The sequence below is a fragment of the Thamnophis elegans genome, chromosome 5 (genome assembly GCF_009769535.1).
Source record: "Thamnophis elegans isolate rThaEle1 chromosome 5, rThaEle1.pri, whole genome shotgun sequence".
Taxonomy (NCBI): Eukaryota; Metazoa; Chordata; class Lepidosauria; order Squamata; family Colubridae; genus Thamnophis; species Thamnophis elegans.
The window spans coordinates 44,695,931-44,802,169 of record NC_045545.1 but is presented as its reverse complement, the minus strand read 5'-3'; the positions used below and the strand labels follow the sequence as shown (position 1 = coordinate 44,802,169).

General features: G+C 40.0%; 3 protein-coding genes across 3 annotated transcripts; 2 read left to right on the top strand and 1 right to left on the bottom strand.

Moving 5' to 3' along the window:
* Nucleotides 1-22,311: 22,311 nt before the first annotated feature.
* PROK1 (prokineticin 1) lies at nt 22,312-43,448 on the top strand. Its single transcript, XM_032219082.1, has 3 exons — nt 22,312-22,437; nt 41,169-41,294; nt 43,072-43,448. Exons 1-3 carry the CDS (start codon nt 22,366-22,368, stop codon nt 43,189-43,191), a joined length of 318 nt encoding a protein of 105 aa, XP_032074973.1. The 5' UTR covers nt 22,312-22,365; the 3' UTR covers nt 43,192-43,448.
* Nucleotides 43,449-53,355: 9,907 nt separating this feature from the next.
* On the top strand, nt 53,356-70,583 carry LOC116509329 (embryonic pepsinogen-like). Its single transcript, XM_032218459.1, has 10 exons — nt 53,356-53,411; nt 56,981-57,152; nt 57,645-57,762; nt 58,702-58,820; nt 61,515-61,714; nt 62,954-63,067; nt 63,676-63,811; nt 64,845-64,937; nt 70,383-70,395; nt 70,456-70,583. The coding sequence occupies exons 1-10, from the start codon at nt 53,356-53,358 to the stop codon at nt 70,581-70,583; spliced, it is 1,149 nt and encodes a 382-aa protein (XP_032074350.1).
* A 3,508-nt stretch (nt 70,584-74,091) lies between these two features.
* On the bottom strand, nt 74,092-93,817 carry LOC116509330 (adhesion G protein-coupled receptor E3-like). The gene is made up of 15 exons (XM_032218460.1): nt 93,764-93,817; nt 92,778-92,825; nt 90,004-90,080; nt 88,089-88,178; nt 86,830-87,007; nt 86,120-86,236; nt 85,489-85,685; nt 84,137-84,295; nt 83,187-83,381; nt 82,604-82,839; nt 82,373-82,433; nt 81,410-81,501; nt 78,851-79,019; nt 77,205-77,303; nt 74,092-75,668 (listed from the first exon to the last, which is right to left on the bottom strand). Exons 5-15 carry the CDS (start codon nt 86,927-86,929, stop codon nt 75,606-75,608), a joined length of 1,488 nt encoding a protein of 495 aa, XP_032074351.1. The 5' UTR covers nt 86,930-87,007; nt 88,089-88,178; nt 90,004-90,080; nt 92,778-92,825; nt 93,764-93,817; the 3' UTR covers nt 74,092-75,605.
* Nucleotides 93,818-106,239: the final 12,422 nt, after the last annotated feature.

The following is a 106,239-nucleotide window of genomic DNA, read 5'->3' as shown; positions in this document are numbered from 1 at the left end:
TGTAGATCCCTTGTAGGGGGAGGGGAGGGAGGGGAGGGGAAGAGGCTCCACGGGTGGGGGAGGGGAGGGGAGGAAAATGGGGGACGCTGCGGAGGTCAAGGAGATGAAGAAGACCTTCATTGTGCCAGCCATCAAACCCTTCGGATCACTATGATTTCGCCACCGCCATTTGCAAGGAGTGGGAAGGAGAGGAAGGAAGGAGAGAGGGGGGAAGGAAAAGAAGAAGGGATCTACATGTCTCTCCGGCCGGAGGGAGCCGCACGGGGGGGGGGGAATGGGCATCTGTCAAAACCCCGAAACCCGTCTCAGCCTCGGGTGGCTGCGGCAGAAGCAGCGAGCGCGAGCGCGCGGGGGGACGCTTCACCAGGAGCGACCTCCCTTTCCCCGCTGCATAGGGATGTGGGGAAAGGGCTCGGGCGCCCAGTTTTCTCTCCCCCCTTCTTTCCTTCTCTCTCTCTGCTCTGGGAAAGGAGCAGCACTCTGGCGAGCCCTGAGAGATTCCCTCATTCTCTCTCTCTCTCTCGCGCTCCCGGCCCTTCCAAGCCGAGGCGGTGGGGGCAGGAAGAGGAGTCCGAGGGGGAGGGAGGGAGGAAGGGGAGGCGGCTGCGGCAACTGGGCAATGGCCAGCAGCGGCTGAAGCGGGGGGAGGGAGAGCGAGATTTTGGCGAGGGAAGGACCGAGGGAGGAGGAGAGGACGGGGCTGCTTGGGAACGGAGAGGACCAAGGTTCAAAGGGAAAGAGCAGCGCGCGCCCAGCCGCCGCTGCCGCCGCCTCCACTTCAGAAGGTTCCTCCCCGCGCCGCCCTCGCTCTGGGAAAGGAGCAGCGCTACGGCAAGCCCCGAGAGATTCCCCCGTTCTCTCTCTCTCTCGCTCTCCCGGCCCTTCCAAGCCGAGGCAGCGGGGGCCTGAAGAGGAGTCCGAGGGTGAGGGAGGGAGGAAGGGGAGGCGGCGGCGGTGGCTAGGCGATGTCGGGATGGTGGGAAGCGAGGTGCCGCCAGCGGTGAGAAGCGACCACAAGTCGAAAGAAGGGAAGCGACCACGAGGGAAAGAAGGCGGCGGGGGGACCCGCAGCTTGGTGGGCGTCTCCTCGCAGGACGGAACCCTCTCTCTCTCTCTCTCTCTTGCCGCCGCCCCATCCTGTGGCTGCCACCATGGACGGGGAGGAGGAGGAGGTGGAGGAAGAAGAAGAAGAGGAAGCGGGACGAATCCTTTTGAGAGAGGATGGGCGCGACCTGGCAGACACAGGGAAAACTCCGCAGGGCGCGAAGGAAGCAGCGCGGCAGCGGCGGAGCTGGGAAGGTGCTGCCCCTGGAGCCCAAGGGTGAGCGGGCTGGCGCGGGTTGGCAAGCGGGCGCCTTTCTCGCACACAGGGAAGGGGAGGAGGGCGGCGGCAGCTGTTCCACTAACCTCGCGCAGGTTACTAATTCCCAGTTTACTCACCAGTGAAGCAGCAAAACAAAGCAAACAGCCGTGAAGGCGAAATGAAATGGAGACTCCTGCGACTCATGTGGCGTGATAAGCGGACTCCAGCCAATCAGTGAGCTGGCTGGGATGGTAAACTTTAAGCACGCCGTGTTTTCCATCCCAGCCAGCTCACTGATTGGCTGGAGTCCAGGCCAATCAGTGAGCGGCAGGCTGGGCTGGCTTAGATTTTTAGAAATAGATGGGGGAACTAACGAGCGAGCTAGCGGCAGCTGATGGGCGGGGGAGCTAGCGAGCCCCAAAATAAAGCGGGGTTTTTTGAGAACCGGACGGGATGCGGGAAAAATGATGAAAAATCGTCCCTGTCCCGCCAGATGCAGGACGTCTGCTCACCCTATTAATGGTTGTGTTTGAATTCTCAAGACTGATTAGCTTTGTGTTTTCATAGTATACGCCGCCCGGAGTCATATGCGTTACATTTACTTATGTCTAATAAGTAAATAAATACAATGAAACAATATATAAGTAAGTTTGATATTTAGCATCAGATCAGAAGCGCCCCGTTTAACTTTCTATATCTGTATCAATTCGATGCTGCCACCTAGCTGGGGTTTCTCAGTATCTCCTACCGCATTTGTTTAAGGGACCAGCAGGCATAAGAACACGGCGAGGCTGAGAGATGGTGCCTGTAATTTTACAAAAAGAAAAATAAATAATCCAGCGTCTCTTTCACCGACATTAGGTACTGCAGAAAGAGGATTTTCTTGAAACCAGCTCTTAGATCCATATTCAGATAAAAAAGAGTAAGAAACCCAAGTATGAATAGCTTCATAAACTGAACTTTAAGGCTTGCACAACATCCAAGATTTGATCAACTGTATCAACTTTACATATAATTAAATTATAAAGAGCCTTCCCTTGAAATTTTTGAAGCCCAAATCATTCTTTTTACACAACTCAAATATATCTTTTTGTATTCAACAGCATGTAATGTTATAACATGTATTTCTGATATCCCATTAGCTTATATTTATTACTGGGAAATTATAAAAATAACAATTTGAAACCATGTTTTTCCAATTTATTCATTTTTCTTTATTTTGTACTGAACATGTACTTGTATTTGAAAGCTAAGGTCTATTTTATCTTCGACCTAAGACAGATGCCTCCCATTGAAATTGATTGTAGATGTTTTACAAAAATTAGGATGAAATGTTTACCTCTAAATGTTCAACCAGATTGACTCCCAGAGCTATATTTAATGATTAGAAATGTTGCTTCCTAAATCAAATGCCACGTTAATTCTAGTGCATCAGCACTTTCCCCTGATGAGATAGTCAGAAGCAAAAAGAGTGATGTTTCCTTTGCCACTTCCAATCACGAACAGGAATGTGAGATTTGCACCATCCATCTGTCACAACAACTCAAAGCTTGAATAAGACACTCTCTGAGTTAGCTGTGGAAAATAAAAGTTTATCATTCTCTGGACATTGAATTATGATCAGGAGAGAATTTTTTGATGCTCTAGGCAAGTAGGAATCAGGAATGCAAAACAGTGCTGGATTTATGGTTACATATACCCATTTATTTTACACCCAATCTCCATATACTGTTACTATGCGCATTTAATGTTAGCTAGTGCTTCATAGATGTGATATATCTTTGTCCAACAGAGCAAACACATTTTATCTTTATATGTTAGAGCATAATCCCATGTGGAGCAGATTAAGATATTTTACTGAAAAATGTCAGAAGTGCAAAATATGGGCTCCCACATAAACAATGTAATCTTAGCAGCATATCATAAGCAGCAAGTAGCAGCTACTTTCTTCCATCAAAACAACTCCAAGTTTTTTAAAAAATGAGTTAAAAAGCACTTAAGGGCAGATGCACACATGGACATAGCTGTGCAGTAATTTATATCTCAAAGCTATCCTGAACATATTCACAGTTCTAATATCCTGCCAAATTATACTGATCATTCACTTCAGCATTAAACTGCATAATGCTCAGTTTAGGAAAGGAGAAAGGAAGAATGAGTAAACAAATTTAAAAGCATAAGAGAAAAGATAAAAATAGAATTTAATCTAGTTAGCATCATTTCTTATGCTTTTCTATGCAATGTATTCTTGATTCTATCATATCCACACACATCACTTCATACATTACCTGCTGCTCTTAAATTCAACTCTTATCTCATGTTTTACCATCTAAACTATCTAAAATAATCCATTTCCCCCTGCATTCAACGTACTTTTAAAGGTTTTTCTGATGTAGCTCTCACTTTCAGATTACAGAATAGTCAGATTTATGCACAACCATTTTCACTTGCCTAAAATCCTAACTACTCATCCAAAGTGATGGGATTAGAACTAACATGGACTGAGAGATTTTGGAGTAATGGTAATTACTGAAGGTGTTTTGATCATAATTCTTCCTTGCCAGGCATATAATAAAATATTACCTCTGTATTTTTTTTTCATTCCTTCTTCCCCTTTATAAATGGGAACAGTAATGGCATTATTTCAATTGTCATACATAGGTGCAGTCATTTACATCCAATAAGCAGCTTAGACACTTCAAAAAGTTCCAGGACCATATTTTAATATTTCTTCAGTTACACATCTGCACCTGTAGCTTTACCATTTTTCAATACTATGATGACTTTCTTTCTATAAGTTTTAATAATTATTTCAAGTTCCATTCTTTGACATGTCATTACAATGTCATACAAGTGATAAAATATCCCTTCTAATATTTCCTTGCTTTAGTTTCACCTCAAATCATTTCCTTATCATTTCAAGCAGTCCAGCATCCAGCCTCTGACTGAAGCCCCTTGCTACAATGGTACTAAAACAAGTGACATTATTTTTCACACAACAATTGCAGCATCCCCATGGTCACATGATTACAATTCAGATGCTTGGCAACTGGCTCATATTTATAATGATTGTAGCAGTGGTAAGATTCAATTTTTTTTCCTACCAGTTCTGTGGGCGTGGCTTGGTGGCCATGACATGGCTTGGCGGCCGTGGCTTAATGGGCGTGGCAGGGGAAGGATGCTGTAAAATCTCCATTCCCACCCCACTCTAGGGGAAGGTTGCTGCAAAATCCCCATTTTCTCCTGATCAGCTGGGACTCGGGAGGCAGAGAATAGATGGGTGAGGGGCCAGTCAAAGGTGGTATTTACTCAAAATTTCCACTACCAGTTCACCAGAACTGGTAGGAACCACCTCTGGATTGCAGTGTCTTGGGGTCATATGATTACCTTTTGTGACTTCCTGACAAGCAAAGTCTAAGGGGAAGCCAGATTCACTTAACAAACATGTTACTAACTGCAATGATTCATATAACAACTGTGGCAAAAACGCTTGTAAAACGGGGCAAAACTCACTTAACAAATGTCTAATTTAGCAACAGTATGTTTGGCTCAACTGTGGTCATACTCAAGGACTACTTGTAATTCTTTTCTAGTCTATGTTGGTCATACTGCCTCTAGATTACTGTGGCTGATTCTGTTACCATATTTTAGGAAGAACATAGATTGGAGCATGTCCAGAAGATAGCAGCCAATATGGCCTGGAAGAAATAAATAAATATTTATTTATTTATTTATTTATTTATTAAATTGATTTATAGGCCGCCCAATCCCGGAGGATTCTGGGCAGCTTACATCGAAGAAAGAATAATAATAAAAAAATGACAATAAAAACATGTTAAAACAACACATATACATTCGTTACGATCGGGGCTGGACCTCAACAATGAGGTCAACAGCCCTAGGCCTGCCAGAATAGCCAGGTTTTCACAGCTTTTCTGAAGGACATGAGAGTGGGCAAGGTCCGGATTTCTGGAGGTAGCTCATTCCAAAGGGTCGGAGCAGCCACAGAGAAGGCTCTCCTCCAGGGAGCCGCCAACTGGCATTGTCTGGCTGATGGCATCTGAAGGAGGCCCACCCTGTGGGATCTCACCGGCCGTTGGGAGGAATGTGGCAGTAGGCGGTCTCGGAGGTATGCTGGCCCTAAGCCATGTAGGGCTTTAAAGGTAATAACCAACACTTTGAATTGCGGCCGGAGACCAATAGGTAGCCAGTGCAGCTCGCGGAGGATCGGTGTGACATGGGTGTACCTAGGTACACCCAATATCGCTCGCGCGGCTGCATTCTGGACTAGTTGCAGTCTCCGAACACTTTTCAAGGGTAGCCCCATGTAGAGCGTGTTGCAGTAATCCAGGCTTGAGGTGACTAGGGCGTGAGTGACCGTTTGGAGTGCCTCCTGATCCAAATAGGGCTGCAATTGATGCACCAGGCGAACCTGGACAAAGGCCCCCCTGGTCACAGCCAACAAATGATGTTCCAATGTCAGCTGTGAATCCAGGAGGACTCCCAAATTGCGGGTCCTCTCTTAGAGGTATTACGTATATTTAGCCTGGAGAAAAGAAATAGAAGTATGATAGCAGTCTTCAAGTACCTAAAAGTCTGCAATATATCAAATAAAATTATACAATTTTTCCAATAGGCTCTGAAAGTCTGTAATGTAGAAAATAGAATTGTTCAGTTTTTCCAGTACACAGGACATTTTTTTTTCTTTTGTGTCCTAGGACATGGGATAATAAAACTAATGCTGAAGTGAAATTTGCTTTGGAATTTCTCAAAACCTTTCTGCCAAAGAAGTTTCCATTTTCTTTCTTCCATTTTCTGCCTTATCTTAGGTAGAAAAGAAAAAGTGTTTGAGAATTTCATTCAAAAAGTGGAGATGTGTTGTACCATAGTTCTACCACCCTAATGCTTCCCTTGAATGCCCAGACTAATCCATCCAAAAAAAGTCCATTAAGAAGTTAAATTATGCTTTTCTTGGGAATTAAACACATTCACACATAAACTTTGGCTGTCGTGCAAGTGCAACCCCCTTCCTCCCATATTACAGCTATAATAATTTCCCTGATATTAGAGAGAGACAGGAAGGGAGAGAGGGAGGGAGAGAGAGAGGGAACAGCAAATTCTTTTTTAATTGAATTGAATGAAACCTGATAGGAATGTTTCTGCATGACAGAGTAAAAATGTCATCTTTACAAGCACTGAAGAAGCATCCTTTGTCAGAGATGGAGAACTCTTATCAGTGTGACAGCTGCTTCAGTATAAAATATAGAGAGCCAACATTAAATTGTCTCAAGAATAATTCTTTCATATAAATGAATCACGAATGTCTCTGAATGTGTATTTCTTTAGTGTGTGTGAAAATGGATTTTAATATCACCAGGTTTTTGCAGATTACATTATGAACCCTTGCAACATTTGGCATTTGCATTAGCTATTTACACAGTGGGCAGGATAATGATGGAATATATTTTTTAAATTGGTAGAATTAGGGATAATTCAGAATAGCAGAATCAATTCACAAAAAATGATTCCTAAAAAGTTTTTCTTTAATCATGCTGGAATTGCCAACATTTGTATTCCCTAATAAAACTCATGTACTCCATTGCTATATTTTAAAATTCAAAATATCCAATCAGGTGCCATTGAAAACAGAACTTAATAAAGATTACATCCTCTTGGTCAAAGACATCAATTCATTCAAGAAATCTTGTGTCAAAAGATTTCAGAGACAAAGCAATCATACAGGTTAATGTTTTCTTCATGTGAAAAATCATACAATTTATTGCTACATCTGGAGCATTATGCCAATATTTATTGATAATTGGCTTTTTCATTGTAAAGGCCAATTTTAGTTGCCTGGTAACTGCAGTAACACTGTGCAGTTCATTTGCATTTACGTTTTCAGAGCAGGGGATATTTCAAATTAGAGACAATATTTAATCTACAAAGATACAAAGATAAAACTGATGGACTTCTAATATACATGAACATGTGTACACAAACAGTTTTTCTTTCCAGCTGGCTCCACTAGCTTGTTTCTACAATTAAATAGTGAATCTAGATTCTGTTCAAAATATCAACAGATTATGCATTCATGACATGTTCATTATTTCCTTAATGCTAATTTAATCCTTTTTTTAACACCCTCAACAGTGTCAGTGAAAGTCTCAGTAAGCTTTTTGGCTGCAAATCTTGACATCGCTCACTGTGACCTCATTTGGATTTACTTCCAGGTAAATATTCAAAGAAATGAGCTGTGGAAGAACAATGGAAGATAAAAAAGATGGTAGAGAAAAACCCTGAATTTCAGATATTGACTAGGCTGCCTTTAAGTGAGCAGAGAAATCATATCCTGGGTGAATTAAGTCATTGTGTTGTCTTCATTATCATTTTCCAATTTTTGGAGGCACATTAAGTAGAACATTTCTAATAATATAAAGTGTAAATATTGAACTAAAACACACTAAGTATTTTTGGAGAACAATCTCCAAACTCCAGAAGTTCAGTGATTGGGATTGGAACATCTTATTATTGATGTGAAAGGAAAGGATCACAGTTCAATCTTTTCAGGATCTCCAGGTAAGATTATAATACTCATCTTGGAAAGTTCAGAGGACCACTCTCAAAGCACATCTGTACTTAGATCTCCAGTCTTGTACATGCAGCTATAATCTACATTTCTAGATTCCAAATAGATGTTCCTTAGCTATGACAACAATGTTAGCCAAATAGATGTTTTGTCTGGATAGCAACTAATGTGGTTCTTGAGAGGGGGAGTCTTCTGCTGGAATGGGGAGTACCAATCTCTTCTACGAAGGTGGGATACTTGATTTCTTTTACTTTCTGGAAAATCAGAGAAGATCTCATCTGAAATATATCTCTCATGCCTCTTCCTCTTCTGTGGATGGAGAAATCTTTCACGTGCCAATTTTCCAGTCTGCGACTCTTCCTTGTCTCCCTAGATCATTCCCATTTATCATTACATTTTTTGACTCTTGCCCTGATGACAGAACTCACCTTGGCCCCTTTCTTGTCTTCTTGACAGCCTTTTATCCTGCAGGGTCAATGTTAGAATGGGGTGTGGGGTGGCCATGATTTAACCAGTGGGCACAGCTTTTCACTCTATTGTACCTCCTTTTTTCTTTTCGATAGTTGTCTTCAGAAATGCTGTCTCATTATTTCTCCTAGCCCTTCTGCATTGCAGTGACAACTCTTCCATTATTTCCCTGTTGCTTGCCTGCAGTTCAACCAATCAATTGTTAATGGAATATTTTCTGTTAAAACAGGGAATGTCAAGAGGTACTGAAAGGCATAATTTTTAGAAACTTAGCATGGGCAACACTGAGCTAAAAGAGTCAAGGGCTTGATTCAGTAAGGGGTAACTTCTGCTTTATTGACTTTTGTGAAATATATATAGGCTTTAGGGCAGAAGAGAAGAGAACTGCATTATTATTCAGCTCTTCTTTTTCTTAGAAATCCTTAACATTGATTTCTCTCAAAATTGTCTGCTTAGGGCACTATTCTCATCATCCTAGTCATTTATGGTGTTACCCAATTTTTACTGCATTGATATAAAGTAAGAATTCCATATATTTCAAGATGTCACATTTCCAAAGAATCCAATTTCAACATCAGATGGACCTACCAATATTCTTTGGCTTTGTGGTATCTCTAGTCAGGTGGAGACGGCCAACTCTGTGGACTGCTACTCCTACTCCATGTCCATTTCCACCTGGCCTTACTTTCTTCTCACATAATAAAATCATATTTTTGTGAGTTCACTATTTCTAGTCCAGGAATAGTTATTACAATCAACTGTCCCACAGACACTTGCTGGGACATTTGCTTAGGACATTGCCTAGTACATCTTTTATCTTCATTTGCTCTGAAATACTTTACTTGCTCATTTCTATCTCTGAATGGGCCTCATTTATCTCTCTTTACACCAGCCGGTGTATATGTTATGTAAAATACAAAAATTAGCTTAGGATTTCTTGTAAATGTAGCTAGAAGATATTGCCTTTATCTTCTTGTATGCAATCTTATTAATTCTTCTTAAAAGAATTGAATAATTTCTTTAATTTTGAAACCTGAACTTACCGAATAGCTGTGTTCACACAGCCCAATTATTCACAGACTAGCCAATGTGTTTTAACCTAATCTATTGTTCAAACATCTATAGTTAATTTAAGACAGAATTTTTCATGTGAATCATGGCTTACTTAACCATGGGTAAAATACCATATGAATATAGTTGCTAAGCTTAGTATTTCACAGGCTGGGCTTTATACATGTGCTTAGCTGTTTCTTGGTTAGTAGAAAGGTCAAATCTGTCCCTTCTACAACACATCATCACATGCTGAGATGTACTGGTAGGCAATTGTTGGTTTAAAAGATTCCTGCAACATAAAGCACTATTGATCAGCACAAAGAAGCATCTCATACAAAGCATATTCATCCCCACCATATGTTATCAGTACCAAACATGGACACTTACAACAAAACTTAAATGAAAATTACTCACCACGGAAATGAGACCTTTGAGGAAAGCTGCTAGAGTGACCAAAAGAGATAAAATCAGAAATGAGATCATAAGAAAAAGAATTGGGGCAGTAGTGCCGCCCGGTTTTATTTTATTTTATCAATTTTTAGTACTCCCAGCCGATTCCTTTTTATTTAATTAACATTTTTTGATGGAGATAACAGCGTAGAACATAATACAAACAAAAACTTTTGTTGCTGCCGAAGAATTAAATAAGCATGGGAAAAAGAAAGAAACGCCATGGCACCAGCCCAGGATCTCTTCCTTCAGTGAAGACAGCAAAACAACCACGAACTGAGGAGCTCTTACAGAGATCTGTAAGTAAAACTAACCCCCCCAGCCCCAATAATCTGGAGAGATTGGAACAGGACTGGCAAAAAGATATGGCAAATCAGCATTTACTAGACTTCTCCAATCGGGTGGAGGGGGAACAAAATGTCTGCCAGATTTTATCACAAACAACTAGCCCAACAACTTCCTTTATTGAGTCTAAGTTAAAGACTAAAAAGGCAAAGAACAACCAGATAATTCAGAGTATGGAGAGTTTACCCTGGGAAAATTCAACCGAGTTTATGGCAAAGCAATGCCTTCTCACAGCGCAAACGGTGGTCTCAATATTTGAACAATTAATTGCCATCCAACATGATGTAGAGTCACTGAAAAAAGATTTAGCTGTTTTTCTTCAAATGCAATATCGGGCCCCAAGAACTCCCACTAAAGCTCAGGCAGAAGATTTGATTAACTCCCACTCGCAGGATAAGGGAAAGGAAATAGAACAAAGAGCCAGAAAAACAGTTAAAGAGACAGATAAAAGGAGACAGCCCTCTCAAAAAAACAGTTCCCCCCCCCAGACAAGGTATCGAGAGGAAAAGGTATCAAAAAAGAAGAAATCAGGAAAGAATCCCTCCCTGATAGTGGGAGTCAACCAATCTTGCACAGAGAAGAGACACTTAACAGCACAGAAGCTGGCCTCATTAACGCCTTTGGTGCTCTCCCAAGGAAAGAACTGGATACAGCAGAGCCACTTATAGACCTGGTTTCCCCAATAATTGACCCTTTCACTTCCCCCCCCAGAGAACAAGAGATTGCATGAATTTAAGATCATAGAAAATAGAAGCCAAGATCCAAAGGGAGTATTAGAGACCTCAGAAAAGATGGAGATGTTTTCATCCCTGTGTGAAAATTCCATGACACCTTCATCATCGCCAGCTCCAAACCAAGATACTGAGAGTCGATTCATGAAAGAGCCACCATTGCAAAAAATGAAAGAAGACCTAGTGACGCCTTGCCCTGCAGCCGGAGAGGAGGCTTCGGAGTGGCGGGCTCTGCTGGCTGGTGCTGGAGCCTCCTGCCCTGAACAGGTTTCTCGGGAGTCTGCATATGATCTGGACGGGTCCTCCCTATTTTTGGAGAAGACCAGTTTGGAGTGTGATGATACCTCAATCCATGAAAACTACATCAAAGTATCATCAGATCCCCAAGAATTGTATCTGACTCAAAGAAGTGCAGAAAAGATTTTTTTGGAACTGAAGCAACTGTACAACCTTTGAAACTTTTTTTTTTGTGTTGCTTGAAACTTAAACAATACTCTCATGAATAAGAAGTAGGACATAGATATGCAGCCATCATTGTCCAACACTGTTGGATCCACCAATGTGTTCTCCAAGGAGGATTCATAAGTAGAGATCATGCCGACCCCCCAACCTTCCCCATGCAATAATGCGGTTGATCATATTAAGAAAGCTGAAAAGCACATTTGCAATGCTAAATTCTACTAACTTCTACTCTCAGATCCCACAGCAACATATCAGAAAGAACTGCAGTATGTAGCCTTATGAAAGAAATTCCTAAGGACATAAAAGACCGCTTCTATAGAGAAAACACTCCAGGAGTTCTTCCTTCTAAAAATACACAGATCAAACAATTCAGATAATCCCATTATTTCAAGCTTGGAACCTTAATAGCTGCAATATCTGAATTTATGAACTTAAACCTTATACTACCAGCACCGTCTACATAAGAGACACCACAATCTTCCTAAGAAAACTGAAATTCTTTGGCAATCTTCTTGGCAACACTATTTTAGCTATCATGGATATTGAAACTCTATATACAACCGTCATTTGCAAACATGGGCTTCAAGCCGTCAGGAGCAGCATCAGTGATGGCCATTTCCCATGGAAGAGAGCATTGCAGATGATGACATCTACAGTGGCTTATCAGATCAAATTGAATTACTTATGAGTAGCGGTTGTCTGGAGTAGAAGAGGGTGATTTCATGATGTTTCCCTTTTCCAGAGAGATTTTGTCAGCCGGAATTTACTTTCTAACTGCCAATCTCACCATTGTGCCATCTTTGTTCCTTCAGAGACACGTAATATGCCATGAATTTTCACCAGTAATAGTTTGTATTTCTTTTTATCTATTTAACTGTAACATTTAAATAAAAATGTATATATTAAAAAAAAAAAGAATTGGCATAGAACCAATCTTAAATTACATACAAAAACAATGCTGAGAATAGTCTTTTAAGGCAGCCCCTTATAAAGCATAGTCTATCCAGGTAGTACTGTAATCAGGGTATCGGTTAGGTCCTCTTTATCCTAGATAAAGCTGCAGTTTGTGCACCAGCTAAAGCTGGGTAAAGATTCTTTCAGCCATGGCTTCTATCTAATGTTCAAACAGGGGTTATAAATCCAGAATGTTTCCCAAACTGTGAACCTACTCCTTCACAAGTAGTGCTTGCTTATCTAGAGATACCACTGGTATCAGTGGAGACAATCTCCTGACAAAGAGATTGGAGTGGTAATGTATGAACTGTGAATCATCAACATACAGATGATAATTAATCCCAACCTCTTATCACTACCTTGGACTAGAATCATCTACTGAAGACACACTGGAACAACACTACTTCCAGTTTCCAGCCTCCTACAAGCTATTGTGATTGATAGTATTGAAAGCTGCAGAGAGGTTTAAAAGGACTAGGAAAGGTGCACAATCTCCATCCAGTCCCAAGAAAGGTAATTCAGGAGACAGATCAAAACTAACTCCTTCAGGGACGTGCAGTCAGGGAAGGCAGAGCCTCACCATTGTCATCATGAAAAGAAAAAATATATATAAAAGGAAAAAGGCAAGAGCTGAGGTCAGGCTGATCTAGTTGCTGCCAGAGTCACCATGGATGACTCTGCTTAGTGCTTAACTGTTTAAAAAAGCCTCTAAAACGTGTCCTCTACAGGAGGCGGCAGGAGAACGACGTGCCTCATCTAGTCTGACTTTATGATCATTCGAGCAGAGCTAAGCAAGGGTTAAAAGGCAAAAAATTCCTGACGTAGATGAGGCATGTCATTCTCCCACCTCCTCCTGTAGAGGGTGATTTTTTAGAGGCTTTTTTAAACAGTTAAGCAGAGTCATCCACACAGAGACTCTGGCAGCAACTAGCTCAGCCTGACCTCAGCTCTCCCCTTTTTTCTTTTACATTTTTTTTTCTTTTCATGATGGCAGGCAAGAGCAGAATTGAAATCCTCTCTGAAACAGCTGGAAAAGGTACGTGTGGGTCGGAGGGAGGGGGAAGAATTCAAACTTCATCCTCCTGGTGCAACTTTGTGTGTGTGTGTGTGTGTGTTTGAGAGAGGGGGAGGGAGCATATTGAGACAGTTCTTTAGTTTATGCACTATGTAACACTCTAATACTATGCCTTTGGGTCTTCTGAAATTTTAATTATCCAATCATAAGCAAAAACAATGTTTTCAGTAGAATGAATTTCCACTTCTATTTACACCTGCCAGCCAAAATGCTGCTAGTGGTATTGCTAACATGGGTTGAGGAGGAAAACCTAAATTTTCTGAATCCTGATGCAACTTTGTGTGTGTCTGTCTGTCTGTGTGTGTGTGTGTGTGTGTGTGTGTGTTTAAAGAGGGGGGAGGGAGAGAGGGAGGAAGGAGGGGAAGGGAGAAGAAAAAGAAAGAAGGAAACATATTTAGCAAAGGAGAAAAACAAATGCTGTCACTTTAAATTGGAACTGAGCATGCCTGGCTGTGGAATTCTGGGAGTTGAAGTCCACAAGTCTAAAAAAATTGCTGCCTCACCAGCCATAAACCTCACTGCATGTCACTGCTCCTTCCCATATCTAGACTTTGAATCCTGATGGGAAAAGATGCAGCTAATCTGTTTCTTCTAGAGTGCTATATAGGAATCTGCCACTGCTTTCTCAACAATTTCCCTCCAAAAGGGTAGCGTGGAGACTGGCCAATAATTATTGAGGATCACTTCATGACTTCTTCAGAAAGGATGGAGTGAATAATTAACAGCCTCACAGATCCAGGCGTAGTCATTGCTCCCCACGCTCCTTATAATTGCCAGTGGTACAAACTGCAAACAAACAGAAGACAAACTGCACAGCACCCTATCTAGCACTGATGGTGTTACCTAGTTTGGGTAATGAAAGTCTGCAAGAAAACAATCAAGTTCAGAGAGAACCAGAGTCTGCTCAGCACACTATCTGTTCATCAAGAGTTCACAGGCCAAAAGGATTCCTAGATAATATGGCAACAATGTGCCCTATTCACCTTCAAAGATTCTGTTCTGGAGTGGAGACTTCAGCAGATTGGGGAAATTTTGATGAAAAATACCTGTTCTGGTTGACTATAGTAGCTAGGTGGAAGATCTCGCTGTCTTCTTCCTAGAAAAAAGCAGCAATTTTGTGTCTATGTTTTATGAGAGAAACAATGGGGTTTGCATGATGAACAACAAATGTCAAGTAGGCCATTCACAATTTTTGAACACACTGCAGTTGCCACAATGGCTCAGTTTCCCTAGAGGGATTACAAATGAAGTTAGATTTCTAAAACCTGGTCAGATTATTTTGTTCCTAATGTTTCAGTGATATGAAAGATTTAAACATAATAAAATGATGGTTTAAAAATGCTTTTAAGCTATCTCTTAAAAGTGTTTCAATATCTTTGGAGATGTGTTCAGTTTTATATTGGTCTTTTAAAATTATATTAGTTGCAGATGAGCAATGCCTGAACAGAAATGAGACTTGAATGAGAATCACAGAATTTTTTCCAGAAATTAGTTGAACAACCACAACTTTTATTTTGCTGTCAGAGACAGTGGTGGGTTGCAAGCGGTACACCTCGGTACGGGCGTACCAGAGCCAGCCTGGAGCACCGGATACCGTTCCGGTATGGTGCTCCGGAGGGCCCACCTGCCCATCCTTGCTTCTTACCATCCTTTTACATCTTCAGCGCTTCTGCGCATGTGCACAGCGTGTACAGCGCCTGCGCAACTCTCTGCTGAGCAGCTGGAGCATCGCGGAGCCTCGCAGAAGCACCAAGACGCATGTGCGCACATGCACTCCACGCATCCACCATTAGTCAGAGAGATATGGTAACTTTGTTGCAAAATAAATTATTATTATTATTAATAACAACAACAATACATAATAACTTTAAAACATGACTGTATCTGGGTCTTCCAGCACGCAAGTCAAAACAGTTTTTCATGGCAACACTTTATAATGATAGTGTTGGAATTGTTGAGAGGTTTGGGTTAGAAGATAATGAGGAATTAAGATTAATTGGTTGATTTGATTGAGCAACTCTTATAAGCCCTGTAACATTTCCTAAAATCTAGTACCTACATGATCAGAATAGTCCCACATACCCACAGATCAGGGGTGTCAAACTCAATTTCATTAAAGACTGCATCAGGGTTGTGTTTCACTTTGAGGGCCAAGGTGGACGTGGCCAACATAGGTGTGTTCAACATCCCTTGTGTTGGGGGCACGTATGGTGGCCCAAGCACTCTTCCAGTGAAAATAGGCTCCTGAACTCTGTTTTTGGCTGCGACAGCCTCCGGCAACCTTCTGCCAGTGAAAATGGAGCTCGGGAGGGCTGCCCTCCCAAACTCAATTTTCGCTGGCAGAGGCATGTGGGCTGGTCCTCTGTTGTTTCCAGGGCAGTCCCATGGGCCAGATCTAAGGATCTTGCAGGCCGGATCCAGCCCCTGGGCTTGAGTTTGACACCCCTGCCATATATGGAATCTATCCATTTTACAAAATACCTTTGTTTACATAAATTGGACAAATTGACCCTGTCTTCCCTTGATGATGGAAAATACATTTTATTTGTCTTATCCCTGTCCAGAAGATCACAGTTGTAGGTAGAGATACACTACTAGACTATTTCTGGTAATTCACTGGGTTAAATTATCACCAGTGTGTCAAATATATTGATGCTGCCCTAAAATATAACTTTTCTTCACTATTATGCCAATCACCTCAAAAGGAATATTGACAAAGCTGAACGTGCCAAGGAATGTGATATAATAAATGGCTTTCTGGGCAATTTTAATTAATTTTAAAATTAATTTAATTTTTAATTCTCAGCCAAGTGTCACTACTGTTTGTTTAGAAGTAAAATAGAACACATGACTCAGAACATATTGAAAATATAAGTTAATAACAAAATAGAAACAGAGTCTTCTACAACAACTGATTCCTCGTCACCTTAATATTTAAAAAACAAATGGCAATCAATTATGTGTAATTCTACTCAGAATTTCCTCCAGATCTTTTTAGTAGATGAAGAACAATCTGAAAGAACTAGCTGTGTCATATATAATCCTATAATCCCAATTTTCTTCCACACAGTCCCAAAGGTGTTTTTCCAAAAGGTAATTCAACTTTCTTGGGTTTTTTTTCTTTGAAAATATTTTACTTCTCATCCAAGAAGCTACTTGATTATGCCTGAAGAACTGAGGAAGCTTGTTGGATGAGAAGTGAAATGTTTTCAAATAAAAAAACCCAAGAAAGTCCAGTTGCTTATTGTAAAAGCACCTTTGGGCAATCATGGATGATTGAGAATCTCTGTGGACACTTTTATACGTCCTTTTTATGAAAAGTCCCATATTATATTCAGGGTTATAGCCAGTCCTTACCAGATGTTATTTAGATTGGGTGGAGAAAGTTAGACAGAAACTTAATTGTATTTATGAGCATATGAAATGGAAGGAAGGAACGTGAGAAGGTTCAGCATTGTGGAACTGTGGATAATAAGTAAACAGCTAAGGGCTGCTCTCTAATTAGACACATAGCTACAGTACTTACCACAGCTTCCTCTTTCTTCCCATAAATTCTGTGTGCTGAATCATCTGAAGCCACTTAGAGCAAAATCCTTTGAGGCTGATGCTCTCCATTGCTGTCTACAATGGCTTAGCAAGGACTTTTGAAATCAAGTGTCAGAAAAATACAGATATAAAAGACACAAACAGATCACAATACATAGTAAGAGGCTAACACGTAGAATGTAATCTCTTAGTCAGCTTCTCTTCTTAGCTGTACTCCGAAGTGGTTAAGACTATGCATATATTAGAGAGCAATTAGATTGAAACTGAAAAATTGGTACAAGGTACCAAAGCTCGCTCATTGCTATACTCTATTATTTATTTTTCTTATTTGGGGTGGTCATGATTCACTAAAAATAGGATTTTTTCCTACCTTGAAAAGTACTTTGTCTCATTATTATTTCTAAATTTTAGGATTAACTATTGGCTCTCATTTTTCTAATAAATGGTTTTTATTTCTTTGCCCACAAGGAACCCTGATAATCATTTCAGATGAGATTTAAGCAGAGATGTATTGTTATACCTGTAACCTGATATAGGTTGTCCTGTGATGGGGGTTGAAAGGTGTCCTTATTTCATTTTGGGTCTTTGAGATTCTTTTGACTGTTCTCCAGATTCCTAGCCATAAAGGAACACCTGCAGTATTTGCTCACCTCTACTTAAACACTGTTCCCCAAACCATAGAGCCTACTGTCTTGTCTCTGTGGCTCCCATCAGTTCATTACTGAGATCAAGGATTGTAGATCATCCCTTCTCCTTTACAGTCATCAACTAAGAAATAGAACAAACTAATCAAAGGACAACCATGAATCTTTTCCCTTCTCAGTTAAGCTATTAGGTAGTGAAAACTCTAGCTGAATACAGCTTTTTAAAATGTCTATATTAGATTGTAATCTGTTTTAGCAAGATATATTTCCTTAGAGCTTATGTTTTAGAAATCCAATAAATATTACATACAAGCATTACAACAAATCCATTTCATCTGACTTATGTTGAAAGAATTATTCTGACTCCATCAGAAAGCATCTACTTCTAGCAGTGGAAGCTATATATCTGCTCTGGGGGAAGCAATCAGCCAGGATTTCTACAATCTATTGGATTTTGCTAATTATGTAAGAATAACAAGCCATCAGTCATCAACTGAATAACATATTATATCTCCTATAAAGTTTTCTGCAGTCTTGAACCTACTAGTATTTTCTTAGGGAACGGCCAGCTGTCCATGAAAATATGCTGTTCACCACTCCTTCAACTAATATGGAATGGAAGGAAGGAATGTGAAGGCAGAAGGTGGCTCAGGTGGTTAGGATGCTGGGTTGGTGGTTAGCAAGCCCACATTCAAGACCCAAGTGCTGCTGTGTGGCAAGTTCTGGGATGTGTCTGTATGGGATAGAGAAGTTTGCCACCTTTCAGGTTGCTTGAGTGACCAGCCACAGGGGTGGAAGAGCTCAGTGCCTAAAACCTACAAATAGGGTTATTTCTGTGCAGAAGAGTGGTGGCATTTTGGAAGAGCACTAAACTTGGTTCCAAAAATAGTTCAGTTCACAAAGTCAAAGGATAGAGGAGAGATACAAAGTGAATTCGGATACTATATGAATGTGAGTCCCGTTTACATAAAAAAACTAGAGAAATTTCACATGCAGACTCTCCACTCCATCCTGGCAAGACTATGACTTCAATCTGGAGGTCTTTGATCACATGGAGCCCACCAACATTGAATCCCCGACTATTGCTTGGTTCACCAGTTGCTCTATGGTGAACTAGAGCCTGGAAAGAGACCTTAGATTGTCCATGCAAGTGCTACTAGGAAGGAAACCACTGTAACATCCAGCCAAGGGAACTAGATATACACTTGCAGAGAGAATTCACTAGCGAACTCTTTGCTGCGAAGCCTATATCAGTTCTGAAGACAACAAAGCCGGTCAAAAATTATTGGAAAATTTTAATTACAAATTAACACCCAAAGTTATTGAAACAATGGACTTCCAATGGCCCTAGTATGCTAGGCTCTGTGCTTCCAGACTGGGACCACAGAGCTAGCCCCATGTTCACAGATGAATTGCAGAACAATGTATCTTCTTCAAAACTTTAAGACCACAACACTGCATATTACTAACTCTATCCTTAAGAGAACGAAGAAGGGTCCAGTCTGAAATGCTTTCTCAAATTATATTTATGCGTTGGGATAGAGCTTCTCTTATCTGATCATTGCCTTGGTTGCCGCTTTTCTCTTCTGTCTCAAAATTATTTTCACAGCCCATTATGAACTGTAATCAAGTCACTTTTGATTAAGATTGAGGGCATTTTAACAAACTGCATCATTGTTTGGTTTGATGGCAGCAGTGCTTCAGACAGAAGGTCCATACAGAGAGTGGTAAGGACAGCTGAGAAGATTATAGGACACTCGCTTCCCATTATTCAGGATACTGCTTATAAGCACTACGTGCTTAGACCATGAAGTATTGTTAGAGACTTCACATACCCACTTCATGGTCTGTTTCTGTTGCACCACTCTGGGAAGAGGTATCAAAATATCTATAGCAGGCCTACTACGTAGATTCTGTAATAGCTTTGTTCCTTATGGCATCCATCTTGTAAACTTGCAATATTCTTTTTTTTGCCATGTGTATATATACATTTGAACTTGACTGTGATGTTTCTCTGTGTCATACTGTATATGTGTGTGTGTATAGGTATATGCATAATGGTTATCTTTTGAGAGTTGAATGCAGCAAAATTTCATTTTAATTAATACTGATTATTGTACATTTAAAGTGACAAAGTATTCTATTCTATTCTATTCTTTCTGCTCTACTCTACTCTATTCTACTCTACTCTACACAACGCTATTCTATTCTAGTCTTTAGAATGTTACAGACTGTGCTTTGCAGAAGCCTCCGTTTCATATCAACTTGGAACACTCTTTTCTAATCTGGTGCCCTCTACATTTCTTGGGATTAGGATTCTCAAAGTCCTAAGGCACCCTGACAGTGTGGACACCCCCTTGGGTGAGGGGAAGGCTAATTTAAAAGTAATAGAATTGCTGTGCAGTGAAGGTGCTAAGGTAGGTCTGGGGAGAATAGTAATCAAACAGCAATTTCAATATCTACAAATCCAGGATCAGCTTTAAAGATTTTGCTGCTTGGAATAAGCAAGTCTGCCATCCATCAAGAATAAAAACATCCTGGTAAGGCAAATGCTAAGAAAATAAATAGAATGGACCTAGTATCCAATTCTAATTCTTGATTATTTATTTATTGTATAGCCTCACTGAAACAGATAGGTGGTTACTTGCAAATGATTTATAACGCTGAAAGGAAACATTTCTTTGCACAGTTAAATGAATTTTGGATGCTCCTGTACAAACTGCGCATGGCATAAGTGCGCTCTCTGTTCCCAAAAGAATATCTCAGGCTTCTTGCCTGAAATGAACCTCCTCTGGCAGGCAGTTGAATAATAACAGAAGGAACACCTGCTTTTGTCCCATGTTTGCTGTGAAAAGAAGGTGTTCTTTTGCCTACCTGCCCCCCTTCAATGTACATTGGGAATGTTCTTGGTGCAGTGGCTAGACGTACTGCAGGCTACTTCTGTTGATCACCAGCTGCAGTAGTTTGGCAGATTGAGAAAAATCTGGCAGATTGAGTAAAATGAGGACCCAGATTGTTGGGGGCCATAGGATGACTCTGTAAGCCACTTAGAGAGGGTGTAAAGCCCTGTGAAGCGGTATATAAGTCTAAATGCTAATGCTAATGAGTACAGTTTGGTTTCTACTTAAGGCTGTCCAGTGTTGGATGGTACGCAGCTTCCCACAATGCTTGATTAATCTTCACGAGATCAAGACCCAGGAAAAAGGCACTTTCCTTCAAGGTGACAATCACAGCAGCTCAGGCTTTGAAATCACATGCTGTCCAAGGATATTATTGCCCCTCATCTCCAGAGCAATTGAATAGTTTTGAAGGTAAAGTGCATGTTGAAAAATGCAAATGGCATTCATTGAGAATAGGGAGAAAAGTTGATAACTTCTGGAGTGATCGCAGATAGGGACAGATTGCCTTCTTTATCACTTTATCAGTTTTCTTTATCACCACCGGTCCTTCCGACGTGCCCTAAAAAGTTGGCTTTTCCAACAAGCCGGCCTGGCCTGAATAGAATAAAATATAGGATTAATTTGGTTGTTAATTTTAATTTAATTTTTTATTGTAAATATCAATTGGGGTTTTTTTGGATACTTTATTTAATGTCCCTTTTAATTTTTGTAATATATGTTTTCTTTTATGTTGTACGCCGCCCTGAGTCCTTGGGAGAAGGGCGGCATATAAATCCAATAAACCTAAACCTAAACCTAAACTTTCCTCCTCTGAAAGGGAGAACGAAGCTGATAATGCAACAGGAAGTAGTGCCACGTTGCACATTACTTCAATGTAGATACCAGCATCAGAGGGAGGGAGATATTCCTGCAGCCAAACAGCTGCAGTCCTGTTAATTATCAGCCCCTGCCACAAGGAGCAACTATTGCATTTTTAAAGTGCACTTTAAATGCAAAGGCAATATCTGCTTTAGCTTTTATTTTAAATGGGTAAAGTGGCTGCCCATACTCTGATCATTTCTTCTTTTGCCTACAGCTTTTTATTCTTTGATCATTAAATAATGCCAGAAAAGGTAATATCAGTCCAACTAAAAAGACTCATCTTACCCAGCCTTCAAGAGCATTGGGCTGTAATTTTATCACCCCAGAATGTGCTTTTCGAATTCTGCACTATCCACCACTAGTTATAAAAATAAAATACAACAATGCCTGAGTTAGAATGAAGTGCCTGAGTCAATGCCAGATTTATGATTTGCCCCTCTTAAATGTGATAGTGAAACTCACTCCTTATGCTACTTCATCTACTATCAGTCTGTAAGAGAAATCTGATCAGTGTAGGATGGGAAGAGAATCAGATTTTTTATTAAATATTTTTTTAAAAATATCCAACTCATCCCATACTTACCTCAACAATTATTCATTATCAAATCTGATTTTTTTTAAATGACTCCAAGTCAGAGATGATTTGTAAGCATCTCAGTTGTAAATTAAAAATGAAACTCCAATAATTGTGACTGCCTGAATTGAAGTCTTTGACAAGACTGACGATGATTGTAGTGTTATAACAGTGTTATAGGCTCACATCTCATCTTTGTGTTCTTGGATCATCGTACTATCACATCAGCAAACAAATTGAAAGGGGCTGAGAAGATGTTAAATAGAGAACCAAGATAGGAGGATGTGATCAGTTCTCACAGAGACAGGCAGGCAGGAAGGAAGAGACAAACTTGCAACCTTGTTGAGAGGCTGTGTGACATGTAAGAGAGTGTAAGAAGAAGGAAAATAAGCTTTTCCCCCCACTCAAGCACCATGAAAATATGTATGCAAATCTTATGCTTCTTTCTTTTACTAACCTTGTACAAATGTGCAGTGATCACTGGGGTAAGTTCTCTCTGTCTTTTCATTTTTGCTTATGTACTATTGTAATTGTTGAAGAAGTTGTGTGACCACACAGCCTGTAAATTTAGGGTCTGCTTGCTATGAAGATGGAGTGTGAATTTTGGCAATGTGAGACAGAATGTTTTCTAATATTCTTGACTTAAATGGCATGGCTAATACAGGCTTACGCTTTAACACTGAATTTTAAGTTACCATTGAAAATATGCAAATCATAACATAATAAAATAAAAATAAGGGTCACTGATTATTAATTAATTTTAACTATTGCATTTTCACAAGTCCTGGAAGGGTGAAGGGAGGAAAAACAATTTCACTGATTTTAAAGGCTTTTAAAAATATTTATAGGCTTGAAATAGAGTCTGAAATGGTAATATAGTATACACACCAACCTAAAAATGGGACTTATTCCTAAGAAAAGATGCATAGAATTGGACTGAATGTTTATGTAAAGACTTAAAAGTTTAAAAATGGCATGTTTAAAGGTTAGTTTAGTGAATATTGATGATCTAAGATATACAGTTATATTCTTAATGTTAATTATAAGGCAAGTTTGAATTTCTTTAATGGTTTTTATATGTTTTTCAAAACAACATATTTTCAATATTAGCTATATACAATCCTAAACTACAGAAATATGTTTATTATCCCCATCTGAAAATAGCTTACACAAACCTAATCACAAGCTCCAAATTGGTACAAATATTATATTTTAAATATTACCATGTTTAGCCTCACATTAATATATTGATCAGCACTTGACAAGGGAACTTTTTAAAGATTTTAGCAACTGGCTCTATAATTTGAAAAAAAAGAGAAAAACATTTTTGTAGATTTTCTAATGATAAAAGCCTCAGACAATTCCTAAAATTCTAGATCATCCTATTTTCAAGTAAAAGATTGCTTGAGTGACTATTATTCACAGATATCAGTTGTATAGTATCATCTGCATCAGGTAAATTGAAATCTCTCATTGAGTCTCATTCATTCTCCTGGAAGTATTTACTTGTTAAAGACACTTGTTAAAAAAAAAAATCCTGTTTGATACATGGAGATGGGCAAAAATTAAGAAAAATCAATCCCTGGTCCAGTCATGAAACAGAGTAGATCGACTTTCTTGGATGACAGATTGCAGATTCTGTTGAAGGACAGCACCCATTGTCAGTCAACTTCATTGAGACTTCTTTCCAATATGGATAAGAGTATTTTGTAACCTTATGCTAATTTGGAGCTAATTTGGAACATTAGATCCAATATACATTGTTGAGCGTTACAGTTTTCCCTATTTCTTGTAGAGGGAGTTACAATGGCTTGGTCAGAAATATTGAATGTGATTTAGATCCACATACATATCATGTGGGATAGGAACTCACACCTCACTATTGGAAATTGAAGGTTAAACACACACGGATACACGCACACAAACGGGACACACACACACACACAGGTGGACACACACAGACAGACAGACCCACATCCCTTTGGTATTCGATTGTTTGTATGGTTTGAATATCCCTCTTCCAACCAATTATTATAAATGATGGAAGTTTCAGTTTTACACTGAAATTGGTAATACAGGTAGTCCTCCATTTACAACAATTCAATTACTGAAAAATGTGACTAATGACCATTTTTACACATACAACAGTTGCAGCATCCCCATGGTCACTTGATTAAAATTTGGATGCTTGGCAACTGACTCATATTTATGACGGTTGCGGAGTCCTGGGATCATGTGATCACCTTTTACAATCTTCCCACAAGCAAAGTCAGTGTGGAAGCCAGATTGTCTGAAACAACTGTGTTACTAATTTAACAGCTGCAGTGATTCACTTAACAAGTGTGACAAGAAAGATTGTAACAAGGGGGAAAAGTCACTTAACAATTGTCTCAGCCACAGAAATTTTGGACTCAATTGTGGTAGTAAGTCAAGGACTACCTGTACACAGAAAATGTGCTGTATTTTATTTAACTTAAAAAAGAACTAGATGGGATTCTTCTTTTATACAGATACACACATTTAAAGAGGAAGAAAAAATTAATAGTTCTCCTCCATCATATAAAAATCCTACTATTGTAACAAAAATAAACACATTCTATTTAGTTGAAATTTATTTATTTGTCAAATTTATATATGGAATCATGGAAACTCTGGGTAGTGCATAACAATAGATAAAAATCAAGAAAAATATATTTAAAGAACCATAATAATACATATACTCAAACAATGGAAATCTCATAGTTGAAGGAAATAAAAATAGCCCCTTCTACAATGGACCCATCTAGATAGGTGTTCAGTTCTATTGGAGCCTTGGTTTGATCACATAACCAGGTCTTAAGGGATTTATGAAACATCAAAAGGGATCAGGCCAATCTAATTTTGCAGGAAAGAATATTTCATCCACAGCCGAGAAGGCACATCTCCTGGGACCCACCAAATATAAATGCCTTCTCTGCAAGATCTAATGGGGGAAGGCTCAGGGGTGAAATTCAGCAGGTTCTGGAGAACCGGTAGTGGAAATTTTGAGTAGTTTGGAGAACCGGCAAATACCACCTCCGGCTGGCCCCAGAGAAGGGAGGGAATGGGGATTTTGCAGTATCCTTCCCCTGCCGTGCCCACCAAATCATGCCCACAGAACCAGTAGTAAAAAAAGGTGAATTTTACCACTGGCAGGCTGATATAAGTGGGGGAAAGCCATGAAGTCATAAAGAGCTATAAAAATAGCACCTTGAATTGGACATAGAAGCAGGCTGGCAACCAATGTAGCTCAGGAAGCAGAAGTCTAATATGCATTGACTTAGGAGTGTACATAATTGTCCCTGCTGGTGCATTCTGTACCAGCTGAAGCTTCCCGATGCTCTTCAAGGGCAACTCCATGTAGAGCACATTGCAGTAGTCCAATCTAAAGGTGACTAGGACATCAGTGATTGTTATCAGGACCTGCTGATCCAGGAACTGTGGAAACAGTCTTCTAGCAACACTGCCACCTACTCCTCAAGAAAGACCCCAAATTGATGTTGGGTCTGTCTAGGGCAGTGCCAGCACCAAACATTATACTTTCCTCTAAGCAGTGGGCTCCCAAAATGAAATATATTTGGTCTTGTCAGGGTTTAATGAAGCCTGTTGTTTTTCATCCAAATCCTAACAGGCTCCAGGCAACGAGACAAAATGCTCATTGCATCACTTACGGTAATTCACTACGGGTAGAGATGTACTAGGGTATCATCAGATTTCCCCTAGTAAAACCTACTAAAGTCCAAAGACCCCCAAATTTATTGGGTTTACAGCATCTTCAGGGGATGATGGGTCATAATTTTTACTTCTTTAACATCTCCCCTGCCACTAACACAATGCCTTCATACAATCGTAGCATTCAGATTAGTGGTTCTGGAAATTAAGGTTTGGACACATCTGGAGAACACTAATTGGGGAAACCACCCTGAAAATGTGTTTATGATTGCAATTTGTTTTCCTATTAATTCCTTTCAATATTACTGATAACTTTATTACAGAATCCTGCCTTTAATTTCATAATTAAAGATACTTCTCAAATAAGCAACTGATTGGATCTATTGAATAGGACTACGTTGGGAACACTTTATGTTAACCCACTCAATTTTTTCTCAGTTGTATGCGTATCGCCCAGTTCTATTTGTCTGTTACTTTGGAAATAATCATATACAGCAGGAGTCTCCAAACTTGGCCACTTTAAGACTTGTGGACTTCCAACTCCCAGAATTCCTCAGCCAGCAGAGCTCCACAAGTGTTAAAATGGCCATGTTTGGAGACCCCTGATATACAGTTTATAAAGAAAAAACATTCTCACCCCTACATGTCATATATGTCTTCCTCAATCTCAGATCCTTGACCAGAGGCCTGGAAATTTGAGGATTCTGCACAATGCCTTCATTGTTCCTAGCACTGCCTTCTTCCTATCACTGAATTCTATATATGAGAGATATACAGTAGGTTGAAAATGAAACAAAACAGAACAAAACAAACAAAAAAACCCTACAGGTAGTCCTCAGCTTACAACAGTTCATTTAGTGACTGTTCAAAGTTACAACGGCACTAAAAAAGTGACGTATGACCATTTTCACACTTATGACCGTTGCACCCTCCTCATGGTCACGTGATCAAATTTTGGATGCTTGGCAGCTAGTTCATATTTATGACAGTTGTGGTATCATGGGGTTATGGGATCCCCTTTTGCGACCTTCTGAAGAGCAATGTCAATGGGGAATCCAGATTCACTTAACAACAACCATGTTGCTAACTTAACAAATGCAGAGGTTCACTTAACAACAGTGGCAAGAAAAGTTGTAAAATGGGGCAGAACTCACTTAACAAATGTTTCACTGAGCAACATAAATTTTGGGCTCAATTGTGGTCATAACTCAAGGACTACCTGTATTTCATGGCAATACCTCATGGGTTGAAATTGTTTAAAATTAGCCTATTCTTCTGTTATCTGCATTTAAAAGTTGTTTCTAATTTACTATGCAGATATTTCATTCAGATTTCAAAGAGAAGTTGAATTCAGAGGAAATCGAAATGGAAAAATAAAAATAAAAACCAAACAAAACTGTCTGAACAATCCTCTCAGTGCACCTAAAGGGATCTGAATTACAATCAAGTCAAATAAAGAGTCGACTCTCTCAAAAGTATTGTAATAATTGCTCATATTCTTGATGAGTTACTTCCCATTCCTTAAATAGTTCTGATGACCTCAGCATGACAATTCATAGCCTGACAGAATTTGATTTGTGTTTGTGTAATGTTTCTTTGACTAAAACTGATATTTATTTCCTCATCTTTACTTAATTTAAGCTATTTGAATTTTAACAGATGCAGGAAATTGCATTATTACGTATTTGTCCTGACATTTATCTATTTAGATTGTCACAGCTGTGGCATATAAGTGATTCAGATAATATTTTAGATGACAGTGGCAGTAGATATTTTTAAAAGAGCAGCTCACTTTGCCGCTACAACCATCAGAATGAACAGAAAAAAATAGAATTATAGTAAAAATGGTTAGGAAAGAATTTATGGCATTTCGTCAAACCTTTTGCTCATATACACTCTCTCCTACACACAACCATAGGCTTAAACACAGGCTTCACTTTCATAGGCGTCAAGAAGAACCAATTCAATAGCTATCACACTCTGTATCAGAAGACCAGGAATTGAATTAGGAGGCTTTCAGATATTGCTGTAGCTGCCAAAAAACCCAACATAGTTCAAGGCTGCATTAACAAAGGAATAGAATCAAGATTACATGAAGTGTTAATACCACTTTATAAGTCATTGGTAAAATCACACTTGGAATACTGCATCCAGTTTTGTTTTGTTTTTCTGAAAAAGGTTTTTTTATTTTTTATTCTTCATACGTACATTCACAAACATACATTCTCATAATTATTATTAATATTCTGTGTATATCTTTTGACATTTATAACAATTATTTTCTCCATCTAAAGATTTAAATATATTTAAATATCAGTAAAAATCAGTTTTGGTCCCACGATGTAAAAAAGATGTGGAGACTCTAGAAAGAGTGCAGATAAGAACAACAAAGATGATTAGAGGACTGGAGGCTAAAACATATAAAGAACAGTCTCAGGAACTGGGTATGTTTAGTTTAATGAAAAGAAGGATTGGGGGAAACATGATAGCAGTGTTCTGATATCTCAGGGACTGCCACAAAGAAGAGGGAGTCAAGTTATTCTCCAAAGCACCTGAGGGCAGGACAAGAAGAAATGGATGGAAACTAATCGAGGAGAGAAAGAATCTAGAATAAGGAAAAAAATCCATTAACCAGTGGAACAACTTGCCTCCAGAAGTTGTAAATGCTCCAATACTGGAAGTTTTTAAGAAGAGATTGGACAACCATTTGTCTGAAATGGTATAGGGTTTCCTGCCTAAGCAGGGGGTTGGACTTGAAAACCTCCAAGATCCATTCCAACTCTGTTATTCTATTCTATATTCCTGAGAAGCGGAGGTTAAAGTTTAATAAAAAAGAACAAATGTTAACATGGGGATAGCACCCAGCTTATGAAGATTTTATCTTAAACCTGTTTTCTATATCAAAGGTAACTCCTGGGCTATAGGAGACATATATGTGAGCTTGCTCCCTTTCGATTAACCATAAACAGTTTTCATGGTAAGGAAGTAGCAAGTCAAGACTGTAAGATGTAAGCCATTGGGCATCACCATTTTTTCAGAGTCCTGAGTTTGGGACCTACAGCTATAGCTTCATGTTGCAATAATGGTATATTTGAAATATAGCAATAGCACATAGACATGTACTGCTTCGTAGTACTTTTACAGCCCTCTCTAAGCGGTTTACAGAGTCAACATATTGCCCCCAACAATCTGGGTCCTCATTTTATCAATCTCAGAAAGATGGAAGGCTGAGTCAATCTTGAGCCAGTTAGAATCGAATTCCTGGAGTGAGCAGTGAGTCAGCCTACAAGACTGCATTCTAACCACTGTACCACCAACGTTCTTCTATAAGGAAGATTGACTGAAGTTGCTAGAGAAAATTAGCTGTACTTAATAGTAAAGGGCGGGGGACATTCTTTTTCTCCAGCAAAAGACTATTTTGCCAAGGATGAGCTGTTGGGCTCCTTTAGCATGGATTGTAGCTCTGTTGGTGGAGTAAGATAACTTTCTCTTTGTTTCAAACCATGGAAATAAAACAGGGGGAATTTGAGACACAGTCACTGATAGTCCTTGATTTTCAATCACAATTGAACCCATTTCTAAGCAAGGCGGCTGTTATGTAAGTTGCGCCTCCACGCTTGTTAAGCAAATCACTGCAATTGTTAAGTGAATCTATGTTCGTTAAGAGAATCTGACTTCTTTCATTAACTTTGCTTGTCGGAAGCCAGCCAGCCAGGAAGCTTACAAATGGTGATCACATGACCATGGGACAATGCAACAGTCATATAAGTACATGCCAGGTGCTTAGGACCCAGATTTTGATCATGTGATCATGGAGATGCTGTAACGGTCGTAAGAGTGAAAAACCAGTCATGAGTTATGTTTTTCAGTGCTGTTGAACAGTCACTAAATGAATGGCTGTAAGTTGAGAACTATCTGTATATGCACTTGGAGACAGCAACACAGCAAGGAAAAGATGAAGGCTGTCATTTAGTTAATGCTGATAGATTTATATTACTAGTCTCAAAGAACTTTCACACTACAAGGACAGAGAAGATCGATAATAGACTTTCTATCGTCTCTCTGGTCTCTCTGGATCACAGTGGTTGCTTCTTATTGTACCTGCCTGTTCCCCAATGCAAGAAATTAATAGATCCCATGCTGCTTAATGCATCCCCAAAAGTTATTTTGTTTGTCAGGATTTGGAGCCAGCTTGATTCATTCTCAGTCTCAAATTCCCATTACCTTTCTGTTTTAGCTATTAGCCAGAAAAATAAATGTTTACCCTGTTCTTCACTGGTCTTTGAATGATTATCAGCAGGAAGGATGGGATAATCTATATTCTGTAGAGGAGTCAGGCAGCTCGGTTTCCTTCTGTAAACAGGATAGAGCTGGGGGCCAGGCATTGCTCAAAATATCTCCTCCAACGGAATTGCATTCCTATTAGTCAACCAATCCAGATGTTTATCTTCTTCCCCAAATTGCTTCTACACTCTCAGGGAAATCAAACAAAAGCATAGGGGGTTTGGAGTACTTTTTCTGTGGCAGTCCCTTCCTTGTGAAAGACCCCTCCCCCTGAAATCCTATAGGCCCCTACACTTTTCACCTTTCAGAAAGCTGTAAAGAACTGGCTTCTACCCCCAAGCATCGGCTTAAGGTGAAGTTGGAGTTGGAAGAGCTTGTTGCAGGTTGCCATCAAGAGAGATTGGTTTTGGTGCCAGGTTTTCTTGTTGCTTCTGTTGCTATTGACTTCTGCTTTTTTTTACTTTTTGTATAATATTGTTCCTATATTATGGTTGTGAGCCACCTCGAGTTCTAATTTTAAGATGGGTAGCCATACAAGTTTATAAGTAAACAATTCTGATTTTATCACCTGTTATACAGTAGTCCTTGACTTACAACAGTTCATTTAAAGTTACAAAGTTACAAAGAAACTAAAAAAGTTACTTATGGCTGTTTTTCACATTTATGACCATTAAATCTCCGTGATGACGTGCTCAAAATTCAGAGGCTTGGCAAACGACTCATATTTATGATGGTTGCAGTTTCCCAGGGTCATGTGATCACCTTTTGTAACCTTCTGAAAACTAAAGTCAATGGGGAAGCCAAATTCACTTAACCACCATGTGACTAATTAACAACTGAAGTGATTCACTTAACAACTGTGGCAAGAAAGATCATAAAATGGGGAAAAACTCATTTAACAACTATCTTCCTTAGCAACATACCATATTTTTTGGATTATAAGACACACCGGTGTATAAGACACACAAAGATTTGAAAGAGGTAAGTAATAAAAAAAAAGTTTTTGTCCTCCCCGGCCCCCAGGAACACTCTGCAGGCTTCAGCAGGGCTGGGCTAAGGCAAAAATGCCCCCCTTTTTCACCCAAACGGGGGCATTTTCCCTTTCCCCTAGCCTTGCTGAAGCCTGCAGAGTACTTCCAGGGGGGTGGGAGAAGGTGAAAATACCCCTGTTTTGGTGAAAAACAGTCTGTTTTTCACCCATTTTTCACAACACTAGGATGCAGGGGCGGGGCTTCGGGAGGCCAAAAATGGCTATATTCCGTTTATAAGATGCACCAACATTTCCACGTTCTTTTAGGGAGGGAAAAGATGAGTCTTATACTCTGAAAAATATGGTAAATTTTGGGTTCAATTATGGTCGTAAGTCGAGGAATACCCGTTTTACTTCACTTTTTAATATACTCAATTCATCACATTTATTTTACAAGTAGTACAGCTTAGAAAGTTCTGATCTAAAACTATAATCTCCATAAGCCTTATTTGACAAGATATGATCTTCTATTTGAGTTTTGTGTACAACTCTCCTGTATAGTTCAGTGTGCTATAAAACTTTACATATTTTTATATATCTATCAAATTTCCACATTGAACCCCACCTAAGTGATTTTAGTCAGATTACAACTAAAAATGAAGGTGCTGACTTGTTCCTGTGACTGGCAAATTGTCAGCCAAAATTATGGCTGGTAATTTGGTAATTGCCACCTCTCAGCATTCTGGAATATTCCAGTTTGGAGAAGGCTGTTCTATGTGGCACTGGAAGATCTTTTTGAGTCTTTTTCTGGCTTATCGGCTGGACTCAGTTATTTCCCCAGGGTAAACATCTATCCATCCAAGACTGTTGAGGAATTCAGGCAAATAATTGGGGCAAATAACAGTATCTTCTAGTGAAATGTTCTTTCTCCTTCACCAATATTCTCATTGCAAGATAATATGAGTCTTGGTTTTCTGACTGTTTTATTTAAATTGGAAAATTAACTCTACTGTTAAATGTTTAGAAGTTAAATCACAATGGAAATAACAATTTCTTTATTAAAGCCATTGCAAATATTTGGAATTGGTTTAATAGAATATTATTCCTGCTGAATAAGTGTATTACAGATTGCCTCATTCTTTTCTGGAAAGCAAAACTATGATTTATTTCTTACCAACAGAATTGTGGCATAATCAGAGTTAGATGCCCACTGCAAATTACAAAGTTTCTTAAACAAGGGAGAATGGAAGAAGTGGAATAATTTTCATGCTTATTATTTCTTCCTCTGAAAATCAGTATATTTATTGTTCTTTTGAGATGCACTGTTAATGCATCCCCATATTTCAAAAAGGATGCCATATAAATGTCATTTCATTTTGTTGTGATGCCTGCAATTTTACTCCCCCTTGTAATAAATGATGAGATTAGTTATAAGCAGTCATGTTTTATTTGCCTGACATCTCTTTCTTCTTCTAAAGGAAGCCCTGCCTGCTATATACATCTGCTTTTTGATTAACGTGCTTCATAGAGGAGCAACTTCGCCGGTCGAACAGGACTCTAATGGCAAACAAACGCTAGACTAATTTATATGACAATGGTTGCAGGGAAGCTACTCAAAAACCTTGCCTGAGGCCAATTGGCACAGACCCTCTATTATCAGTCCAACATCCATGTTCTGGCAAGGGCTCTACAACTGACATAGGCTTAATGAATTAAATAAAATTAACATGGATTTAATTCTATGTGTATCTTCATAGTACCTGCATGATTTAATGTCTAACAAGCTCCTAACAGCCTGTATGGTGAAGACAGGTTTTGCTTATCACAAAATTTACAAAACTAAAGAAGCTTTCCTTAACTAGACATTTTTGTAGATTTGGATCAGAGGTGGGTTCCTACCGGTTCGGCCAAACTGGTAGCGGTATGGCGGCCTGGTCGGCAGAACCAGCAACGACCCAGGTCTGCCATGCCCCCAAACTTGGTGACCACTGCTGCAATCTTGTTTTTTAGTTCTGCACATGCGCAGAACAATTTTAATTGAACTGCGCATGCGCATGAGCGAACCGGCAGCAAAGCCGAACAGAACCCACTCCTGATTTGAATATCAGTACAGCCCTTTTGATACTTCTATGGAATGGCAATTTAGAATAGCACATAGTTCTTTGCTTGTTCTAAGGGCAATTCCATATTGCAATCAAAATTACTTCTCTCCTAAAATATACCCAATTTTTCTTAAGCAAATTTGTAGTGGATTGACAATAGGTTTGGGCTGATGCTCACTCTGGACTATTGACTATTGGAAAATCTGATTTCTTGTTCTCCTCTTTCTTCCCTTCTCACCCATGTAGGGAAAGCAAACCTCATTGACAATTCTGTGTGGACTGATCTACTATTGCATGCTTTTTTCTTTTTAGGGATTGTCCCTTCCTCACTAGTCGTCATGACTTTCCTTTGATTTCCTAGATATTTGTTATGCATGGATGTCTTTGCATCCCCTTCTGAAATTGGCATTTTCTTCTTTTCTTTCCTTAAAATAGAATCACTGTTCTGGGGCTACCATAATGAAACCAATAGGGAAGTTCTTGAGTGTCCATTTAACATAATTCTGGAAGTTTAGCTTCCAGTTACTGATTTAAATTGTACTGACCATTGTAATTGTGCAATTAACAGTAATAAAAAGACTGCTTTACTGTATTATTTAAGCAATTTAATTCCATATGAGAATTAAATTAGATGCCGGCAAAAGATACTGTATAACAGGAGTGGGCAACTAAGACCTGTGGACTTCAACTCTCAGAATTCCTGAGCCAGTATAGAAAATACAGATGTTGGTCAGTCGCTAAGTTGTGTCTAACTTTTCATGATCCCATTGTCCACGGCAAACCAGCCTCCCCTGTTCTCCCCTGTCTCCTGGAGTTTGCCCAAATTTATTCATTCATTCATTATGTTGGTCACACATCCTTTGCCGTCCCCTTCTCTTTTTGCCTTCAATCTTTCCCAAACTCACGTTATTTTCCAATGAGTCCTCTCTTCTCATTAGGTGGCCAAAGTATTTGAGCTTCAGCTTCAGTATCTGTCCTTGCAAAGAACAATCAGGGTTGATTTCCTTTAGGGTTGACTCATTTGATTTCCTTGCAGTCCAAGGGACTCTAAAAAGTCTTCTCCAGTACCAACAATTCAAAAGCATCAACTCTTCAGCCTTCCTTATGGGTTATGCATGGATTACTACAGGTAGTTCTTGACTTACAAACATAAAAAGCCCAAATTTATGTTGCTAAATGAGACGTTTGTTAAGCGAGTTTTGCTCCATTTTATGACCTTTCTTGCCACAGTTGTTAAGTGAATCACTACAGTTGTTAAGTTACTAACAAAGTTATTAAATGATTCTTTCCTACTGACTTTGCTTATTAGAAGGTTACAAAAGGTTATCACATGACCCTGGGACAGTGCAACCATAATAAATAGGAATCAGTTGCCAAGCATCCAAATTTGGATCATATGACCATGGGGGATGCTGCAATAGTTATAAGTGTGAAAAACAGTCACAAGTCACTTTTTCAATGCTGTTGTAACTTCGAACAGTCACTAAATGAATTGTTGTAAGTCAAGGTCTACCTATGCTGGGAAAACCATAGCTTTGACTGTCCCAAAGGTGCTTTTTCAACAGGCCACTGGACTTTCTGGTTTTTTTTTTTTTTAAAGACATTTCGCTTCTCATCCAGGAAGCTTCTTCAACTGATAAGAAGTGAAATATCTTCAAAGAAGAAATCAAAAAGTTCAAATGTCTCTTGAAAAAGCACCCTTGGGACAACCATGACTGAGAATCCCCATAGACATAGCTTTGACTGTATGGAACATTCTCAACAAGATGATGTCTCTGCTTTTTAATATGCTGTCTAGGTTTGCCATAGCTTTCCTCCTAAGAAGCAAGAGTCTTTTAATTTCATGGCTGCAGTCACTGTCTGCAGTGATCTTAGAGCCCAATAAAATAAAATATGTCACTGATTCCATTTCTTCTCCTTCTATTTGCCAGGAAGTGATGGGACTGGATTCCATGATCTTTTAATGTTGCGTTTCAAGCCAACCTTTACACTGTCCTCTTTTACTCTTATCAAGTGATTCTTTAGTTCCTCTTCACTTTCTGCCCTGAGAGTGGTACCGTCTGCATAAGTGACGCTTTTGATATTTCTTCCAGCAAACTTAATTCTGGCTTGTGATTCATCCAGACCATCATTTTGCATAATCTACTCTGCATATAAGTTAAATAAGCAGGGTGACAATATACAGCCTTGTCATACTCCTTTCCCTATTTTGAACCAATGAGTTGTCCCATGTCCGGTTTTAACTGTACTTCTTGAACTAAATACAGGTTTCTCATGAGACAGATAAGATGGTCTAGTATTCCCATCTCTTTAAGAATGTGCCAGAAATAGACGGTTTTCTGGAATTCCCTTGTTTTTTTCCATAATCCAGAGAATATTGCTAATTTGATCTCTAGTTCCTCTGCCTCTTTGAAACACAATTTGTATTTTTGGTAGTTCTCGATTCACATGCTGCTGAAGCTTAGGTTGTGGGATTTTGATCATAACCTTCCTAGGGTGTGAAATGAGTGCAGTGTGAACATTCTTCGGTATTGCCCTTCTTTGGGATTTGAACATAAAAAGACCTGTGGCTGCTGTTGATTTTTAAAAATGTGCTGGCCTGCAACTAACAGTATTTTAACAGCATCATTTTGATGAAAGAAATGTCCTTCTGGGTTCAGCTCCAAGTGTAGAAAAAGACACTGGAGACATGGAGGCTGCTTGGAAAGATGGTTTATTGGTAAGGTGACCAGATTTTCAGATTGGTAAAGAGGGACACCATTGACCGGGGGGGGGGGGGGGCTTGATTAAAATTTTTATATTTTGTCAAAAGGTCACACGAGGCGATTATATGACCCCAGGACACTGAAAGCATCATAAATATAAATCTGTTGCCAAACATCAAATTTTTGATCACGTGACCATGAGGATGCTTCAATGGTCGCTAAGTGTGAAAAATGGTCGCTAAGTGTGAAAAATGGTCATCAGTCACTTTTTTCAATGCCGTTGTAACTTTGGTCACTAAATGAACTGTTTGAAAGCTAAAGCTAGCTTGCATTATGCTAGCTTACATTTTCAAGAGAGAGCAGCTAAACTTCTTAATAGAATTGAAATAGAAATGAGTAGAGTAGAGTAGAGTACAATAGTTTATTACCCAAGTGTGATTGGACACACAAGGAATTTGTCTTGGTGTACATAAATAAAATAAAATAAAATACATTCATCAAGAATCATAAGCTACAACACAGTGATAGTCTCTCACTCTCTCTCTCACACACACACACAAACACACAAATACACACACACTCCTCCTCTGGATTCAATGGGGTTTAGGAAATTCCCCCACCTCACAGACTCCCTCTTTCTCTCTTCCCTCCTCTGGATTCAATGGGGTTTAGGAAATCCCCCATCCTCACACACTCCCTCTTTCTTTCTCTCTCCCCTCCTCTGGATTCAATGGGATTTTTAGAAAATCCACACTCCTGTGCACACACTCCCTCTTTCTTTCTCTCTTCCCTCCTCTGGATTCAATGGGGTTTAGGAAATCCCCCATCCTCACACACTCCCTCTTGCTTTCTCTCTCCCCTCCTCTGGATTCAATGGGATTTTTAGAAAATCCCCACTCCTGTGCACACACTCCCTCTTTCTTTCTCTCTTCCCTCCTCTGGATTCAAAGGGGTTTAGGAAATCTCCCACCCTCATACACTCCCTCTTTCTTTCTCTCTTCCCTCCTCTGGATTCAATGGGGTTTAGGAAATCTCCCCCTCCTCCCCCCTTGGCTCGGATCACACCTCAGCTGAGCAGGCAGGGATCCTTTGCTTTTGGAGGCTTCACAGCAGCGGCGGTGCCTCCCCCTCCTCCCCCCTCGGCTCGGATTACACCTCAACTGAGCAGGCAGGGATCCTTTGCTTTTGGAGGCTTCACAGCGGCGGCGGTGCCTCCCCCTCCTCCCCCCTCAGCTCGGATCACACCTCAGCTGAGCAGGCAGGGATCCTTTGCTTTTGGAGGCTTCACAGCGGCGGCGGTGCCTCCCCCTCCTCCCCCCTCGGCTCGGATCACACCTCAGCTGAGCAGGCAGGGATCCTTTGCTTTTGGAGGCTTCACAGCGGAATCTAATTTAAGAGATCTTAATCATGACAGCGTTGTTGGGATCTGCGGGTGAAATTACTTTAATTAATGGGGTAAAGTCCTTTCTCCCCCCCCCCCAGCTCTGATGCGGGCGTAAGGAAAGTCGTCTCTTTCCCCCTCATCAGAGCTCGGGCAAGCGAAAGAAAGAATTTTACCCCACTGATTAAAGTAATTTCACCCGCAGATCCCAACAACGCTGTCAAGATTAAGATCTCTTGAATTAGATTCTGGCTGATGCCGCAGGCGGCGCGGATTGCAGCAGGGACACCTGCCGATTGCAGCCCAATTGCGCCAGGGGCTGCGCTGTCGGGGATGGGTGGAGGGGATGGGACTTGGAGTCGTACGATCTTGGCGAGTGGGGATTCCTGCGATGGGGTTTGGAGTCCGATGCCCCTGGAGATTGGGGGTTTCGCTGGTTGGAAGAAAGTCCTTCTTCGCGTCAAGCGCTTTTCCCTCCCAACCACACCTGGGGGACACAGGGAAGGCGCCCGCTCGCCAGTCCGCCCACCCACCCTTGGGCTCCGGGGGCAGCACCTCCCCAGCACCTTCCTTCGCGCCCTGCGGAGTTTCTCGCACACAGGATGGGCGCGACCTGGGAGACACAGGGAAAACTCCGCAGGGCGTGAAGGAAGCAGCACGGCAGCAGCGGAGCTGGGAAGGTGCTGCCCCCTGAGCCCAAGGGTGAGCGGGCTGGTGCGGGCTGGCGAGCGGGCACCTTTCTTGCACACAGGGAAGGGGAGGAGGGCTGTTTCACTAACCCCGCGCAGGTTACTAATTCCCGGTTTACTTACCAGTGAAGCAGCAAAACAAAGCAAACGGCCACGAAGGCGAAATGAAGTGGAGACTCCTGCGACTCATGTGGCGTGCTAAGCGGACTCCAGCCAATCAGTGAGCTGGTTGGGATGGAAAATTTTAAGCACGCAGCGTTTTCCATCCCAGCCAGCTCACTGATTGGCTGGAGTCCAGGCCAATCAGTGAGCGGCAGGCTGGGCTGGCTTAGATTTTTAGTGTAGAATAGAATAGATGGGGGAACGGAACGAGCGAGCTAGCGGCAGCTGATGATGGGCGGGGGAGCCAGCGAGCGCCAAAATAAAGCGGGGTTTTTTGAGAAGCGGGTGGGACGCGGGAAAAATGATGAAAAATCGTGCCTTTCCCGCCAAATGCGGGACGTCTGGTCACCCTATTTATTGGTGGACAGGACCACATGGCTTGAGCCCTGAACAGAAAAGGTGATCACATGCTTCAATGTTGGTGAAGAAGAAGAGAAGGGCTGAGGGAAGGGCTTGCTAGGCTTTTTATAACCTGTTCAGTCCCACCTCTCTGTTTCCTGTTCCTATGTAAGAAATGTATTCTGATTGGTTGTCAGACTCCCATAGGGCCATGCCGGGGGAACTCTCTAGGGTGCATTTTGAATCCAGGTTTGGTTGAGTTGCCATGTGATCAGTTGAGTAAAGGGCCAATATTATCATGCTTTTAATCCCACCCCCATGTAGCTGAAGTGGAGAAGTCTTTATTATGTAAAGGAACTAGCTTGGCCTTCTTAAGGGCCCATTGACAAAGTGGGGATGGGCAGGAAGGTACAGGCAGCTATTCTGTCTTTTAAAACATGTTTCTTTCTTTTCGCAGCCAGAGAAATATTCTGCCTTTTCAATATTTCCTAGGATATTTCATTTTTCTGGGAGAGGGCTGAGGGATAACTTCCTACAATCTTTTAGGATTTTAAATAGGACAGCTGGAATAATGTCACCACCACTAGCTTTGTTGTTGGCAATACTTCCTAAGGCCCACTTGGCTTCACACTCCAGGATGTCTGGCTCAGGGTCAACGATCACTCCATCATGGTTATCAGGGGCATTAAGTTCTTTCTTATATAGTTCTTCTTTGTATTCTTGCCACCTCTTCTTAATCTCTTCGAAAGCTCCAACGTTTTGCTGCCATCAAGTGGTCACTGGCATTTTTACAATCGAGATACAGCAGATCTAGCTTAAAGTAAATCCCTTGAAAAAGCTTGTGTTTTCTGTACTCGCATGATCATTAAATCAGTTCCCAAACTTGAACAAACAATTGCAGGTAAGAGTTATTGTATAAGGATATGACTAATTGGAGAGGTAAACAACTGTCTTTGATGGGCAGGATTGTGACAGTTAAGACATATCTATTACCGAAATTTTTGTTTCTGTTTCAAACGGCACCAACTAAATTGGACAATTTTTAAAAAAATCTTTGGAGACAATAGTGGCTCGATTTATATGGCAAGGCAAGAAAGCACGAATTAAAGCCCAAATGTTGCAAAAAAGTAAAGAACTGGGAGGCTTCGGAGTACCCAACTGGGAAGCATATTATAATGCAGCAATTATGACATGGGTGAAGGATTGGGTGATGTTGAGTAGAAGGTGCCTATTGGCTATAGAGGGACATGACCTCCCCCAGGGATGGCATGCCTCCCTCTGGCAAGAAAGGGACACCCCCCATAGGTACTTCATGGGACATTATATTCAGAAGATTTTGATGGGGGTCTGGGAAAAGATGAGGAAAAAATACTATCTTAGGGTTTTGTGCTGGTTGGCACCGTTAGAGGCCTTAACGCATCCCAGTGTATTTAATTGGACAAGAAACATAACATATAAAGACATTATGACAGAAGATGGCAACATGAAAACAAAGATGGAATTAGAGCAGCAGGGCAGGAATCTGGAATGGTGGGAATATTTACAGGTTAGAAACAGGTTTAAAAGCGATAAGGTACGGTTTGGGATCTACCCAAACCCTCAGGGGCTAGATAAGATTTTGTTTGGCAGAGACAAGAAAATGTTATTGAAGATTTATCAATTTTTGACCTGCCAAGATGCTAAAGAAGAGATGGATAAAAGCTTTCTAACAGCATGGGAGAGAAACTTTGGCTATGAGATTGAAATGGGCAAATGGTGGGATCTATGGAATAAGACTATTAAACTTACAACATCTACAGCATTCAAAGAAAACATATACAAGATGGTTTATAGATGGCACTTCCCCCCAACGAGGTTAGCCAAAATGTTTCCTCGGTTATCTCCACTGTGTTGGAAATGTGGAAGAAAGAATGGCACATTCTACCATATTTGGTGCTCCTCTACTGAGGCCACGAAATACTGGAGAAGGATTCAAAAATGGCTAAAAGAGATTACCGGGGCAAGCATGGAATGGAAACCCGAGAATCTTTTACTAAGCATTAAACCAGAAAACATGAGCAATTCAATATGGCATTTGAGCCTACATATAATTGTGGCCGCAAGAATAACTTATGCACAATTTTGGAAATCAACTACCATACTGTCGGAAGATGCTATAATTAAAAATATCTATGAATGTGCAGAAATGGACAGAATGACGGGTTGGCTGAGGGACAAAGGAGAAACGGAACATTATCTTAGCTGGAACCTATGGTATATGTGGGCGACAAGGAGAACAGCAGGGACTTAAAACAGGGAAAGTTAAATAGCAGTTGTTAACAATGGGAACTAAAAGTGAACATGGGTATTGTAATAGATCCCTGAATTTTGTAATGAGAAGATGTGGCTTAGAGACCTAACAATGAGGAAGGAAAAAAAAGTTGGGCTGTGAATGACTGTCACCGTGGGGGGAGGGGGGGTTGTATGTTTAAAATTGTATTTGTATTTGTATGTTTTACTCTTAAAAAAATGTATAACTAATAAAGATTACTTTAAAAAAAAGAGTTATTGTATAATTCTTAGCATGTGCCACTCAGCAGAGATTACAGTGTGATCATGTGAAAATTACTCTAATGTTTATGTTACATTTAGTCTCTTATTTGGTTAGCTCTCTTGACAAAATGTACATTTAACATCAGATATAAAACCTGTTATTCAGTTATAATAAATGTTGGGACCTACCAGTGACATTTTCCCAGGTCTTGATGTTTCTAATTATTTCTAACATGTTCTTTATTAGAAGACTGCTTCTCAAAAACTCTTGCAGATCTTTACATCTGCAATAAAACTATAATGGAAAATACAGTTTCCTCATCAAACTAGCATTTCTGTTAATTTTGTTTGTTTGTTTGCAGGCCTGTGAAAGAGATGTGCAGTGTGGAAGTGGAACATGCTGTGCCATCAGCTTGTGGCTCCGTGGGCTTCGTATGTGCACTCCATTGGGGCGTGAGGGAGATGAATGCCACCCTATTAGTCATAAGGTATTTGTAAGTGGCCTCAGCTACCTCACGACATGAAGTACTAATCATTCATGTCAACATATATCTTTGTATTGATTTGTCTGTGTGTATATATGTATGTATGTATTTATGTATGTATGTACAGTATGTGTGTGTGTGTATATATACACACACATACATACATACATACACACACACACACACACACACACACATAGTTACAACCCCTGGTATGCCCAAATATGGGAGGAAGTCCACTGCTTCCATTCTCTGTCCATCGGCTCATCACAAGAGATCATCCAGACAGAAACCCAATATTTTTACTGTTGCCTTTGTTATTTATACAAATACAACTCCACACAACTCCAACATATATATATATGTTGGTCTTGTTGTATTCTGGTCTTTTCCCATGTAAGATTGAGATTGTCTTGGCAACGTTTCGGCGAGGTCTCACTCGCCATCTTCAGGTGGGTGTTTTGGGCTTAAAGCGTGATCGGAGTTGCCATCCCTCTACAAACCTTGGTGGGGTGTGTGGAGTCCACCCCCCCACCACTCTATATACTCCCACCAAGACCTGCATACCTGTACCCGTGAAAATCTACGAAAACATTTGTGTGTCTGTGTCTGTGTCTGTGTGTTTGTGTGTATCAACTGCTGGAACAAGTGATATTTTCTACAGGCTTCACATTATTTATCACTTGTTTATTAATATGTTTACATTTCAGTTTGCATCTGCAGGGTGCATTTGTGTACTAGTTGAGTATTCCATTTTCTACAGCCTGAACACTGTTTGATTTTGTTGAGTTGAATTATAGAAACAAAGCAACAGTAACATTAGCTGCTGCATAATTATCAACTAAATTGTGAGGGAGGTAAAACCTCTGATTTCTTAACTGAAGTTAAGTTGCTTCACATAACAATTCAGTTTTCAAGGAAATAAGTTTTTTTTTAAAGACAGCAGGTATCAACATAGCATTAGCTTTGTATGAAAAAGTGTGGCCTTTTACTTCTCTCTCATGATATGATTTCACACATTCTTAAGTCTCCAAGGGAGAAGTGAAACATTTCCCCAATGTTGTATAAGATTTTGTTCCTCTTTATCTCAGAAATTTCTGGAAAGCTGAAGATCCTGGGTCCATTCCAAATTACATTGCAGAGGTTAAGTCAGGGTTTTTGAAACTTGACAACTTTATCCCTCAACTCCCAGAATGCTTCCAGCCACCATTCCCAGAATTCCATCTAAAAGTTGTTGTTGCGTTTGAACAAAGGTGGATTTAGATCAGGGGTGTCAAACTTGATTTCATTGAGGGCTGCATCAGGGTTGTTTTTGACCTTGGTGGGATGGGGGTGCATGGCCAGGGTGGACATGGCCAGCTTGACATCACTGGTGTTGGTGGTGCATGTGGTGGCCTGAACAGTCTGCCAGCGAAAACAGGCTCCCAAGCTCCATTTTCAGCTGTGATGGCCTCCTGCAACCCTCTGCCAGCAAAAACGGGGTTTGGAAGGCTGTATGTGGCCCTTCCAAGCTCCATTTTCTCTGGTAGAGGCACTGCAGGCTGGTCCTTCACTGTTTCCAGAGCAGCCCCATGGGCCAGATCTAAACATCCTGTATTTGGCCCTGGGCCTTGTGTTTGACACCCTTGGTTTAGATAGATTAGGCCATATAAATCCAAGTTTTTTTTTCATTTTGCTTTTATTAAGGATAAAGTGTTTTACAGCTTCTTTGTGCATTTAGTTGTTTACCTTAATTGATTGCAAAGTTTATTATTAACATTATTTCTATTTTCTTTAAAAGGTCCCTTTCTTCGGAAAACGGCAACATCACACCTGTCCTTGTTTGCCAAATCTCATATGTTCTAAATTCACTGATGGTCGATACCGATGCTCAATAGACTTCAAGAACATAGATTTTTAATGAAAAGTGCTTTGTGACCTTCATACCTTTAAATCCACAGCATGTTAAAACGTATTGAAGATAATTGTCAGTTTATACAAATGATTTAAATGGGCTGTCAGTAATTAGTAACTTCTGGATGTGCAGATATTGTTCCTGTAAAACAAATGAAGAGATTTCAGAACTGGGATTAAAAATGTAAACTTGCAGAATGACTAATGTGAGCTGGGTATATTTTTGTAATTCTGGAAACATCTTTATTTATCCCAGAATATCCTTTTTAAAAACTAGGTAGTTAATATGGAAAAATGATAGATGTAGCTTAGATAACTAGTTAGCTAGCTAGACAAACAGACAAATAGACATAGATAGATAATAAATATTTGTGTCCTCCTCATTTTTCCTACTCACAGTTTAATCTCAATGTGCAAAGTCACTCATGGAAAGATTGTATACTTTTCCACTGCATCGAGGAAAGTTTGCCAGCTTCAAATGGTTTGCTAACTTTTTTCACGTAGCTCTGACCCTCACTAGTACAATTAGAGGCAGATTCCCTATGAAACTATGTGTTTCCAGACAGAAGTGAAAAAATGCTTAGCTCTCATAATGTGGTGACCTTGTGAAAAGTTAAGAAGTCCCAGATGAAAGCAGACAAAACATAGCATCATCAATTTCCTGCAGTTTGATTAAAAAGTTAAATTGCCACAGAAGGTTTCAGGAAAGGAGAGCAATCAAATTGGTAGTATAAGGGAAGGAATACTTTTTCTCTTCCATTTCCCTTCTGAACTCCCTTCCCCCCCCCATTGCCATGGGTATGGAGAAAGAAAAACATATAGACATTTTCCTTAATGTGGTCTTGATCAGATTGATTTCCCACTCCCTCTTGAATGTGAGTAAAGTTTTTATACAATTCCTACTTTGACCACTATAATTAACCAGAATGGTTGTTATAAGCAAGGGAAGAAACCAGAGTGGTGCTCCTTGGACAAACAAACGAAGAATTTTGGATCTGAACCCTCCTGATGTGGGATTCCAATACTTTCCTGAACCTTGACAAGCATTTTAATTCTTTAGTGGTCATTAGTTTACAGCATAGTCAATTTGGTCAATAAGTGTATCTCAACTTCAGTATTTTAACATGCATGGACCAACTCTCACAGTTTCCCAGCCAGTATGCTTTAATCAAACAAACCACTGCCTGAAACCTTTCATCCACACATGGTATGCTTGTGTGAAATAAAATGTTCATAATTGTTATTTTAGAAGGTAGGGGAGTGGTGTTGGGTTGTTTTATGGATCACATTTTTCTCTGAGATCTGCTCAATAGGATGGATAGAAAGTATTTAATAATGGAAAGAAAGAAGGAAGCCAGATTTGCCACAAAAGACACATAATCAATATTAATTTTGCAAAAAAAAATTTCTGAAAACAGGAACAAAAATTCTTCTGACATGGTTTGAAAGTTTGTATTTCTGCTTAAATTGGGTTAAGTATTCAACTATAAAATATTCACCTCATAAGAACTCTCATCCATGATTGCGGATAGAAGCCAATAATTACAGGGCCTGGACATGTACCATGCTTGATAAGATTATTTTCCCCCTTGTAACATGCAGATACTTTCATTATTGTTATGTGTGTTATATTGTAAAATGAAGTATATTACCCGTAGTGTATATAAATTATATAAGTACTGGATCTCTGTCATGTAATTACTGTTAGAATACTTTGGCCACATAAAGAAAATGCATACTTTTAAACCACATTTAGAAAATGATACTTTCCACACACACAAACACACAAAACCTTGCATCAATTTGAAAGTAGTTCTGGATCTCCAATTCCAAAATATCAGCAAATGTTTGGCAGCAGAAATTATTTATTTCTGACTCGGTAACACTTTCTCTGTGAAGTTTCTATTTTTTATTTCTATTCAATTAATTTTGATGACACCTTATTCCAACCATTTTGTTTTTATTTATCAATTTCCCCATTCCTGCCTCAATTTGTCTTCCTGCAGCTCAAGGTAAGGAAGTGATTTTTGCTGTTGGGCTCAGCACTGTAAGGCCAACAGATGGGTTTGAACTGAAGCACATGGGCCAACTTCAAAGTGAGATTGGGGAACGAATAGGAAGCTCTCAGAGGCTCAGAGATTCTCATGGCATGAATGTTTGCCCCTTTTTATATCTGGCTATATTTGGAATTTAATAGACTGCCATGGCAGCAGCCTTGGCTAACCATAAAATATTATTCTGCAAAAAGCTAGCTGCTAATATGGAGACATGAGCAAGCAGATTATAAGGTGAATGCGTGGCCTGAAATTCAAAATGCAAAATAATGTGATGCCATCATTCTGTCCCACCCCCCAAAACACAAAAGACAAATACCTGTTTCAGAAGATGGTATTTTTTTTCCTCTCCATCTCTTTCTTTCAGTCAGCCCATATTCCCAATTTCTGCCTTTGGAAATATATACAGTAAATATCGAGACCCAGAGTTGAGGACAAAATTATAAAGAGACCCCATGCAGGATACCAGATGCATGACAATCCCTCTCCCGCAGTGGTGGGATTCAATTTTTCTTTACTACTGGTTCTATGTATGTGGCTTTGTGGGCGTGCCAAGGCTTTGTGGGCGTGACAAGGGGAAGGATATCCCAAAATCCCCATTCCCTCCCCACTCCAGGGGGAAGGTTACTGCAAAATCCCAATTCCCTCCCCATCCCACTAACCTGCTTTCTAGCTCCGTTCTCCTGTTCACAGAAGCAAAAGAAGATCAGCTGGGAGGCAGGGAGGCAGCAAGCTGGGGCCAGTATATTTACCGGTTCTCCGAACTACTCAAAAGTTTTGTTATCAGTTCTCCAGAACCTGTCAGAACTGGCTGAATACCACCTCTGCTCTTCGCCCTCCCCACGTTTACCCATTGGTGCATCTTCTTACTTCTTTTCTCCACATAAACTCTTTTTGCTGCTGGTGGTAATTTAGGCTTTATCCTCCAATATATTAGTTAAAAATGAGAGTGAAATGTGCAGTGAAGACTGAAAAATTAACAGAAAGAAGGCAAAAAGACCAGTGGGAGGGGGGAGGAGGAGAAAAGAGCAAACAATCTGATGGACACCATCATATTGGGACCCCAACACCATGAGATGTGCTGCTCCTTCCCAAACTATTCTCAACTTAAAAACATTTGGTCGCACACAAACTGGCACATATATGGGCCAATTCTTTAAATGTTAAAACGTGAAAATTCTTCCTTGCTTTCCAAATTTTGCCTCAAACTGGTTTCATACTGATTGAATTAAAATTGTAGAATCTGGGTATTAGTTCAAGGTAATATTGGTGTATTTTTATTATGGGATCTGAGCAGTTTTTTAAAACCTTCCTACATTTTCTTATTAGCTTAACAACACTATTATAAATTGGTTCAAATAAGGAAAAGATGTACTTTAGTCCAAATGTTCCCTTTTTGGACCCATGAATACATTTAGAGTTCATTGTCATCAGATGGGTGGTGATGGCCACCAGAACATTTAAAAAGAGAACAGGGTAGATTCATAGTTGTTACAAAATTTATTTATTTATGCATCCTGCCTACTGCAAAAACCTTTGGTTTTAATGGCTTATGTACTACACATGAATCACAGATGAGTCACAGAATGTCTTCTCCAGCTGATAGGGAATAAGAGCAGAAATCTGTATCTGTGAGCTTTCTAAATGTGTTGGATGGGTTACCACAAGACACAGAATACTGGACTACATGGATCTTTGGCCTGGCCCAGCAACTCTCCTATAGAAGTTCTTATGGTCATACTAAGAGCAACACTAGAAAGACTAGAAATTTGTCTTTTGAAGGAAAGTACTACAACCTATGATGGCTAAAACATCACATAATTTTGCACTCTTCAAATGCAAAAGGAACTGTAAGTATTTGCAATCTCATGTGTCTTGACCTTGCAAAATAATATTTTCCAAGCAAAACTGCTCTGGATTTGAGATGATTGGACAACATTCTCCCAAAGTCATTGGAAGGAAGGGTGACCTACAACGCAGAAGAAATCTTGTTTCCTTTGTGTAATTCGTTCTTTAGTCAGGATGATAACATGAACAAAAATATGATTTGACTCATTTAAATGTATCAATATCAAATACAAATGACCTTTTCTGGCATGACAAGCTATGTACAAGTCACATAGTTTTTGGTGGAATTTTAAAATGATTGCCAAGTCTTTCTAGGACAAAGCCAAAGGTATTCAAATATAAGATTGTCACAGGGTTTGCTTTTGAATTGGAGGTGTATTGCTTAACAAAGGTGGCAAGTGACATAAAAAGCACACTACAGTGAAAGCTTTTTGTTATTAGTTGTGAGGTAGTGTCTGACCCATCACAATCCCATGGACAACATTTCTCCAGGCCTTCCTGTCCTCTACCATTCTCTGGAGTCCATTTAAGCTCACGCCTACTGCTTCAGTGACTCCATCCAGCCACCTCATTCTCTGTCGTCCCCTTCTTCATTTGCCCTCAATCTTTCCCAGCACTAGGCTCTTCTCCAGTGAGTCCTTCCTTCTCATTAGGTGGCCAAAGTATTTGAGTTTCATCTTCAGGATCTGGCCTTCTAAAGAGCAGTCAGGGTTGATCTCCTCTAGGACTGACCGATTTGACCGCCTTGCAGTCCAAAGGACACACAGGAGTCTTCTTCAGTACCATAGTTCAAAGTCCTCAATTCTTTGGCACTCAGCCTTTCTTATGGTCCAACTTTCACAGCCATATATTGCAACTGGAAAAACTTTTTGAAAAACTTTTTGCTACATTTAGTTATTTACACCAGATCTTTAAAAGACAATCCTGATGTCAGGTTTCCTCCCAGGTCTCCATCTCAGCAATTACTGTCCTCTATCTCTCCTGCTTCCTCCCCTTTTCTCTCCAGCTTTGTCCTTTACTGGGCCAGACAAGAGACCGTGGGAAAGGAGAGAAACAAACTGGATTACCAAAAAGTGTTCAGTATGTCATGACTATTTTCAGTTCAGTTGAAAAACTTTCCATTTCTGCCTTGGGGAAGAACCTTTCTCAGAGTCTTCTGCCCAGTCCTTCCTCATAGACCAGGGCTTCTCTAACAAGAGTCATTTCCCACTGTCGTCTCCTGGGTCTTGGGTGAAGTCGCCACCTGCAGACAGCTAGGTTCCTGTTTCCAATCAGGGCTCTTGGGTGGAAGTCCTACTTCTGATCGTTTCTTGCTTTCTTTCACGAAAGCAACTGTTCTTCCCTGAACTGTTCTTCCCTGAATGGGAACTGACACTTGCCCTACATCTGTGATGGTGAACGTATGGCACACATGGCCAAAGTGGCACAAGAAGCTATGTCACCTGACACACACGGCCTTGCCTGTTTGTCTTCTAGGTTTCTGGTTCGCATGCACGCTCAACAATCAGCTATCTGTGCATGCGGCAGTGCCAAAAACTGGTGTGCGCATGTGTGATGGGCAGCTGGTTGTTGGGTGCTCATGTGCGCCAGAACCCAGAAGTTTGGCTTTTACAGAGCGCAATCCCTTTGTGCACACGGGAGTTCTGAAAACCAACCCGCACTTGTGTGCCGGCCAGCTGATTTTCAGGCATGCAGGTATGCTAGAAATCGGAAGTTCAACTTTCTGGAGCACAGCCCCAATGTTTCCATGCGAAACGTGCTGAAAAGGTTCACCATCACTGCCCTACATGCTTCATTTCAGCCTCCAAGTTTTCTTCAGCCTTTCCCTCCAGCTTCTTCTCCGGTTTTTCTTTTCATTCCTGCTATGTTTTCTCTCCTTTCCTTTTTCTCACGCCTTCCTCCCTCTCCCTCTCTCTTTCTCCATTTTTTTCTTAGAAGGCAGCATGCCCACAGCAACTGAGAAGATGGGTTTCCACCAGGGGTGGGTTTCTCGCCCCGTTCCAACCAGTTCGGTTGGAACGGGGCCGATGGTGTCCTCGTGCACGCGCGCAGCGCACGCATGCGTACTAGCGTCTGTGCGATGCTCCAGCTGCTCCTGGAGGATCGCGCAGGTGCTGTATGTGTCCTGCGCATGCGTGGAAGCGCAGAACTCGTCAAAACCGGGTAAGGAGCGCGGGCAGGCGGGTGGGCCCGTCGCCGTTCCCGGAAGTTACTTACTTCCGGGTTCGCCGACCAACCGGTTCGCAGGGACCGCCACGAACCGGTTGAAACCCACCCCTGGTTTCCACCCAGGGCTGTTAGTCCCCAACACCAATATACTTGGCTGCACGAATGGACTGCTGTCTAAAATCTTCCCACACCAGCCCTAGCCAGCAGCCAGGTCAGCTCATCAGGCCTCGTGCTGATGTTGGTGTCCTTTTCTCCACTGGAGCCCATTTTCCACTCCAAAAACTGTCTCACACCAGCAGAAAAACAGCCAGGCCAGGCCACAAAGATTCATCAAGATATTTTTGAAATGGTGCCTCCTTCCCACCTCCAGCCAAGATACACCATACACGATATTGTCCTTTCTTTAAAAAAATTGTTAGTTCTTCTCACTTTACCACTTTGTCTAACTACTGCAATGTAACAATGGCATCCCTTGTCTGAAAAAGTATGGACAGACTAACAAAAGTCTAATTTACAACATTTCTCACAAACACAGATATTTTGGCGGGAACATTTCTCTTCAAATATATATTCCAACAAGCCTCCCCAAAATGCATGCAACACTCTTCTGATATATTTTATACAGTAGAGAGCTTAGAGATCATTGTGGACATGTTCTGACTTCTTGCATTTTTTCCATACATAACCAGATTTCAAAAACTCCAAAAAGAAAAAAAAGTACAAAGTCATCAGTGAAGATGCTATAGGAGGCTATTGTTGGATGCAATTTTTGAATTCCGTTCCCCTGCCCCAAAATAAGTTAATCTGGCCCCCTTGTTTGACATTATGTTTAACTTGAAATAGTAAATTAATAATCTTAGGTTTGTTTTATTGGTTATAACTAGATAATATATAAAAATATTTATCAGTAAAGGATACAGAGAAAACAGCACCCCCCCTTTTTTTTGGTAACCAGAAACTTCATCCTGAAGTTTGTTGAATTGGTCCAAAAATATATTGTTGAAAAAAAAATGTTTGACTATTTTAGTTGAGAAACAAGAAGCAGGGAAATACAGATACATCACATCATGGATACATCAATTCTTTGAATCTTGGACTAAGGAAAAATATTGTAACAACCAAACCTAACCACAATTATATTAGTGCAATATAGTGCAATATAACAGCAATATAGTTCATGTGTGGTTTTCAAGAATCAAAAACGTTAAGAAACTATTTGAGAGAAACTAGCATCAAATCTGAAGATTCAATTACTCTAATTTTAATTGTCACTGATACAAAAAGAAAAGGATGTCATGATAAAGCTTTTTATAGTACATATATATAGATGGTATTCTGCCGGTTCGCCCCAGTTTGGCTGAAGCTGTAGTGGTGGCAGCAGGAGTCTCTGCCCACCTGTCCAGATATCATCACAGATGGTTTGCGCATGTGCGGAAGCACTGCGGGCAAGTGAAGTGAGCGTGCACATGCGCTCCTGGTTATGAACCAGTAGCAAAGGTAACAGGATTTCATGCCTGATTCAGAAGTATATCAGCAACATGGTAACACTGCTAGCAGGGCCTGTTAAGAGGTTCTGGTATGTCCTAACATTGAACTAATATTAATGTGAAATATATTTAATTAGTACTAAATATCGATATCTTAATATAATCTCAACTTTCCTAAGCGGTTATGCTCAAAAGATATGTGCCAAGGACTTCAGATAAAAGTGGAACATTTGCCTTGGAAGTATAGGAACTGGAAAAATACACAAGGTCATGTGGAATTTCCATTCGCCCTCATCCCTCCCTGATACATTTACTTTCTTCATAGCCTTTGCCATTTATGAAAATAATAAGACTGCAATGCCCAGTGAACAGAGTTCAACCCAGTTAAAGTGAGCAAGAGCTATATTGAGCAAATTTACTTAAGATTGGGCTGCTTATATAAGGTTTTGTGTGTGTGTAAACAATAACATAGCAATAGAATGAAATCCAATCCCACAAGATCAATTGAAATGTATGTAAATTCATTTAATGTAAACTCTGTTAGTTTCAATATATCTGCTCTAAGCAGAGTAAGTCTGCATCTACATAATAGTAAATTCCTATTGGAGATTACATAGTAAATCAATTAATGCCCAAAATTCTGTCAAAGTATAAATATTTCCTATAATCTATTGGAGAGAATATATGTGTTAGACATGCTTTTTATGTCATATACAAATTATGAATATATCTTTATAAATTCTACTCTTTATAAATTTATGTTCACAATGACTTGTTATCTCACTGTGCACAAATCCTTCATGATATATTTGACAATTCAAGAGTGAGAACAACAGAACATTTTGGGTTTGTGCTTACAATCTTTGGATTAATGTTCCTTTTCTAATTTTAAATTTTTTTATGCAGAAAATTAAAATACAAACTCCAAAGAAAAAAAGAGAAAAAAGTGTAAAAGTAAGACAAAGCTAGAAGAAAACTTTTTTAAAATGTGAATTAAAAGACAAAAAACAGGCATTCATATTATCCCCCCCCCCTTGTTGAGCACTAACAAATATGTTACAGCAAGATAACTTTCTCCCCTTGCAAAGAGGTCTTAAGATTTACATCTATTAGTAATCAATTCACCTGTGATACACCTATTTTATATTAACATATAAAAATAGTTAACAGGTTAATCAACAAGGAAGTTAAACTTCAGAGCTCTCTGCAATAATCTATTATTGTAATTAAGTCATAGAAAGTCTACAATGGTTTTTTATCCATCACAAATCACAAATTGTTATCTCTAATCCATCCAGGATCAAATATCCTCGTTTGACGCTCAACAACAAAACCATTCCTGAGATGACTTTTACTAATAATGTCATTAACTAAAGATCTTATCAGCAATTGCATCTCATTTGCAAGGACTATTACTGCAGTCTCTGATGTAAATATTTCTGCAGCATCCATTGTTCAAAGGTCTTTCTGAAAACACAGCAGCCATCTTGCCAAGAGAATCCAGTCCATCACACATCATTTCCATTATTTCTGAATTTCTTGTACTTGTGTCCTTTTCAATCTTTTCTGCCCTGGCTATAATAGTCAGACCAGATTTTCTTCTTCATGTCTGGCAGCAACAAATCAAATTCCAATTCATCAGATTACAAAATGAGTCCAATTGTTATTTTCTGCTTTTGGGTACCACACTGGGTTTTATTCAGAACCTTTGTAACACTGAAGATTTATTATTTATATCTACACTTTTAATATGGTTTTATGTGTTTAGTCAAGGAAAGTAATGTTGCAATAAAGACAACAAAAATGATTCCAAAAAGATGGTGGCAAGGATATAGCATCTAGGACACAGATTGGTAAGGTAAAAGTAAAGTTTTCCTCGCACATACCATGTGCTACTCATTCCCGATTCTAGGAGGTAGTGTTCATCTCCGTTTCAAAGCTGAAGAGCCAGCACTGTCCGAAGACGTCTCCATGGTCATGTGGCCGGCATGACTAAACGCCAAAGGCACACAGAGCAATGTTACCTTCCCACCAAAGGTGGTTCCTATTTTTTCTACTTGCATATTTTACATGCTTTCGAAGTGCTAGGTTGGGAGAAGCTGGGACAAGTAACGGGTGCTTACTCCATTTTGCAACACTAGGGATTCGAACCGCCGAACTGCCAACTTTTCGATCAACAAGCTCAGTGTCTTAGCCACTGAGCCACCACATTCCTTACACAGAATGGTACCCCAATCCTAAACATCTCTACCAGTATAGCATCTCCAATTTGTTGAGGATTCCAGTAATGTTATTTGAAACGAATAGTTTGGTATATTGTGATAAGCCTGCAGCGGCTTAGTCCTATACATATAATCAGGTCACGATCTACTCTGAAACAAAATGATTGGTAATGTAGTCACTATAGCAAATGATACATATTGGAGAGATCCTGATAAGATTTCCATATATTTACAGAGAGCAAAGTGAATTGGTTACCAGAGATTAGAGTTTCTTTGTTGAATTATGATAACCTGTTATTCAGATGAAGGTGAGTACTACTCCAGTATAAAATAGCAACAAGCTGTAGAGCAGGTACCAGCACAACTGGAGATATTTGGTGGAAGGAGCAGCATGAAGTGCCTAGCAATTCTCTTAGCTTTTGTGGCTTTTTCTGAATGTCTTGTTAAGTCAGTCCTAATTTTATTGCCAATATTTTCAGCTGCAATTGTTTGTTTATTTACTTGATTTATTTGTGAACTTTCTATTCTGGCAATACAGGGGAGATAAACTATGGATGGTATATTCAGATTTAAAATGACATTGTTATTTTAAAACAATACAATGCAAAGAGAAAGCAGAATGAGCCTATATTAAAGGCATTATTGTACTCTCTTGGTTTTACTAATATGTAAGAGTAATCTTAAATATTACCTAAATCAGATATTAAATATCTAGAAACTTTTTAAAAATTTCAACTAATGCTTTTAAAGTTTAAAGGTGGAATAAATCAACTTGTAACATTTTCTTTAGGCAGTCGTATCATTTCTTACAGTTGTGCAACAATTTTGGATGTATGGTTTATTATGTTCATGACTGAGGGCTGTATTAATATTTTGGCTGCTGAAGGAGTCAAGCTGAAAGCCCATGATATTTGATTGAAATCCATACATTTTTTTAACTTAATTTAGATATATGGTGGATGACAATATGAAACAGTATAACTTTTTTTTTTCATTTTTTTTTAATTACCATATTTTTTATTTCATTTTCATTTTCATTTTATACAATCACTTATATACTGTGCGTAACAAAAAAACAAAAAAAAAGGAAAAAAAATCCACCATAAAAAAACCAACATAACACTTCAATCCCCCATACACCCTTTCTTCTCCCCCTCCAACTTTCATTTCTCCCCTCCAACATTCCCCTCTTCTACTTCCCTTCCCCCTCAGACATCTCCCCCTCCCTCCATCTCACCCTCCTTACATTCCCCTCTCACTCCCTCTTTACTTCTCCCTCTTCTTTCCCTCTACTCCTCACTTTGGTGTATCCCTACAATTAATCTATTCAGTTTATTTTTTAGAAAATGAAAGAAAAAAAAAAGAAAAGCGAGCAACAGTATACAAGTGCATTCTTATTGTTCTAAGAATTGAAACTGTATTTCCACCCTCCCCCCTCCCCCCTATAATCCCCCCTCCCTAACCCCCTTACGGCTTCCCAGGTCCCATACCCAGCATAGTTCTTTAACAAGCACTGGAGTGTAATAAGACCAACTAACTTTAAAGTTAAAAGATAAAAAAAAAAAAAAAAAGGGGGAAATAATAAAAAATAGAAAGAAAAAGACACACACAAAAAAAGAAAAACAAGAAAGATCAATAAACCCGCTACATTAACACAGCTTCCCATCGTCTGTAAATCTTAAACAATGTGCCTCATTCCAAATTTCGGTTATTTTATTACTTGCAGGGTTTCAAACTCTATTAGAGCCAGGTAAGTTAATCAATTGGGGTTCTCCAACTAAAGGTCTCATTGCTTTATCTATCTATTCGGACCTTTAATTTATCTCTTTTTTATCCAAATATCCAAACCTTTCTATAAAACCATTAAACTCAAGTACTTCTTTCATTTTTCATTTCCAACACCTCCCATTCTGTCCTTACCCACATCCACGTGTCAATTTTTTACCTTCCACCCTGCCTTTACCCATGTCCACATATATATTTTATCCGCGTCCATTGCTCCTCACTATATTTACTCCACCTTCCTGGAGACTCTCTGACTAATCTTTCTTAACCTTATATTGAAATAGCAATTCATACAAACATCAGCTTGCATTCTAGCCCCAAGTAGTCTAGTTAAGCTTTCGCTACCCTTCCATCTCCCACGCAGCTCCCAACTCCGTTCGTCCCAAACCACAACTCAAGAAGATCGCGATCTCCGCTCTCCTCGCCTAGGAAAATAATTCATGCGCAATTTGAGTTAGAGTTCAAACAAATCTTATATACAATATATGTCCACAATCAGCAGCGCTTCTTTCAGCCTCCATATCTCATCATCGATGTACAACTTTTCCATTTTATACCAGGCAGAAATCATGAAGTTTTAAAAGCATCGCTAAGTCTTTATTCTTTACTCTTCTGCCCTTCCGGAAGAGGAAAGCAACACCCTCCGCCTTGTGGCCACGTGTCCCGCTGCTTGTCTTCTCCTTCTCCTTGTCTCTCTCCAGGTCCGGATGAATCAGGAAGTCCCGCCTTCAAAGTCTTGTAATAAAATTCTCGGGCTTCACAGACAGAGTTAAAGCGATGTTTTTGATTCTCAAATGTAACTGTAATGCCAGCCGGGACTTCCCATTTGTATGGAATCTGAGAATTTCTGAGTTCTTCAGTTAAGAAAATGTAGTCTCTCCTTGCTCTTAATATTTGAGATGGTATTTCTTTAAAAACAATCAAGTCCTGTCCATCAATTCTCAGCCTCTTTTTGTAAAGCCTCTGTATTATCACATTTCTGGATTCCCTTGTGGTGAAATATATAATTATGTCCCTCGGAAGCTGTCGCTGTTTTGCTACCCACGAATTCTGGCGGTAAATTTTTTGGATCTGCCAATCAAAGTTAAGTCCCGGACTTCCCACCGAGCGGCTAAGAGCCTCAAAGAAGATCTGTTTCAAATTCTCCTGTTCCTTTTCACGCAGTCCTCTAACTCTTATTGCAAACGCAGTCTTATTATAATTTATCATGACAAGTTGTTTTTGAGCATTTTCAATTTCCTGTTGTAACGTTTGGATTTTGGATGTCAAATTAGAGTTGGTTTCTTCCAAAAGTTCCAATTTATCCTCCGTTTCAGCAATATAATCTGTCATAACTGTCATTACTCCGATCATATCCTCCTTTGCTTGAGCAATTTTAGCATCAAATTGATCATATAAATCCGATATCAGTTGATTAATTTCCTGTCTGAAATTATTAAGCGTTTTGAGAAGAAATTCTTGTGTTAACAAATCTCCAGTGGAGGGCGTAGGAGGCAAGGGCAGCGACTTCATAGCAATTTTTTGAGATGTGTTATTAAGGAAGCGCTTCTGCTTAGATTTGGGAGCCATTCCAAAAAAAAAGCCATTCCAGCTTCTGGGGGAGGAGCCTGTCGCCGACGGGAGCTCAACGGAGCTCCTCTCAGAGTCCTGGTCTGTATATCTTATAAGATCTATAGATATCTCCCCTTTCTGGCAGAAAGGGGCAGGGAGAAGGTCAGTCGTTAGGATCTCTTTGTAATTCACAGCCCCTTTTTTTTCGCTGTGAATGGAGAAAAGGTTCAACATTAGCTGAGCTTTTACTCCAGCCAGTTCTTCGCAGCTGCTTTTTTGCAGCCCTAGGCAGGTTGCCCCCCCCCCAGGACAAAGCTAAGCTATTTAAAAATTAATCCGGGCGGGGACCATTCCTGAGGAATTTCTTCTATTATTATCCAAAATACCAGCTTCAATTTTGTAAAAGGCTCCCTTTTCTAGCTGCGTCACAAGATGGCGATCTTATAGCTTTTGTGTTTGATGTGACGTACTTAGTCAGCCCTACTCTCCTGAAGGCTTCTCCGTATTAACTGTTAAAAGATTAACTGAGGGGAGCAGAGACTTTGATTGTTGGCTTGCTTGATTGCTTGTTTTTATTTTTTATTTTTTTGGAATAACGTTTTTTTTTTTCATTAAAAGGGACACATGTATAGGAGAAGAATGACAACATAGCATCTATTCATTTTGTTCTTGTATGCTAGGGTTCCCATCTGGAAAGGAGAGAAACTTAGAGATACTCTTAGGCAGAAACATTTGCTGGGAAGTCTTCTACAAGAACATCATTATGACATTAGTACTAAGTACACCAAATGTTCTCCAGTTGTTTTCAATTCTGGTCAGCTGGCTGATGAACCACTCTTGAACTACTTAGATGTAAGTTGCTGGTTTTCTTTTGATTTGCCAATAGGAGAGAATGTATGTAACTCATGGTTGAACTGTAGAGTCCTTGATGCTCTCTAGCTCAGAGCATGTGTCCAGGTACTATGTTTTAATATGGAAAAACCGTTTCCCAAATGTACGTTATTAATTTCCTGTGATAACTGATATTTGAACAAATGTAAATTATTTTACCAATATAGATGTCAAAGCGCAAGTTAAATAATGGTAGCACGATTACTCTTATTTATGTAGTTAAAATGATGGCACTTTAGCTACATAATTATATAATCTGTTAATTCATTTGGTTTCTATTTGTGTAATTTCTACCTTGTTATATTATTCCCTTCTACAGATACTTTTTCTCTTGCTTTATTTTGTAACACTTAGGCTTATGGTATTTATTTCATGCCTCAATATTAAAACATTGTAAAATGATCTACTGTACTTAGGTCTTCCAACATATATTTATTATTTACAAATTAACAGGCCCAATATTATGGAACAATCTACATTGGAACACCACCACAGGAATTCATTGTTCTGTTTGACACTGGATCATCAAATCTCTGGGTACCATCTGTTTCCTGCAATAGTGCAGCATGTAGTAAGTAATTGTCTTCATCAGACTTGATCAAATGGATTCATAAATGTACTAAATTGTATTATATTTACTGGATAGAAGGGATATCTATAAAAGAGCTAGAATATCCTGCAAGATGAAAAAAAATTGTCCAAAGCCATTGTTCTACTTCAGGTGTGTCAAACTTGATTTCATTGAGGGCTGCCTCAGGGTTGTGTTTGATCTTGGGGGGGGGGGCAAGGTCAGGGGAGGCGTGGTAAGTTCAACAATACTCCTGTCGGGATCGCTTGTGGTGGCTTGGGTGCTCTGCAAGCAAAAATGTCTCCTCAGTGCCATTTTTAGTTGTCATGGCCTCCTGCAAACTTCAGCAACACATATGGCCCTCCCGAGCTCCATTTTCACTGGCAGAGGGTTGCAGGAGGCTGTGGCAACCGAAAACGGAGCTCACGAGCCCGTTTTTGCTGTCAGAAGCACTGGACCCCTGTCCTTTGCTGTTTCCAGGGTGGCCCCATGGGCCAGATCTAAGTATCCCACTAGCCTGATCCACCCCTCAGGCCTTCAGTTTGACACCCCTGTTCTAAGGAGTATGTTCCACTGAATATTATGGGATTTGATTTTGGGAAGACATTTATATGACTACACAGATAAATTTTAGTTTGTAAAAATAAAGGGTAATTTTCAGCAAAAGATTTCAAAATGGTCGTGTTAAAAACAATTTCCTTCTTTGAAGACTGACGCAAACAGTAACAGATTGTATTTTCCAGAAATAATATTCTTTTTATATTAAGTGATACTCCTCAAATAATAATTCTTTCCACTAGTTGTGTTAATAATCTATATGACTTTTCTTTTTTAATAAACTAATAAAAGGAAAGCACTTGTACTGAGCTTGATGCGCACCATTGATTAAAAGCTGTTTTAATATTAATTAATGACTGGTGTTTTTTATTTTTTTACATTTAGAAAATCATCATCGATTTAACCCAAGCCTTTCTTCTACTTTCAAGAGCACAAAACAGTCTATGGCCATTTGGTATGGCACAGGAAACATGTTTGGCGTGTTAGGATATGACACAGTGAAGGTAAAACCATGCATTCTATAGGTACCTAAAAGATGAGCAAATAGTAAATGGTCAGTAAAGTCTATTTCCAACAATGTTGTGGTTCATAGCAATTTTTTCGAGTTAAAACAAGATATTCCCAATTCTCTTCCCTTTCTCCTGGGGTTCTAATACAGTAGTATAAACAGTATGAGAAGGTTCTTTTTGAAATGGTAATAAGGGTCATAACCAATTTCGTTGTATTTAAGTACAATGACAATAAAGATTATACTATAATGCAGAAAATAATGCAGAAAATCAATGGAAGTTTTTATGCCTTTTTACTATTCACTTGTTTAACAACAAGCATTTACAACTCAGTCCTGGTTTTCAGTTTTCTTCCTAAATCTCCCTCACAGAGAATATGTTTATTTCCAGCTCTTCTGTTAGCTGATTTATTTATTTAATTTATTTATTAAATTTCTATGCCACGCATCTCCCCTATAGGGTGACCATAGGTTGCTTTGTTTTCCTTCTCCTTTCACCCTATTTCCTCTCCCATTTCTGGGCTTGACAAAAGAAAGAGAGAGAAAAGAAAAGAATGGGTTGGAAATTTCCTGTGGAAATTTTGCGGTGCCTCAGTGGCTAAGGCGCTGAGCTTGTCAATCAGAAAGGTCGGCAGTTCGGTGGTTCGAATCCCTCGTGCCGCGTAATGGAGTGACTTGTCCCAGCTTCTGCCAACCTAGCAGTTTGAAAGCATGTAAAAATGCAAGCAGAAAAATAGGATTCCACCACAAAACGGCGAAGCCCTTATCCGCGCTGACATAAGTGCGGAGGCGTTGTTGTCGCGGTGGTGATGACGCATGGTGATGACGTCATGGCTTTAGCGACGTGGTTTAATCACCGCTATTTTGACCACCGCGGTTTTGTCATGCCACGGAAAAATAGGAACCACCTTTGATGGGAAGATAACAGCGTTTGGTGCGCCTTTCGCATTCAGTCATGCCGGCCACATGACCATGGAGACATCTTCAGACAGTGCTGGCTCTTTGGCTTTGAAACGGAGTTGAGAACTGCCCCCTAGAGTCAGGAACAGCTAGCACATATGTGCAAGGGGAACCTTTACTTTTATGTTCAGCAGTGCTTGACATTCTCCTGGATCTGCTCAGCTGAAGATCTATTGTTTCTCCACTGGGGAAGCAGTAGGTCTTCTACAAAGACTGACAATTCCATTCTCCCTGACTTGGATTTGGATAGAATTCTCATCCTTTCACTTCCCTTCTTCCAAGAAAGCTACTGTTGGATCTTTCTTTCTTCTTTCTCAATTTACCAAGAACTTCTCTAACTTTTCTCTCCAGTTACTCCACTCACTTTATGCATAGACTTTTTCTGCGCTCCCTCTCTTTCTCTCTGCTCTCTATGGATTGCAGTTTGAGAAAATTCATTCTTGATTAAATAGAATCTTGGGTGTATAAAGAAAGCTGTTGAAAAACCCCTGAACAGATGCTTTGATCCTCACTGTGGGCATTTAAAGCCTGGTAACAGTTTGTTATGTTATATTTTATGTGTATGTAGGTTGGGATATTAAGGAAAACGTTTTCCATATATATTTTTAAAGCAAATATTGTTGGAATCCTTGAAAAAAAATAGAAATGAGTTCTTGAAACAGGATCATCTGGTGGTGGATATCTGGTGGTGTCTACGAAAGGCATCTTTTCTAGCATTTTGGCAGAGATTTATATGACTCTCACCTTGATGATGTTCAAGAAATCTCTGAAATCCTGACTGTCCTCTGGTCTTGTGATTGGGTGGATACTTAATTCTATAGGATTAGATTTGTCCAAGGGATTGTTTGCTCTAGATGTGCATAGTTTATGCTTCTTTTTTGGTTCTCTTTTTAATTATCTTTTAAAGTTGTATTCTATCTAGAGTCTGTATGGGTTTAGAATTCAATCTCCCATGTTAGACTATGGTACCTGAACCAGCGGTGGGATCCACTTAGTTTCTCTACCAGGTCGCAAATGTGAGCGTGCACGTGCCACCTTCTGCACATATGCACTGCCTTCCGCTCATGCACAGAAGGTCACACATTACATCAGGGCGGGGGGACGGAGCCTACCATAGCCACCGCTACCAGTTCACCCGGACTGGACTCGAGAGAACCGGCTGAATATCACCTCTGACCTGAACCTATTAGAGATAGCAAGGCAAGTTGTTGTGAATAGTTATTAAAAAAATATTCAGATGACAGCCACAACCATAGAAGCTCCTGCCCTGTTTAAGGGGATGGGGTGATGTTTAAAAATTCATGGTTGTGGGCACTGACTTGACCTTATTGATACCCACTCACCCCATCAACATCTCAGTAACAAGGTCAAACCTTATGTTCATTTCGGGGGGGGGGGGGGATGACGGAAATGACATACAGAGAGCAGCTCACACTAAGTTGTGTGCATGATGCCAGCAGCTACACATTTGTCTTGGACCCTGAGAGCAAAACAAAATAGAATTGTTATTGGTTTGGGGCAGACTCAGCCTCCTGAGTAATTTTAATTAATTAGTAAAAGGCCCTGGTTGAGTCAGTTATTGTCTTGAAGCCGTGATATTAATTAATTTAATTGTGTTCTGAAAAATATGAGCGTAGGCTTATGAGGGTGGCCATCGCTCATAGTATTAAACGTTTCCTTGAGGGTTCACCAGGTTAATGGATAAAGCAATACTTTGTTTCTCTTCTAGATGTCCAGTTTCATTGATACCAACCAACCTTTTGGTTTGAGCACTGTAGAGCCAGGAAACGTTTTCACCTACGCAAAGTTTGATGGCATCCTGGGCTTGGCCTACCCCACGATTTCAGTTGATCAAGCAACTCCTGTCTTTGATAATTTGATGAAAGAAGGTTTAGTGCAACAAGACCTGTTTTCTGTTTATCTCAGCAAGTAAATAATATTTTGATCTACCAGTTGTTGTTAGTGGTGGAAGGAAAATGCATCATGGAATAGATTTCTTTGGCAGTCCAATCATGTCACCCGGATAACACAGAGTTGGGTTATACTTTTCAAGTATATATAACTCTAAAACAATTAAACAGCAAAGAATAAGACAACTGTTGTTCTACTGAGCTTGCATTTGTGTAAAGGCCAACCTTCTCACAGCAAAATGTTTATGGAGATTCTCTATTATCCTGGACATGATTGTCCCAAAGGTGCTTTTCCAAAAGGCAACTGGATTTTCTTGGTTTTTCCCCTTGAAAATGCTTTGATTCCTAGACCCCTGGAGTGTAGTGATTAGAATGCAGTATTGCAGGCTAATTCTGCAAACTGCCGATTGCCAGCAGTTCAGCAGTTTGATTCTGACCGGCTCAAGGTTGACAGTCTTCCATCCTTCCAAGGTCAGTAAAATGAGGACTCAGTTTATTGGGGGCAATATGCTGACTCTGTAAACTTAGAGACCTTAGAGAGGGCTACAAAGCACTGTGAAGCGGTATATAAGCCTAAGTGCTATGCTATTGCTTTTCATCCAAAAGGTTTCTGCAGCTCAGAAGCTTTTTGAATGAGAAGTGAAACTTTTTCAAGGAAAAAAACAAAAAAATCCAATTAACTTTTGAAAAAGCACCTTTGTGACTTCTTGTAGCAAGTTCTCTTAATGATTCTGCATTAGGTTTAAAGTAGCATGGGATCTCTCAGATTCCATTATGTTAGCAGTAGTAGAGAGCTGAGCCAATGGGCCAGCTACGGTTGTGTTGAAGTTGACATTTTCTTTTGCAATTCTTTGAAAAGCTGGAACTCCATAGAGCTTAGGAACAGACTATTTCATTACTGGGGAGATCTTCTACCGTGGTCCTGGACTTGAGCACTTCTACCTGGTTCCTTGCTTGGTGGCTTTGCAGTTCAGCCACTCACAATCCCCCCCCCCCCAATGTTACTGGACAAATATGCACAAAATAAAGAAAAGTGGGTGGAGTGGGAAAGTGAAAGCAGCTCCTTTTGTTTTCTTTTGTTGCATATGAGGATAAGGATTTTTTTAAAAGAAAATTATGGGACATGGAAGAATAGCAGCTATTATTTAATATTCTTTGTAACCATGATATGAATATCTTCTGTCACTTTGTAACAGGTTTTTTGGTTGAAAACTTAATGTGCATCAAATGGCTTGACAACTTCATATTCATGTTTCAGAGAAGCAACTGGGAGCATGATCACTTTTGGTGGAATAGATCATTCTTATTATACTGGTTCTATTAACTGGATCCCTGTGACTTCACAAACATACTGGCAGATTTCAATGGACAGGTAAGCAGGTTTCGCTGTAAGTATTATTATTTATATTATCTCTATCTCTATCTTATATCTTATATCATCTATCCTGGAGTCCCTCGGGATTGGGCAGCCTATAAATCTTATTAATAAAAATAAATAAAATAAAATAATTAATAAATCTATCTATCTATATATCTATCTATCATTTGAGTTCTTTACTATTATTGGACATTACATTGGAAAGTTTTATGAAATCCTTTAAAATTCATAACCTGAAGGGATAAGAATTGAAAAGAAAAGAAGATAAGTCAAGCTCTGGAAAGAAAGAAAATTCTGGAAAAAAAATGTTGATTAACATGGCATGTTACATACTGGAAGAGCAAAGGTTCCTGCTCTAAAGAATTCCCAGCTACATTTATTATAATTGCTTTCTGTAGTTTCAAACAGATATCCTGGTTTAATCTTGACTAATTATATAGTATAGAACTATATAATTAGTCAAGGTTAAACCAGGATATCTGTTTGAAACACATCCCTAGTCATCCTTACAATAACTTCTTAAGGGACACATTGATTATATTTTAATAAGTGGTAGCCTTTTTTATTTCTAGTATCACCATCACACAATTTCTGTTTCTTAGTGTTTTAGTGAATGATAAGGAGGTTGCCTGCAATGGTGGCTGTCAAGCAATTGTTGATACAGGTACCTCCCTCCTGGCTGGTCCACCATCCGGCATATCTAGCATCCTAAAAGCCATTGGAGTTAATCCACAGCAGGTAAGATTAAACCCCTTATTCTCTGCCATTGTATTTGTCATTCATTACATTTGAAAGATTCTTCTACTCATCCTTATCACACTGATGCCCATACAATAACAGGCTGTGAGGGATTATGTATGGAAATACATAGATTGGTAGATATATGACGTATTACTGTTCAGTTTGATTGTGGATTTCCGCTTCAGCAGATTTCTGCCTGCATATTTCATTAAAATTCAACTGTAAATTTGATAGTTCTGTTAAGGTAAAGTTGTGTTTCACTCATAAAGGTTATGAGATGATCATGGGTTATGACTCTAAAAAAGTGAAATAGCAAAGAATATTAAATCTCCCCAGGGACTGATTAAAAAACACTTCCTGTATTTATCATGTAATCAGAGTAACTGAAACTATCTTGACTTGCAAGGTGGCGTTCACCTCAAGCATAACACTTAATGTTTATGGCAGGGGTGGGTTGCTGCTAGCATTTATTGCCGGTTTGGTGTGTGCAAAAACTTTGCATGTGCAGAACCGAAAAACAAAATGGCACTGCCGGAGGAGACCAGTTCAGGGGCACGGCAGGCCTGGGTCACTGCTGGTTCCAGCGACCCAGGCTGCCAAGTTACTACCAGTTTGGCTGAACAGGTCCAAATCAGTAGGAACCCACCTCTGGTTTATAGAAATTCTCAGTCATCCAGGTTATGATTATCCCAAAGGTGTTTTTTCAAAAGATAATGGGACTTTCCCTCCCCTCTCCCCCCGTGAAAATGTTCAATTTCTCATCCAAGAAGCTTTTTCAGTTCTGAACTAAAGAAGCTTGTTGGATAAGAAGCGAAATGTCTTCAAGGAAAATCAAAAAAGTCCAGTTGCTTTTTGAAAAAGCACCTTTGGGACATAACACTTAGAAACATAATAGTTTATTATGTAAGACAGCAATTTTACTTTCTTGAAATTTCATGTGTGGAACAAAAATGTTACATTTTGTGATTTAAAAAAATACTATCTGTTGTGATCAGAATAATTCAAGAACATTCTTCCTTGTTTTGTGTAGCCTGTAATCAACTGCAGTAATCTCTCCAACCTGCCTGATATTGTTTTTGTAATCAATGGAATCCACCATCCATTGCCACCAGCAGCTTATACTGCACCGGTAAGTAATAGATTTGGATTTATACTCAGTGCTTGGTTACTACTATTTCTATGCAGATTAGAAATGCAAGGCAAGGGATGAAAATGGAAAGATGGAGGCAATCTTTTGTAAGAAATATTCTTAGTTAGCAGTTTGGGTCTGGAGATGCTCTTTTGAAGTACATCTCAAATTCCAGGGTAAAGGTGCCCTTTGAAAGGGCAACCATACCTGCACTCAGATACTGTTACATTAATATAGATTTGATTATTTTATAATAAGTGTTTATTTTATTTTATAACATACAAAAATTCCAATTTCAATGAACAGTTATTGTCTGGGTACAAACCATTTTAAGAAATAATAGTCAAAATGTTTACAACAGTATTCATTGCATTAGTATCAGTTATAATAGCATTAATAATAATAACAACAACAATAATAATAATATTTGTTTAACCAATTTAACATACCTTCTTTATATCACTGATCTTTCCATATATTTCCCTGCTTCTAGCTCCTGTTTTTGTCAGCTAACCATTGATAAAATAAGTTCCAAGTAAAAAAATATTCAGTTTCTTTCTTTTCCTTGATTATAATGTTAGCCTATCCATTTCTGCACATTCTACTTTTTTTTTGAGAATTTTTTTTATTGTTTTAATTAAACTGAAAGAAAAAAAATCATCTTTAGTTACATCTTGTTGAAAGCATATCGATTGGTTACAAATATATTCCGTGCGTTTCTTCCAAAGTCCTTACATATACTTCATTTAAATCATGTTGTACATTTTAAATCAAGAAAAAAAGTTATACATTTTACTCTCCCTGTACCTTAATTCTCATTTGGTTACCATTGTTTAAACATGTTTTTATCTAAAATCATTTATATTAGAAGACACAACCATCTACTGGCGTTCATTTGCAATTTCAATATATCTCCAATATCATTACACCTTTATGACATATTCTAAAATTAATTTGGTTAAGTAGGATATCTGAGCATTCCCCCCCCCAACACACCTGTATGTATCATTAAATATTGTCCATTAACATTTCATTGTTATTATTGTAGTTAACTAAAAGTTATTTACCAATTATCTCACCTCTCCTCTCCAGGCCCACATAATATTATGACTTTATAACCGTCTTTAAACAATGATTTATTAACAAGATTTATAGGACTTTTCCCTCAATCCCACATTAGTTAATTACGGGCTAAGAAAAAGAAAACATTAGACATCTAAGACAATCTAAAAAATATTAACATTTCTACTTGACAATCACCCAGAATGTAGGTTAGTATTTCTATGGTCTGGTTATTTATCCTAACTAGGATTATTATTTCTCTATTAGTATCATAGTAAATTTATGTTAATGGATAAACATTCAGTGGTAATTTAAAACATTCTAAAAGATATTATCATCTCTACTTAATAATCAGTCAAATATTAACTAGCTTTTTCCATCAATTGGGATTATTAACCAGTATCTTTCCAGTAACAAAATAGCCTTTCATCTCTCGCCAGTTGTCGTGCCAATTTTATGTCCAAAACCTTTCCAGGGTTTAAAACTTCTCTCCACACATTGAAGCTTAAATGATCTCTCATGTAGTTTTGTTGCCCTTGAGTTGTTATTAATGTAAGCTTAACTTTAGTTGTCAGGTTTGTTTCTGAATAGATTTGTCTTATTACCTTCATCTTTTTTGCTCTTTCTTTTTCTCCTACATCTTGAAATTGGGGTGGAACACCAAATTATCAAAGTCACTTTTCCAGCTTCTCTTCTTTCCACTTTCACTCAGGTTTACTCCATTTATAAGTTCATCTAAGTTCTTATCTTCGTTTTCTGTATTTCCATTCACTTCCTTAATTTCTGGGGCTATAACCCCATCATCTTTCTCTGCGATATCCCATAGCTTGTCCCATTTCTTGTGGAATCTCTCAAATCCTTCTGAGATGTTTTGAAGTCCAGCCAAAATGTTTTGGATTAACAAGTTTTCTTCATCTGAGTATTGCTCCATTTTTTAGAATAAGGAATAATATAGGGAAAGAGCAAGAAGAAGAGGGTTTAGATACAATCTGCCACCCTAGCCTAACACAGATTTTGAAGAATATATCTATTTTTATTTTAGACGAATGTTCTTTTATGGTTTTCAAAGAAAGAGGGTTCTTTCCTTTTCCAATTCTTGTCAAAGTATGTTCCATACACCACTATTTGTAACCTTGGGTCTTTATCAGGTTTTAAAGAGTCATTCCAAGTCCTTTTGTTGTGCAGTTACAGTCAGTATAGTCAAATAAGAGTGAACAAAGAAAACAGTTGTTACAGCAGCAATAAAAAGCTTCAGATTTGGGCTTTCAAGTGGCAGATTCAATCCTTTTTAAAACCTCTTCCCTTAGGTATCTCCAATATAATATTGCAACAAGTAGAAGAAGAAATTTATTGAAGTAAAAAGAGTTTTAATTTAAGCCAAAAAAGTTAAAGTGGTAAAGGAAAATAAGGAAAAAAGAGATTCCTTCACTTCAGGCAGAAAAAACAGGAGCATTACAATCACTCAATCAACAAAAGATTACAAGCAAGAGAGAAAAAACTTTCTAAGTTCAGTGGGGATTAAGTATGCCGCTTTGTTCTTGGTTAATGGACTAATTAAGCTTAAGAAAAGAGCTCCTTAGGGCAATCTTCTAAAAGAAAAGAAAAGAAACCTCACCAGTAGAAACACTTTCATTTCATTCTCTCTTCCATGGAGTGGTCTCCAACTATGTCAGCTGGCGGGGGGGCTGGCTGTTTGCCACCGGTTGGAAGCTCTCCCCTTGGGTCGATCAGGGACTTTGCGATATCCCTGCGACCAGCAAGGTCTTGTCTTCCCAGTCACCATCTCTTCAGTATGGTTTAGGTCCTACCAGACCGTCCAGAGGCAAAAGTGTCATTGATGGATTCGGACAGCCGAATCCAAACAATGTATCATTGCGACATGGCTCCTCCTTCCACATTCTACTATTTTTTAATCACCTTTTCATCTGTTGGGATCTCTTCACTTTTCCATTCTTTTGCAAATACTATTCTAGCTGCAATCAGTACATGTAAAATCCCTTTATTATATTTGTCCGGTAAAATGCCCAACAAAAATGTCTCTGGTTTCAAATTAATATGCTGTTTTATCATTTTTTACAGTCATTTATGTATTTTTGTCCAATTTTTTGCTTTTTGGCATGTCCACCTAGTATGATAGTACGAACCAGGTGTCTGTTGGTATTGCCAACATTTAACAGATTTATTCTTAAACATCTTTGCCAACCTTGAGGGTGGAAAATCCAACTATAAAACATTTTATAAAGATTTTCTTTGTATGCAGTAGACATTGTTAGTTTATAGTTTCTATCCCATAGTTTCTGCCATTTATCAAACTCAATCAGATAGCCAAAGTTTTTAACCCATACTATCATTTATCTCTTTTACTTGCTCATCTTCCATCTTGATACTTAACAAGTAGCTATATGTTTACTTTATTAATTTTTAATTTGTCTCTGTTAATATCTGATCTAATTCTGTTAATTCTCTATATAAACCATACATTTTAACATCCTTCTCATATCTAGATTGCATCTGCACATATGACCACTTGTTATCTCAATCCCTTGGTCATACATAGATTTGATTCTTGAATAAGATTTTTGAATTTTAGTAATTTTGTCCTACAGGTTATATGTTTATCACCATAAAAAAAAATTTGACCCAAAAGTTGCAGTATGAGATCTGGTGTTGCAAGTGTTTGTTCAGCTGTTTCAGGAAAGCAAAATGTGGAAGAAAATAATGCTGTTTTCCCCTCTGTTCCTCTTTGCATAAAAAATTGCAAACTCTCTTTCTGCCCTTTCTTTTTAAGACCACAGTATGTGTTTTTGCAATGGCAATGAGGAAAAAAGTCTGCTCGCCATATATCTTCCAGTTCCCATGGTTGAGCAGTATTAATCTCTAGATAGAATAGGATCTATTTTATGTGGAAATACATGTAAAGCTTAGTCTGGCAAGTTTTATTACTCTGTTATTTCAGATACCGCTATGTCCAACTAGTTATGTTCCCACAATTAAATGAAAAGCATAAGCATAGCAGTAAAACAAAGCCCCAAATTTGATGTGCTTGTGAGATCCTTCCTAGCATACCTGTCAAGTGCCAGGGAAATCAGGAGATTCAAGTAGTTCAAATAAATCTGAGTATAAAGATTTATTGCAAGCTTAAGCTGTCTACAAAATCTGAGTTAGTAATGGTCAAGGAAGATGACCAGAAATTAAGAGGCATTCAAGGTGGGCTGTGCTTAGATCTCTTCTGGGCTTGCAGGAACTCTTGACTTATGACATGATTGACCCCTCCTCAGGTTCAGCCTGGTCATCTCATACATTTCCTGGCATCTCTGCACTAGACTTACCAAATATTGGTGCCTGCTGAAAATATACTATCTTATCCAGTTCAACTCTTCAAATATGTCAAATTATAATTCCAACAATTCTAGAATAGCATGGGCCCTAATTTTAGCTGTGCTGTCTGGGAATTCTAGGTATTGTCCCAAAACATCTGAGTAACTCTGCCTATATTATATATGCCTGGAGGATACTGATCAGTGAGTACTTTTTATGCAATCAGTACACCAAAATGATAACACAGAACCAAGTCAATCACTCTGTGAAAAAATAGGCTGCTAAGGAATCTCCTTCATTATATTACTTCAGGAGTCGATGGATATGTGGAAACCACAGTCCACTTCCTAGCCTGAATCTCCTTATAGTTTTCATATATGTGCTTGGTGAATTAGTCAATGTTTGAATTCACATAATATTTAAACTATAAACAAATGGGATAAGCAGTTTTGCACAACATCCTAACTAAGCCACAAAGAATCAAGCCAAAAAGTACAATATGCTTGGGCATATCCATTTGTTCGGATGAGTCTGTAAAGTTTTTAATTGGTCTCTCAACAGTGTTATCTCCTGAAAATTTATACTCTTAATATGAATAACTCTCAATAACACAAATAACTTCTATGTTATTAATGTCTTCCTGGATTAAAAGTACAGCAATACAAAACAACACTATTACAATGTCCACATAAATTCACTGGTTTTTTTCCCCCTGAACTAGCAGAAAAAGTTTCAACACTACCCTGTATATCCGCTGGCACAGTTCAAAGATAGGGTAATATTACAGTTCAATTCTTTTCGTAATGAAGCAGCACACAAAGAATTTTGCAAATCTGGAATCTCCATAGAACTTTTAAAGAGCTTTCCTATTTGAACAATGGGATATTTATTCCTTTGGATATCATCTTAACTAACAATCTCTCTGTAGACAATACACCAGCCTTTATTTTATTTAGTTTATATTTACCGTTATATAATTTCACTTGTGTATCTTTTTGTGCTTGTAGGTTTCCTGGTACAATTTGACTAAAATTAATTCATTGAATAATGCCTGCACAGATTCAGTCATATGGCTGTTGTTTTTTTAATTTTTGTTGTTGCTGTTTTCTTCCTTCCCTCTAGATTGTGCCAGGCTATTGCTCCACTGGTTTGCAAGCAATTGGTCAGGAAAGCTGGATTCTAGGAGATGTGTTCATAAGAGAATACTACACCATTTTTGACAGAGGCAACAATCAAGTTGGGATGGCAAAGGCAATCTAAGAAAAAAAAATCTTTTTACAACAGTGAATACTGTATCTGTTTAATCAACACATCCAGCTGTATTTTAATTTCTCAGCAACGTATCGTATTAACACTAGTCCTATACTTTTAAAAACAATAACTGATCTATTACAAGATAATTCACAAATGAAAGCACTATTCAGGTGTTTCTGATTACCACTGTATGAAAAAAATAAATACATAAATAATATCTTGTTCCAAAGTGTGTTCTTTGCACATATTCAAGTCATCCTGCATGAGCTGTGATAAAATATATTAATTAGATTCCTAGACTGACAGAAAACAGTCTCCAGGTAGAGATTATACTTTTATATCAGTCATAACTACCTGCCAACTGACCCTTTGAAAGGATTGTGTTCCTTGTTAGATAGAAGAGACTGGTCTTTGACATAAAACATTTCTTTACCAACTTCCATGTGTGGCATTGCCATATATTTAAAAAAATATAGGATTCAGGATCGCAAGGCATAAATCAGGAAATAGGATCTGTGCATATGCTTATTTATATTTATAAATGCATATTTGTGGTTCTTCCTCACATTTAGAGAAATGTGCCTTAAGTAGAGAAGAAAGTACTATGTTGTTCTAAAAAGCACTGGTCTCAGTGCTTTAGAGCACTTTAGGAATCCAATGAATGCTGCAACTGACCCACATTGTAACTTATGGTAGATTCAGGGTAACAATCAGCAAAATCTCTGATGTTTCATTGGGGTTATTTATGTGTGGAAAAATGAATTACTAATCACTTTCCAGAAAGCATGACTAACCAGGGTTGGGGAACTTCAAAGATGATCTGACTTTTCTTTGCATTCAGCTAGGAGATTATCTGGAACTGGTTTGGTTGGGGTAGTTCACAGTCAGCGTTGATTTATTGTGTTTGTTTGTCAGGAGAATAGTTGCCCCTCCATTTGCTGAATGATTTGAAGGCTGATATGGCAAAATAGCCTGTGTTTTTCAAACGGAAAACACAGGGTAAGCTGCCTGTAAGCCTTCACTGTTTCTTCTTGTCTTCCTTTTCATGTTAAACTGCCTGCCTCAGCAGTCCCATTGTCTATCTTCACTGCTGCTTGCCCAATTATTTCTTCAGCATAGCATCACCTGCTGGTCTTCAATCTATAGTCTGGCAGCAATCCACCTATGGAAGGGGTAGTGGTTGAGGGGAGAATACTTGGGAAACTGAAACATGCCTTCTTGAGAAACTGCTTCAAGGTCACCCAGGTAGAGGGAGGAGGAGGAGGCATACCAAAGCACACCTGAACTGACCTTTAGGAAAACAGCTTGCAAGATTTTAACTGGATTCTTTAATTGGGGTGGGGAATGAAAACCAATCAAGGCAGGGGAAGGGTTTGGGATTTTGGTGCACAAATCTCAGTTCTGGCTATGCATTACTGCAATCCACTTGATCTTTAATAAAACTATAGCTTTCTCAACAAATGGAGTCAAGGATTATTTTTATTTGGATATTAAGAGGGGGCAGCCTGACACTGACATTGTATATTGTGTTAAAATACTGCTCCAGCTGGCGTTGGCTTTGCTAAGGGAGCTCTTTGGGAAATCTTTTTTTCCCCAATGAAAATAATGTTTTGGGTGATCTGGGATGTTCGCCATCCTACATTGCAGCCCTTTAACCCAGAGCAAGAAGTTGAAAAAACAATTGGCATCTAGTTAGTCTCATGGAGAGAACTTTAAAAAAATAACACTAAAAAGATAAGGTATCCATCTCTCTGACAGCCACAACAAAAATGGTAATTGAGTGCAAAGTTTTAAGTAGATCTTATCAGACCTCTGGTTTTTTTTCTTCTCCATGCAGAAAGACTTATGAAAAATCCACAGAAGATTGAAAACACATTTTTTGTGTTAAAACCCATCTTAGCTGGCTTCATTGTCAGGCTAATAACAAGATGAACACTCCAGTGTCAGGAATGTCCTTGACAAATAATAAGTGGGGTATCTTCATACCTTAAAAAGCAGGGCATGACTACAAATCCCTTGAAAAATTGCATTTGATTGAAGACAAAGCCAATTCATTTCCTGCCCAAATCTCTTTGAACCAAATAAACTTAGCTCACGTGAAAGAAGTGGTAGGCCACCAAAAAAGCATTTATACAGGCAATCTTACATCCTATAGAGATGGTTTCAGTTTTTTTTTAAGTTCAGAAAAAATTAAGGCTGTCAATTAATGCTACTGATGGAGGCTGTTTCTCATATAGCTTAAGTTGCCAAAAGCTGGGGAATTGGTTTAGCTCTGATTTTTTTTGGGGGGGGGGATTAGTGGGGTCATCTTTTGACATTTGTTGCAGGAATGTCTGACTTCTGATCAAGGAGAATAGATAATGATATTCACAGAAGAGATTGCACCAAGTGAAAGGAGAAAGTTCTTTCTTCATCTTCAACTCTCATGAACTCAATCTGCATAGAAATTAATTGGTGGGAGGACACTTATGGACATCAGTGGAAATTTAGAGCTCAGGAAAAAATAGACCCAGAGCTACAGCCCCAGGTTTAGCAACATCACCAGCTGTTATATTTTTGAAAAACATAGACAGGAAACTCAAACTCAAGAACCATCAAAGTATGAGATTGTGGGTATATTTCATGTAAAGTATACTTTATTTTATATTTCTTTATTTTTCTACAAAAACAAGGGGGGAATAAAGTCAACAATAAAGAAAGAAAACATCAGCTAGTAAAATTATTAACTAAGTTCAACTAATTAATGCATTTAAAACATTTTATTTTAATGAAGTATTTTAAATGGATCAATGAACAGATAACCATAAAAAACACACACACTCTCTTAAAAAAACAGAATCATGGAAATAAGTCAAGAACCATTTTGAAAAAGATTAAAATGGTGAGTTCAAATCTCAGAACATGCTCCCAGAGTATTTGAAGAATTGGCCAATATAATGCATTGCTTAAGGTATCGGACCTAGAAGCAGGGAGATCCATCCAGATCCAGCCAAATAATACTTTCAGCAATGAAACTCAACAGCTGACTTTTTCTCAAGACAATTTTATCTCACAGCATTATTGTTTTGGAATAAAATAATAAAGAGATCCTCAGAGAAGCTGCCTTCAGCACCTGGAGAAATATTTAACTAGATTTGGATCAACAATTGATGTTGAACCAGATAAAATGATAATAAAATGATCTGTCTTATTTCTTTGTATTTATTAGATGTATTAGAGTGCTCAAAAATGGTTCCACCACAAAACCGCGGTAGACTAAAGCACGTGTGACTAAAGCGCGGTGACAAAACCGCACCGTCAAAACCGCGCGACAACAGCGCGCCGACATAAGCGCGCTGTAACATAACCCTAAAAATAACCCTAAACCTAACACTAAACCTAACACTAAACCTAACGCTAAACCTACCCTAAACCTAACCCTAAACCTAACCCTAAACCTAACCCTAAACCTTACCTTAAGTTAAATCGCGCTTCTGTCGGCGCGCTGTTGTGGGCGCGCTTTTGACATCGCGGTTTTAGCCCCGCGGTGTTGTCAGCGCGCTTTTGACGTTCGCGGTTATGTCGTGCCACGCTCAAAAATACAATATAAGATCTTAGAACAGTAGTTGATTCCAAACTCAGTGTAGGTTTACAATGCATTATGGCTGTTCCAAGAAAAATGCAAATTTAGGGTTTTGGGGGTATGAGAATTGCTTAAAACATTTTAAGAATAATTTATTCCTACATCCAATGATAATGAAAGTTGTTGCTATGACACAAGTTCCATTTTTAATTATATAGAAAAGGATCTTGACTGCAGTTTAAAATTAACACCAACCTTTTATAAACTATCCCTAAATATTCAACTCCATCTGGATTGATAGGATTGGAAGAATCAAGTTGTTTCTTGCTAATTAATTATACTATTTTTGTACCAGTATGGTTGTAGAATCTTCTAATCTTTACCCAGTGTGTGTTAAGGATTAGCCTGAATTTTTGGGTTCAGAAGTAGAAGAGCTTGACCAATCTGAGTCTCAGCCTCAACCACAGGGATTGGCTGAAGAGAGGAGGTACAGGGTCAGTCAGTGCAGGCTGAGTCAGTTGATACAGAAGTTGAGCTAGGTAAGTCCCAAACCCAGGAAGACACCACAAGTTGACAAGAGAAGAACAAAGGAACTTGAGCCATCCACTTGAAAGTAAGAAGTATGTCTCACTAGCCATATTAATTGGTTCATCTTGTAGAAATATGGCTAGTAATATAAAGGAAACTGTGGCTTGACTGGCTCTTTGTGGCCATCAACACTACTCATGCCCATCCTCAGATATATCCAAACTCCTTCTAGCCTAACTGTATGGTGCTTTGACTTTCTTGGATAACCTAGCAGAATTTTGGTCTGAAAATTGACTGTTCTTGGATCATTTCCAAACTGTCATTTTTGATTTTCTGGACTATTTCAGTTGTGTTTTCCTTCTCTAAGCAAATATGTCTGTAGTTTTCAATGTGTTTATGTTGCCACAGATAAGAATTTAGGACTGCAATAAATCCTTTTTTTTGGCAGCACAAAAAAGGAATCTATTGATTAGTTTAAAAGTACACTGTCACTATGAAGAGGAATGTTGCTGTCAAGATACTGTTATGTTGGCACATCCTTTGTATTCCTTCAACCCATGTTCAGCCTTAGTAAACATGACATTCCCTAAAAGAGCAATGTACAGAAAAAGGTTGGAAATGTGCTGTATTAGGGTTGTATAAAACATTTTAAATATGTCCTTTGCAAAATTGAAATACTTGAATATGAAAGAGCAGAATACTGTCCTACATATACTATATATAGCATATACTATATACATTATATACTATAGTGAAAACAGACAGACAATGGCAATGAAAATAGGGAATGATCTAAAAGTTATGTTTCCAGCATGGGTCTGGATTTCAAGTTGCATTAAAGGGCTGAGAGCCAACAAGAAAACAAAGGGCTTAGTATATTCAATTTTACTTCAGTTTTGTTCACACTGAAAAGAAGAGTCCAAAAGAGAGACAATGAGCTATGTTGGGTTCCCCCATTCTACTTTCTGGTCAACTACTGTAGTAGCACTTGGTACATTTGTCTGGAAAAAAAACACCAAGAACCAGCTTTTATTAGGTCATGAACTAAATGTGAAAACAACACAACATAGTAAACCAAGGCTCATCTTAAGCTTATGCAACAAACGAAAGTAGACAAAATGCAACCTTATCTCTGAATAATAATTGTCCAAACAAATAAACTATGGCTTATTGTGATAGCCTGAGCCACATAACCTTAGATGCAAGAGATGGGAAACCAACTCTAGGTAGGGGAGCTTTGCTGGTTTTCACATACATATTTCCCAGCAACCTCTCCATTCTTAACAATTGATCAGATGCTTTTAATATTTCTAGTAAGATCTACTGATCATTTCAAAAAAGTGTAGAATCACTTAGGCTAGTGATGGCAAACCTTTTCAGCACTGAGTGCCCAAACTGGAACATGCGTGCATGGATGTGCATGTGCACGTGCTGGAGCGCTGAAAATTCAAAGACCAGCTGGCCAGGACACGTATTTCTGGTTTTTTTTGCCATTGTTTGCGCCATTTTCAGGCCGTTTTCTGGTCCAAAAATGGCTTGAACGGGGTCTGAAAAATGGCCTGAAAATTACCCCAAAACAGCCAGCTTTTGGGCCCTTTTTAAGGCTGTTTTCTGGAGCTCCAGTGCCCATGAAGACCAGCTGGCAGGTGTGGAAAAATGGCCCAAAAACCTGCTTGAAAAACAGCCCAAAAACAGCCTGGATTTTTGGCTGTTTTTCGGGCCATTTTCTAGCACTTAGGAACCCACAAAGACCAGCTAGCTGGAAACCAGAAGGACAGCTGGCAACAGCATTCATGCCCACAGAGAGGGTTTTGCATGCCACCTCTGGCACCCATGCCATAGGTTCGCCATCATAGACTTAGGCTTTTTATCTTCAAACATATAAATGATCAGCCTCGGAACCCTCCATGAAATATTAGACCTCTACACCATTTCAACAAAACACAAATAACTTCGAGAGGTTTTTCTTTTTTTAGACAGATGATGATCCAATTCAAACCCTTTGTGCATTTTCTAAGCCTTTTAGTGAAAATAATGGAGAAACTAATTCTCAGCAACACCAAACTAAACCAACTACAGGTAGTCTTCGATTTACAACAGTTCATTTAGTGACTGTTCAAAGTTACCTTTTCAGCCCTGAATGCCAAAACAGGAGCACGTGTACACAGGGCGGAGCTCCCAAACCCAGGAGAGTAGCTCCCCGATGTGCACATGCGGGAGCACCAGAAACAGGAAGAGCAGTTATCTGAAAGCTACGTTTCCAGTTTCTGGCGTGCATGCATGTGCGAAGACCAGCTGGCTCAGCTTCCCAGGGTGCACATGTGCTCCTGGGCACATGAAGACCAGCTGGCTGGAACCCAGAAGAGCAATGGGAATAGCTGGCATGCCGAGAGAGATGGCTCTGCGTACCACGTCCGGCATGCATGCCATAGGTTTGCCATCATGGCTATACTACGTATCTATCCTTCCAATATTGTGCTGTAGAAATAGTTTACCCATGCCATAGAATTGCAATCAAAAGTTTTGATCATGCTTACTGAAGGATTGCTGATGGGGAAAGAGGTCACTATGATCTCAGAAGCTTCAGGTGGACGCTCCCTGATGCAACAGATCCAATGCCAGTATGCTTCTCTCACCTGAAAGTCCAAAATTCAAAGTCAGTAGGAGGAAGCATCTTACTAGTCTTCTATGAAAGCGGGAAGTCCTCATTTAGCAACCGTAATCAGGACTGACAACTTGGCCTTAAAGTGAAGTAGTTGCTAAGTGAAATTGTGCTGTGCTCAAGACCCTACTTCCACTTTCCTTTACTTTACAGGTCTGCAGAAGTTGTAAATGACAGAATTGGTCACAAGTTACCTTTTCATCACTGTTGTAAAAAAAAAAAGTTGCTAAAGGAGGCGGTCACTAAATAAGAACTATCTGTATGTGAAATAATTCAAAACAAAAAAATAAAATCAGCTACAATTTGGGCTGTGGATTTGTTTGTGTATATGTAATCAAAGTAATTAATTCACAGTGTCCCCATTGCAAAGAGTCTGCTGAGAAGCATTTCCTCTTCTATTTCCCTAACTTTCTAAAGGAAAGTTAAAAAGAAAAGTTAAAAAGAAAAGTTTGCCATTTCCGAAACCTCCAGAAATGTCTGGTTGTATAATGATGGGCTAACAAGATACCAAAATAAAGGAAATATACATATTTTGGACAGCCATTTAGTAAACTCCGTTACTGATCTGTCTATAATCTCTACTAAACTTCACAGAGAGACTAAATAATACCTGTGCTTTCTGAAAAGACTAGCTAAAAGGATGGATAATTACACACGAGATATAGATTAATTCAGATCAGGGGTGGGTGCTCCCAGCATTACTGCCGGTTCAGTGCGCACAAAAAGTGAACCGAAAATCAAGATTGTGGCCCCGTAGAAGAACCAGTTTCGGGGGCGTGGCAGGCATGGGTCGCTGCTGGTTCCAGCAACCCAGGCCACCAAACCGCTACCGGTTCAGTTTAACTGGTCTGAACTGGTAGGAACCCACCTCTGATTCAGGTACAAGACCAAAATCTGCAGCCTACAAAAATATTCTTGGAGTCCCTTTATATTTACCAAACAGCATCCCAAAAACCAACAACACCCCACCTCTTGGTAATATTTCAGAAATGTTCAGTGAAAAATGAACACATTTCCCTATAGGCATTACAAATATGGCTTTTAATTCCACAAGGGAAGCAAATATGCCACTCCATACCAGTCAGTAGTGTTGCTGCTGACTACAATGGGAAGGATTTATGCCAAGGGCAGTTCAATTCATTTGCAAAATGAATTTGAAGTAACATTTGTTACTACCACATTCTTTATCTCAAGCATGGACCAGAAACTGGGAGTGGGAGATGGCTCTGACTAATCTTGTACCAGGAGCTCACAAAATCCTGAACCCAGTCTGGAAAATTTGCAATATTAGGTTATGTGTGTCGTAACTTACATTCCTGGGCAACCCTCTCTTGTTTTCTACATCAGTAATTCTCAGCCAGGGGCCATATGGATATTTCAAGGTGCACAAAAGTGAAGAACACATAACAGGAGGCTGAGATATATAAAAACTGGGAAAGTGGCAATCTTTTTCATCAATAATGCGACTTAGATAGGGTACCACAGGGAGGGAAAAGGTTTAAAAACACCACTATACAACACCTTTTTGTTGAGTAAGCAGTACACCAGGAATATGAAGATTCCTTGCACACTGTTGGTGATGGTGAACAAATATGCCATAATGTTTTCCACAGGGCCATGTTGAAAGAGGCCAAAACACCAGGTCACACCCAGGATGAACACAAGGCCTATAGCCTTAAATATCAGTGACCTACAACAAAGGTAAGAAATCAACAGAGAAATGACACTGCTGAAAAGAGAGCATCTGAATCAATCTAAAGCAGGGCTGGGCAACTATGGCAGCTTTATTACCTATGGACTTCAACTCCCAGAATTCCTGAGCCAGCATCACTCAGTTCTGGGAGTGGAAGTCCACATGTCATAAAGTTGCCATAGTTGCCCAGCCCTGATCTGAGCTAATCTTCTCTCCCTCAATTGACTCTGTGATAGAATGAAACCAGAACTTTCATTTCACAGGAGAGGATATAAATGAAATATGTGGAGCAATGAAAAGTGGCTAAAGTTGATTGTAGCCCTAGTTGAAGAAGAAGAAGAAGAGGAAGAGGAAGAAAGGGAAACTAGTACAGTAGGCCATTATCAATCATTTAAAGTTTTCCTTACATCTACTGCAGTGACGTGCGGTGAGTTTTATGACTGGTGAGGCAGCTTTTTAGACTTGTGGACTTCAACTCCCAGAATTCCACAGCCAGGCATGCTCAGTTCCAATTTAAAGCAACAGCGTTTTTCCCCCTTGCAAAATAAGTTTTCCCATTCTTTTTCTTCTCCCTCCCCCTCCTTCCTCCCTCTCTCCCTCCCTCCCCCCTCTCTGAAACAGACACACGCACACAGAGAACTTGGATCCCTCTCTCACTCATTCTCAAACAAACACAAACACAGAAGTTGGATTGGATATATTTTCCAAAGGCTTGAAAGCAGCTCCTCAGCCATACCCCCCCCCTTCCCCTGCTGCCTTCCGATCGGAGCCTTTGATTGCAGGTGAATCACGTTGCCTTTTCAGTGAAGCTGGGCTTATATACTTTTATCCAGGTGTGTGTGTGTGTGTGTGTGTGTGTGTGTGTGTGTGTGTTTGAAAAGGCAATGTGGGTTCTGCATGCAATCAAACTTTTGTAATTCCTCCCCCCTCCCCACACACGCACCTTTTCCAGCTGTTTCAGAGAGGATTTCAACTCTGCCCTCATGAAAGGCCAGAGCTCTGAGTCAGACTGAGCTAGTTGCTCCCAGAGAACTCCAAAAAGCCTCTAAAAATGCCCTCTACAGGAGGCTAGAGAACATGTGCCTCATTTGCATAAGGAATTCTTTGCTTTTTAACCCTTGGTTAATTCTTAAAAGGTGAAAAATTCCTTATGCAAAAGAGGCCCCTAGTTCTCTGGCCTCCTCCTACAGTTAACACTAAGCACTGTTCCAAGTCACTGTGCCTTTGAATCTGGTAGCAACTACCTTGGCTTTAATTATTTTTTAAAAATTCTTTAAATTCTTTCCTTTTCCTCATGACTGGTGAGGCCACGCCTCCCCTGCCTCTAGTGACTGCATGTCCCTGATCTACTGCTAATTTCCAAGAATAAGATCACTGGTTTGATACACTATATTGCCAAAAGTATTCACTCACCTGCCTTTACTTGCATATGAACTTACTGTAAGTGACATCCCATTCCTAATCCATAGGGTTCAATATGGCGGGTCGGTCCACCCTTTGCAGCTATAACAGCTTCAACTCTTCTGGGAAGGCTGTCCACAAGCTTTAGGAGTGTGTTTATGGGAATTTCTGACCATTCTTCCAGAAGCGCATTTGTGAGGTCACGCACTGATGTTGGACGAGTTTATGTGGCCTACCACTTCGTGGCTGAGTTGCTATCATTCCATATTCTTATAATACAGCTGATAGCTGACTGCGGAATATTTAGGAGTGAGGAAATTTCACGACTGGATTTGTTGCACAGGTGGCATCCTATCACAGTTCCACGCTGGAATTCACTGAACTCCTGAGAGCGATCCATTCTTTCACAAATGTTTGTAAAAACAGTCTGCATGCCTAGGTACTTGATTTTATACACCTGTGGCCATGGAAGCGATTGGAACACCTGATTCTGATTATTTAGATGGGTGAGTGAATACTTTTGGCAATATAATGTATTTTGGTGACAAAATCAATGAATATTGAGACATCCTACTTCATATTGCACCTATGCTTCAGTATGTCATTGTCTTCTACAGATGCCCAGCCAGCATGCATCCATATAAGATATTTCTGCAAAATGGAGGAACAACTTAGATGCTACAATTTTTAACTCAATGGGGCAAAAGATGCTAATCTCCATAATGAAAAGGACCCTTTTGCTACTGATAGTTTCTAAACAATTCATGCCTCTGCCAAATTTTGCCCACCTCATGCATACAAAGACCTCAGCACCATTCTCCACTACATGATTTTCTACATTTGCTCCCGAATGTCCTTCTTATGCTGTGCAAGTTTTCTACCTCACAATTTGTTGTGAAAAAGAATTTTGAAACATTATTATTATTTTCTTTGCGTGGATCACACTGAACTGTACTCCACACTTCATGCTTTGTGATAGATCTTACTTGGTATTTTTGACTGAAGATATCTCTGAATTGAGAGATGCCACTTTTGTATGTAGATTCTTCAGAATAAGACAGAAAAACACCAAGTTGACCTTTGGGAGGATAAAAAGAAAGAAATAAAGTAATGATAACAACAGCAGATAGATAATGTTCTAAGACTAAATAAGATGAAGAAGAGAGAACAATTGTTGGTTTTAGATCAGGGGTCCTCAACCCTCGGGACTGGGCTGTGGCACATTTAGAACTGGGCTGTGGTCCAGTTATAACCAGGCCACATAGGTGGTGGGTGAGATGCATGTGCATGCCGACCCACTTGCGTGAGCAGCAGTCTTTTGTGTAAGCAACGCAAAGTTGCATTCACAGAGCCACACGTGCGAGTGGCAGATCCTTGTGCTCACAGCTCCTCTTGTGTGAGCAGCAGTTGCTCACAAAAATGAAAGTGTGCATGGATGTGCACTCCTGTCCTTCATGCACAACTATGCCATCTTCCCCACCACCACCACTCACTGGACTACCAATCCAGAAAAGTTGGGGACTGCTGTTTTAGATCATACATTTTGGTAGCTGATGCTTTTAATGAGTGGCCATCTACCTCTATTTTAATTATAGATGGTGGAAATTTCTGCAACTCAGCACAAAATAGGTTATCTTTTCACTCTCAAATTCATCTTTTAATTCTCTCCCTAAAACCTTGTCCCTTAGTATAAAATTGCAGCTCTCTGCAAAATATTAGAATTAATTAATTTCCCTTGTGTAGCAGAAATAACTAATTTTTCCTGCATTTTCAAAAATGTATGAACATTTCCCAACACATTGTAAATATAGAAAGACCAACCAAGGCTGATGTATTCATTTTAGCTACATGAGATCAAGATCTTTTTCTCTTCTTTCTCATTTCAGGAAAAAAGTTATAAAATTCTTTTATTTCTCAACTATAAAGAATAAAAGACAATATTTGCTCACCCCAATTATTACACAGACAGGTCCCATAAAGCTCCAGATAAAATCTGGATCAAGCCAGCAGCTAAAGAAAGAGAAATATCATCAGGAGAAATTTAGACAGATATGCAAACACTTCAATGTACTGTACAGAGTTGGATTCCCTGAGTTAAACTAGCAATTGTTTTCATGTAGTTTATATCTTGGTGGCACCTGGCTTAGGGAAGCAGCTTTTAACCATATGCTAAGACTTACTGATACAGAGTCCCAAAGGCTCCAGGTTTAATGGCTGCAGAAATAGCTACAATCAGGACGGGGGACCCATAACCAATGAGGTACATGCATATCTTCATATACTTGCTGGCCCCACTGTAATTGGCCACTTTCAAGTTTCTGACGATGAAGTAGAGATTGATAGCTTCCAAGAACATCCAAACAAAACAGGCCAAATAAAGATACTTCAGCATTCCAGCTATGACCGAACACAGGATCTGAATCAAAAATAGAACGTTATTCCTTTATCAGCATCTGATTCATGAATTGCTGGTTTTGAAAGAAAATCAAGAATAGGCTACAAAAAGCAGAGGAATGGAACAAATCATATCTGACATTCATGCTTTCACCAGCAGTGCTACAGGAAAAATTTGTGCAAAGTAACTCTTTCATTTGAGATTTATCACCATCATAAAGCTAACAAAAAAAGGCTTTAAAAGTAGGTTTGCAAACAAACTGACTCCATTCAGTCAATCTATAGAAAAATGAAAACTTCTTAAGTAGAACCTCAGATGGGGTTTGCTCTCCACTATTGAGCAGACCATCACATATTCTTCTGAAATACCTTGTTGCCTGTTTTATCTATTCCAGTTAGGAAGAGGAGGTCTGCAAAAAACAGGCAGAAGCTCAGTTGTAGGTGGATGAAGGTGCTGCTGTTGTGGCTGGCGCGGCAGAAGAGGAATGTGACAATACACAGGAAGAGACAGATGACTGAGATGGACAACCCAAGGTAGCTAATAATAGTGAGGATCAGATCTCCCTGTAAACAGAAGACAATTGTTCTCAAAATCATATGAGCCGCCTTTTGATAAGGAAGATATGTTTACACTTCATCTAGACCATGGTGTCAAACTCAATTTCATTGACCCCTTGCACAGCTGGAGTGGCCATGGCCAGGGTGGGCGTTCACTATCACTCGTGTCGAGGACACCTGTGATGGCCCAAGCACTCTGCCAGAGAAAATGGGCTCCCGAGCTCCATTTTCGGCTGTAATGGCCTCCTGCAACCCTCTGCAGTGGAAACGGAGTTTGGGAGAGCTGTGTACCCGAGCTTCATTTTTGCTGGCAGAGAAACTGTGGGCTGGTCCTGGCAGAGAAACCCTGGCCGGTCCTTTGTTGTTTCCCACCGGCCAGATCTAAGTACCCTGATGAGCTGGATCTGGCCCCTGGGTTTTGAGTTTGACACCCCTGATCTAGACCATAGATCTCACATACAAAGCTATTCTATTACCTGACTGTTTTTTGTTGCATTGTGATTGGAAATAAAGCATCAGAATGTTTAAAATCTTAAGGAACACAAGCATTTCTTAGTTTACTTTTCTACATATAAAAGGAAGGGACCACAAATAATTATGGAAAATTCTGCAGCATGTCAAATAGGCAAATGCTGCTTCAATAATGAAAATTATTATCTTTTAGACAACAGCAGGACACAACAGTAGATATAGCAAGTAAGAAAAAAAAAAACTGTTGTTTATCACAGTATAATTCTGAGATGTTTTCAGAAGTAACATACGTGTTTATGAGTTGTGGCCATCAGTACAGCAAAACTGGACAGATATTGACAGCTGCATTCTGTATGTGTGATGTTAGAAAAGATCTGTTGGCAACCATGCTTTGACAAGGCACCAGAAATCCATTGGACACAGAGAGCCTTTTCCTGGGGAACTTTACTCTGCAAGAGGGAAGAAATATTGATGGGAGGTAGGGAGAAAATCTACATATTTACTTTATCTCCTACCACACAGTTACAGAGTTATTAAACATTAACAAGGAAACAACTGTAAGACAAGCAAAAGAAACAATATAAACATCATAGAACGTAAAGACCAGGAGACACAAATACTATTAAATGCATAAGCTTTGTAAATGTTATTATTATGAAAAGGTGCTATAAACCTTATGATTTATAAAGCTTGAATGACAATAAGGTCTACCTAGAACAGGGGTGTCAAACTCAATTTCACTGAGGGCCACATCAGGGTTGTGTTTGACCTAGGTGGGCCAGGGTGGGTGTGGCCAGGGTGGGCGTGGCCTGCTCGACATCACTGTCAAGGGCGCCTGTGGTGTCCTGAGTACTCTGCCTGCAAAAACAGGCTCCCAAGCACAAGGCCCTCCCGAGCTCCATTTTCACTGGCAGAGGGTTACAGGAGGCCATGCCAGTCAAAAATGAAGCTCAGGAGCCTGTTTTTACTGGCAGAAGCAACATGGGCTAGTTCTTCGCTGTTTCCAGGGCAGCCCTGCAAGCCAGATCTAAGCACCCTGTGGGCCGGATCCGGCCCTCGGGCCTTGAGTTTGACAACCCCTGACCTAGCAACAAAGATGATTAGGGGACTGGAGACTAAAACATATGAAGAACGGTTGCAGAAACTGGGTATGTCTAGCTTAATAAAAAGGACTAGAGGAGACATGATAGCAGTGTTCCAATATCTCAAGGATTGCTACAAAGAAGAGGGAGTCAAACTATTCTCCAAGGTACCCGAGGGTAGAACAAGAAGTAATGGGTGGAAACTAATCAAGGATAGAAGCAACATAGAGCTGAGGAGAAATTTCCTGACAGTTAGAACAATTAATCAGTGGAATAGCTTGCCTCCAGAAGTTGTGAATGCCTCAACACTGGAAGTCTTTAAGAAGATGTTGGATAGCCATTTGTCTGAAATGGTATAGGGTTTCCTGTCTAGGCAGGGGGTTGGACTAGAAGACCTCCAAGGTCCCTTCTAACTCTGCTATTGTATTGTATTATTGTATTGTATAGAACATTTATCCAGATTTATATTTTTCTTGATATTCTGCTTTCTTTCTTAATATATATTCATAAGACGGATAGAAAAAAATGGCTTGATTTCTGAGGTAACTTCATTTATATACCTTGAGATGCTGAAAGGTGAGATTGACTGGGGTAGAAATATTCTGTTTCTTGCTTCTGGCAGAAATGCTTACCAGCCTTGAATTCATATGAACATCTGTCAGAATTTCATTGCCTAGGAGTGTTCTATTCTGAAGTAAAGTATCTTGTAAAAGTGTTTTTAGCCCACCATATGATATAAAAGCCACAGCAACGGTATCTGCAAGAGACAGAATGAATAGCAGGGAGAAACATAAAACCAAATAAAATATACATAATTTCCTCTAACTTGGGAAAATGTTGATAACGAAAGGATCGGTGTTACTTCTTGGCAAAATAGGTACTACCAACTACTATCTAGAATAACAGTATTCCTCTTTAGAGGAATTGGAGGGAACCTTGGAGGTCTTCTAGTTCAACCCCTGGCTTAGGCAGGAAATCCTACACCGCTTCCAGTGTCCAATCTATTCCCTTTCACTTTTCCCAATGTAGTATTTTACAGATGTGTTGGATTGCAACTTCCCTAATCCAAACCAGTGATAAAATGCTCAAATATCCTAGGGTTGCAGCTGACATGGAGGAAGCAATAAAATAGCTAGAAAAAGTAATTTTGGATCTATTTTGTAGAAAAACCATACTAGTCATGAACAATACCTGTGGTCATAGCAGTTGCTTCTCTTGAGTGGATGGCTATTTGATCTCCTTGAGCGTTTAATGTGAGCCTTTCATTCTTTTCAGAGAATTCTGGACTGATAAGATTTGTTTGGATCACTAAAAAGAGAGAAATGCTGAGTTCCTGAATAGATCTAATGAACGTTAGTCATATTTTTTTAACCAGAAGCTGATGTCAAATAAGAACCACATGTCATAATAGAATGAAACAAAATTCCTAATAATAGCACTCACTTTGAGTAGATGCAGGTGCTTTGAGTTAGGGCTTTACTAGTTGATGGTTCATTCATGATAAAAGCTATTAACTGATTACAATGCTGCTGGTCTTATTACTACTTGTGATATTAATAAATCATTTTGTTTTTGTTTTTTATGAATGATCTGATTAATTGTCATAAACTGATTAATTGTCATAATTTGATTAATTGTCATTAATTGACAGCTTATTGGAATGTTTTATGCAAAAGTAGGAATCAAATTTAAATAATAAATGAAATAAATACATTGAAAACATGCCAGAACTCTCATATACAGGCTGCTTTCATTAAAGAAGTCAAAATTGTGAGTTGCCATATGCACCTGTAGTTGATGAATGAAAGAAGACTCAGTACAGGGAATTTGACTTGTGCAACATACAAGCAAAAAGCCTTTTTTTTTCTTCAAAGACAAAATTCACCTTTCTTTTTCCTTACCTGTGAAGTTTCGAACCACTGTTTGAGAGATGTTTCCTGGATTTGCAAGAGCTGTGAATAGTGCACCTAAGCTTATATCCTCCATAATCATGGGCAACATTGTGACAAAATCCTTCTTTGTGTTACTATCCCAGTGAGAGCGATTATCAAAAAGATTTTCAAAGGAAGCGACCGAGCCCTGCAGCATTACAAGAAGCAAACTTTTCAAATCTCATTTAGCTTTTCTTAAGAATTTCATTAAGAATGTTCTTGTCAGGATATTGCAGAAGACATTCAATATACTTCAACTTGAATCTTAACTGTTAGGTAAAGTTTCCCTTCGCGCATATGTGCTAGTTGCTCCAGATTCTAGGTGGTGGTGCTCATCTCTGTTTCAAAGTCAAAGAGCCAGCGCTGTCCAAAGACATATCTGTGGTCATGTGGCAGGGTGCACGGAACACTGCTCCCTTCCCACCAAGGTGGTTCCTATTCTTCTACTTGCATTTTTACATGCGTGCGAACTGCTAGGTTGGCAGAAGCTGGGACAAGTAATGGGAGCTCATTCCGTTACATGGCGTTAGGGATTTGAACTGCTGAACTGCCAACCTTTCTGATCAACAAGCTTAGCGTCTTAGCCACTGAGGCACTGCATCCCATTTCTTAATTAACCCCTAAAATTAACCTTAACCCTAACTACAGTAGGTTTTGTGGCAACTTAATATTTACATATTAATTATCCACTTCATCAGAAATGGATTCATTTCTCATGACTCAAAAAGGTTTATGCTAGTATACAAGAGATGAAGTCTCTTGTTTGGGATCAAAATACTAAGATGGTTCCCCACTGGAATCCATACGATCATGGATCTTGGAGTCTTGATTATTTGTTCATTTTAATTAAGAAAAGTATATATAAAACTTGACTTTGCATACCAAAATTAAATAAAATGTATTTACAAAATTAAAATGTCAATCAAAATCTTATGAAGTATGAAACCAATTTATTTACTTCTACCTTATTTTCCAGATTTTAGTTTTCCAATCTCATTTCCACTAAACATTGCAAAAGTCCCTTTCCTATGCCAATCCCATATTGAAACACAGGTATTAAATGAATTTGAATCTTCATTCGAAAAACTGATTTAATTCCTAGAATAATGACCCAGATTTCCTCTATCCACTCATCATCTATGTACATAATAGGAAACTATGCAGTCTTGCTCCTCAGTAAAGAGAAGCTGTGGTCAAATGTTGTCTCTGCAGTTGTCAATAAATCTTACTTTCAGGGTGGTTTCCGTATGCCCGTCACTAGCATGAAGTTTCCAGAATTTCAAGGCAGAACCTATCACTGAGCAGTATAAATTCTTTTCCTAAAAGAAAAGGAGAAAGGAAGCATGTGTTCTCAGGGTTGGCAAGCGAAGAAAGAATCTCTACATAGTTATTTCGGCTGGGGTCTCTAACCTTGGCAACTTTACGACTCCATTCTGGGAGTTGAAGTCCAAAAACTAGTTACATTGCCAAGGTTGGAGACTCCTGGTTAGGACAGAATTGGAAACCTGTAGAAGCCATCTGTACCACAGATGCCAGACTACTGATCCAGGGCTTCCCCCCCCCCCCACTTCAGAAACAATGTTCTGAACACATATTTTAGGGACTAGCAAACCTTCAGTGGGGCTGGAGACTACCATACATTTCTTTTAAAGGCTTTTCTCAGCAGTCAGAGATAAAATAGAAATTATAGAAATTAGTGGTAGTGTTTTCAATGCCTGTCTTAAACTCTGCTTTAAAATGATTATTTTTGGAAAAAACTGACAAGAGTTTCTGTTTAAATTAATTAACCAACAAAATTTGACTTCTTTAAAAAAAAATGGATAAGCTTATCCATAATTGGCCACTGTGATCTGCAGAGGTATTCTGACCTAGGCTTCCCAAGAGCATGAAGCAAACTCCTTGTCCCTAAAAAAATCCCTTTTATTAATTTACTGTGAATCCTACTCATTCACATCCAAGTCTTTCAAGGGAGGATTTACAGTCACAGACCTTATCTGGCTTGGAGAGCCGCCTGGCCGATATTTGCAAAACTTGGCATCTCGGAGACTCATGAACCAATTAAGCAAACTAATTGTCTCCTGCAAACTGCACTCTCCTTCTCTCCTCTTTTATTTCCTCTAGGAGGAGCCATTCATTGTCCACCTGTGGCCTTACTCCCAAGTGAACCCCTGTTCTTTACCTGTTTCCTTCATCTGGCAACTCTGTGCATGCGCACACTGGGAACAGGCTCCAGCTGTTCGTCTGCCTCACTGATTTCTGACTCTGAAGCAGCTGATAACTGGCATACGGCCAGGAATATTGGAGGAAACTTATATGCTAAAGCAGAGGTGTCAAACTCAATGCCCAGGGCCACATCCAGCCCACGGGGTGCTTAGATCTGGCCTGCGGGGCCTCTGCCATCAAAAATGGAGCTCAGCAGGGCCACGGGCAGCCCTCCTGAGCTCCATTTTCACTGGTAGAGGGTTACAGAAAGATGTTGCAGCTGAAAATGAAGCTTGGGAGCCCTTTTCCACTGGCAGAGTGCTCAGACCACCACAGGCGCCCCGACACAATTGATGTTGAGCTGGTCACGCCCATCCTGGCCACGGCCACCCTGACCACACCCACCCTGTTCCCCAGAGGTCAACCCTAATGCGGCCCTTAATGAAATCAAATTTGACACCCCTCTGCTAAAGGGTACTCATTCTTTGATTTCTCTGGACATAAATAAGTGGGAATAGAGCATAGCTAGACAACTAAGCAGGATGGCCTTGTGGGCAATGATAGAGTCAGCATCAAAATGGGAGGGGGGGAAGGATTTAGGAGGTAGGATCAGACAAGACTTTATAACAAGAATATAAGACCAGCAATTCCATTGCTGGTATCCCCAAACCATTGCAGAGCTACAGCAAGAAAAAAGAACAACTCAGCTTTACCATCATTCACATATCCCAATTTCTCTTCCAGCAATAAATTGACTCTCCTCCCCATCTCACCAGCTGATAATATGAGCTCAAGGAGGTCCACAATTGATTGTGAATTGCCACAAACGCCACATGCAAATGTTTCAACTACTCCAAGTACATAATTGTGGAGCATTGGTAGTATAAACAGGTTGATTTTTTTTAAATGATACAAATTTAACATATAATGTATTATACTTACTTTTTTTGGTTCATTTGAACACTTATTTGAAATGAAATTGTTTCGCACTTTTTCTGTTTGAGATTTAATGGGATTTTCTGTAAAGGAAAATACAAAACTGTAAGTCCAAAGTGCACTGTCCACTTAAAAAAGTTAAAATACTTTGATGGGTGACATCTCTCATGCTCAGGGGGGAAACATTCTGGTCCCAGTTTTAAGCTTTGATGGAGTTGCCTCCTCTGTAAGCAGCAGCATCTGTGCAATTTTAGGAATTCCTTGGACCTACCCTTCCTTCTGAAACGGCAAAGAAAAGCTGTGGCCGGGACTTTGCCTATCTCTGACTCAGTGACGTGCTGTGAAGACGAGGAGGAGTGAGGCAGCGGCAGTGGCTCCTCAGGGACGGTGAAAGAAGGGGCTCTGGACACCTGTGCCATCTCCCGCCCGTCTTCCAGGACTCGCCCAGCCCGGCGTGCGGCACTTTAAAGTGCATGCTGCCGCCCCTGGCCCGACCATACAGCCCACCAGCACTTTAAAGTACATGCCACCACCCTGGGCCCAGGGTGCCAGCACACCTCCCGGCCATAAAGCAGGACATATTTCGCTCTATGGCAAGGTGCGGCGGCATGGCTTTAAAAAATAAAAAATAAAAAGGTGCCAGCCCACAGGCCATGAGAGGCGGGTAAAACACACACACACACACACACAAATTACTTATAATAAAACAAATTACAATTACTTACAAATACTTTTGAATTCCTCCCCCCTGCCCCCTCCCTTGGACCCACATACCTATTTCTAGCTGTGTCAGAGGATTTCAACTCTTCTCTTGTCCGCCATGATGAAAATGTAAAATGAAAAAGGCAACTTAGGCAAGAGTTGCTGCTGCCAGAGCAGGAGGTGAGAGAACCACGTGCCTCCATTGCATAAGGAATTTTTCACCTTTTAACCTTTGCTTAACTCTGAGCAAGGGTTAAAAGGCAAAACATTCCTTATGCAAGGGAGGCACGTAGTTCTCTCACCTCCCCCTGCAGTTAGCGCTAAGCAGAGTCATCCACTATGACTCTGGCAGCAACTACCTTAGCCTTTTTCCTTTTAATTTTTCTTTTCTTTTCATCATGACACTGGTGAGGCCCTGCCTCCCCTGACTGCACGTCCCTGCTCTGACTGATGTATCAGTTGCACACCTACTTAGATAGGGATGCTCTGAGTTCAGTGACTCATGCCCTTGTCAGCTCTCAAACTGCCACCACACCATGAATTTGCCTTTGAAATGACATGAAGTGCATCATTTTATTTATTTATTTATTTATCTATATATTAATTAATTAATTAATTAATTAATTTTGTCAAGCATGTATAAGATAACAGATATAAGTATAAACATGATTATGAACACAGGAAATGGATACAAATAATGGGGGACAGTAGGATAGGCACGTCAGTGGGCTTATGCATGCCCCTTACAGACCTCTTAGGAATGGGGCGAGGTCAACAGTAGGCAGTCTAAGGTTAAAATTATTGGGGTTTGGGGATGTAACCACAGGTAGTCCTTTCCAGGCATTGACCACTCTGTTGCTGAAGTTGTATTTTCTGCAATCGAGTTTGGAGTGATGTACCTTAAATTTGTATCTATTGTGTGCTCGTGTATTGTTGTGGTTGAAGCTGAAGTAGTCATTGAGAGGTAGACATCATCCCATCTGCTTGCTTGAAGTAGAATGTTCATCTGTCCTACATCTTTGTAGGACACCTTTGCGGCATTGGATATGATTTGATTATGGGTCCAATTCAAAATGTTGGTTATCATCTTTAAAATTCTACATTGTTTGCCTTCCAGAAAGCTACAGAACTGTGTCTCCTTTGAAGATACAGTCTGCCTGAAGCAGGAGAGAATTTTAAAGGTTCCCTACTCCTTTTGTTTGTGTGTTTGTTTGTTTATGCTGTGAAATAACTTTTCTGCTAAGTTATAGAAGTCCCTTAGCTTTCATAAATTGATTAAGACCAGACTGTTTTGCTGATCATTTATGTGAATGTTTGTTTTTTGAGAGAAAGATTGTTAGGCGCTTCTTGCTGCCATCTTATTATATGTAGCTTTTGTGAGGCACTTTGCCTAATTTGGAAATGGATAGTATATAAAAGTTCTTGAAGTCATTCGGTGACATTAATTGGAAGGAGAGTTTCTCCATTTCTTTTTACAGTGCATAACGACCACAAAATCTCATCGTACTCAGTAACTTGGATGGTTTTGAGAGGTGGTCACTTAAATTCCCACAAGATAGGCTGCATATTGAATTTGAATTTCATCTTCTGATTGTGAAAACTACAGAGGCATCTGATTGACTGGACAAAATGGGGCTTGGCATAATTCATTTCGATACTCTTTGTATTAATTTGTAAGCAAAATATTATGTGCAAAAGCCAAAAAGCCAATCCCCTTTTATTTATTTATTTACTTCTGTGCTAGAGAGAATGTACTTTCCATGCAAAACTGAAGGTGAAATGTAAGTCCATTGCCTGATATTAAATGTTAATAATTGCCAGAAGTTTTAACTTTTTATCTTTTAAAAAGAATGCTGACAGTGAAGGCCTTGAAAATCTTTGCTCTCAAACCCATATTATGTCATATAGACCTTTATTCGTTTATAACTATTTTAAACTGCTCAACATCTCTCCATAATTGATAATTGATTTCGTTTATCAAGACATTTGTAGTGGCTGAAAATTATAATTCTATTAGTTCCATTCAGTTAAGCTCAAGAAGATGCAATTGAAAAGAGTCAATGAATGAATACACTTACTCTCAGGGATATTTGATCCTGGCCAATGTTTAACATTGCAATTGTTGCCTGGAAAAATAAGAAGGACATTCTCAGTGACCATATTCATTTTAAGCAAAATTAGACACAGTATTGTGTATTCCTTCCTTTAATCACATTATTTAGCATAAACTAACTGAAGATTTTAGGAAGATATAGAGGACTGGCAGGTGTAGATTTTTTGCACTAAAATGTGGTCTTGATTTATTATATGATAGTAGCACCTAATGCATCTCATTATAAAAAAGGCAGGAGTAACATGCTAGGAATATAACAAACTTAAATTCTCTGCATTTTACCATGGTTTGATTCTGCCTTAAAACATGCCAATTTTTATTAAGAAACAGCCAGTAATATGGAGCAAAGGAAGTGCATAACTTCCATCAATAGAGCCTGGCTGGGGAATTCTGAGAGTTGAAGTCCACAAGTCTTAAAGTTCCCAAGTTTGGACACCCCTGCCCTAAACCAATTTATCAGCAAGCATTCGAGGGTGGCATTAATTGTAAGAAGCAGTTGAGTCAGATACGAACTATGAGGGTCCACAGAAGGGTAAAACATCAAAAGGCCATACCTGTGCTTAGTACGGCTCAACTTTTTGAAGTAGTCTACACAAGAAGCACCAACCATGTAATGAAATTATATTTCACTTCACTTTTATCAAACATTTTTACTACCGGTTCTGTGGGTGTGGCTTGGTGGGCGTGGTGTGGCTTGGTGGGCGTGGCTTGGTGGGCATGGCAGGGGAAGGATACTGTAAAATCTCCATTTCCTCCTGATCAGAGAAACGGGAGGTAGAGAATAGATGCGGGCGGAGCCAGTCAGAGGTGGTATTTACCAGTTCTCTGAACTACTCAAAATTTCAGTTACCAGTTCTCCAGAACTGGTCAGAACCTGCTGAATACCACCTCTGACTTTTATGCATTTGGGGATTACATGTGTTAAAGGCGCAGACACAGTTTAAAACTTACCAAACAATGATAAGAACTGACACCAAATTTTGTTCCATCTTGATTCATCAGATGTTCCTACCAAAGAAAGCAATTACTTTCAATCTTAAAACAAATCTAGCTGAGCAAGACTGCCAGAGTTTCTTTATTGATGTAAGGATATAACCAACCTTAGATAACTGCTTGTTACATGGGCATTATGGAATATTTAGCAGAAAGAATAAAGGAAAGGAAAACCAGAAAGGAATAGGAAGTTTGTCAGGCTACTAAATTATGAACTGCAGTGATTCACTTAACAACTCTGGCAAGAAAGGTTGTAAAATGGGGCAAAACTCACTTAACAAATGTCTCATTTAGGAAAAAAATTTGGACTCAGTTGTGGTCATAAGTCGAGGACTAGCTACACAGATGTTCTGAAAATGTTCTCCACCTAATTTCTGCATTAGAAGCCTAACAAGTTTGCATTATTTTATTTCTCAATCTGATAAAGAGTGTTACAAACCTAAAACCTCTCAGATTTCATTTTGTTAATCTTGCTAACAGATCTCTTCCCATAAAATGTGGCTAGACACAATCAGACATGTAATAATATTTTTGTGATTTTTTTCAGTGCAGTTGTTTATTTTTAAGCATGCGTTTTATATTAAAGAAATGGAAGTTAGCAAGAAGGAACTTTTTCTCACAGTTGCCTGTTTTGTTGAGGAGTAGGAGGGGGATAAATACCAATATATTCCACAGTTTGGATAGTGTTCCCCTACACAGAATTCAACTTTTTATATCTGCTATAAATTCATTTTAGCAGGAAAAGTAATAATCCGTCAATAAGAATTCCATCCTGAAATAAACATAAGCATGCATGATACATGGCAGTTTTGGTGCAAAACTGGACATAGTGGAAAAAGATAAACCAATATATAAATTGCACCCATTTCTCTTCAAAGGAAAAACAGCATTTACTACTAGTATCTACATTTTAAAATGTTTTTATTTCAGAAGGTGTATGACTATATTTGGTTATACGAATTGGAGATAAGTCTCAAGATGTACCCATATGGTATTACTATGCAAAAGGGATTTGTTACTGTACAAATCCACATTCACTTCCCCTAAATTGTCCATTTTCCCCTCCTGACTTTTTTTTGTGCCACATGTTTTGCACATCTATACCTTCCATTGTACATGGAAACTGCAGTTCATTACAAAGAAAATATATGTATTAGTTGACATTTGAACAACAAGCACAATCAATGTTTAGGATCACTTGCTTATATTATTCCTGTGAAGGTAAGTAAGTTTTACCTATTGCATCTGCACAAACAATTGCCAATCCAAGACCTAGAATAAATAAAATGCAATTATAATATATAAGTATAGTATCTTTGTCTTTAAAATGAAAAATAGTCCTCTTTCCTTTTTAACTGAAATAACTTTCACCTATGGAACTTCAGTTGCTTTGGCATAATCTTGGATTTGTAATTCCCTTTGTATCATGATTCATTTAAAATTGTTAGCGTCATTGCATCATTACACTATGTAAAAACTTACCACTGGAAAAAGGATTGTAACATTGTTAAAATTATTTATTGTGTCAAAATAAGAACATTCTGATTGCATATGAGCGCTATATTAAAAGTCATGCTGAAATGCATGAAAAATTTCAAATAATAGATGAAAATTCATATGAATTTCTAGAGATCTTGCAAAGTGCTCTTAACATGGCATTTGCTGAGATCAGAAGGTGGTATGCTATGCACAAAAGAGGAGCCATGATGACCAAAATTACAAGAAAAACAGTGAGAGGCTCCTGTAGCAGGAAGTCTATATAGAGTTCAAAATATCTGTTCCAGGGATGGGTTTCTGCCGGCATTACTGCTGGTTCGGTGCGTGAGCAATTTTGCTTATAAATAGGTCTGTGTATACCCAGAACATTTTAAAAGGTCCAAAAAAGATTTCACGGCGACCGGGGAACCGGTTCAGGGTCATGGCGGGCATGCCGTCCCTACCGGTTCAGAGACCGAGTTGCCATTTCCACTACTGCTTCCACTGAACTGGTGCGAACCGGTAGGAACCCACCTCTGCTCTGTTGATATTGAAGGTAAGAGTTAATGGAAATTAAGAGGGGTTGAACTTAGACTACTTGTAGCAATGTAATTATTCCAGGCTGATTCCTCTCTTTACTCCACCCCTCCAGGCTTTGCTTCTCCTCCTTCTACTTCCATGAATGAAAATAGCAGTGTGATAGAGTGGAAGAATTAAGATTGTAAAACTGTCAATATTATATCAACATTGATTCTTCTTAAATATTTTTAACAGTTATGGATACAATTTTAGGGATTAGTTGGAAATTGCTGAAATCAAACTGTTTCGAATCAATTGCCCTAGTTTAACCCCTCCCCCACCTTCAATTCCCACTTTCCACACTTCCCCCCCCAAATTTTTTTCCTAAAAATTCTGAGTTCATTGTACTTATTGAAGGAAGCTCCCAGGTCTTCCATGACCCTAGAATTCCTTGAAGGAGGAGATTTACTAAATCCTGGTCTAAAGTTTCTGATAATGACCATTTTGGCTTGCAGGACACGATACAACACAATTAGAAATACTTTATTGTAATATACTGTACTCAGAGATGTCTGGTAGGGATGAGACATGGACAGTTTAGCCTTAGCACTAGAGAGCCAAATGTCCACTCTTCCATTCTCACCAATTGCTTTAAGGCTGAGGTGCCCTAAAGCAACAATGCCACTCAACTGGTATCTCTTGTCTCAGTAGAAATCTTTCCCATTATATGGGACTTTCCACCTGAAATATATCTGCTGTACCAATGAGCTATTATCTGATTTCATTGAACCAGAAATTGTCTACTCACCTAGAATGATGTAAATGAGAGAATTCCTCATTGCCTTCTTGTGTGAGTGAGTGAATTAATGACTAAATTTAACCTCTCTCTATCTCTCTCTTAAGTGGTAAAGCATAAAGGAACTAAAAAGTGCTATGAATAAGCCACCGCATTAATACGTATTTCCTACAAGGAAAGAGGGAGTGGCAGAGAAATATTAAACATCACCAAAAATGTTACTGACTTCTGGTCTTAAACCTATGAGTTATTTTTATGCTTTAAACCTATGAGTTATTTTTATCATTACGGTATATGCAGACTTGCTGGCTGGAGATTTCTGAGATTTGAAGTTTAAATATCTTAAAGTTGCTAATATAGAGAAACACTGACACACATAATAATTATTTTCAGTGCAGTGGTTTTCTTACATGTATTTATTCTTCAGAATTGCCAGTTAGTAAAAAAAGGGAAGCTGACAAAAACAAAGTTTCCCTCAGGTATTACAGTTGCCTGCTTTTTTTGAGGAGGGGGAGGGGAATGTAGCCATCATGTCAATAGGTACAAAGAGGGTAGCAATAGCAATAGGGAAGCCTTGTCCCAATTATCAAAATACCCCCAGCTTGGTCAGTTGCAAAAAGACTCCTTCCTGCCTCATCAGATTGACCAGATAGATTAGTAACACATGGACTCTGCTCTAAGAGGGAATATACTGAAGTAAGATGGATACAACCCCCCCCCCTCCATTTATAGTCTCTACTGCCAGGATCTACTATGAGTAGCTATATTTCAAAAGTCTGTCTATCTGTCTGTCTGTCTGTCTGTCTATCATCTATCCCTTCATCTATCATCTCTCTATCATCTATCATCTATCCATTTATCTTTCATCCATCTATCAATCAGAAGCTGGACAAAGTAACGGGAGCTCACTCTGTTATATGGCACTATGGATTCGAACCACTAAACTGCTGACCTTTCTGATCGATAAGCTCAGCATCTTAGCCACTGAGCCACCATGTCCCAATCAGTTTGACATACAGACAAACAAATAAACATGGGTTTTTTTTTGCTCAATTTTGCCCCCCCCCGAGCCCCCAGGAACACTCTATAAAGGCTATGCATGCCTCTTTTTTTTGACAAAAAATGGGCTCATTTTTGTGAAAAATGGGTCATTTTTGCTCACTTTTGCACCCATCCCCCAGGAATACTCTACAAGTCTCCTAATGGTTATTCATGCCTTTTAAAGACGAGGCTCTGAGGTAAAATAAGTCAGCTTTATTAATGAAGAACAGGCAATAACAGCTCAGAACACAAACAAGAAGGAGCCCGCCTGACAGCTATTTATATTTGACAGCTGTCAGGTGGGTAGCCAATCGGCGGCCGGTATTTCTCCCACCGGCCAGCTGGTGCGCCAGAGCCAATCAGGAGCCTGAGGCTCTGGCCGCACCTGCCGGCTGTGTCAGCAGGACTCAACACCCCTTCCCCCCAGACAGCGCATGTGTAGTCCTTTAAATAGGTTGGTCTTCTGCACACGCGCTGCGAACGCCGAGGAATGGGAGTGTCCGTCGGTAATGGAGGAGGAGGTCTGCAGCTGTGATGCACCAGACTGGAAGGCCTGGCCCCTGGACCAGCAGGAATGTTTGAAGGTAAGTGTCGTTTGCTTGAAGCGGCGGGTGGTGTGCGGCGGCACGGAGCGGGGATGGTGGCTGGAGATGGTTGAGCCGTGGTTGGTCATGGCTGGGCAGGTCGGGCGGCCGACGGGCAAGCAAACCCGAGCTGCGGTGCTTGTGCAGACGATGTGGCCGGTTGGGACGGCCCTGCGGTTGTCCGGCAGCGCAGCTGGTTTAGATGGTGCCACCATAGTCGTCCATCGTCAAGCTGGACCCTATAAGAGCAGGGTCCAGTTAGATTTAGTATGACCCCTGGTAGCCACTTTGGGTCTCCAGCATAGTTCTGTGCGAAGACCCCCTCACCCACCAGAAAAGCCCTAGGGGGAGAGGGAAGGGCCCCGCAGTGAGAGTGAAAGAGGGATGTAAGTGGTCAAGGGTGGTCCTCAGGCGCCAACCCATAAGGATTTCCGCAGGACTTTTGCTGGTGGCCTGGCAGGGAGTGGAATGCTGTGCCAGGATGTAGGTGTGGAGGCGGGACAGCCAAGGTAGGTGGGAGAGCCGGGCAAGGCCCTCCTTGGCTGAACGTATGGCGCGCTCGGCCATGCTGTTGCCAGCCGGGTGATAGGGGGCAACAGGGGCATGCCGGATGCCCAGGGAAGCCAGGTAGGAGAGAAAGGGGGCAGAGGAAAATTGAGGGCCATTATCAGAGATGATGACATCAGGGATGCCGTGGGTTGTAAAAAGGGAATCAAGAATTTGGATGGTGGCGCTGGACGTGGTGGACATCATGGGGAAAATGTCCACCCATTTGGACAAGGTGTCCACCACGAGGAGGAAAGTACGGCTGTCAAGGGGGGCAAAGAAATCGAGGTGGAGGCGACTCCACGAAGAGGTGGGGGTCTCCCAGGGATGGGTAGGGGGGGAGGGCAGAGCAGGGTGGACAGTCTGGCAGGGAGGCCACTGCTGGACCCAGGCAGCAATGTCGGCGTCCATGGAGGGCCACCAGACATAGCTGCGACCGAGAGCCTTCATTCGCACTATGCCCGGGTGGCCCTTATGGAGGCGGCGGAAGACCTGCTGGTGGAGGACAGCAGGAACTATGACCCTGGAACCCCAGAGCAAACAGTCCTGAAGGATTGACAGTTCATCCCGGCGGCAAAAAAATGGGAGGAACTCAGCCGAGTGAGTCTCCACTGTCCAGCCCCGGCGAACTGCATCCAGGTCAGACCGGGAAGCCCGGGAGATGTCCGAAGCCGAGAGGGTACACGTGAGGTCATCTGTCAAGGCAGTAACTGAGAGCGTGGGTGCTGGGTCAGAGACAGGGAGGGGCAGCGGACAGCGGCTAAGGGCGTCAGCGTGGCCCATGTGCTTGCGGTAGAGGAGGGAGTAGGAGTAGAAACAGAGGAACTCGGACCAGCGACCCATGCGGGGAGAGAGAATAAGAGGAGGTGGGCCAGTCGGCAGAAAGGATGCCCAAGAGGGGCTTGTGGTCAGTTTGAAGGGTGAACTTGCAACCGTACAGGTAGGGGTGAAAGTGTTTTACCCCTGCAACGGCTGCGAGGGCGTCCTTGTCCAACTGGCTGTAATTGCGCTCAGCTTTGGATAATGTGCGGGAGTAAAAGGCGATCGGAGCTTCAGAACCATCGGGGTAGGCATGGCTCAGGATGGCCCCGACACCAAAGGGGGAGGCATCACAAGCAAGGATGAGCGGGAGGTGCTCATCATATAAGACGAGCACAGGGGCAGAAGTTAAAAGGGCTTTGACAGCCGCGAGCGCATGCACCTTGCGGTCTGTCCAAACCCAAGGGGCGGAGGCATTGAGGAGGCGGTGGAGAGACTCTGCAATGGACGCCTTATGGGGGATGAATGAAGCATAGAAATTGAGGAGCCCCAGGATTGCCTGAAGCTCCGCCTTGGAGGAGGGAATGGGGGCGGAGGTAATGGCCTCAATTTTGGAAGGGGTGGGTGGATTCCTCTGGAATCCATGAGAAACCCCAGGAACTCAACAATGGAACGCCCAGCTGGCACTTTGAGCGTTTCAAGTGCAAGCCGGCATCTCGGAAACGAGAGAGCACTGCCCTAAGGGTCTTGACGAGTCCTGATTGGTCCGGGGCAGCAATCAGGACATCGTCAAAATGTGGCATGACACCTGGGATGCCATGGAGCACCTGCTCCATGAGTCCCTGAAATATGCTGGGAGATACGCTGACCCCGAATTGCAAGCAGCGGCATTTGAAAGGTGGGTCACAACAGTTTGGGCTGTGGCAGAGGCCTCGTCGACGGGCAACTGTTGGTACGTTTGGGCCAGGTCCAATTTTGCGAAAATCTTGCCCTGGCCCAAGAAGTGCAGCACGTGCTGCACGACTGGCACGGGATAGGGATGCGCCTGCAGAGCCTTGTTGACGGTTGCTTTATAGTCTGCGCAGATCCTCAGGGATCCGTCAGACTTCAAAGGCAACACTATGGGGGTCTCCAATATGCCCTGGGAGATCAGTTTATCGATCTCCGCGTCCACACGAGCCCGCAGGGCAAAAGGAACCCATTGCGCCTTGAGGCGGATAGGCGCCACCATAGGATCCAGATTAAGGGAGATGGGGTTGCCTTTGTAGCAACCCAGGGCATCAGAGAAGACGTCATCGAACTCTGACAGGAGGGAATCTAGGGAAGAGGCGAGGCGGAGAGAATTAATATCGGCAATGCTAAGACCAAAAGCCCTGAACCAATCTAGCCCCAGGAGGGAAGCCAGGGGGCTTCGGACTGCAACAAGAGGCAAGGAATCCTTAAACCTCCCATACTGGACAGGAAATTCCTGCAACCCAGGATGGGGATAGGGTTGGCCTGGTAGTCCCTCAGGAGGCAGTTTGAAGGGGAAAGCTGACTCAGCGTAAGATGCGGGATCAATGCATGCAGAGTGTCCCAGGACATTATCATGCAGGCCGAGCCTCTGTACAGTTCCATCCGGCAGGGGCGGCCGGCAAGTAAGACGTGGAGGTGTATCTTACCCTGGCTGCCGAAAGAGGAGGGAGCAGAGTCGGGCAGCCAGTCGGGCAGAGCGGCCTCGGGATCAGAGACAGCATAGCACCCCAGGCGGGTGGCAGGAGGCCCCAGAGGTAGACAGCAGAAGGCTGCAGACGGGGCAGAAGAAGCAGACAGTGGAGGCCTTGAGCTGCGAGCTTCCCCCAGAGCGGAGTGGCAGACGGCTGCGATGTGGCCCTTCCTACCGCATTTGTGGCAAAGGGCGGTTCTGAAGAGGCAGGAGGCCCTGGAATGGTGGCTGCCACAGCCGAGGCACACACCGCCATTCTGACCGGGCAGAGACCGGAGGTGGTCAACGGATGAACCAGCAGCAGTGTAGGGGTCGTCGACCATCATCTGGCAATATACAGCGGAGTGAGGCAAGGCAGGGAATGCAGAAGGAGGAAATCGCCGGAAGTCAGGGGTGGACTGCCTGGCCATTTCATATGCGCGGGCTTCGTCCACCATGATTTTCATAGAAAGTTCAGCGCGGAACAATATGCGGCGATGTAGGTTAATGTCGAGCAGTCCATAAATGAACTGCTCCAAGAGGGCATCCTCGAGGTCAGCAAACTCGCAATTTATTGCGGCAGCCCTCAGCTCAGCCACGTGCAAAAACTTTTTTTTAAATTTGCCTCTTCAAAATCTTGGTGCGTTTTATACACAGGTGTGTCTTATAGTCTGAAAAATACGGTAATATTGTATTGCTAACCAGAGCATACAAAACATTTACTAGACCAATTTTCAAATACAGCTTTTCTGTCTGGAACCCACACTGCATATTGGACATTAATACAATTGAGCGAGTCCAGAGATATTTTACAAGAAGAGTCCTCCACTCCTCTGCTTGCAACAGAACACCTTATGCCACCAGGCTTGAAATTTGGGGCTTAGAAAACTTAGAACTACACCGCCTTCGGTCTGACCTAAGTGTAGTACATAAAATTATCTGCTACAATGTCCTACTTGTCAATGACTACTTCAGCTTCAGCCACAACAGCACACAAGCACACAATTGATACAAACTCAAGGTAAACTGCTCCAAAGTTGATTTCAGAAAATAGGACTTCAGCAACGGAATGGTCAATGCCTAGAATGCATTACCTGACTATGTGATTTCTTCCTCAAACCACCATAACTTTAACCTTAGATTGTCTACTGTCAACCTCACCCCATTCCAAAGAGGTCTGTAAAGGGTTATGCAGAAGCGCACCAAAGTGCCTAACATCCCTGTCCTACTGTCGCCACTTATTTATATCCATTTCCTGTATTCATAATCATGTTTATACTTATAACTGTTATCTTATACATGCTTGACAAATAATAAATAAATAAATAAATAAATTATTGGACACACTGAAAATGAGTAGGAGGAGGAGGAGGGAGTTGTCAGAATTCGGAACTACAGGGGAACTACAGCTGCTGCTTATAACAAAGATGCTGGACAGTCTGAGATTTGGCTAGTTCTTTATTAGCAAAAGAATTTTGAGGAAAGCCTAAGAGTGACTAAAGATAATGAGGGTACTTTTTTTATTTCAAATAATTGATGAAAGAGCCTTTCTGAATAATCAAAATTTGAACACTTGTTAAGGAAAGGGCTTTTATTTTCTTATTCACAGCTACATTGCCTATTTAAGACAAAGACATGCTTCACAGTAAAGCTCTCTCTCTATTTTTCAACGTTTCGTTGAAAAAAAAATCTTACTAAACCGTGACCAACGGAAATAGGCTCCAGTTGAAACATCGTACAACCGCATTTGGTTCCTCATATTTTCTACTTGTTTTCTTTTTGTGAAATTGATGCTAGTGCCTCGTGGTTGGTATCATAGTGTAAGAGTGTTTATTGTCAGTATACAGACAATAGTGCAGATGATCAAAAGTGTTTAATATCCTCCAGTGATGTCTTGATTGGAACTTAAAACCAAGTGACAGACAGTAAATGCGGAGATTCCCAAATTATTATTTTTCTTTCTCAGCACAGTTTGCTATTTGCTACAGTGACTCTTTCAGTAAACAGAATCTTTCCAGTGAAATAGTTGAGAATAGTGGTAGAGCCGTGGTTAGAATGCAATACAGGCAGTTCTCAACATAACAGTTCACTTAGTGACCATTCAAAGTTACAACTGCACTGAAAAAAGTAACGTATGTCAATTTTTCACTCTTATGACCATTGCAGCATGGTCATGTGATTTACTTTCAGATGCTTGACAACTGACTCACACTTATGACGGTTGCAGTGTCCTGGGGTCACATGAACATCTTTTGTGACCTTCTGACAAGCAAAGTCAATGGAGAAATCAGATTCATTTAACAACCTGGTTACTAATTTAAAAACTGCAGTGATTCACTTAAGAAATGTGGCAAGAAAAATGTAAAATGGGGAAAAACTTACTTAACAAATCTCTCATTTAACAACATAAAATTTGGGCTCAATTGTGGTCATAAGTTGAGGACTAGCTGTATTGTAGGCTAACTCACTGCTCACTGCCAGGAGTTCGAATCTTATCAAGCACAAGGTTGACTCAGCCTTCTATTCTTCGGAGGTCGGTAACATGAGGACCCAGATTGTGAGGTGCAATATGCTGACATTGGTAAACTGCTCAGATAATCCTGTAAAGTACTATGAAATGGTATATAAGTCTAAGTGATATTGCTATGTGTACTGTACGTGAAGGCAGATAAGCAGTAATTTTTCAGTATGCATGTGTGTATGTATGTATGTGTACATTGGGGGGCGGGTAAGTATGATCATAAAGTTTTAATGGTTAAAACAACATATAGTATATTTTTAACAAGTGCATATAGAAGTCCTGAAAAAATTGTACAACTATTTTCAATCACTGTTAAGAGATTTTCACAAGTTGTTCCTATTTTAGAACAAAGGTGATATGGCTTTCTTATTCCTTAGGAAGACCTTCAGAAGTGAGATCAATGCTTGTTTATAGGTGTCACTGCATTATAAAGAAGTTGTATCTTGATGGACCATCTATAAAACTATGTTGAAAAAGAGAACTCTTTAAACGATCTTGTTGAATATAAAGCAAATATTCACAATCAGTAAACGACTGAGACCAGGAGATTCTTTTTGAATATTTTCTAATATTCTACTATAGAAGATAATTTTCTTCGTGTGGCATTCATGCAGTGTCAAACCTTCGTAAATATGAATTGCCTTAAGAATAGTTAAGAATTTATCCCAAATGGTAAGATACTGGCTACTGGATAACTGAAGTAACCAGCACTATCTTATTATCCTAATTCCCCCCTCCCCTTTCATTCAAATTCTCAGAGATTGCTTGGATGGATTCCTACATTTTGCTTGGCAGTGTGCTTCCTTCCTAGGGCTGAGAGAAAGTGACTGGATCAAAGTCTCCCAGATGGCTTTGTATCCAATGAGGGGCTAGAATTCACAATCTAGCCAGATAACTACTACAATGAACTGGCTTTCAAAGGTATTACAGTCATCCTTTCTCTAAAGGCATTTTCAACATGGGGGTGATGATAGTGATTGGACGCTCTTAGGGAATCCAGCAGCAGAATATATTGTAGCCAGAATGTACACCAATTGCAAAGAACAAACTCTCTGTAGTAATTGTATCCATCATCAATATGTATATTCAAAAAATAGAAAAGTACTGAATAATCCAAAAAGCAAAATTTGCTACATACTAAATAGAAATTTGCAGTTTAAAAAAAGTTTGTTTAGAGTTCAGTTTCCTTATTAAAGACATGTTACCCAACATTGTTTAGGCATATTTCTTGGTTTGGGTTTATGGGACAATGGTTCCCAAAGTGGAAATACTTCTGCAGCCCTATAACTGGCTTTTTAGTATTTAACTCTTTATGGTGTTATGGGTTGGGGGGAAAAAAGAGGATTTATTTATGGGATATCTCCCTCTGTCCTTGTGGACATGACAGAGATCAGGTCCAGTTTCTCCATCTATACAGTTCCAATAAATCTAAGGAAATTATTGCCTTTCCAGAACAAAGCCTTATCAGAAAGAAAGAAAAACTACTTGGTTTAACAAAGGCAGAATGAAATCAACTTGAGCCAGCAGGAGATCCAGCCCCATATAACTAAGGCAAACTTAATAAGGAAAATGTCAACAATGTAATCTTGTAAAGCTATCCTTGAAGTATGTTCTCCTGGTTTTATTGTAATGTGTTTATACTGTATGTTCGATGCTTGCTTTAGAGTGATCTTATTGCGATTGGTAATGAGCTGTAGCCTTTGATCACCATTTGTGACCTTCCTTGCCTGTTTCCCACAAGCAAAGTCAATGGGAAGGCCAGCAGGGAAGGGTGCAAATTGTTTTGGTTAGTTGCTCTTGCAACTTTTTCTCCTATCCAGTGGTGGGATCCTGCCAGCTGAAAAACCGGTTTGGTGACCACGTGTTTTGCTCCGCGCACGTGCACAGGTTTTACAAAACTTACCTCCTGGGGAGTAACACAAAGGTGCAGCTATCTGCTCTGCTGTGTGAATCAGCTGAGAGGATATAGGTAAGCAAAGCACGGGGGCAGGTGGGCAGGCCCATCTGATCATTGGAGCAAACCAGTTTGTTCCCAGCTGATTATCAAAGCTACCAGTTTGCCTGAACTGGTCTGAACCAGCTGAATCCCACCCCTACTCCTAACCATGAACAGCCTCCACCAGCTCTCCCAAGGTCTCCCCAGACCCAAATTAGATTCCGCTGTCTGTCAAAGTCTCACTCTGCCTCTCCAGGCTTCTATGTTGTCCTCCCAAAAATTGTATGGTATATCAAACTAGAACTTCAAATCTGGCTTCCCGGATAATTAGCAGCCGACTAGAGTTTATATTAGAATCAATCAATCAATTAGTCCAAATTACTTTGGGCTTCATGATCATTCTATTTATCCTACATTATAATTTGAGGCAGTTCTACAAAATGACTTGACATTAAAATGGAATAATAGCTGCAGCTAATAAAGGTAACCAAAAATACTCAGTGATTTAAATATGACTGATATTTAAACTACCAATATTCATGTGCATGATGCATTATGGTGTTGATGAGCTT

Excerpts from the sequence above, each read along its gene's own strand:
- PROK1 (XM_032219082.1), top strand. The coding sequence starts at position 22,366 with ATGAAAATATGTATGCAAATCTTATGCTTCTTTCTTTTACTAACCTTG. Across the intron at positions 22,438-41,168 it reads AATGTGCAGTGATCACTGGG|GCCTGTGAAAGAGATGTGCA; the intron begins GTAAGTTCTCTC and ends GTTTGTTTGCAG. Across the intron at positions 41,295-43,071 it reads GCCACCCTATTAGTCATAAG|GTCCCTTTCTTCGGAAAACG; the intron begins GTATTTGTAAGT and ends TTTCTTTAAAAG.
- LOC116509329 (XM_032218459.1), top strand. The coding sequence starts at position 53,356 with ATGAAGTGCCTAGCAATTCTCTTAGCTTTTGTGGCTTTTTCTGAATGT. Across the intron at positions 57,763-58,701 it reads CTGCAATAGTGCAGCATGTA|AAAATCATCATCGATTTAAC; the intron begins GTAAGTAATTGT and ends TTTTACATTTAG. Across the intron at positions 58,821-61,514 it reads TAGGATATGACACAGTGAAG|ATGTCCAGTTTCATTGATAC; the intron begins GTAAAACCATGC and ends TTTCTCTTCTAG.
- LOC116509330 (XM_032218460.1), bottom strand. The coding sequence starts at position 86,929 with ATGTTGCCCATGATTATGGAGGATATAAGCTTAGGTGCACTATTCACA. Across the intron at positions 85,686-86,119 it reads AGCAACTGCTATGACCACAG|ATACCGTTGCTGTGGCTTTT; the intron begins GTATTGTTCATG and ends TGTCTCTTGCAG. Across the intron at positions 82,434-82,603 it reads GCCTTTGGGACTCTGTATCA|CTGCTGGCTTGATCCAGATT; the intron begins GTAAGTCTTAGC and ends CTCTTTCTTTAG.